This window comes from Prunus avium, chromosome 2 (assembly GCF_965620075.1).
Source record: "Prunus avium chromosome 2, drPruAviu1.hap1.1, whole genome shotgun sequence".
Classification (NCBI taxonomy): domain Eukaryota; kingdom Viridiplantae; phylum Streptophyta; class Magnoliopsida; order Rosales; family Rosaceae; genus Prunus; species Prunus avium.
Genome location: NC_142285.1, coordinates 11,279,832 through 11,422,445, shown reverse-complemented (window position 1 = coordinate 11,422,445; position 142,614 = coordinate 11,279,832). Strand labels below are relative to the sequence as shown.

The window sequence follows — 142,614 nt, the reverse complement described above, 5'->3', positions numbered from 1 at the left end:
TGCTCATCCTCACGCATTCTGAGAAACAAGTCTGCAAACCACAACATGCTATAATTTGTATTCTGAGAAACAATTAAAATGAAAACACCATCTGTGCATGGGATTGGCCTCAAAAAGGACCCTCTCCAATCCAACTGTACCACACACCACGAGCTTGCATTACTCACAGAAATACAACCCACTGAGAGCATATTCAAGGTGTCCAAGAGCACACATTACTTTTGGGCATTTAATCAAACACATAACGAGCACCCACTGAGATCATTTCCACGACAATTCTATACTAGCAATACTTAAGTGGATTTACATAGCACAAGTTATATACCCAAGAAATAAAATTTCAGAATAACCCGGAAGAGCAAATGCAAAAAGACACTAGATGTGGGCACTTGCATCAGCAATAATAGAAACGGGATCAAATGGAATGGAACAATAAATAAAAGCAAACATTCAAAGTTACAAGAGTCAATGAAAAAGATAACAAAGAAAGACAAGTTAAAGTAAAAGCCAATAAAATTTTCCCAATCTTTTAATAGCCAATTTGATGTAGCTTCATGTCCTCCTAAGTAGCATTTCTCCACATATCTAAAGCTATGGTAGCCCTCCATGCATTAGCATTTTCTCGTTGCTGCTCTTGGGTTTGAACAATAGGTTCCAAATTATCTTCTTCATTAACTGGTAATACTGAAGATGAAGATTCGTCTGTTGGTTCAATTGGAAATTCATCAGAACGACACTCTTTGCGAAGAAAGTTATGTAGTGCTACACATGCTAACACAAGCTCTGCTTGTGTCTTAAATGGAAATGGAGGCGCTGACTTAAAAATTGTGAATCGAGATTTAAAAATGCCAAATATCCTCTCGATCACATTCCTCAATGACGCATGGCGAAGATTGAACAATTCATTTTCATTTTGAGGGTCATTACCATGACCTGCAAAATCTTGGAGATGATATCGCACACCTTGAAATGGAGCTAAAAATTGGCGCCGATTAGGAAACCCACAATCCACTAGAAAATATTTACCTAATTATATATACAATACATATAAAATTAGTATGAAAAGTTAAAATACAAAAAAAAACATATTTATCATTTAAAAATTAAGTACTTACCTTGGGCCACTTTAAGTCCATTCCTCCTTGATAAAGCATCATTTAGTAGCTTTGAATCATGAGCTGAACCCTCCCACCCGCTAAGAACGTACATGAATTCCAAATCAAAGTTACAAGCTGCTAATACATTTTGTGATATCTTTCCATGACGATTACGATAACTGCTTACATCTCGCCCCCTCACCATTGCCGGAATATGTGTACCATCAATAGCTCCGATGCAATCCTAAAATTATTCATATATCACAATAACCATATTATGAAAAATACATATTATAATAACAATATTATTATAATTCGATGATTATTACATACCTTGAAATAAGGGTAAAACCTTGTGCTTTCCCTTATTTTAGCGGGCACAGCCGGTCCTGGTTTAGCCATCAAATCAGATGCTATTGAATTCAAGGCCTTCAAAATCTTGTGAAAATTTTCACTAGCAGCGAATTGTGATCGGCCAAATGTATTACGAATTACACAATATCGAGTATTTTGGCCAACTATTTGTAGGAACGCTGCAAGCATTTCTTCGACACAAATAAATCTTGTATCCTCCAAAAGTGTTTTTTCTCTAAGAATTGAGCATAACTTCCGGAATACATCTGGATACATTCTATATACTTGTCGAAAGATTGCAGGATCATCGTTTAATGCTTGATGTATATAGTCATATCCAAAGCTAGTAATTCGCCGTCGAGTTAATGGACGTTCAATATATTCACCACGCATCATATTCAGAAACTGATTTAGCACATGCATTACTGAATAAATTGCCATCACTGAACTGTAAATGGATTCATAAAATTCTTCATCTATTTCTTCATCATCCATATCTTCGTCATCAATTTCTTCTTCCTCTATGTCATTACCTTCATACATGTTCGATTGTGACATTATTCGTATATATAAAAATATACGAGACTGCAAAATAGTAAAAAGAAGAATATAATATGTATGTGAAGTTGCTATCAAAATAGTTTAACCAAGTAAAAAAGTAAAAGCTGTCCAAATAGTTTAACCAAATAAAAAAGTAAAAGCTGTGAAAATAGTTTAACCAAATTACAATAACAATAGTTCAACCAAATTACAATAACAATGGTTCAACCAAATTATAACCCAAATAGTTCAACCAAAGTACCCAAATAGTTTAACCAAAGTACGAAATAGTTCAACCAAAGTAGAAGCAAAATAGCACAAACAAAAATATAGTTCAACAAAACCCAATATGATCAAAATACTAAAATCATCCTAACTTGAATTTTATCCAAGATGAGCGCTCTTCTAATGACATCTTCAAGAACAAGTCTTTCTTTGCTTTATTACTAAGCAATTCACCCGCCATGAAACAAGTATTGTCATCCAAATTTGGTATTGAATGCAACAACTCATTGGTATCGTCCATGGTCCAAGATTCATAGTTCTCTTTCTCTTTGCCCTTTCCTTTGTTATTTCCTTGTTGTGAATCCCCCATTAAATTACTACTACAACATATGTAAGAAATTTATTAGTTAATGAAAACTGATTTACCACAGACAATAATAATGCTGAATGAAAAAGGAAATCTCCTTAATGAAACCCAACAACAATAATAATGCAAAACTCGTGCTTCAAGACCCAATCAGTTCTCTCTCTCTCCATACAATACAAACATGAAGGTTTTCTTTTTTGGGTTTGATTTCAGTTCTCTCTCTCCATACAATTCAAAACTTAATAATAATTTCTTCAAGACGACACCAATATATAAACAATTCCTATCAGCATGGTACAAGACAAACCATATATAAACAATAGAGAAAAGTACAAGACAATCAGCATGGTTACGAAGTCAACAAACCATATATAAACAATAGAGAAAAGTACAAGCCGATGGTATGAATACGAAAAAGGCACAGACCATAAATCGAAACAATAGACACAGACCATTAAAAATCGAAAAAGGCACAGCACGAAAAAGGCACAGACCATAAATCGAAACAATAGACACAGACAATTAACACAAGAAGACATATCACGATAAGGAAGCAATACCTTGTTGAAGAGCTGTTTATCTTCACGAAGAGCTGTTCGTCTTCTCTAGCAGACAAAAAAAAATCCAATGTAAAAAGTCTGATGGGTTAGGGTGGGATTTTTTATAGGGTTTGGTATTTATACCTCCCACTAAAAAGTCACACCAATTCCCTATTTAAAAAAAATCCTTCGAAATTAGCAAGTTTTTGAATACCAAAAGACTTTTTGTTACTTGTTTAAAGTCTTGATTGAATACCACTAGATTTGGACACCCTCTTTAAAAAATCCTAATAGTCCTGATTGAATACCATAAGACTTGTTTAGATTATTTAAAAGTCTTAATTGAATACCACAAGACTTATTTATCCCAAAATAGTCTTTTAAAATCCTAATTGAATACACCCCCCTTATTCTACAACATACATAGATGCGTTGCGAGTTTGATTAACTACTACAACATGCCTTGCACGTTTTGAAATGATTTTTATTATAAAGATTTTATGCGGGACCCAAAACTCCCTTTTCGCAAATTTTTATTTTTTTGTTACTCGTTCTCTATAGTCTTTTCACTTCTTCTTTCTCTACTGTCCCTCTCAACCTTTTTACTTCCTCTTACTCTACAACCTCTCTCTCATCACTCTCAAGCTTATAAAAACAAGACATTTCTCTATAGCCTCTCTAGGAAATTCGGAGTGTTGCTTACCCTTTGTTTAATATTCCTAGCAGTAAACAATAGTGAGACAATTTCTGAAAATGTATGATGAGCATAATTTGAAGTTGAAGAAAGATTTGAGGGCAACTAGGTCCTCACTACTGACACTTGAACAACTGTCCAAAACTGTAACTATATGGTGCTAATTGCCCATTTTATTGATTGTGAGTGGAAAATGCACAAGTGAATTTTGAACTTTTGTGTTATTTTCAATCACCAAGGAGCAACCATAGGGAAACTCATTGAAAATTTTTGCTTCAGTGAGGGATAGAAAAGGTGATTGCGATAATTGTGGATAATGTATCTACCAATAAAGTGGCTATAAATTTGGTTAGGTCAAAGTTGAATAAAAAGGATAAAGTAGAACATGTTTTGCAAAGGAAGTACCTACATGTGCGATGTTTTGCTCACATCACAAACCTAATAGTAGGTAGTGGTTTGAAGAGGCTTTCTAAGTCTATTTTGGCCATTAGAAATGCTGTTACGTATGTTAGGACTTTTTCTCAAAGGTTGGAGTTTTTTAGAACTTATGTGGACGCAAAGGGACTATCCATCAAAGGTATGGTTTGCATGGATGTCCCCAAAAGGTGGAATTAAACATTTATAATATTGGATGCAACCTTCAAATATAAAAAAGTTCTTGTAAGAATGGGGGAGGATGATGACAACCCTTTCTTGGCTTAGTTCAAGGAATGAGAACATGAAGTTGATGAGGATGGTGTGGTTGTGAGCAATAGTAACCATATTAGGTTTGGACCACCAAGTGAAGATAATTGGGACAATGCTACTATTTATGTGAAGTTCTTGAGGGGTTTTTATGAGGTCACACTAAAGGTGAGTGCATCTTTGCACCCCACTATCAACAAAGCTTTCCATTCTATTTTAGCAATAGAAAAAGAGATTGATAAGTTTTTTGTGTCACCAAGATGGCCACTGGTTCAAAAACAGAGTGTTGGTTGATACGGCATCCAAAATGAGAAAAAAAATACAACAAGTACTTTGTCAAATTTGAAGATGTAATAACCCGATCCTAAATTAATATTTAATTATTAAAGTATTCAAGTAAATGACAATTTTACCTTGGGAATATTTTAATGGGTTTAAAAGTTGACTTCTTGTTCGGAAAAGAATTTGGGGATTTGGGTGGTACCGTTGCGTAGAGCTCGACGATACGAGTTCGTAGACATGCAGCACGCCGATTCTAAGTTGTAACAAAGGAGGAAAGGTCTAGAAACGAAAAGGACGTAGTGGGAATTTTTTAATTTGTTACTGTAGCAACCAGGTGCTATTTATCTTCTTCTCTCTTGCGACACTCTCCCTCTCCTTAAGGCATAACAGGTCAGCCACTTTGGCTGACGATTTCTCCCAACTCCGGCCACCGGTTCAGGCAAGACCGGTCCCAAAATCTTCGTATCTTCATCCTTTGCCTAACCTAGCCTATTTCCTAGCTAAAACACCCAACGATTCGCTGCTGGAACGACTGGAAGTGTCGACGATTTTCGAAGTTTTCGACACCGTTTTCGGTGACTCCGGCCACCGTTTTCGTCAAGTGATGTATGAAACTTTGTCTACTCTTCGTGCTCTATCCATTTATGTATGTATTGTAGATCAATTTGGAGGTTTTAGAGATCGTTCAAAACACCCACTTAGGGCTCACGGTTTCAGCTTCATTCTGGCTAGTTCCAGTTAGTTTTTGGCCATGGTCGAAGAACAAAAGTTGCTCCATTCATTGTTTTGATCATGTAGGTATAGGTCTTGACCGGCTGTTTGGAGATTTTCCGATTGCCGAAATTGCTTTGGACACCCACACGCTGTCTGCGCCTGTTGCGGCGTGTGGGCCACATTATGACAGGTCTTTGGGCCCTAAAATGATTCCTATGTCATCCCAAGCACGATGGTTAAAATTCTTGTATGCTGAACATTTGGGATTATAGAATTGTGTTTTATACAGGTGAAAAATTTGGGAAACGAGCGAATTACAGGGGAGACTCTGCCGAATTTTCGGCAGAAGTCAAACCTTAAAAGAATTTTGAGTCTTAGTTAAAAAGGGCAATTTGGTCAAGTGTGCCCGACACCTGCTAGGTGTTGGACACGCACAGGGTTCGGCTGAGATTCCAAAGTGGAATTTAGGTCGGGTCTTGTCAGAAGATATGTGATTCTGGTTGTTACTATTATTTTGGACCCTAGATTCAAGCTTAGGCATGTGACACATCTGTTTAGGAAAGAGAAGTTTGATGATGTCTATGTGTGAAGAGTATGCACCTAGATTTGATGATGGAATTCACACGAGAAGTGGGAATGTAAATTCTGCTCCACATAATCTGAATTAAGATTCACAAGATGTTGATGATATAATGGACGATTAGATAAAAGTGGTGGATGAGAGCAAGGAGGATGTAGTGGCACATGAAGTGGATTCCTATTTGCAAAATCCTTTGGAACTAACAACCAAGGGGTCTTTTTTTGACATCTTGTTGTGGTGGAAGCTCAATAGTCCTAAGTACGCTTTGTTGGCAGCAACTGCAAGGGATATTCTTGTCATTCAAGTTTCAATGATCAAAAAATGAGCTGTTTTAGCACTGGGAAAGAGTAATTGATGCATTTAGGAGTTCATTAACTCCTAGATAAGTGGAGACATTGATATGTATGCAAAATTGTTTGAAGGGAGATGACATTTCCACCATTTTAGAAGATGAACCTACTCCTGAAGAATATAAGTTTTATGACTGTTGAATTAGGTATGTTATTACTTTATAATGTTGCATTTGTTTTTAATTTGATTAGGCTTTTTTCTAAGCATTTTTTATGATTGTGTGGATTTATTCTCTATAGAATACGCAAGTACTAAGCTTCCACCAGTACAAACACAGTAGCTTCAGATCCAAAGGGAAATGGACATGCCAAGTAACCAAGTATCTTGCTCATTTGTTATTCTTTGTAAACTATTTTGTTAATGTAAAATTTTTCTTTGTGTTTTAAACTTTGGTTGTGAGATTTCCATTATGTTTTGGTTTTTTGTTACTTTTTTTTGTAATTTAATTTCCAACCATTGAGGTTTGTTGAGTTACTTTGAGTTTGAGTCTTGATTCTTGATTGTAATTCATTTGGCAAGTCTTGAATTAACTGTATGAGGCTTGATTCTTGATTTGTAATTAATTTCGTAGATCTTGATTGTATGAGGCTTGATTTCTAAAATTCAATGTATTATATAGGAAAAATGGCAGGTCTTTTTTGGTTTTGGTATGGCTTAGACGTGTCCTGAGAAACATCCTTATCATCTCGTCCCGTCCCGTCCCGATTATCCTTTCCGGGATTGACACTGGGAAGTCCTTCATCCTTTGTCATCCCGTATCGCGCCCAACAGTAACTTCAATGCTTTGAAGTTGCTCTCATTGGTGGAAAATGTAATAGTGGGTTAACTTTATTGTTATATTTATGAGCACGGGCCGGTCCTAGACATGCTTAACTGGGCTAGGCCAATCTTGACCCAAACCCTACCCAATCTTAAAGCAGGTTGAGCCAATTGAGCTTAAACAATGGACCAGGCCAGGCAGACCCACTTTGGCCCATGGGCCTCGAGCAAAATGGTGATCCCTATCTCAATCCCTATATCTTCAATCTTTTCTATTGAATTGTTGATAGAAAATAGATGTTGAAGAGGAAATTCCCAATGAAAAGCTAAACAAAAAAATTGTGATTTTCCCTCACGTTTTCACAAATATTTGTTTTTTTTTAAGGAGGTAAGTCTTGTTCATTCAACCGTAGTCGAATATCCTTGAGTACTAGAAAAATCCTCAATATTCACAAGTTTATCGGACATGGTAATAGCACTCATGCCAATATATCCCAACCTAACATAGAAAAACATCATAGCCTCTCATCTTTCCGTATCTTAGTGGACACGGTACATCTTTCCCTTTTTATTAATGTTCCACTTGGATATCTAAACATTGTTCACATTTTCCCCTCTTCAAGTGGAACAACCATGAATTGTTTCATTCTTCTGTGAATTATGCAATGATGGATGATGGAATAATATATCTTTACAAAATCCGATTTTTTTATAAACAAAATTACATATCCAACGCATTATCAACACCGATTGTACACAGCCTCCAACTACAGATTGTACCGAAAGACATCTTTGTTTTTCTAGAATTACTGCACATGTTACCGAATACGTTGTAATTATTTTTAGGTTAATAATTCTCTCCAATATAATCGCAAAGAAAATATGTGATAATGGTGGTGGCTTCCCCCTCCCCCCAGTTCGAACCTGTCTGAACTCCAATGTAACCACACACAAAATGCAAGAGTGCAAATTATCTTTTGGCAATGGAACATCTCTACTATTATAAAGCCAAGCTAAAAGCAGTTGGGTCACACGTTTAACCCAAAAAGAATTGGACAGACCCCTCAAACAAAAAAGAAATAAAAATCAATTGCTGCTGGAAAATTAATATTTAAAGTTGAGATGGGTATTGTCGTAAAAAAGGACCAAAATAAAAAATAAATAAAAAGTGAGAAACTGAAGAGATGATCCAACTTCCACATTCAGAAGAAATTATCACTCTTTACTCCTCGTTCAGGGATAACTGCAGGGCACAATGGAAAGAAAAAAGTGAGCACACCTGAACTAGACGAGGTAAAATTAAATATGAAGTTATAGCTAACTTGAGATATCATTAATCCCCTCATAGGAGATACCAGTTCGGGGTATTATTGATCCACTAAACTACACTTATAAAATAATTCCTAACAAGATTGCCAGTAAGTATGAACAGATTAGACTTCCCATTTGAGAGTTCACAATAATTTAGTATTAAATAATCTTCTATCTCCTTGGCTTTGCATCTTCTTTGTTTCATTCATCATCGTAGAAGACATGACATAAATAATGGCATCATCAATTAAATGTTTTGTTACAAACAGCATGATTATTTCCATGTCCATTAAGCCATTGGGAAGAGGGAAAAAGAGGGCGAGGTAAAGAAAATTTAAAAGTAGATAGGCCTGCATCTCGCCTCACCCGATCTTCCCTGCTTTAATGTTCAATTACAAAGTAGATGTATTTATAAAACACAGAGCAGATAAGTTTCATTGGCTCTGAAGAAGCACTTTGCAAATAATCCTCTGTCAAAACGGAGGTAAGTATGTCTTTGATGCATGGTTCTGGAACTTTACGTCCGTGCAACCACCACAATATAGAAAATTCGAACAGTTGCAGGAGAATTAAGCAATAAACAGGTACAAACTCGCCTGAAAATACTTGGCATTCATCAATTTTGTGTCGGTCTTAGTTCCTTCTGATTTCAGCAGCTTTCACCCACTAATGTCCGTCTTGCTTCTGCTTTCTGCCGCATGAAAAAAGTAGAAGGGGGTTACTGCGTAAATCATCTCTCTCATCCAGACGCGCAGGCCGCCCTTAACCAAGTGCTATAGATTCCATAATCTTTCACTCTGTCGAGAAAACAAAATACTTATTAGAAATAAATACAAAAAGTTTTGCATCTGTTATATATAATAAAAATGGGAGTGATCCTAACACCACCTTATCATCTTCATTAATATCTGTTTAAACAGAAAAGCATAAAATGTGATGCCAGAGCGACTGTTTTTAGGTCGCCTATAACAAATTAGGTGGGAAAATGGATAAACATTTGGGAATTTTCAGAGGAAAGGAATTACATGAGAAGGAAACTCAATAAAGTGATCTGAATTGTGAGAAAATGGATAAACCTAAGAAAATTACAGAGGGTCCTGCACATAGAGAAAAGGAATAGGGATGCATTCCTTTTGTCTACCTGACTTTCAGACAGCCATTTCAATTTTGTGAATTGATTGGACTGTGTACACTCATAAATTGAACAGTGACCATTATATTCATGCACAGACGCATGCATTGTGTGCACTATCCTAATTTCATAAGGTTCAATTTCATCCTTCTTTTGTGATGTATGTCTTGAACCCAATGTCTAGGCTATGCCCACAATTCAAAGTTAGTTAAGAATCAATAGTTCCAGCTGGCCAATTCTACTACAAGTATCAACATTTCTGAAAACTGGAAATCTTGACTATATGTCCTACAGCCATCACTAGCTTAATTGTCACCATACTCAACTAAACAATGTAAACACAACTTTATTCCAAGTTTTATTGACTATACACCAAAGACACCAAAAAACATAAGATATCTACATCCAAGCATCATTATGCAGTCACAGTCATCAGTCAGTGTTCAATCTGGTAGCTCCTACCCTATATCTGTGGGTACATGAGTATAAACACATTGTCCTGGAAATTTACAACAACCCAACAAAAGAGTGATAGCTTGCTATTCACATTTCCAAATGAACCACTGCTGGAAAAGGGGAGAATGTAAAAGTTATTACGAGTTACTAAATCTAAATAATGATTTGAGTAAACGAAATACTGACCCACAGGGTAAGACACAGACTATTTATTACAAGACAATAAGAATCAATTAATGAGAAATTATAGCAAAAGAAACCAATTCCACCACAGAATAAGAATTATTGGAGAGGTTGATCTAATTAAAATCTTTTTGAAGATGCTTAGATTGTAAATTAAATTAAATTGAAGTACATTTGACAAGCAGCTTTGTCAATAGATTTCACATTTGGCAAACATAAAGTAAGGAGAAAAATCAGACTTGCAAGATCAACACAGATTTCACTTACGAGAACATGTCATTTGGATCGATTTCAGGAAACAGGTTAACATAAAAGCGAAAGCCATCGGGGCTTATATCTCTGCATAGCAAACCTGCCAACAATATCCAATATTAATCAAAATTTAAAAAATATTAGAAATTCCTTTTGATAGGAAACATAACTTCTATGTAGAAAACATTATTAGAATATTGTCAAACAAAGTTGTGCAACAGTGTACCTTTGCTTTCAGCAGTAAGAAGATGCTCCTTGGCCATGCCTGGTGCAATACCTAATGTGATTGCAGCATCACTGGCACTTATCCCAGTTCGAAGAGCATCGGGCTTTGTTACAAGGGTCTTGATTCTAGCAAAAACCTAATTTGACAAACACAGTAAGTTGTGTCAAGCAACTTGAAATGGCTTCTGATATAGAATGACCGTGACATCATAATCAAAGATGCAGACAATGTGTAAATTTTAGCCTCTTACTTGGCCAAGATTTGTTTTCATCATTACCACAAAAGCAAAACAAAAAGATTTGTATTCATCACATAGCTTGAATGGCCAAGAATGAAAATCATTCTCCTTCCTCCTATTCCAGTGTTTACAACATAGTAATCAAGAGAAACATGGGAGCCATATAATATAGGCCCCGCATAAAATAAGGAATCTCATTCCTGTCCAGGAATCTCATTCCTGTCCAGGAATCTCATTCCTGTCCAGGAATCATTCTGACGATTTGGGAATCAAAATCATTTCCACCAGAAATGAAATATGTTTCAACCCACACAACTGTAGAATCTTATCAACATGAAACAGCTTACAGAGAGATAATAAGATCACCTCTTCATCACTATGGGACTTATTCTGGATGACCATGACTCCACTATCAAACTTTCGAAGCATTACAGGGCTGCAAACATAGAACGAGATTATATTATGGTAATAACAAGCTCATGTTACAATGCTACTGATATAGACTGGTATTTATTTTTCACTTATTACAAGTAATGAAGACTAGCATTTATATTTTGCATTATCATACAAAGGTGCATCCATGCTTTCAAATAAACAAATTTAAGAAATTCCTACATACACGTCAAACTTCTCCCAGAGAGAACATGCTTGCAGCAAATCTTCTGGCGAGATCAATTCTGCATAAAGATAGATAACAATCCATGTTTGACCCTTTAAACATCCTGACAAGAACTCAGAACTTAACAAAGTCATGGAACAAAATTAAATTAAAACAAGAGCTCTGATATCATCACACAAAACCTGTGCCTCGAGCACGATTGAAGAGACAGTAGATGTCTATAAGATTCATCATTCCCCCAGATCTCTCAAGTGGAAGTCTGACAAAATCTGCTAACTATTTACCAAAAACAACAGAAAATGAGTTTTCTCCTCTAAGATGAAAGATATAAAAAACTAATAAACAACATGAGGTATTTTTCATAAATCAATAATGTGAACATCCAATAAGAATAAACGTGTATATCAGACAAGTTAATACAATACAGTTTAACAAGATAAATCAGAATTGCACAATAGAAATTTCCTAGCATAACTTCAAATTGCTTGGTCAAGAATTTTTTTTAAAATTTATTTTGAAACGAGATTGGTCTAGAAATATTGTTTACATTTTGTTGCTTTTTAACGAGGAATAGCTCAGGGTCTAAGGATGGCGCTAACTTTCTCTTCAATGGCACAGACTGATATTCCAGTGATACAATCTGACTTTACAGTTCACTTGATCATCAATTGCTAAAGAGAGAAACTAAACAAAGTGGTTTCATTCACAAAGAATATAGAGAGAAGACAACCTGACGGGACAATTGTTGGTGATACATAGCACCAGCAGACTCCTTGGTAACAGGCGATATAATACCAACACTCAGCAACCAATCTTGCATCTCTTGTTTGGAACCCAATTCTTCATCATTTTCCGCACTGGGCTGAGAAGTCGAGCCAGATAAAAGTTTCTGCCTCATTTTCTCTGCTAGCATCACCATCTCTTTAGCCTTACTCTGTAAATTTAATATTGCTCTACAACTTAAAGCCATTCACAAACAGAGAACATAACATTGGTTCAAAAGTATCTACACTGAATGCACCCACAAGTCAAAAATATATAATAAAAAATAAGAATACAAGCCTACTTTCAGGACTCAAATGCAATTACTTTTAAAATTTAGAAAAATAAAAAATAAAAATCCAGTGTTCACTAGCTAAGCCGCATATTATAGCCTTCAGCTGTGCATTCAACAATTTTTTCGGCAACTAAGCAAAACATATATGATCACAAACCCAAAAACGAAAAGCCTAAGACAAAAATTCTCAATAAAAGTCCTTCAACACATATTCTCATCAACCCAGCACAGCATTGCAAATTACTTTCCCAAAAATCAAATACTTGAGATGCAGACATACACAAAAAGGCACATTTACCCTATCGATTTCAGAATTTTCCCCCATTCAGTGAACAGCCAGATTCTACTTTCCCAGTTGATACAAAACTTAAATTCATGGAATTCAACAATTATCTTAGTAACCAAACAGGCAGCATTACCATGAGAGCATTCAAGTCCTGGAAAGCGTCTTGCAAGCTCTTATCAGTACTCTCCCACATCTCCTGCTCCTTCCTTAGAATCCCTGACACTCCAACCATCCTCACCGCCCCTTCCCTCGTATACATCCCAGAGCTCGACCCGGAACCCGAAGCAACATCCGAGCCGGCCTGCTCATGCACAATCTCCCAGGCCCTTCCCCGCCAGCTGTCCCAAAACTTGTTCAAAAAGGCGTCCAAATCGCCCTTCCCCCTGACCACGACCGTCACCACCACGGACCTTGAACCAGAACCCGAATCCAAAACCCAGCCGTCGGGCGAGACCGAGAGCTGGAATCGGAGCCGGGGTGAGGCGAACATGGACTTGATTGACTTTTTGGCGGAGAAGATGTGGGTGATGGCGGCGAGAGGGATGGCGGAGGCTGAAGAGGCGGCGGTGGACTCGGGAAGCCATAAGAGGCGGTGGGTGGTGAGAATGAGGAGACCCGATTTGAGGTGAGGGAAGTTGGGGAGGTCTTCGCATTCGAGGTCTACAGTGGAGAGGAGTGAGCATTCGATCTCCGTTGGAAGGAGGACTGGGCGGCCGCTGGTGGTTAGTTCCGCCGCTTGCAGGCAGTTTCTGGCCATTTGATGATCATACGATGATGATGATGATATGAAGAATTTGTGCTGTAGGATTGATTAGTATGATGTAGTTTGATGTTGCTAATTGTAAGTAAGTTACTCAATTAAACTCAAGGGGGAAACTTCAACACAAGTCAGAAAAGGCTTTACACGAGCCATGTCGGGTATGGGAGAAAATGTCTTTTTTATTTTTGGACAAATCAATGTTTTGGTATGATTGCTTCTTCAATTTTATTTTTTTCATTTTCTAGGAAAACTTATTACTTGGAATGAGGAAAGTCGTGAATCGAGGAAGTAAGGAATAGGCAAGAGAAGAAATGAGTATGGAATCAACTACTTCTACCTAAATCAATCTAATTTTTGTATTTACAGATATTGAATTGGGATCCGTATACTTCTTAATTTCGTACGTAAGTAAACTCAAGCAAAATCAAGAGTAAAAATAATTTCAATACCCATATATAGGGGTGGGCATCAATCCGGCCGATCCGGTTACACCGGCCGAACCGATTATATTGGTTTTGTTTGGTTTGGTTTTGACCAAAGAAAAAGTCAACAGTTTGAAAAACCGATCCGAACCGGTTTGGTTTGGTTCGGCTGCGGTTTGGGAGTTTTGAAAACTATCCTAAACCAAACCGGACCGATTATAAATCAATTTATTATTTGTTTAATTTAGTTTACATGTGGCAAGGCTTGAGTGGTTAGTTGAAAGTGTACCATGTACCCTAGCACACCTGATTGGACTCCAAAACTAATACTCACGGACTCCATTCTCTCTCCCTTGCTTGAGCCTCTCTCTCTTCTTCCTTCGTTTCAACCCTAGCCGCAACTCCCTCTCATCATCACTCTCTCTCTGTCTCTCTCTGCTCTACACTCCTCATCATATCTCTCTCTCTGCTCCACCTCTACCTCTCCCGCCCCTAGCCGTCAATCGTCGTTCCACCGCCTTCATTGAAGTCGAGCCAATGGTACGTTGTGTTAGCTTCTTTTCTTGCTTGTTTATTCAATGAATTCCTCCAATCAATTCGCTGAATAGAAAATGGAAAACCCAATTGTATTTTGTCTGTTTGGTTGCCTGAAAACAGCCGGAAAAAATATGAGTCAAACGTGTTTGGATTAATTTAATTTTAGATGGGGTACTGTTTATATTTGACATTACATTTAAAATTTGTTTGCTTTAATCATAAACAATAGGATACAAATCCTCAATGGACACAGACAAGGTGGACGCTGATGATGATGATGATGGTGAGAGCCCCTATGAAGATGGAGAACCCTCCATTGACGCAGACGAGATATTTACCGAGATGATGATGATGAGAGCCCTCAATGAGCCCTTCTGGAGATGGAGAGCCCGCAATGGACACAGACAATTGGAGGAGTCGATTGCGGCCAGATTCAAGGCAAAGAATTGTCAACAAGACGTAAGTGTTTTTATTCTTCTTAAGAAATAGTTTAGTGGATTACATTATTTATCATGAATTTACTTTTGTTGTTAAGAACTGTACCTCCATGCCATGCTTTGATGGTGGTTAATAAGTTTTATTGATTGTGTTGCATGTAAAGAATGGAGACATTGAAGAGGCATCTCCCTTTCTCTGGTCAAGAGGGATTACAGGAGCTCAAGAAAATTGCTGTAAGGTTTGAGGAAAAGATTTATGCTGCTGCCATTAGCTTGTCCTATATGCTTCGACCAATTTTCAAGTTCCGGTGATCCGAACTTATCTGTGTAAGTGATTCCAATTCTATTTTGAATTACTTGGGGTTGCATTGTTTTATTTTGACTTGCTTTTTGCTATTTCCCTCTTTTCTTTTTTTGTTAATTTGGGGATTTTGTTAATTTGGGGAGTGGTGTGCTTTGTTGTTTGGATTTACAGCAACTCTGCTTCCGGGTCTAATTTTCAATGTAGCACTTGTAAGAAGACTTACTTTGGCAATCAAACACATATTGACCTGACAACAGCCAGTGGCTCCAAGAACTATGGTGAATCAATGCCGGTTTCCAGAGCTTTTCCTCTCTTTGTAGTTGCTCACATTCTCTATGTAGTGCAGCATTAAAGTCTAAGAAAATGAGCCATAACACTCACATGGCTCTGATAAATTTCTTACAGAAAAAACGATACGGCAACCATTGAAGCTTATTTCTATTTGTATGCAAATGTGGGATTGTATGTTGAACTTTGTTTTATTGGAAATTTGGTTAACTTTCATGTTACTTTGATTTACTAGAAATTTGGTTAACTTTCATGTTAACTTTGTTCTACTTTGGCAAGATTTGCATGTTAACTTTGTTCTACTTTGGCAAGATTTGCATGTTACTGTAAGACATGTTGTTTTATGCCTAAACCGGCCGAACCAAACCGCACCAAACCGGTTATGAATGGTTTGGTTTGGTTTGGTTTTCATTTTGATTTTAGGTGAAACCGAACCACACCGGACCGTGAAAATGTAATTGGTTCGGCCGTGGTTTGAGGGTCAAACCGGACCAAACCGGACCGTGCCCACGCCTACCCATATATTAATGGGAGTTTCACTAAAACACCCAAAATGGGGGCTGAAATTATAAAAAAACCCAACACCCAAAACACTTTATAAACACACCCAAAACCCATCATTACACACACTTAAAACCCATTTATAAACACACCCAAAAAATATACAATTGTTGATTTTGGGATTGATTTTGGGTGTGTTTCTATGTTTACATAGTGCGTGAGTTTTTTTATAAATACATGTCTAGGATTGGATTTATTTATAATAATCTATATATGAATTTAGTAGAAAGAAGAAGTCATGAATCAAAATAGTGCTAGTACCCTTCTATGTAAATAAATATGCCATTATTTTCTTTCCCCCAAACCCAAATCTGATCATGCACAAAACTCCAAAAATTATCTTTATTCTTAAGCCTGGAAAACTAAGGATGGAAATTTTTTTATATGGAAGTCACAATGAAAATAATTAGCCAAATATCTTTATCCCTACAACCTATTACTTTGTCTTTTCATATGTGTGTGAACACTTCAACTTCTATTCATTTGATAAAGTAGTCAATTGCTATCAAGAGTTAGGAGATATTGTATTTGTTTTAGCGTCTTTTGTAAAGGGCTTATTATGCCTAAAACCCACTATGTGAATGTCAAGACCCACCCTTAAATTTTTCCTTGAAACTCGAGAGGAGCTCTGAGCATGTTTGACACCTATTAATTTTCCCTTGAGACCCGAGAAAAGCCCTGAGCATGTTTGACACCTATTGAGCATGTTTAAAGAAAAGTTTGAAAACAAGAAATAAATGAAAATCATACGATAATGAAGGTGACTGGTGACTGGAAATGAGTGGAAATATATGATTCAATGTAGCTCGAGTTGACCTCAAAATCTACTACATGGGCTAAAAATAATTTCTTAGTTTACCCATGAACTTAACAAAAAATTTGAAGAAATTAAAAAGAAAAGACCATTAATGCAACATATAACATAATTTGAGAACAACAACAACTATAAGTAGAATTCGAAGATGAAAATGCATATTGGTATAATTCATAGACCATTGCTACAATTTAACTTATATTTTTAACTTTTTTTTAAAAGAAAACTCAAAAATTCAAACTTAACCCAAAGGGCAATGCTAGCAACCTTCTCTCCAACCTTCTCCTTTGGACTTTCTCCATTTTACTTATGACATGTGTCACTTTCCATACACTTAAAACAATGTTATAAATGCATCACACAAGCTAAATTTTGTTTTTCAAGTTTACCCTTATTAAATATAATGATTTTTTTTTCACAACTTTCTTACCACCTTATTATAAATAAATAAATAAAAGAAAAAAACTTCAGTTTATTTTTTTGAAAAAAAGAAGTGTTTTCTTTTTTTTTTAGTGAGAACTTTTTTTTAATTACAAAAGAAGTTCATGCTATGCTAGGTCAACAATTTATTAGTACAATCTATATTCTTTGGAAGAACGAAAAGCATATTTTTTAAATATAAAAAAACCTACGTTTTTCTTATTTAGTTTTTTAATATGGTGGAAAGAAAGTTATGCAAGGACTGAAGGTTTTATTAGCAACATATGTATTCTATGAAAAAACAAAAATCAAAGATTTTTTTTATTATATTGAAACCTTTTTTTTTCTTATTTAATTTTTTAATAAGGTGGAAAGAAAGTTGTTAAGATACTAGCTTGTTGTAAAAAAGAAAACAACACATTCAATAAGGGTTAATTTGGAAAAGAAAAATTAGCTTGTGTGGTGCATTGATGACATTGTTTTAAGTGTAAGGAAAATGACACATGTCAAGAGGAAAATGGAGAAAGTCCAAAAGAGAAGATTAAAGAGAAGGTTGCTAGCCTTTCTCTAACCGAAAAACAAATTATCACACTTACCCAAAAAATTATCACAGTAGCATTGCCCGAGAACCAAAACTAAGAAAATTTTATCTCTTTCCTTTCACGTCAAACATCAAAAACCAATGCTTGCTTTACACGACATAAAGGTTAATGCAGAGACTACTCAGGTCCCAGTCCCACTAACGACGTGTCTAGTCAAAGTTCAAATACTCAACTGTGATTTACAACCAAAAAAGGGGTTGCAAGAAGAATATGGCAAATTGGGCCAAATTTAGACGTATTTCTTAAAAGGCTAATTTTCGTTTTTGAATTTTGATTCATTGTGTTGGTCTTGGTCTTAGTGTTGGTGTTGATTCAATTTGAATTTGAATTTTCTTAAATCCTGTTGAGCTTTCATTCTTCTAGGCATTGGTCTTGGTGTTGGGAATTGCAGAATTATGGATCTGCACTGCATACAAGTGAAGTGACCTTTAGAATAAGCTTTCTGAGAGAGAGAGAGAGAGAGAGAGAGAGTGTGAGAAGGGAGGACGAGTAAGACACAGTCCCGGTCGATTAAACCAGTTGGAAAAGAGAAGAGAAGCTGGGGGAGAAATGTCAGAGATGAAGTGAACGTGTAGAGCAAAAGAAAACAAACAGATTGTCCACTCAAAACGGGTCAAGAAGTTGAGAATGGGATCTATCACATATTTTAAGCCGTTAGATCTGGCCAAGCATAATCCTACGGTTGTAAATGAATAGTTGCTCTCAGGTCCTCAGGTGCATCGGTGCCTTGGTTTTTCCTCCTTTCTCTCAGAACGGTTACAACGGGTTACAAAACAAGAAGGGTTGAAAAAATATATGGCAAATTGGGCCAAATTTAGACGTATTTCTCAAAAGGGTAATTTTCGTTTTTGGATTTTGATACATTGTTTTTATCTTTCTCTTAAATTCTGTTGAGTTTTCATTCTTCCAGGTATTGCTGATTGCAGAATTCTAGTTATGGACAAGTGAAGAAGCTTTCTGAGGACATCTCCTACCCCCCCTACATTACAAAAATGATGCAGGTAAGAAAAATCCTGAGTTTCTTTGCAAAAAAGAGTCTTTAAAAAAAGTAAATTGTTTTGAATTCATGGGCTTAAATCAGTTTTGCTATGTTGATCAATGACAATGAAGAGGTAGAGTAGTAAAGGAGGAATTTAAGATGTTGTGGCAGCTTTTTCATTTTTCCCATTATGTTTACCTGGGAATTATGATCTCATGCATGTACTGCGAGGAGTAAATAAGCCTTGTAGATAAACCATGGAGATCTTGATTTCAGAAAGACTTTAGAATGAACATGTGAAAGTCAGAATACTAGGTATTGTTAATTCCGGTGACGAACCCTTTTGCGAGAATGTTATGTTTAGAATACAAGTTATGATAATATCTGGGAAACTCAGCAGGCATCAACCCATTAGGTAATATACTTTGCTAGTCTTTTCTGACCAAAAAATGTATTGGTCTTTGAAAGTCACACACAGATGCAACAATAAAATACATACTTGTTTGTTTCTTTTTTGATTCGAGGATGAACACGTGGACTACAAAATTCTTCATATTAACTTTCTCTTGGAAAATAGAAACTTATTGGGTAAGTAAGTGGTGTATTGAAGGCTGAAATTGTTTGCAGGAATTGTCAACCATTGATGATCTACCTGCAAGTAATGTGGAACTTGAACCAGAAAGGATAGAAGATGGGAAAGATGGAGGTCCTGCCTTCCATTGTGATCTTTACGATACAGAATTAGTTCACAAGATAGCTCAAGTTTTCATCCCTGGATTAGCTACAGCTTGTGTTGACAATACATCTGGTGATATCTTCTGGACCCCTGCTTCAGTGGCTGCTGATGTGAGAAAGGAGATGGTGGAGTATATCACTCAGAGAAGTGAAAATTTTGTTGCAGAATCAGTTATCTTAGAAGGTGGCGCAGATGCACAAGTATCTGATCATCCTTATGATATAATTTCTGATTTTGTTGATGACTTTGCAAGTTCCAAGAGAAATTTGTTTAGTCGGGTTTCAGGATGGTTGCTAAGTGAAAAAAGAGAAGATAAGATAGATGATTTCGTGCAAGAGATGGAAATAAATGGGTTTTGGTTGCTTGATAGAAGAGAAACAATAGCTCAGTCTTTGCTAAAGAATGTGGACTTTAAGAATGAACACCACTGCAATATGAAATTTAACTCTCCTGTGGAGCTTGCAGAGCATGTTTCAGACTGCAGTTTTAGGTCTATGACTTGCACAAATCGAGGATGTAGTACCGTTTTTTGTGCAAGTCACAAGGAGAAACATGACTCAATTTGCCCCCTCAAGATTATTCCATGTGAACAAAACTGCTGCAGTACCATCATGAGACGCGACATGGACAGACATTGTATTACTGTCTGTCCAATGAAGCTTGTTAGTTGTCCTTTCTATGCGGTGGGTTGTCAATCTCCTGTTCCGCACTGTAAAGTTGAGCAACATAATTCAGATGATCTCCATTCTCACTTGCTTTTTGTTCTTCAAAGTATTCACAAGGAAGCATCGGTGGAGGATCTGGAAAAACAGCTGGAGCGACTGAAAAAAGTGAGTTTCATGGTATTTTCCTTGCATTTATGTTAATAATTTTAAGGTCAAATTACCACAATAATCTGCAATTTCTTATCAGCAAACTTATATATAAAATACTTAAAAGCATTGAATAAGAAAAATAAATCTGCTTGTACAGCGGCATGCTAAGTACTAAATATTCCGATTGCCAATATCTTTATGGATCTGTATACTTCCATCTTTCTTCATTAGAACAGCTCGAGGGAGTGCTCTGCTATGATTAGCCGTTTTAAGACTCAGTTATACTCTTCAATCCAGTAATTGCTATTCTCTTTTAACCATGCAGAAATCTAGTTGAACAAAAGCTTTTCAATTTGTTTTTGTGAAACAAATTCTTACATATGGGTGTTTCCAAAAGATTTTTTACATGTGGTACAACTTGTGGTAGTGTACACCCACATGTAGATTTTATAAAAGCTTTTAATTCAGGATATTGAGAAATGTAACAGGAAAACTATTTTCCTTGATTGCTTTTGGACAAGAGTGTGATTACCTTTTGGGAATATGCATGCTGGAATTGAGTGCTTCTCTGCATATGTTTTTTGTAGTTCTTATTAGCAATGTATTTGTGATGCTGTCTATTTGTCTAGAATGATACCAAATACTTGGTCCCTCTGCTAACTAAGACCAGCACATTTCATGTTACATGACAGGCATCATCATCCAGTCAATTAGCAGATGCTCGAGATGTGAGATCATTAACCCATGCAGTCAAGGAAATTGAAGCCAAACTTGGGCCAATGGAAGTGAGCAGCAAGCAGCCAGAGGATTTTGAAGCAAAATTAGGGCCTAAGGAAGTGAGCAACAAAACCCCAGAGGATGATGAAGCAAAACTGGGGCCAATGGAAGTGAGCAGCAGCAAGCACCCAGAGGATCTTGAAGCAGAATTAGAGTCAATAGATTTGAGCAGCAAACCTCTAGAGGATCTTGAAGAAAAATTAGGGCCTAAGGAAGTGAGCAACAAAACCCCAGAGGATGTGGAAGCAAAGCTAGGGCCAAAAGAAGTGAGCAGCAAACCCCGGGAGGATCTTGGAGGAAACCTTGAGCCCAAGGAAGTGAGTGGAAAATCCCCAGAAGATCATGAAGTAGAACTAAGGCCAAAGGAAGTGAGCAGCAAACTCCCTGAAGATCCTGAAGCAAAACTTGGACCAAAGGAAGTGAATAGCAAACCACTTGAGGATGTTGAAACAGAACTAGTGCCAAAAGAAGTAAACAGCAACAAATCCACAGAGGATCTTGAAATAAATCTAGCGCCAAGGGAAGTGAGCAGCAAAAACTCAGAGGATCTTCAAGCAAAACTTGGCCCAAAGGAAGTGAGTAGCAAGTCCCCAGAGGATCTTGAAGCAAAACTTGGGCCAAAGGAAGTGAACTGCAAATCCCCAGAGGATGTTGAAACAAAACCAGGGCCAAAGGAAGTAGGCAGCAAACCCCTAGAGGGTCTTGGAACAAAAGTAGGGCCAGACAAAACGAGCAGCAAACTCTCAGAGGATCTTGAAGCAAAATTTGGGCCAAATGAAGTGAGTAGCAAACCTGCAGAAGATCTTGAAGCAAAACTAGGGCCAAAAGAAGTGAATAGCGAACCCCCTATGGATCTTGATGCTAAACTAGGGCCAACGGAAGTTAGCAGCAAGCCCCGACAGGATGTTGAAGCAAAAATAGGGCCAAATGAAGTGATCAGCAAACACTCGAAGGATTTTGAAGCAAAACCAGGGCCAATGGAAGTCAGCAGCAAAGACTCTAAGGATCTTGAAACAGAACTGACGACAACGGAAGTGAGCAGCAAACCGAACGATAGTAAAGAGAGGAGGGAAACCTTGATTTCGAAAAATGTATTGGAGGAAGCTGAAACATAAACTCAAACCTGTCAAGTATCCAGTTTTATCAGACCTGATTCACAAATTAAAGAGTTCTTGCCTTACCAGAAATTGACAGCATCTGTAACTGTTCTCCACTGCCAATCAGGCAGTGTGATTTTTATATACTCTTAGATCAGCTTATTTTGTGCCCTGTTCTTTATTCCTTGTTCCCAATCACTCTTTGTAAGCAATATAATGTTGTGATAAAAATTATTTACTGCGGAAATATTTGTCTAGTGACATCTATTGTTGTAGGGTGTTTTTCTTATTTTTTGGGAAAAAGTCTCGTGTACTGCTGTTGTATGCAGTGCCCCTCTGACATTAAACCTGCCACATGCAAGTTACATGAGCACTTTAAAAAATATTCATTTAGTATGAAACAGTTAAAAGGCAAGTTTAGAATCTCCAACAACAATGGAAAAGTGATACTTCGGCTTTAGCTCCAGTGGGAAGGGATTGGATAAATGTTCCCAAATAATAAATAAAATAAACGCAAGGGGCTTATAGCTCAAGTGATTAAAAGCATTTATTCTTGCACCCGAGGTCCTAGGTTTGATTCCCCTCTCTCTCAATATATCTTTTAGAGAGAGAGAGAGAGAGAGAGAGAGAGTAGTAAAACTATCTTGTAGATTGAGTTTACACCTACTCTATGGTCAGCTGATGATCTATTTGTAGTTATAACTTCATTTGGTTGGCATAGCTTGGATTGGAGTGACATTGCCTATTATACTCACAAAAATAGCTTTGCAGATGCTTGAACGATCATGTATACTAGTGCTCATTTGCTGCACAAAAATAGCCTAACAGAGACTGAAAGTTTCCTGCACAACTATTTATGCAATTCAATTTTCAAATCTAACTCCAACTGCACATCTATTTCTTCCAAAGCAAATTCATGACTTGTATTATTTCAATAGCGCTTCTACTTTCTGGCTAAGCATATTAACTTTTAGCTATTGTTGAAAATGTTTTATCAATTGGTAAACTTCTGCAGATCTTGGAAAAAATTAAGATAAAAACTCAACAATAAATCATTGCTTTTCTTCTTGCATTCATGAGGCAGATCCTCATCCAGATACCATTGCAATTTTTTTAAAGACCTTCCTTCAGTTAGTTCAAGACAAATGTTGAGCTTAAAATTTGAACTCAAAAATCCAAGAGCAAATAGAGGGCATGCAAGGAAAGACAATCACATTAAAAATAGCAGGTTCATTGAGAGATGGAATGTAGTTCGTGCGTGATCGTTTTATCAAACACATCCATTGAGCTTTCAAGAATGACTTGGATCAGTTCGAGGTTTACAAGTCAAAGACACATAACTCCTGCACTCCATTATTCTTTGCCAACACAAGGCCTTGCTCTCGTGGGTAGAATTATGGGCAAATCTATGCATACAGATCAATGCCCCAAAACTTGGCAGGCTGATTTGTCCGGTGTTTCCTGTCTACCTTTTTAATCAGGTCCATTTCCTCTTTCGTAAGCTCAAAGTCAAAAACTTGGAAATTCTCGTTCAATCTCTCAAGTTTTGATGTCTTTGGGATGACAACTGTGTTGCGTTGGATGCCCCAGCGAAGGACAACCTGGGCTACAGTCTTTTTGTATTTCTCAGCCAGATTCTGATAGAGGAATGTGATTGAGAAGCCAGATTTTTTACAATTAGCACACAAAATGATGAGATTTATGTTCCCAATAATTTGAAAATAAATCTAGTGATTCAAGTGATATAAAGGGAACTAGCTTACCTTAAGAACTGGATCATCCAGACATGAAACTGAACCAAACAATTCGCTGTTGGCCGCAGCACCTCCAAGAGGAGTGTGGGCAGTGACACAGATGCCATGCTTCTGACAGAATTTGACAAGAGAATCACGTTGGAAGTATGGGTGAGTTTCAATCTGATTCACAGCAGGCTTCACTTTGGAATAGACTAAGCAATCTCTCGTTAGAAAGATGTCATAGTTACTGCAGTTAATTGTTCCATCAGATCCCAATTCATAGAGAATTCACAAATGAATGAAATTAAAATGCCAAAACATAGAATATGAATGTTTTACTAGGGCTGGTGGCAAATATTAGACTAAGCTAGATGGACATATAGAAAGTTCAATTTCTATGTTTATCGAAAAGATCAAAATTCCTAGTAGCAACAATAACAGTTCTTACTTCCAAGTTTCAAACAGGGTGATGGAGCAATAACAAAGTGACATGACCGGGTACTTAAAGGAGCTTACCCATATCATTCTATACATGTTCAGAAGCACACAAACTTGTTACTCATACTTCTTGAATAATATGATCGTAGCAGAAATATAATACAATAATGTGATAGCTCACAAAATCAAACCAAATGGTATTCCAAAATGAGCACAAACAGCCACAAGCAAACAACACAAAATTTACCTTTTCCTGAACAAGACTAATATAACTCCAACTGAAGCTGTTTTTGTAGAAATTTATTACCATTTTCACATACACAAGCATGCACACATTACTGCAAGGTTTCAATTTTCTTCAGCACATTCACTTATATTTTTCCAATTTGGTCTCCCAAATATTCACAAAATGAACTAACTTACATAATAGTATGTATAGAACCATAATATTGCACATGGAACAGTAGGAAAAGGTAATATAAAGTCACAATATTATTACTATTGATTCAAGTAGTCACTGAAATGTGCTAAATTATTATAATCACCTAATCCCAATGCTACGAACTAAACCCATAGAAACCAGTTCTTCCATAGCATGCCAGGTAGTTTCCAAAGATACGGTTGTGTCTATTTCTAGCACCCCATCCTCATCCAAAGCACTTGCAGTTGCACCAACTCCTGCGTACATGCAAATAAATTGACAGATGAATTCCATATAAGGGTCAATAAATTTGAAGACTACAAGAAAACAGTTCATAAACAAATTCATTGAAGGATGATTATATTTTTCATCATTTTTAATTATCTAAAGGTACCATTCGTACTCAATAACAGTAATTGTGAGTAATTAGTTAACCAGCATACATGATAAAAGAACTAAGGTTGTGTGTGGTACACTGGAATTGGATGTCCAGTATGTTGCAGAGCCCACTTTTTATCTCTCCAAGCTCCAATCTCCCGACTCACAGTCGCTCTCAACCCACTTACTGGAACGTCATTGATGCATTTGAAACTTTTTATTTATTTTAATGTTCTCATCTAGCTTGTTCAACCTGTGAGAAAGTGTTCTGCAAATGTATTGTTTTCCTCCGTCAGTCTTCAATTTTGGGACCTTTATTTAGGTGTCAAATGAACCTTAAGTTTGATTTGGTTTCATGAGTTTGGAATATAATTGCTTTCTGTTTCTTATTGAGGTCATTTGGCCTGTAATAAGTTTGATTAGATCATTCAGCAAATGTTCTTTCACCCCATGAAGTCGCTTTCTTTTTTTTCTTTTTTTTTTACCGTATGGTATAAAATTTCTTCTTAATCATACACGGGATTTACTGGTTTTGCTAGTTAATGAGGATGGAGCAGCATAAAGCCACACATGTAAACGGTCATGATTATGCCACAGTTAATATTATTTTTCTCAGTATCCTTGACAAGGAGGCATAGGTGAGAACTCTCCTCAGTGACACTATCTAGATGCGGATCTATTTGATGGCTGATGACTGTTCTAACACATTGTAAATTGTGGCTTTTGTAGAGGTTGATAATAGATACTTATGAATTTAACTCTTTCGTCCCTACATTAAACATGAGAGTATGACTCAACCCAAAGGTGTAACTCCTTTAACTTTCTTACTCACATATGAAGATATGGCATGTGTTAATGTTCAAATGGGAGTATGAAAATATATGAAGGCATATTGTCTATTTTTTTGTTTTTTTGTTTTTGTTTTTTATGTGTTAGCGTAATGCTTTTTATGAACTGTAACTTTTTGGTTTACTTTGTAATTAAGTATCGAATTAGGAATATATATGACTCTACATGGTGTATAACCCTCACTTGACTTTATTTATAGCGATATCAAGATATGGCAAATGTTGATGTTTACAGAAGGAGAATATTAAACTTTACAGAGAGATGTGTCCTGTAACAATTAGCTTGCATGGTGACCTTGCCCCCTTCCTAGACACGCAGCAGCACCATCAATGTTGTAGGATAGACATCGATAGCAAGTTAACCATTTTCTTTTGTACTCTATAGTTTTTAATCACACACTCCTATTGTCAAACAGATTTTAAAATTATACAGCCAACATTATAGGGACATAAAGTAGTAGAGTTTAGATTACATAACAGAATATAGAGAAGTATTGTATGAATAATGAGAAAAGCAGGAATTAATCACCAGTATGCTTGGTGGCAACAGGAAAGTGAACAAGGTATAGATCCAGATAATCCAACTGAAGTTTCTTCAGACTGTCTTTACAGGCCTCTACAACATGTCCATGATCTGAATTCCAAAGCTGCAAAAAGGATGAAGAAATGGGGAGAGAAAAAAAATTTCATCATAGTCTAGAATGCATAATATGCACTACTCGAGCAGAAAAAGAAAACTCTTGATTGAAAATTAAACGGGCCTTGGTGGTGATGAAGAGATCCTCTCGCTTAACAATCCCAGTCGAAAATGCTCCTGCAAGTGCCTCCCCTACTTCTGCTTCATTTTTGTAATCAGCTGAAAGCAACATTAACTTGTTCACGTATGTTACAGCCCAATGGGTAATTTGTGCTACTACCTACAACTAAGTTACCACCATAGAGGGCCAGACAGGAAAAAGAAAAATATAGAGGGATGAGAGAGATTAAGCTGGTAACTACATGTATCACATTTTTAAGTGCAAAGTCAACTTTGGAATCTAGTGGACTTGAGGATACTATAGATTGGTTGAATGCAAAACAAGGTTAGAATGCTTCACAATTTCCTTTTTAACCAAGCTCAAGCTCAAGGGCCCTGAGGTCGGGCAAATGAGTAGAACCTAGATTCAAATGTTGTTGTAAACAGGAAAAAATACCAAACCAAACCAAACCAAAAACCAGATAATAAGCTATTTCATACTCATGGCATTCAGTGGTGTCAAAATGCCAGTAGAAGAGGTGTGATACATTTCAGACACAAATTGGTAACTGGCAATCACCCTGGAAAAGAGAGGATATTTTGGGTTCAAACTGTCAAATTGTTGTGCTGTGTGCTTGCAACTAAATAAATTTATGGTTTCAATTTTACTATAATTTATAAACCTATCACCCATGGAACCTATATTTTATAAAACCCTCTTCAAACGCTCCAATTAAGCCATTTTCAACAAACTAAATTAAACCCACACTCCCCTTCCTCCACCCATATGAACAGCAAATAGTAAACTTGTACATGAAATAAGCAGAGAAACATATCAGAGAAAACATCGAGATTGACGATTGAGGAGAAAATGAAATACCAGCGCAATCAAAATGGCGGTAACCAATGTTGATGGCATTGATAATGAGGTCTCTGATTTCTTTTCCTTCCATGCGCCAAACACCAAGGCCGACTGCTGGCATTTTGAACCCATTGTTCAGTGTTATTGCCATTTTTCTTTGGACCCTTCAAAACCAGACTCACTCTACTGTGTCCTACTGGAGCTCACGACGCCAACACAGCTGCTTCGCCCTAAATCTATTGGCGTTGTCTCTGGGCAGTGGGCATTATCTATATATATAAAGCAAAAGGCAGAAAATGGTGAAACATTCAAAATACCATAAAATGACCTGGTTAATGCAAACATTAAGAATTAAAATTATTAATTAAATGAGGATAATATGGTAAATTCACACTTTTTTATATTTAAAAAAATTAAAATTAAAAGAAAAATTAAATAATGACCTATTTTTATGGAACACAACTACCCATTATCTTTTTTAATTCTAAAATAAATTTTATGTGATGTAAAGATTAAGGATAGGGTTAATTACATTTGCATCCCTCTAGTTTGGAGTTAGTGACAGTTTGGTCCCTATTTTACAATATTGACACTACTTCAAGGTAATAGGAGGATATTTATTGAGTTAAAAAAGTCAAATCGTTAAAACCGAATCAAACCGTAATGGTTTGGTTGCGGTTTTGGGCTTTCTAAAACCGGCTTAACTAAATCAAACTGTGTACTTATACATTAATATTTTTATTTTAAACATGTAGTTCTAGAAAATGCCCTTGGTTAATTCAAACATTAAAAATTGAAATTATTAATTAAATAAGGATAATATGGTTAGTTCACTTTTTTTTTCTTCATATTATTAAAAAAAAACAAAATCAGATAATAGATCATACTTTTATGGGACATAAGTACTCATGTTATCTTTTCATAATTCTAAAAATAAAATAAAAAAGAAAAAAGAAAACCAATTGGCAATGTAGTGGTTTGGAGCACTTACTCCTCTTGGCAAAGTCCTAGATTCAAGTCCTAGCATCCGTGTAGTGTGTTTGAGTTTAATATATTATCGCCTCTGTCAATAATAAGAAAAGTCCTTAAAAAAACTAGGATCTTAAAAAAAAAAATGTCTAGGGATGTTTAATTTGAAGTTTTATAGAGCTTTAAAGTTATTGATCTTTGAATTGTATATATATTAAATATTGAACTTTAAAATTTTATGTTATGTTGAATTTTAAGATGGTTTGTTGTTGTAATTGGACTACAAAGTTTTTTTTTTAAAAAGCGTAAAAGTAAAAAGGATTGGGCTTAAGACCCAAGCTGGCCATACCAAACCATCAACAATTAGTTTGGTTTAATTTTCTTCGTAGTTTTTGTCAAAATCGAACTAAACCAAATTGTTCTATTGTAATTGGTTTGTTGATTTTGGTGTGAAACTAATCTAGTTCGGACCATGCCCACCTCTACTCTTTATATACAGCTAGAGTCCAGAGTTTTATTTCAAACAATGTGCAAATCGAAAGTAAAATGAATATTTTTTTTTAATACAAGCGATACTCTAAATTACAAGAGGGAGGGTTGGCAAACTAAAATGATTTTTTGTTTAAAAAAAAACAAAATTTATTATTATTATTTTGAAATACCCCCACAACCATCCGGGTCAATTTGCCTCCTTTTCACTATCATAAAGGTCCAAAGGTAAGCCCACATGCCTCCAAATCAAGGTCTAACATATAGAGAGTTTTGGAAATATCGGTGGTCCAAAAATACGGATATATCGATGGAAATATCGAGGAAATATCGATATCGATAAAAATTGAATAAAATCATGGAAATTGTGAGAAATACTTGGAAATTTTTATTGAAACTTTAGAGGATGTTTATTTAGTCAATTGTCTATTATTTTATCACAAAAAATTGGAATAAAATGTATGGCATAGTGGGTTTGAGTGATTTAAGTTGATTATGTAGCGACCTGACAAACACTGTGTCTTTAGAAAATATGTAGTAATTAGTGAAAGAAAATTAAACACACCATAATTTTTTAGTTATAATAATTTACTACAATATATTACATATGATAAGATATATGAGCTTGACAAAAAAACAAAAATAAAATATATGAGTAACTTAGTACCACATAGAAAGAATTCTTATTAAAGTTAAAACTTAGTATCACATATAATGAACAATATTAAAACTCAATAGTGAATAATAATACAACTCCATAATATATAACCAAAAAAAAAAAATACAACTCCATAATAAAATAATAAATAACATTAAACATATGCCTAAATTTATCATTACGGATTTTTTTTTTATGGAAATTTATCCTAAATAATATTACCTTGCAGAAATTTTAAAGACCATATAAATATTACACATCGTAGCTTTATTAACAAACTTATTCGCAGCGTGTTGGATAAGGCCCAGTAGATAGATGGGAAAATGAGGGGTTCGAATCTGCTTGTTGGCAAAACCACCATTTCTCAACAAATTTCATTTATTTTTCAGTTTCATATCGCGATATTATCGAGTAGGAAATTATCGCCTCCGACATTATCGCAATAATATCGATATTTAAGACTGTGCTCCAAACTAAACTGAAGCATTACAGGTTTTAACCAACTGTTTTTTTTCGTTAATAAATATATCATATATCTTCTTCATATTAGTGGGACAAGCAAATTTTTCTTTTAATCATTTACGCTAAAAAATACATTACAAAATTTAAATGGTAAATTTTATTAATGTTTCCTGATCTTGGGATCATGTCTTATATGGGCCAAATTTTGGTCCATAAACTTTAAAACATGTAATTTGCTTCGCATTATGATATATGGGCCTTCTGCCTTCGGTTCCAGTCTCGGGCCCAAGCTTTCATACGCATATTAAAATGTTATTTTATATAGAATTTTGGTGGTGAATGCACTCCTTTTATGAAAATATATATATATATATATATATATATATATATATATATATATATATTTGCATTTCAATATAAACTATTATTTTACTTGTTTGACACCATTTTGAATGTATGCTTCAAGACAACAAAGAGAAAAGTGGATTGGAAGAAGAAGAATGAAGGCGATGCTTGGAGAAATTTTATAAAAGTAGGCATCACCACGTCAGCTAGTGATACTTCCATTTAAATTATGTCATGTGACATATTTTTAAACAACTCACACTTTATTCAACTAGAATTGGAACCTAATTTTCACCATTTAAAACAAAATTAATAAAATTAAAAAAATCAAAGAAAAAAAAGAGCGACAAGCAATCTGTTTGGGCCTAAATCCCACACGCAAGCCCAATCGAAATTGACCCATGACAAAAACAGAAGTTTGTTGGGCTTTATTGAAGATAGAGATCAAGCCTAGACAGTTTTATAAGCCCAAAACCTTTGAAAATCAAAAGATCGAGTTCACCAAGATTTAAATTACCATTTAAATGGTAATTTGAATCCAAGCAGGCCGTTTGATAAAAATTCTTCTTGAAAGCTCAAAGTTTCGAAATATTTTTCTATAAAAAAAACCAGGGAGCTTGACCACCACCGTTGATCTCAAAACTCAAGTCTACAGATATTTTGAAAAGATCTTTTTTCATAAAAAGACCATGTGACTTTGAAAAGTCAAAAATTTCAACTGAAGGCAGATAAGGTGATGGGGAGTTAATGAGAACTGGTTAAACCAAAAAGCACTCCCCATAAACCATGTAAAATGACAAGAAGGAAAGGATAGCCAAGTTGCCCTTCTACACCCACAAAGGGCTCTACATTAAAACAGATTGGAACATGATGTGTTTCTCAAAGAAAAAAGCAGGAGACAAAAGAGTTGTTTGCCAAAAAAAGCTAGGAAAAGACCATCATAGAGGCTGACTGTTGATCGTTTTTGCTATGCCAGAATAATAACTCCCCCTTTTTATGGCATTAGAAAAAGAAAATCTTTTTGAAAGATCTGCCGCCCAGTTTTAAAGGATTAAAATGAAAACCCTCATTCTAAAGTTCTCTATAAATATGAGAGGAGGTGGACGGATTCAAGGACAGCCAAAAAAATCAATCAAGACAAAAACTCTCAACCCATATTGACAAATTCGAAAGAACAAAGTCATTTAAACCTTAAAGGCCTTCAGATTCTGAAGCAATCAAACCAAACAACCAGAACTTGGTTAATTCCAATTCGGAGAAACATTCTCACAAAGGAAACAATATTCTCTTATTACAAATTTGGTTCAGCCTAAGCCAAATCGAGCAGAGTTCGGGTTTTTATAATATGAAAACCTCAACAAATTTCAGGGATGTTCATAATGCTCAAAATCACCAAAATTGTTCTTGATTAATTCATAATCAAGTACAGCAGATATTGTGTGGCAATTCCAGATCATCAATCGTCAATCCAACCATTTCCAGCCCAATCTTGACTGAAGAAATATCAATTCTGTCTACCCAGCAAGCCTCTCCATGGCCAGAACAGATTAAAGCTCTGCCAATCTCGACATTGGTATCAATTTACAGCTGAACATCATCAGTTGAAGATACCGACGTGCAATCCCAGTATAGATGTATCCAGTCCAACCTGCTTCACCAAAACAGACAGAAGTCAAAGTCTAATGTTCTGTCTTTCCAGACTTGGCAGCTTTTCCTTGTTTATTGCTCAATAGTTAGCTTCTATTCCAAATAGTTTAACTTATTTTCCAAGCCTTTATTTTGGGTAGAACTGCCAGTTTTGTACTGTGAAAAATTATGAAGTCCTCACGAGTCTGAGGCAAGAAAAAGAACTTACTTGGGAGATATTCCTTACCCAAATTCACAATTGCTTGTTTAGAATCAATAACTTGGGGCGCAAGTTATCTATTTTTTAGAAGTCTGCTAAGGTTTTAACCACTCGCAGTGGCACGCTCATACAAAAGAAAGTTGACTTGTTGACCACCAATGGTTTTCAAGCCAATGAGGAACTTTACCCTACCATCACAGGAGACAAATCAAAACGGGTGAAGACAATCGACGACCCTAACAGTCGCCTACCCTCACACCGCCCTGCCTTGGTTGCCTTCTACTCTCTCTCTCTCTCTCTCTCTCTCTCTCTCTCTCTGTGTGTTTCCCTTCAACTGCTAAATCATAGCCAAATGTTTCTCAATCATTCAGTGGCTACCGCAAGACCCATTGTAATAACCCGATCCTAAATTAATATTTAATTATTAATTTATTCAAGTAAAAGACAATTTTACCCCGGGAATATTTAAATGATTTAAAAGTTAACTTTTTGTTCGGGAAGAAATTTGGGGATTTCAATTGTACCGTTGTGTAGAGCACGTCGAGATGAGTCCATAGACACGTAGTGGGCTCAAATCGGAGTTGTAACGCATAAGTTACGATAAAAAAAAAGTCCAATGGCACAATCGTAAATTTTGTGAAGTTAGTTTTTATTTAAAAAACCAGATCTCCCTTTCTCTCTCCACACACATGCAAGCATCACTCTCTCTCTTCGAATTTGCCAGCTGCAACGGCAGCAACTTCAGGCGACTATTCCGGCCACGTCCGGCAGTCTCCGGCCATGAAACTGGTCCCAAAAGGACCACCTCACTTCCCTCTACCTGCCCAGCCCCCTCCTCAGCCCCGATCAGCCGCTGCTGTCGCCGGAAACTGCCACGAAACAGGTTGGTTTGGACAATTTTTGACGGAATTTCACATAGCTCGTTCGGACACCTCTGGCCACCATTTTCTTCAAATTTGGTATGTTTTTCTATTCTCTCAATGTGTTCTAGCTGCTGGTTGTGGTATTTAGGAGCAATCTCTGAGTTTTGGAGGGTAATTAAGCGATAGTAGTTTGGCCGATTTTCGGCCTTCGATTCTGGCCACTTCCATCGACTTTTTGGGGTAGGTCCAAGAACAAAAGTTGCTCCACTCTATGTGGTGATCATGTAGGTATAAGTATTGACCGGTGGTTTGAAGTTTTTCTTATCATCAGAATCGCTTTGGACACCCACACACTGCCAACGCTTGTGGTGGCGCTGCCAGCACGTGTATTCGACCAGAGAAAATTTGCTATATCTCTTGGGTTACACTTTGTTTGTTGACAAGATTGGCACGAGAGTCCAAATTGTGTACATTAGACTACTTAGAGACCTTGATAGTGTTGCTGGTTATTCATGGGGGTCTGGGTGCTTAGCATGGTTGTATAGACAATTAGGCCAAGCTTCGAGGTCTAAGGTGAAGCAGATTGTTGGGTACATGACTTTGCACATGCATGGTGTCATTGTTCCTGATCATGACCTTGATTATGTAAAGGTCTAGCCTCATGCACTTCGTTGGATTCCATGTCGAGACAATGGCACCACATCGATAGACGTGTAGAAGTATAGACATCGGCTTGATGCTTTGAATGCTGATCATGTGTGTTTCTCTTATATGTCACCCAACTTTGTTGTGTATTGTATTTTATATATATATTTTTTGGGAATTTTGTATTTTCCAGTAGTTCATGCTATATTGTGTATCATATTTCAGGTTATATGGGAACCTTATAAGTTTGAAAGGAAACACCACCCATTTTCATATGTTGCATTCTACTCAGGGATGCTCAGATGTTGTGATGTTGTTGAACCGTACCATCATGAGCAGGTTCTTAGGTAATTTGGTCGAGTGCAGATGATTCCTCGTAGAATAAGTGCCCCAACCAAAACTGGTAGTCGTGCAAGTTCCTATAATTCTTACTTAGGGGGAATGTGGGACAATCGGGAGAACCACATGTTAAGAGAGGCGAACTTTAGTTTACCAGTTCCTATAATTCTTACATGCAATAAGTAAACTAAATTTACCTTTCTAACTCGCAGACAATTACACTCAAAGCCTTTATAGAAACAGAACCTACTAACTCTCTCAACTCTGGATGCCTGAACCTATGTTGAATAAAGCATCGACTCTTTTCAAAAGATTCCTTAATCTCTGTGTGCTCCAGCTCTAGCAATGAGTGAATAGTTACCCATGATCTCTCCAAGTTAAGATGACTCGAGCGGAGTTGTCGCTTCAACTTAGCATGTGCACTTTCCGCTCAGTTGATAACAATAATAAATTTTCCTGAAGCAAAATAAATTTTCAAATTAACATATCAAAAGTGGACTAAAATACTTACCTATTTGAGGTCGTTGATCCAAGATGCTTACAAGTGTCTGTCAATGCTGCCACAAACCTATCTTTAAATGGACTCAATCTGGTCACAAACAACGCCAATATTCCTCCTCTGTTTCTGAACCAACCAAAGTATTCCAATTAGGGATGGCAACAGGCCGGGTATGACAATACCATCCCCGTCCAAACTCTCCATCCCCGCCCCCATCCCCGAACCAATCCCCGTTTAATAGGTTTCGGGGAATCCCCGTTCCCATCCCCGTTGGGGGACTATCGCCCTTACCCGCCCCGAATCCCTGATTTTTTTTGCATAAAAAATATTTGTCATACATTTTAACATTAAGTTTCATATTAAATTATCATTCAACACATTCAAATTAACTATAAAGTTCAACTCAACTATTCAAAATCACATCAATATGAAAATCCAGAGAAGATTAGGAAGAATTGGGAGAGAGAGGTTAACTTAAGGTTAAACATAAATATTCTAATTATATATTTATTTATTTAAATATAAACATATATATTTTCGGGTCGGGTTCGGGGATGGGGACGCCAATACCATCCCCTCCCCATACCCGTTGGGGATTTTTCAAGTTCGGGGATCCCCGTACCCGATACCCGCTTGGCCCCGAAATCTTCCCCCGTTAGGGTCGGGGACCCGCCCCCGCGGGGATTTTTGCCATCCCTAATTCCAATCCTCATTAAATTGCTTCCATTGTTTCAAGGTCCCAAATAACTTCTTGCAATTTGCAACACTCCTTTGTTAATATGCCATCTACATAATAAATGTCGTGCTTTCGAAAATATAGATGTAATAGAATTCATGAGTGCTAACTCTCAATCAATGACAATAACACTAGGAAGACAATTATGATCCAACAAACTCCTTAATGCAATCAAAGCCCATGTGTAATTGTCTTCCTTCTTGGCATTTATATACACATACGCAACAGAGAATGTCATATTAGTAGATGCCACCCCCACAATTTGCAATAGTGGGAAACGATACATATTACTCTTATAGGTGCAATTCATGATAAGTACATGTGGAAATGCACACAAAATCTCAATATTAATGGGGTGTTTCCAAAACAAGTCAATTACAATATCACAAGATGCCCTATGCCAGTCAATATAATTGTGTTCAGATAACTTAGTAAGCAATTGTTGCATTTGTGTTCTCCCAGCAAATTCTTTGGTTCCATTTCGGATCTTAGCATTGTATATTGTCTTCATAGTTGAAACATTCATTGCATCTCTATCCTTCAAGGTGACCAAAATATTTTTGGGTTTCACCAAATTCTTAGACATGTCCACCAACAAGGCATTCTCCTCTTCCGAAAGTCGCCCCACAAATGAATGACCTTGAAGATACTTTCAAACAGGATGGTTGTGTACTCCGCAAATCACCTCCAACTTCCAATCATCCCATCACCAATATTGACACATTTTAACAAGAATGAGCATCCACATTTTTTGGTACCAGTGTCCCTAGCACACTTTTTCGTATCTCCATTTGCATCTGACCTTACATCAGTTGTCTCACTAGACTTGCAAGACTTATTATTTATTTTCCCTTGTGCACGAACCCATCTAAGTAATGCATCTCTACTATTGAATATTTACACATAAAACTCATATTATTTAAAGTTAAAATTTGAAACATTAATGCTACGTTAATGATACTAAAAATGATTTCAGACCCAAAAAAAACTCAAAATAATTACCGAATAAGTTGTGAATTGATCACTATATTCCATTACACATTCTGTTTCCACATTGTTGCCTTCAATAAAGGTGTCACCTTGTTTGTGTTTCTTCAATGAGAGTAAGGTTTAGCTTGCATTAAATTTGTGGTCGATAATAAGTTACTGAAAAAATAAATACATTTCGGTTTGTTGTCACTGAACTGCAGGTAAAAGTTCAGTAATAGACCACTGAACACCGTTCCATATTAAGGTGGACCCCATTGAATATTAAGTAAACGGCCGACAAACACAATCAAAATAGGTGCAACGTTTCGGTGGCATCCCACCAAATATACCTATCGCGTTCGGTACATGATGTGCTAAACGCAACCATCGACCATCATGAAATTCTAAACTTGAAAAAGGCCAAAAAATAAACTCATAACTCATTCGAAGCGTCTCTAACTTCAATCTCACCCTTCAATATAAGATATTTTTTTATCTATATAAATGTATAAACCTTGTTAGGGTTGTAGGTAGGGGTGGGCACGGTCCGGATTGGATCGGTTTCACCTCAAAACCACGGCCGAACCAATTACAATATGACGGTTTGGTTCGGCTCGGTTTTAGTTACAATCAAAATGAAAACCAAACCAAACCAAACCATTCATAATCGGTTTGGTGCGGTTTGGTTCGGCCGGTTTAGACATAAAACAAAACATGTTACAATAACAAAGAACCTGTTAACAAACATCCTAAAACATAAACTAATCCAGCTACAATTATCAAAATTATCATCAAATGATCCAAAAATCCAATACATCAAACATGGAAAGTTAAGCAAATTTCCAGTAAAACAAAGTTCAACATGCATACAATCCCACATTTGCTAACAAATAAAAATAAACTTCAATATCCAACTAATTAATACAAATCAAATTAGAATTTTCAAAAAACAAAAAACAATACGTAGCATGTCTTCATTTCCTTTCTCAATCACAAGAAACATGTAAAGGCCCCATAGCATTTGATTTCTTCATTTCTACATAAGAAACACAATCACAAATTTAGTTTCAACATAATAAACACACAAGTTATAAACAATTAAAAGAGATGTTATTACCTGACTCAATTGTTTCATAGAACTCCATCTCTTCAATGGTAGGCTCAACTTCTAAAGATATTGAAGTGGACTTCAACCAATTCTGTGTACAAATCAAAGCCTCAACCATAGCAGGACTCAACGAACTACGAAACGAGTTAATTGTTCTCCCTCCCGTGCTAAATGTAGATTCAGAGGCAACTGTAGAGACTGGAATTGCAAGCACATCCCTTGCAATGGCTGCCAACACTTGATATTTAGAAGCATTCACCCTCCACCAATTTAAAATATCAAACTCTTCAACATCCTGTTCTGCAGCATCTGACAAATATCTATCTATCTCATGAGATAGAACTATTGCCTCTTTATCTTCTTGCCTCTTTATCACCACCAGTCTGAGTTTGAGAGCCTTCAACCCCTGCTGCCATAGAAAACATCTTACTTTACTTACAGATATGCTAATATAATATTTAAAAGACTAATGAAAGACATGTTTTTTTAAATGGAAGTACCTGCGTGAGATTGAGAGCCTTGAACCTCTTCTGCAGATTCATCCATAGCTGATGAATTATTAGAAGCAACACCTATATAAAAAACACAATCACATATTTTCTTTTAATCAAATATATATTAATCAAATACCATAATTAAGAATAATATTTTGCACCGTATAGAAAGCTGATGGAAAATTGATGAATTATTAGAAGCAACACCTATAGAATATATATATATATATATATATATATATATATATATATATATATATATATATTAATCAAATACCCATCTTTTCTTTTAACTTCCAGCAAATCCCACACATCATACAATTTGCAAACCACATCGAACAATCAAACATATATTTTAAGAATGATTTATATATTTTATTCCCATTCTGAACAATCAAACATATTCTATTGTGAGACATGGCCCATGAAGATGAAATGAAGACATTTATAAAACCATCAAGTATACACAGAGAGAGAGAGAGAGGTTACACTGGGGAGACGATGAAGAGGCCAAAGGTGATGACATTGTCTGCCAAATGCGATGAAGATGGAGATTAATGATGCGATGAGATGAGAGTAGTGAGTCACTTGGAGGTGCTGAGATTTGGCGGCTGCTCTTTGGGTTTTTTTTTCAGATTAGGTTTTTGAGTTTTAGTTGTAGAGAAGAGAAGAGAGAGGCTTCGAAAGTGTAGTGGAGGGTTTTCTTGATTTTGTTATGTTTTGGGGTCCAATTAGGTGTGAAAGGGTACACAATATGCCTTTTTACTAACCAATTGTTGTTTGACACATGTATATTAAATAAAATTAATATTAAATGGACTTATATCGGTTCGGTTTGGTTTAGGACAGTTTGAAAAATACTCAAACCGCAGCCGAACCAAACCAATCCGGTTCAGATCGGTTTTTCAAACTATTGACTTTTTCTTTGGTCAAAACCAAACCAAACCAAACCAAACCAATATAATCGGTTCGGCCGGTGTAATCGGATCGGCCGGATTGATGCCCACCCCTAGTTGTAGGAACATGATGGTTTGAGAAAAAAGTATAACAAGGAACATATGTGGGGTAGTGAGCAATTTTAATTTTAATTTTAAATATTTTTTGTTCTTAACGGTAATTATGTACAAGGATAAAATAGATTATTTATATTTAAAATTAGTATGAGGTGCAAAGAGCAAATAATGGGGTGCCAATAAAATCACCCAAAACCCTCTGTCTCGCGACTTTTCTCCCCTCATTTTCTTTAATTTTCTTGCTCTTTCTCACTTCTCAAACACCCTGATTTCTTCTTTCTCTAACAATTATTGTTAATGAATTGAGAGAATATTCATTTCTTCTTACGGTATCGAGAGCCTTCTGTCTCACGACTTTTCTCCCTTAGTTTTCTTTCGTTTTCTCGATCTTTCTTGCTTATGAAACACTCTGATTTCTTCGTTCTCTGTACTTTCATGGCTTCTCCTTCCGATTCTACTGCCTTTGTCCCTCCCTCCACTCCACACCCTCCTCAGCCTACGTTAGCTCCGACAGCCGTGGCGGCATCACCTCCTCGGATCCCAATTGACAGCTTTTATGCTGAACTCAATGCCAAGGGATATAAATTTGCTGAGCTAGAGCATCCACTAGAAGCTGAGCCAGAGCATTCGCCTAAAGTAGCCGCCACACCCTCCATAGCCGAGACTGCGATCAAACTAAAAATACTTATCAACAGAAAATACCTTAACACGACCATTGCAGAAGACGCCGCCGCAACCCCCAAAACCCCCAAAGCCCCGCCCATAAAACTAAAGATTCTGATGAATGGCAAAGATATAGCCCTAGCTATGACAGAAGCTGCAGAGGCCGCGGCAGCCGCCATCATCGCAGTCCCGACACCACGCTTCAGAAAACCAACGCTTCCAGTCAATGTCAACCTAGAAGTCAAGTTTGCCGTAGATCTTCTAAAAGAGATGCATAATGAAGTGGTAGCGGCAACAATCCTTAAATCACCAGTACAACTACAAATATTTGATGATTCTTTAAAAAAAAAAAAAGAATCATATGAATTAATGTTACTGGTGGAGGAGGCATGTGATGCCGTTGCTTTCACTGAAAGCCCTGCTGCTCCTGCCGCCGCAATTGATGTAAGGAACCGTGTTATCGTCGACCTGTTACACCGACGCCAGGTGGCCCGTAACATTTTTGTCACCCATAATTTGGGTTTCTCAAGAATGTTATACTGGCTTGTAAGCAACAACTTCATCAATTGCATGCAATGGATTACCCCGGATGCATTCGCAGTAAACAACGAGTTGGATGGTTTGACACAACTAATCGAGTGGGGATTCTTGGGCCGTACATCAAAATTCTCGAATTTCATGTTTTTGTTGGAGGTGTTTGTAAGTATTACTTTAATAAATTGTTTGAAGTATCAAATTATGCATATAAGTATCAAATTTTGTATTTAATAACTATTGGAGTGTCTTATGTCTTGATTAGGGATTTGTTCGAGTGAGCTAGGATCGTAAAGTCTTTAAACACAAGAATGACTTGTTCATTAAAGGGCGTCAAGACTTGCTAAATGATATTAGGTCCTGAAAGAAGTGATGTAATGTTGTTGTAATGCAACTTTTTGCAAGGTTGATTTGTAAATCTGATAGCTTTCAAAGCAGAGACTGTTTCAACAATGTAGCCATTTGCGACATTAAAGTTCTTTGAAATAGATACTTGAAAACCAATTAATTGCATTAATTTCCTTTGTATTTTTTCTTTTATTTAATTCACGCCTCTAAAAATGTGGCAATAATATGCCCCATATTAGGCATGATCATTCAACAAAAGAATGGTGCAAATACATCACCGAAATAATTTATCGCTCGCTTAATCTCGTTGTACCATTTATGTTCCCGAATACATTTCTTAAAAACAGAAGACATATAATGTAGTTGCTGCAACAAATCCTTGCTTACCCTACACCATTCATTATGACCAAATCCCATTGCTATAACTGTGGTTCTATATCCACAGTTACCATCCGGAAGAACTTCAATCTAGTGAGTTATATATTTCCTAATACCCTTAAGGAATTTCTCTATATACATATATGCATCGAACGCTGATTGGTTTTCGCGAGGCTTATAAAGCTAAAAATAAAACAATATATTAGTTATGTGGTAATAACACATTGTAAAATACAACATTTGTAGTACATACCTTAAATTCTTTTGGGTTAGACAATATGGAACTAGAAGCAATCATGTTTCTTTTCTTAGGCATTGCAGTGGTACTCTTCTTTGGTTTTATTTTTAGTGAGGCAATGAGGCTTTGCTTTGGTTTATTTTTAGGTAGAGCAGTGGATGCCTTAGCAATCTCAAATACAGATGGCAAACGAGAATATACGATGTTAGGATCCGAAATAGAACAAAAGAGTTCGCTGGGAGAACACAAATGCAACAATTGCTTACCAAGCAATCTCAAATGCAGATGGCACGCAAAATCTCAATATTAATGGGATGTGTCCAAAACAAGTCAGTTATAATATCACCAGATGTCCTATGCCACTCAATATAATTGTGTTTAGATAACTTAGTAAGCAATTGTTGCATTTGTGTTCTCCCAGCAAATTCTTTGGTTCTATTTTGGATTCTAGCATTGTATATTATCTTCATAGTTGAAACATTCATTGCATCCCTATATTTCAAGGTGACCAAAATATATATGGGTTTCACCAAACTCTTAGACATGTCCACCAACAAGGCATTCTCCTCTTCAGAAAGTCGCTCCACAAATGAATGACATTAAAAATACTCTGAAATAGGATGGTTGTATACTCTGCAAACCACTTCCAATTTCCAACTTCCAATCATCCCCATCACCAATATTAACACCTTTTAAAAAGAATGAGCATCCACATTTCTTAGTACCAGTGTCCTTAGCACACTTTTTAGTATCACCATTTGCATCTGACCTTACATCAGTTGTCTCACTAGACTTGCAAGACTTATAGTTACCGCTCCTCTCACAAGCAAGTATTACTTCAGGTCTCCTTTTGCCCTCACCTCCATAATTAGACTTTCTAATTACAATTACAATATTATTCACATTTCCTTGTGCACGAGCCCGTCTAAGTAATGCATTTCTACCATTGAATATCTACACATAAAACTCATGTTATTTAAAATTAAAATTTGAAACATTAATGTCACGTTAATGATACTAAAAAGGATTTCATACCCCAAAAAAACTCAAAATAATTATCGAATAAGTTGTGAATTATTCACTATAATTCATTACACATTCTGTTCCCATATTGTTACCTTTAGTAGGGGCGTCACCTTGTTTTTGTTCCTTCAATGGGAGTAAGGTCAAAATAGCTTGCATTAAATTTGTGGTCGATAATAAATTACTGAAAAAATAAATATATTTCGGTTTGCTACCAATGAACTACATGTAAAAGTTCGGTAATACACCACTGAACACCGTTCCATGTTACGGTGAATCTCCACCGCATATTAAGTTAACGGCCGGTCAAACACAACCGAAATAGGTGCAACGTTTTGGTGGCATCCCACTAAATGTACCTATCGCATTCGGTACTGATGTGTTGTATGCAACTAGCTACCATCATGAAATCCTAAACTTGAAAAACGCCAAAAAATAAACTCATACCTCATTCGAAGCCTCTCTAACTTCAATATCACCCTTCATGAATAAATACAAGATATTTTTTCACCAATATAAACGTATAAACCTCGTTAAGGTTGTAGGAACATGATGGTTTGAGAAAAAAGTTTAACTAGGGTTGCAGGAAAATATGTAGGGTGTAGTGAGCAATTTTAATTTTAATTTTAAATATTTTTTGTCCTTAACAGTAATTATGTACAATGGTAAAATAGGTTATTTATGTTTAAAATTAGTATGGAGTGCAAAGAACAAATAATGGGGTGCCAATAAAATCTCCCATAAATATATCTTCTTCATGGATTCCGAGCCTCTGCATTTAGATAGCGTGCATTTACCCGGATTTCACTAAATCTTGATCGTTGCAATAATCTAACGACTTAAAATATGACACATCAAACTTCAACTTAACACCGTTAAGTCTTCTCGAAAAACACATCATTAAGTCTAAATAAATTAAATAATAAATAATAAATAATAATAGCCACTCAACCCTAACAACCACCTATGGCCCACCCAACCAACCTTCTAAAAACACACCATTAAGTCTAAATAAATTAAAAAAAAAAAATAATAATAATAATAGCCACTCAACCCTAACAACCACCTATGGCCCACCCAACCAACCTCCCAACACCAGCAGAAAGCTTATCCCTCTTCACCACTAGCCAACCTCTCCTCCTCTCTCTCCCCCTCTTTCTCTCTTTTCCTTCTTGTGTTCTCTATCTCTTTGCCCAATCTTCATACTCAATTGATTTTTTCAAAGAGGACCAAATCATTATATGCTAGAAAAGGATGGAGACAACAAACTGTGCACCTTCCCCTTCGTCTTTCCTAATAATTAAAACATTATTATTATACTAAACATTTATATATGACAATTTTTTTTTTTTAAAGTTTCTTTATTTTTATTTTTATCCCAATTATCTTATAAAATAAATATTATAATAACATTTAGATGTTTCAATTTATGACGATAAGTATTTGTGTTGGTTTATTATTTAGCAAGTCTATTTTTACCTTCTTGGACAAGTAAACATGGACAACTCCTCCAAGCAAAGGATTGCCATGGTATTTTTATATGTTTTAATCATAGCCACTATTATCAACTAAATGATAGGATAAAAGCTTAATTTCATTTAACTAAATCTTATTTTGTTAAAACTTAAATTTGTTTACCATCTCACATGCATGAAAAAAATTGATAAAGCCAAAAGAGTTAGTCATTAGCTTGAGATACGTCCACTTACTAACTAGGGGCACTAGACTTGGTTTGTTGTCAATCTGTGACATAGCATGAAAACACCTGATGCTATTTCTCCTTGTAGATGGCAACAATTACTTGGTCAATAGACTTGAGAGAGTTATCTAAAATTTACTTGGATAGTAAGTATTTGAGTCATTATCCTTTATCTTGCCACCAATTACAATGAATAGTTATCCAAAACTTGAAGCACAAATTTATAAGCTTTGTAACCCCAACCAATAGGAAACCATTTAGTTGCCACCTCTTTTGTAGTATAAATAGGAAACCTTCTAAACAATTTTAAAGAAACATGCATGGAAAGGAAACAAAAAGAAAAGAAGGTAGAGAGAAGAAGAAATATTGGGGAGAAATAGAGTGGGAAAGTGAGTTTGTGAATGCGGTGGAAAATTGGAAATCATCTTATAGTTCTAGTAAAAACTTTGGTATCCGGGTAGGGGGTTTCTTAGGGGACCTTTTACAGAGATTGATTAAATTAAATTTCATGAGCATTATATTATGTGTGGTACAGTTTGGTTGACGTTCCTTGTATTGGGTGTTTACGTACTCTTAACTATTTGAACATTGTTGGCATAATTATATACACATTGGTGATGTTTTAAATAGCTACATTGTTGTGAGATATATGGATATGTGAAATGCATAATTATATCATGTCATGGAAATTAGTTGGAGTTGTTCTGTGGAGAAAATAATGATGGAAAAGAGGGTAATGGAAATAGTCTTTTGTGTAGTTGAGTCTAACTCTTTGCAGGTACCAGGTCTCAGGGATCCCACAGTGCACATGATTTTTATTGGGTGATTCGGGACTGGCTACAGGGAGTTAGACAAGATGACTAACAAAAGGGGAATTATGGGATAATTGAGATGGATGTTAGTTCATATAAATGGGCATTCGGGACCAAGTGGTATAAGCATGGTATGGGACGCGCATGTCTGTTTGCCCAGTTATATGAATTAACGAGATTAGATGAAGAGCATTCATGCATTATTATTAATAATGTGATATTTGGTTGTATGCTTATATGTTACTTAATTTAGGTATATCAATTTACCGTGAAAAGGTTTTATGTCCCTATTGAGCTGTGGTTTCGCTCACCCCCTAACAAATTTTGCAGGTACTGAACCTGAAATCTAGAGCTTGTGATGATTTTGGCATATCAATATAGTGTATTGTGTACATAGCTTGTGGATAAATAACGAGCTACTCTTTTAGTGAACTATTGACTAGTTCTAACTTGTAAAATAATGTAAAAATTTTAAGATTTCAGATGTTGTTGTTTCCGTTGAATATTCTATGTGAAATATTTATTTTATTTATTTAAATGTTTCTTCACATTTTAGTTATAGTTGTTATTAAATTCTATAATTAAGGTGTGAATTACGTCTTAACCCAAGGTTACGTAAATCTGTGAGTTGGGGCTTGACATAAGTCAACCCCAACACCCACATACAAACCCATCAACAAACAATCACCCTCCTAGAAATCAAAATTTAAGATCAAACCTTATAATCTCTTTTCAATTTGTTTGGGGGTGATAAGAATTCACCGAAACTGGACGTCTCTCTTCAAGAAAATGGCGTTGGAGTGTAGGGTTGGTTGGCCGGTGCCCAGCAAAGTTGCAGCTGGAGCGACCAGGGGTATATGGTGATGGAGTGGCATGGGGTGTTGGAGCTTGGCGGCTAGGGTTGTTGGAGCTGGAATGGCTGGAACCCAAAGTTGGCGGCTAGGCTGGAGAAATCCGGGCTGCACTTAAATGGTGGCCGGGTTGGAGCTTTGAGGGGCTGCAAAAATGCGGCCGGATTAGAGGAATTTGGGCAAAAAGAAATGTGGCTGGAAAGTGTGGTTGGAGGGTTTTTAGTTGGAGTCCTTATTTTATATATATATAAGTGAATGCATATGAAGATGCGGTTGGGGTCTTTTGATGGGGTTGGGTTGAAAGTTTTTGGGAAATTGGAGTTTGAGAATTTTATTATATATTATGTATATAATAAAAGTGAATGGCCATTTAATGGGGTTGGAGGTTTGAAATTTTTGGGCAATTTGAACTCAAGAACTCAAAGGTCATGAGGGTCAGCACCATATTATTCCAAGGAGCTCAGAGGTCCAAGCCCAAGCCACATATTCGAGCCCAGGATTTCCGGAAGAATATATGCATGCGAAGGAGGCCTCACAAGGAAAGAAATCAAGGAGATTGATGATAGTTCAGAATATTCCAAAACAAGAGAGAATCGAGCAATCAGAGTATCTCCACCAATGAAATCCCACGGATTTAGGGGGCCTCAAAAGGAAAGAATTTCAAAAGAGTTTACATGTGGCCATTCAATGGCCAGCCCATGGGCGCCCTATATAAACCTCACCAAACAAAGGCAGAAGACACACATCATCACACACACAAACCTATTTTTCGTCCAACACTTTTCTTTTCCTAGACTTAGGATTTTACTTTTCAAGCACCTAGTGCAGCAAGTTCTTCGTTTTCCTAGTATAAGTTTAAATTCTTCTTCAATTTACATTTCCATGTTTGTTAAATTCAAGTCTATTTCAATTGTTATACTTTTCATTATTATTGCATTTTCATAAGGTTTAATTTAGTTTATTGTTCTTATCGCTTTTATTTCGTTCTTGCTTTATTTATCACTTTGATCTATTATATCACACTTTAGTTCTTGTCTTTACATTTAAACGCACATTTAATTTAATTGCACCATTGTCACTTAAAAACATAAAAAAAAATCACAAAAACAAACCATCCATACGAAGCCTAACCATCCTCGAGCCTGAGGAAGTGTTTATCGTTCTTATCGCTTTTATTTCGTTCTTACTTTATTTTTTGTTTATTTATCGCTTTGATCTATCTTATCGCACTTTAAATCTTGTCCTTACATTTAAACACACATTTAATTTAATTGCACAATTTTCACTTAAAAACATAAAAATCACGAAAAACATCCATACGAAGCCTAACCATCCTTAAGCCTAAGGAAGGGAAAGAACCTAGGCCAAGAGGAGGTTCCTTGCTTGGCCGACCAATCACTTGATTAGAAGTCAGAAGCGCAACATATACATCTACTCACATTCCATTCAAGCCCAAATTTGTGGCTTGGTGGTGGCACGCCCTGCACTCCAAAGTAGAAAGGCCAAAAGTTCCTTCCGTTGGCCACCTCGGCCGAAAAGAGGGAAACATAATTTGGCACGCCCAGTAGGACCACTAGATTTTATATGGTTGTAAACACTAGGGGAAATCCTAGACGAGATAAAGAATTTGAAGAATTTAGACTTCGGTCAGAGTTAGAGACAAGCATGGTTGGTTCACTTCCTATGAATACTCAGATACAAAATGTTTCAATTGCTCAACAAGAACAAAATGTCCCCCGCCAAGCCACGATCGTCAGCCTCAACCACGTGTTGGTCAAAGATGTTACGGAAGTCGCTGGATGACCAGTTGTTGTGTAGATTTCAGCTGCACCAAAATGGATTCAGCTGCATCCTCAACTTGTGATACTCGCAAGTGCACGAACCGTTGGTAGTTTAGCGTATGTAAGTGCGAGGTCGATTCCACAGGGATTGGTGATTGAATGATCCAATTCAGTTTTCCTACACAAAACAGAAACAAAAACAAAGAACATGAAAGAAGGAAGAAAATAAGAAAGTAACTCAAGAAAATAAGTTCCCAAGTTCAATTTAGATTAATGGATTGATTCTAGCTAAAGTATGATTAAGCCATGGTGTGTGGTCATAACCTTGTGTTCCTAATTCCCTAATTTGATCATTTGTTGTCTAACCTAAAATTAAGCATTAGGAACCCATTAAGCATAGAAGAACATTTTAAACAACCAAGCATGTATCTAATCCCTGTTGTCGAATGTCCATACATACTCTTCCTATTCATAGTTCAATTCGAATTAAAGCATGGTGTATACTCTTAATTCAAACCAAGATAGCTAACATGCAAGCCTAAATGGTGATCAATCATTCAAATTAGCATATTAACTTATAAGCATAATGAATAAGAACAAAAACCATAATTGAAACTTGGAAACTAATTAAACTTGAATACTTAAGAAAGAATGTACATTACAAGAAAAATAAATTACAACTAAGAAAACATTAAAGAAAGCTAGAATTGAGAACTAGAAAGCAAAACTAAGAGAATTTGAGGGAGAGAAGGGAAGGGAGCTCTAGAGAAGTGTTTGAGAGCTCCCCCCCCTTGGGGTGTGTTTACAAGCTTGGGAAACCTCACTATATATAGGCCTAAGGAAGCTGAAAATCTGAATTAAGTATGGCTAATGCATACAACACTTGTTTTATAAAATCTGAAATGGTTGATGCACTTCACTAATGCATACAACACTTCCATTATAAAATCTGAAATGGTTGATGCACTTCACTAATAAATCCCACCAGCAGCCCTAGCTCATCTTCATGTCACCATGACCAAGCTTCCAACCAGAAATGATAGCTCATACCTAGCTCACCATGACCAAGCATCCAACCAGCACATGCTGAGATCAGCATGACCAACAACTTCAAGGGCTTACAACTTGGGCTTCTCTTAATCAAATTAGGACTTTAAGCACTCGAAATTGAAGTTCAGAATGTCTTCTTTCCAGCCATATGTTATTTGGGCCAATCCAAGGTCGGAGGAGGAAGTTAAGGCCAAAACAAATTGCTAACTCATTTTCCGCGCTGATAAGATCCATCCTGAGCATGGTTCTGTGTTTGCTAGGTAACAGACTCCAAAATTATCCAATGGGGCTGAATTTCGGATATGTTATAGTATACACCCATTGGAACAACTTTCATGAAGAATGTGGCCTCATCCGAGCTATGTAGGTTGCTGAAACAAAGCTTGCAATATGACCTACGAAACTGGGCTGGCAGGGGACTGTAGCCAAAATTGAGTTTGTCTTTAAGCTCTTCATCCATTCATCCAAATTAGGCCCTAACATGCATGGATTGCATCATTTACTATCCAAAGCTATCATTATTACCTAAAGCTCAATGAACTGAAAGATAAACACAAAAAGGATTAAAAGCACAAGTTTAACTCAAAAACATAACCAAATCATAAGCTAGAAGGGTACAAAATGATATACAATTATGAACCGATCAAATACCCCCAAACCTAGATTTTGCTAGTCCTCGAGCAAAACAACACAAAACAAAGTTAAAAACAAAACAAGAAGTTAACTAGACCACTTTCGTAGGTAACTCGATTGCATTGAGCGAATGCAACAAGCCTTTAAACCTCTAGGCATCCCTAGTAGGAGGAGTTGTTTCTCCTGAGGGTTTAACAGTTACGATACCCACAAACGTTTTTCTAACTCTACAAAACAAAATGGTTAGAAAACTTATTAGATTTGTTAGTTCTTAAGCAAAACCAAAACCAAAAACAAACATAAAAATAAAAACAAAACACAAAACACAAAAAAAACAAAATCAAAATAAAAACTCAAAACAATCTTTCCGAACATTTTGTGAAGAGAAATGACTCATGCACATGACTTAAACGTTTTGACAATAAAAGCTCAATTTTAGACATTATTCACAAAGCGGCAAAGTTCAAAACATAATATGCTCAAAGTGTAGTAGTGTGATAGCCAAATGCAACAAATTCCCCAATCTTAGTTTCCACACAATTTCAAAAATCATACCAAGCACAAATGCAACTTCAAATCTCACCAAAGTTGTCCTCTCACAAATGAATCACTCAGAAGAGGGCTACAATGCAACACTCAGTTATAGACATGGGATTAGAGTTAAATCATAAGGTACTTAACTCAAAAATAGGAAGATGAAGAACTTGCATTAATATGATCTCAAGAAGGAGGCCAAACACTTAAAAGTAGAAAAATGAATGCAATTCAAGCACATGACATTTAAGATCAATTTAGGTCTTTATTATAGGTTGTAATGGGGTCAAGGGTGTAAGGTGAGTGAGAAATGAAAGGTATGGATAATACAAAGTCCAAGGAACTCACAATGTAAGAGCATAAAAAAAATTGTTTACAAGACTTGGAATCATCACGATTAGATTTTTTTTCTTTTACATGATCAAAACTCCTTATACCTTCATTTACAATGATTTAAACTCCTTTCCAAACACCAATGAAACCCAAAAACAAAATTTCATTCAACTACCATTTAATCATAACTTTTTTTTCTTTTCTTTTCTTTCACCAATTGTGTGATTTTCTTTTTTTTCTTTTTTTCTTCTATGTAATATCCCTTCCCAAACTTAGCATGAAAAACACATCCGAATTAGAGCTCATGAGTTCCTTAGAAAGGTAAATATTTGTTTTTCGGGCTAAGGCGAGCAAATATAATTGGTAAAATGAAAGAAAAGGTTTACATGTAGGCTCAAAATGGTTAACAATGGAAAATCATGCTTAAGCATGCATAAGGTTAGCTTGAAAGGCACAAACGATCCAAAGAAGGCCTTAATATCATTTCTTTAAATGTCATGAAATCAAATTGCATAAGAATGAATGACTTTTAAGTGTTCAACCAAATCAATGAATAATGAGATCAAACAACAACTTTGATGACAAGAAAATAAGAGTATGTGTATAACACTCATGAAATGAAGCACAAGGCTCAAAAGCTCACATTATATGGTTATATAAGTCTAATTTATGCTTGATACAATTCTTTGGGTCATGCAAATCCTTTAATTGGAAAATTATGAAACAAATGGCAAGTGCAAAGAAGGTTTCGAACATATCATGCTAGAACGATGCCAAATTAATTAATTAATGAATTATTTTATTTTATTTATTTTACAAGAAGAATTTACAAGGAACAAAAAAATAATAATAATAATAAATAAATAAATAAATAAAATTCAATTTTCATTTAAGTCATGCAACATTTATCACAATCTCATCAAATGTGTTCGGAAAGTGACTAAACAAGATTCAAAACAAGAAACAAATTTAAATTTTTTTTTTTAAAATTTTTTTTTTTAAGAAAAACCAAGTTTACTTGCTAAACTCCAATACCCCCAAACCTAGAAATGAGCATTGTCCTCAATGTTTAAAAATTAGCCACAAACAATGTCATAACAACAAATGAAAGGTATTAAAGCAAATAAAAAAAATCACAAAATCACAAAAGAAAACAAAAACAAAACAATTATAAAATAAAAATTACAACACAAACAAACAAACAAACAAAAAATAAAACAGTAAACCCTAATCACACAATTCTGAAACCCAAAAAAATTTTGAAGCCCAAAGCCCACAATTTCGAAACACAAACCACGGTGAATTTAACCCACTTTGAAACCCAAACTAAAGTGAAACCCGACCCACAATTTGTTTTCATTTCCGGCTTTTTATTATTATTTAGTTTTGTAAAAACAAACTATCAAACCGTGACAGCAACACAAAGAGCGGGATTTTAACATGGGTCATGATGTCTCGGTTCAGTGTAAGGGACCAACAGACAGGGCGAGACACGTGTCGACGCATAGAAGCGCCGCAGACTCCACAAGCAAAAATTACGGGCTCATGGAAAGGCGCGAAGACTTTACTGAACGCGTTCGTTCAGAAAAGACACGTCGTGATAAATGAGTTGGGTATGGTTGGAAGGCGAGAAGGTTGTGGGACTCAAGGAATGCTGGAGATTCAGAAAATGCTCAGATGCTGTAATGGCTAGGGTTTGTCAAAGACTAAGTCTATAAGAAAGGGTGAAAAAAAACGCAAACTCAGAAACACACAAAAGAGAAAAGAAAGAAAGAAGAAAAGAGAGTGAGAAATCAAATGGCCTCTAACTACCCATTTTCGTTGGATCTCAACCTAGCTCCACCGACTCAGACACGAGGCCAAGCAGCGGCACCAGTATGGATGCCCTACTTTGCTTCCGCACGGGGGCCTGTGACAGTAACTGACTCAATACTCCTGGACAACGATGTTGCCATTGGAGTGGCTAGAAATTTAGTGACTCCTAAAGATATACGTGTGCTGGGGACAAGGGATGACAACCGGGTCGTGAGCGATGCCCTGGCACTGAGCGTGCAGAGTACAGCAACAGTCGCAAGTTTGGGTCATCGCCTACTTGCGAAGTCCCATGAGGTAGAGGTGCTGAAAGGTCAGTTGGCGGCGGAGCGAAGTATGGTTGAGGAGTGTCAGACTGCTATAAAAAGCTTGAAAAGGGAGAGGTCAAGGATAGTGGAGGTGAATCGACACCAGCTAGAAGTATTGCGGGACGAGAATAGAAACCTATCAAAGATGGTAGAGTTGTACTCTCGCGACATGCGAAAACAGCTGGAAGACCTAGACAGACCGGGTAAACGCAAACAAGCAGATCGCGAGAGTAGTTACGCTCAAGCTAAGATTGCGATCTTTGGGAGCTCAAGTGATGAGCCCCAAGAAGCTGTGCGTGAAGCCCCGGAAGAGGACAGCCAGAGGGCCAAACTCAAAGCTCCAATGGTCGAGACACCAAGCACCGAGAAGAAATGATTTCCTACTGCATTATTGTTGTTTTTATTTTATTTTGTTGTTTTTATATTTTCGTTATTTTGTTTCGGAAATAAAAGAGTAAGGTTGCAGAAAGAAAAAGAAAAAGAAAAAGAAAACACACTTCCCAACTAAAATAAAACAAAGACGACAAACGGAAAAGAAAACACATTTCCCTAACTAAAATAAACTAAAGATGATAGCCGAAAGGGAAAAGCAAAAACACAAAGCTCTAGAAAATGAAAGTAACGGGCAAAAATATTAAACACCAGAAAACACGGAGGAAAAAAAGTAAAGTAAAGTAAAGGTGCTCCCCCTTGAAGCGATTAGGTCGAGCATGCCCGGGAAATCCGAAATGGTGTTGGCTCTCTCTCATCAGCATATGTCTATTTAAACCACACTTCTGCAAGCGGATGATACCCAGCATTTCTTCCTGCAAACTCAAGGAAAAACATCAAAAAATTCAGAAGCAAAACAAATGGCATCCTCATGCACTCACCTTGATGATCTCAACCTTGAGCTCTCACTTGCACCACCGAATGCCCAGACAAGGGCTCCTCCAACTCCTGTCTTCCCAAACTCCACATATCATCACGGCACGGCCTCAAACTTTGCTGAGGCAATACCGAACTTTTCTGAGGCACTGTCGAACAGAGCAGTGCTGCTAGGAGGCATGATTAGCAGCAAGCTCACTCCAACAGATCATCTGCATGTGGCACAGAGGTCTGATAAGGCAGCGGTAGAGGAGTCCCACAATTTAACTGTGCTCCACGCGGTCTCCGCTACCAATTTGGGCATGCGATTACTGGCGAGGACAAGGGAGTGTGCCGCGATGAGCGAGGAAATAGCTTCCTTGAAGGCTATGGTGGCGGACTTGCAGAAGCGGCTCTACTGTGCCAATCAGCACGTGGAAGCACTGCAGAGGAAAAATGAGGATCATGTCGAGCTGCTGCAGATTCTGCAAGTAAGAGAAAATAGAGGCAAGCCATGATGATGATGGAGATGAAGAAGATGAAGAAGATGATGAAGATGATGATGATGATGTTTTTTATTTTTATTGTTTTTATTTTTGTTTTTATTTTTATTTTTTATGCAATGTTTGAAATAAAAATGTGTTTTAACACTCAGAAATAAACTAACTAACCATACCACGTAAATAAATAAATAAACTAACATAACAACACAAAAACAGAAACAAAACAAAAACAAAGACTCAACAGAAAATAAAATATAAAAAAAACTTAATTTAAAAACACACAATATACAAGCAACTCACGGATGACCAGTTAAGGGCCTCAGAAAACACAGCCAGGGGATCCGGGAAGGTTGGAGGGGTCACAATGGTCCCGCTTAAAACCCAAACTTCTTAGACACCGAAGGTGTCGCCTAAAGAACTCCTAGACACTGTATTAACGGAAGTGCTCACTGGGGTTACCATAAGTCGGCTCATATGAAAAATCTTTTTTTATTTTATTTTAAAATTTTTAAGATAAGAAATAAAAACAAATTAAGATAAAATGAAACAACAAACCATAAACAAAAATGAACTAAGTACTGTAAACAAATTCAAACAAACAACATAAATTGTTGTACTAAAAGAAACAAACCAAGAAACCAAAGAAAAAAAAAAAAAACAAACAGCACTTTCTATCACCCGTTTATCACCATTTGGACAGATTCGTTTCTATGTTTTTCAGCTTCGACCTCTGTTCAGTTTTTAGGTTATAACTTTCCAACCGTAAGTCCAAATTTCACGTTCTTTATATGGTTGGATTCAGCACAGAAAAACAAAGAACTCAACGCGGACCAAAAGGCAAAAACAACTACGAAAATAAACAGAATTCAAAGAAGAGAAAGGATTGAAATGCTCCCCCTTGAAGCGATTAGGTCGAATGTGATGCACTTGGAGGTCGCGACTTCTCCCATTGCTCCACACTTCCCATTCTTATGATTGAGGTTGCCATCTCTCTCCATTTTTATTAAGCTATCATAAATTGCTAAAACAAACACACAAACTTGAAATGGAATTAAAATGATTATGAAATAAAAACTAAAATGAAAAGGAAAATCAACACACATCCAATTCCATGCTTCAAAGCAACAAGCACCAATGGGTTGTGTAAGCTGGGACTTAAACCCAGTTCTCTTGCTTGTTGGGCAATTGTCCTTTTCTGTTGGACTACAAACACAACTTGTCCATTAACGTCATTAACTTTAAAACTTGAAATTGTCTAGAAAAACATGAAAATGAAAAATAAAAATAAAACAAGTAGGGAAAAGAAATAGAACCAAACTATGTTGCCAATCCCCGGCAACGGCGCCAAAAACTTGTTGTGTAGATTTCAGCTGCACCAAAATGGATTCAGCTGCATCCTCAACTTGTGATACTCGCAAGTGCACGAACCGTTGGTAGTTTAGCGTATGTAAGTGCGAGGTCGATTCCACAGGGATTGGTGATTGAATGATCCAATTCAGTTTTCCTACACAAAACAGAAACAAAAACAAAGAACATGAAAGAAGGAAGAAAATAAGAAAGTAACTCAAGAAAATAAGTTCCCAAGTTCAATTTAGATTAATGGATTGATTCTAGCTAAAGTATGATTAAGCCATGGTGTGTGGTCATAACCTTGTGTTCCTAATTCCCTAATTTGATCATTTGTTGTCTAACCTAAAATTAAGCATTAGGAACCCATTAAGCATAGAAGAACATTTTAAACAACCAAGCATGTATCTAATCCCTGTTGTCGAATGTCCATACATACTCTTCCTATTCATAGTTCAATTCGAATTAAAGCATGGTGTATACTCTTAATTCAAACCAAGATAGCTAACATGCAAGCCTAAATGGTGATCAATCATTCAAACTAGCATATTAACTTATAAGCATAATGAATAAGAACAAAAACCATAATTGAAACTTGGAAACTAATTAAACTTGAATACTTAAGAAAGAATGTACATTACAAGAAAAATAAATTACAACTAAGAAAACATTAAAGAAAGCTAGAATTGAGAACTAGAAAGCAAAACTAAGAGAATTTGAGGGAGAGAAGGGAAGGGAGCTCTAGAGAAGTGTTTGAGAGCTCCCCCCCCTTGGGGTGTGTTTACAAGCTTGGGAAACCTCACTATATATAGGCCTAAGGAAGCTGAAAATCTGAATTAAGTATGGCTAATGCATACAACACTTGTTTTATAAAATCTGAAATGGTTGATGCACTTCACTAATGCATACAACACTTCCATTATAAAATCTGAAATGGTTGATGCACTTCACTAATAAATCCCACCAGCAGCCCTAGCTCATCTTCATGTCACCATGACCAAGCTTCCAACCAGAAATGATAGCTCATACCTAGCTCACCATGACCAAGCATCCAACCAGCACATGCTGAGATCAGCATGACCAACAACTTCAAGGGCTTACAACTTGGGCTTCTCTTAATCAAATTAGGACTTTAAGCACTCGAAATTGAAGTTCAGAATGTCTTCTTTCCAGCCATATGTTATTTGGGCCAATCCAAGGTCGGAGGAGGAAGTTAAGGCCAAAACAAATTGCTAACTCATTTTCCGCGCTGATAAGATCCATCCTGAGCATGGTTCTGTGTTTGCTAGGTAACAGACTCCAAAATTATCCAATGGGGCTGAATTTCGGATATGTTATAGTATACACCCATTGGAACAACTTTCATGAAGAATGTGGCCTCATCCGAGCTATGTAGGTTGCTGAAACAAAGCTTGCAATATGACCTACGAAACTGGGCTGGCAGGGGACTGTAGCCAAAATTGAGTTTGTCTTTAAGCTCTTCATCCATTCATCCAAATTAGGCCCTAACATGCATGGATTGCATCATTTACTATCCAAAGCTATCATTATTACCTAAAGCTCAATGAACTGAAAGATAAACACAAAAAGGATTAAAAGCACAAGTTTAACTCAAAAACATAACCAAATCATAAGCTAGAAGGGTACAAAATGATATACAATTATGAACCGATCACCAGTCTTGAGGCCGAAATCTAGCCACTTCATTGGAAATCCAACAACTCTTCTGTGTAATGAAGACTTCGAACAATGGCGCAGACAATGGCAACTTAAAATGCTCAAATCAATGAGAGGTGATCAATTGCTTGGCCAACAAAATGGCCAAAATGGGAACCACGTGGCCCCTAATGGAGTGCCAGTGGCGGGGCCTTAGGCTCCGGCCCAACCAAAAATCTTTGGGGTGAATCCACCCCAACCTAATCCACCAGCTGGGGGCAACCCAGCCCTAGCGATTAATGTTCCGCCCACAGGTAACAACCAATATGTGACGGCCAAACAATTCCAAGGGTTCCTGCCATAAAATTAATTCCACCCAAAAGCTCACTCGGGGGCTGGAGCCAATTTCGTTGGGCCTCATGCCAACCAATTCGTTGGAATCGGAGGGTGGACTAAGCCCGGCGGAAATGTGAACAATCCGCTGCTAGGAAACCAAGCAATCGACTGAGGTGTGGTCGAACAAATGATTCAAGATATGGTACCTCATGCTATGAGGATTGGTAAACCAATCTACTGGAAGCCATATCCTGAGCACTTTGATCAAGAGGAATTTCCAAGGGGTTTTAAAGTTCCGGACTTTGCACTATTTTAGGGAGACGGGCTCCAATCGACCGTAGAACATATTGGCTAATTCATGGCCCAATATGCAAAAATTAGGCATCGTGAGGCCTTGAAACTAAGGCTATTTTCAAGCCCCCTCCAACTTTCTCGTGGTATGTCAAACTTTCGCAAAACTCCGTCCCGAAATGGCAAACTATGGAGCAAAAGCTTCGTGAGCAATTATATCGGCTGGAGCCAGAAGTCTCAATGGTTGACTTGGGAAAGATAAGCCATGGGCATAAGCCAAAAGCCAAATGAATATGTCCAAGAATACTTGGGGCGATTTAGAGAAGCAAGGGCTAGGTGCACGGTCAATATGCCGAAGCACAAGTTTGCAAAATTGGCCCAAGGAGGTTTGTTGCTCGACCTCTGAAAGAAATTTGAAGGAATTGAGTTCTGCCACATTTATGATCTCCTACTTCGGGTGGACTGATACGAAGCCCTTCTAAAATAGGAGCAACAAAAGGCTCGGCCGAGGGATTTGGCCAAACCTTCCAGGCCTAGAACTACGGCGGTCCACGCAGTGGACATTAAAGGTATAGATTTGTTAGAAAGAGATGAGGACGTTTTCCTAGAAGAGGAAGAAAAGTCGATCGGGGTAAACTTGATCGAGATTGTGGCCAATGGGCCATATGTGTGCAAGGCGTTGTCTAAAGCCTCCAAGGATCAAAGGCCGACAATGGCCAAAGTTTCCAAGTTTAGTGGAACCTCCCAAAAGCAGTTGCAACAAAGTCTTACACTTTTGATATTTCTAAAGCCGAACAAATCTTCGACCAACTTTTAAAAGAAAAGATCATAAAATTCTCTAATGGTCATGATATTCTGTCGGCTAACGAACTCAGAAATAAAACTTATTGTAAGTTTCACAACGTGTGGTCTCATACGACTAACAATTATATTATTTTTCGGAATGCTGTGCAGGATCTCATCGATTGGAAGATCTTGAAGTTTCTAGAGAAAGCTACAATAGGCGTCGACTAGAATCCTTTCTCAAATGCTCAGTCAACATGGTGAATGCCAACTTCCCAAGGCCAGACCAGCCTAGGCCAAGGTTAGACTTAGGTGGCTCAGCGAAGGTTGGGGCGGAAAGAAGGGCCAGGGAGACTCAGGCGGACCTTAAGGTAAAAGGCAAGGCCAAAATGTACCTAGAGATGGCTAAGGTTCCCGAGCCAAAGGCTCCAATCAAAGAAGAATCTCCAAAGGCGAATGTGCTATGCAATCGACGCCAATGCGAGGTAACTCTCAAGGTGGTTTCGCCAAAACCCAAGCAGCCAACCAAGGAACAACCAATGGGCTGATTAAGGAGCAAATCAAGGATCAAGTCCAAGTGGGCAAACCTAGGAGTTTTGAAAGGAATATGATAAAAAGTACAACCAAGAATTACAGCCCATAAAGCCCGATGGGAGGGAAGGAGGTGAGGTCGAATAAGCGGCCATTACATGAGTACCAAGGAAGACCGGATCGGACGTCCCTCTTTGAGAAAATAGTGTTGGAGTGCAGTCAGGTTAGCTGGCCCGTGCCCAGCAAAGTCGCACCTGGAGCGGCCCGGGGTGTTGGAGCTTAGCGGTTGGGGTTGGTGGAGCTGGAACCAGAAGTTGGCTGCTGGGTTGGAGAAATCCAGGCTGCACTCAAATGGTGGCCTGTTGGAGCTTTAAGGGGCTGTAAAAATGTTGTCGGATTGGAGGAATTTGGGCAAAAAGAAATGCGGCTGGAATCCCTCTGTCCCACACGGTAAAGAGAGAATGTTGGAGAAAGAAAGGAGGGGAGGTTGGCTGTTGGTTAGAAGGGAGGGAGTTGTCGGGGTGGGGTGTTTAAAGAGTCGACCATGGGTGGTTTAGGAGGGTTTGACTGACATATTATTTTATTTTGTTTGGACTTAACAGTGTTAAGGGGTATAGTATTAAGAGTTTGACATGTCATGTTTTAGATCATTAGATTATTAAAATGGTCTAAGATGTAATGAAATGAGGCTAAATGCACACTATCTAAATGCAGAGGCTCGGTTTCCTCTTCTTCATATTAGTGGGACAGTTGAATTTGTCTTTTGATCATTTACATTAAAAATACATTACATAAATTTTAATGGTTAATTTTATTAATGTTTCGTAACTTTTGGATCATGTCTTATTTTGCTCCATAAACTTTGAAAAATGTAATTTGCTTCACATTATGAGATATGGGCCTTTTGCCTTTGGTTTCATTCCTAGGCGGGGAGCTGCAACAATGAGGGGGTATGAGTGAGGGTTCAACCCAACCATATGTAAGTCAAACATGTTGAAGTTGAATAGTTAGATTGAACCCCTCACTCAAGCCCCTCAACCATAACCCCACATTGTAGCCTTTCCATTCCTAGGCCCTCACGATCGACCTTGCTTCACTAGCAAGATATTGTCCGCTTTGGGCCTAGGCCCTCACATTTTTGTTCCTAGGCTCAAACTTATTATATTTTGCCCAATGACCTCTTGCTAGGAACTCAAGTGCCCACACATAATAGGTATTTCACTTTTCCCTTCCCAAGCGATGTGTGATTGCTCCCTAATCTTGCCCCTTCTTGCCTTGCATCCTTCATGACTCACATGTCTTACACTTTGGCATGGTGTTTTGGCCTTTCATGAGCATGTTAAAATGTTTTTGTTAATATTTATTTTTATAAAGAATTTTAGGTTAATCATTTTATTAGTCCCTGAACTTAAACACGATTTGCATTTGAGTCCCTCAATTTCCAAAATTGTTCCCGTAGTCCTTTAACTGCACTTTCATTAGGACAAATGGTCCTACCGTCAATTTTGTTAACTTTTTCTGTTAAATGTAGGGGCAAAATGGTATTTTTATATTAAAACCAAAAAAATGAATTAAAAAATCAAATCTTTAAAATAACAATAAAAGAAAATCAAATAAAAAAAACCAATAAAAAAATTTCAAGTTTGGGGGGAGTAGAAATCGGGAGAAGGGGGAGGGGGGAGAGAGAGTTTAATTTTATTTTTTATTCATATTTTAATCAATTTAATACAAAAATACCATTTTGCCCCTGCATTTAACAAAGAAGTTAACAAAATTGACGGCAAGACCATTTGTCCTAACAAAAGTGAAGTTGAAGGACCACGGAAATGATTTTGGAAATTGAGGGACTCAAATGCAAATCGGGTCTAAGTTCAAGGACAAATAAAACAATTAACCCTAGAATTTTTGCTGTGCATAGATATTTGCATTTTAATATAAACTATTATTGTACTTGTTCAATCTTTTAAAATAGTTGTGTTTTGAAATTCCGGTGATAATTACCCAAAAACCACCTCGATCGGCCAAAAATGATCATCGCAATAAGAATTGTTGGAGGATGCATTTAACAGTTTGACTAACAATCTAACTAATGGTGTGATTTATTTGTAGGTTTTTCGAGAGTTTAGGTATTTATGTGCAAAAAATTTAAGGTTAGGTACTAATTTGAAACGACCCCTAAAGTTTGGGTACTTTCATGTAATTAACCCATTATTATATATTGTTGACATTTCAACTAGTACTTGAATTAAAATGTTAACGTTTAAGCCAAAGGGGTCTAGCCCCATGACACCTTAGTAGTATGTGTAAGAAACCTCCTCTCCTTGTAATTTTTTTTAGTATAAGCGATAGTCTAAATGACATGGGAGGGGGCTTTCTCTCTCACACACACAACTATGATGACGTGGGAATTCGAACTTGAAACCTCTGATATGCAAATCAAGGCCCTTTTCCACTGGGCTGGACCCCGTTGGCTCTCTCCTTGTAGTTTAGACTATCGTTTGTATTTAAAAAAGAAATGAGTTATTGACCGAAATGGTCCCCCAACTTTTGCTCCAGTCTCATTTTGGTCCACTAACTAAAATTTTCATTTCAATAGTCCTCCAACTCTCTATTTAGTATCAAATTGGTCATACCGTCAAAGTCTGTCAATTTTTTTGGTGTTAAATTAAGGGGTAAAACCATCCATATAAACTAAAAGGGGTTTTGCTCTAGAGAGAGAGAGAGAGAGAGACCCCCATTAATAGGTTTTTATTTTGTAGCTTTTGGGTGTTGGTTGTCGTAGATTTGGATTGTAGAAAGGATAGGAAGTGTGGTGGTGATGATGGAGATGGACGAGGATGATAGATCTAGGTGTGGGAGAGAAATAGAGTGCGAGTCATGGTAGGAGCGGCTGGGAATGGGTGAGGTGACGGTGGGTGGAGGCTGGGAGGGGGGAGGTTGCAGGGCTGGAGATGGAGGTGGGGGTAGGTTGCAAGGTTGGAGTGGTGGGTAATCTTGGGTTTGTTTGTTTTTCGGTTACTTCTTTTAATTTTTGTTATTTTATTTTTGTATTTATCTAATTTTAATTTTTAAAATTAATTTAAACAATAGAGGAAAATTTTATTATCTTTAAGTCCATGTCAGAAAAAAGACATGTTTGTGGTGAGATTCAATTTTTTCAATTTTTTTTTTATTTTCTAAGTTTTATAATAGTATCCTTTAATGATTAATGATTAAATTAATATTTAAATTTATATGGACAATTTTATCCTTCAATGATTAATTATTATATTAATATTTTAATTTATATGGACAATTTTATCCTTCAATTTAACAGCAAAATTAACAGTCTTTACTGATGGGACTATTTTGATACCAAATGAAGAATTTGAGGACTATTGAAATGAAAATTTTAATTGGTGGACCAAAATGATATTGGGGCAAAAGTTGTTAGTCTTTAAATTATAGATAAATAAAAGTTTTTTTCTTTGTTTCCAAAAAGAAGTTAATTAATATATGGATTTTCAGCTGTTTTACCCCCTAAATTATAACCCTTGTATAAATTTACCATGAACTAAAAAATAAGCTAATTTAGTACCTGAACTAATTAAAACAGCTAATTTAGCCCTTACCGTCAAAATTTTCTAATTTAATCTATTTTTCCGTTTAAAACTAAAATATTAAGAAAACAAACAAATTAAAAAAAAAAAAAAAAAAAGGGCAAAATTGGTTCTTTGCCGTCAATCAGTGGCTGCAAATGGCAACCAATTAATTCATAATTACTTTCTATTGATGCCTAAAATTGGTTCAACAAAAGATGACCTATTCCAAATCAAGGTCGGGCAATTCTTTCGTACTAGGTCAACGTGGCCAACCAAGTTGTCCTCCAGAACTTGCAAAACAAAAGAACTTTAGTGGGTGACACTGGTGTGGTGCCGGGCAAGGACCCTTTGATGCTTAAGTCAGTCGAGTGTTTAAGAGCAAAATTGCACAATTGGTTATAGTGCTTAGAATTGCATACCTTTGATGAAGGGTGGCCTCAGCCTTTTATATCACCCTAGACAACCCAGTCCCTCTCGGAGTGGAACTCCAGAACAACCTAGCCCTTCTCGAACTAGGACTCCGGAACAACCTAGTCCTTCTTGAACTAGGATTCCATTTAGATAGGCATAGGTGATATCAAAACATCCTAGCTTTTCCAAGACTAGGAGTCCTTGGAGTGAACACCGCTTAAATCAGGCTAACATCAACCTCATGTACACCAAGCGCAAGCTCATGGGCCAATGGGCCCACAAGCCACCTTGGGTCAAGGTGGAAAAACATATGTCAATCGGACTCGGGCCAGCTCGACCACCAACACCGTGCTCTGGCCCAGCTCAACCACTAACATCGTGCTCTAGCCCAGGTTGACCACTAACACCGTGCTCTGACCCAACTCGGCTTAGAGGTATTTTATCTCACAAACAACTTTCAATTTCAAACAAAACCTTCAATCAAATAAAGCTTGGAATCCCATGTTGTTACCAAGGTCCAAGCCCACAAATATTCGCATTGTCCCAACTAGAATTGGGTCTGGGTAGGTCCGCCGTCTCAAGCTTGAAATTGCAGAGTGTCAAGGAAGAACTATAGGGGGCGTGTCAAAGGTGGGAGCTGCTGAGGTGGGTGGGGTTGTTGGGTTAGGGTGCGGTGGAGGTGTCAGCAAGCAGGAATTAAAGAACTGGAGCTCGAAGAAGGTGATTACCCAGTTCCCGAAGTCGTCGGCTCCGATTAAGGAATCAATTATGTTGTTGAGTCGTTGGGCTGAGGCGGTCAGGGACGAGATCAGCGGAGGTGGGGTATATTGGGTGGCTGAGATGGGTTGTGGTAGGAAGGATGGGTGGGTGGAGGGGGAAGAAGTGGGTTGTGGCAGTTGGCGTTGTGGGGAAGAGGGTGGGTTTTTGTGTTTGTTTTTTTAAAATCATTTTTCATTTTTACAATTATAAATAACGTTTTTTTATATTATTATTTTCTTTTAATTTTATGTATTTAACTATTATTTTGTTCAAAATAACAAATTTACCCTTATTACTAACGGAAAAATGAATGAAATTTAGAAAAACTTAACGGTAAGGTCTGAATTGCCCAATTTAATTAATTCAAGTGTTAAAGTGACTGATATTTTAGTTCGGGAAGTTAAGTTCGATTAGAGTCCTAATGGGTATGCGGCAATTCACTCTTTTAATATATTATTAAACCTTTCTGTCAGTAAATAATAGAGATATTTAGTCATATACCTATTCTTAGCACTAATAATATAGATAAATTTTATATCATTTAATTTCTATAAACAAACAAAAAAAAAACCCCAAAAATGACAACTGACTCTATTGAATTTAATTTTGATTATTAAATTACTTTGATGCCCCATTGAGTGTTTTGAGTTTTTATTTATGAGATTTTGGGGTTGTGTTTGTTTTAAGAAATTAATGGCAGTTTTGTAATTAAAAGAAATTAAAAGTTTTTTGTTATGTTGTAAATGGACTTTGGGTGTGTTTCTAAAATCCATTTCATATAGAGGTTTTTTTATAATTTAGGCTCTTATATTGGGTATAATAGTGAATCTTCCTAAATAATATATTATTAAATCACAACGGCGGATATCAGTTCCCTAAAAATCTAAATTTATTTACACCGGTCGGCCCTGGAAGAAGAAAAGGGGAGGAAGTAGAAGCTAGGGCGAGAAGCAAAATCTGAGCATGGAAGAATTTGAGAAGAAGGTCTCACTAAGAGACCCAATGGAAGAAGAAAAAGAAGAAGAAAGGGATAAGGCAGGAAAGTGCTCGTCGAAAACCGTCGATTTGCTGCGCGAGTTCCTCGGAATTCAGCAGCGGAGGGCGGAAGCATACGCGAAGTTGAAAAGAGGGTTTGGGGAGTATATGGAGTCGTGTTCAGGGGCACATGGGGAGTTGGCCTACCAACAAGTTTGCAGTGAGGTGACGGTGGAATTCAACGAGTGCTCAAAGCATGTGCTTCGTATTGAATCGCTCTTTCTCAACGATCCCAATTATGGCCGAGTTGATTTGGCCCATCTCCTCAGAGCTGTCCAAACCCAGGAGAAGCAGAAATTGAATTTGGTATTTAATTCATCATATATATACTTTCCATTTTTATGTAATTTAGTTGGGTTATTTAATCTGGTTATGAATGGATCATGGAATGGAGGACCAAATTCGCGTATACTTTGCCAAGATTTTTGTTTTTGATTTTGGGTTTTTTGTTTTTGTTTGTGCTATACTAAATAATGCTTGTAGAACAGCTAGAGAAAGAACCCATACCAACCTACACAAACATTAATATGCATATATTTCTGTAAATGATCATGGGTTCTCTGATTAATGGTGGTATGCTGTGCTCTTGGAAGCTTTGGATTTTTTTATTTTTATAAGTGTTTGTTTTTTAAAATTATAATTGGGTTATGCTATTTTTTCTTTATTTCAGGTACATATTGTAAGCAATGTGTGTAGTTATTTTTGCTACCAGATTTTATTCCATTTTCTGCTGACATTAAGTATACCTTTGTTTGATTTGAAGACGGCTACAATTCAGGTGCTGAAGAAGGCTGGTAGACCCTCGGAGCGTCTGGTGAGTCATGAAAACTGCAGTTTTAAGAAACCAATGGAGCATGAGTGTGTGCATCTCCATGAGATAACAGAAGCTGCTGGAACTGAAGAGGCAGAAGCAAATGCCCAGTATGATAATGATCTCAAGGAAGCCATTAGAGGGGTGCAGGATGCTGTGACCGCTATAAATGAGCATTTGGAAGAAGTCAGATATGAAATTGCTGCCCTTGAAGCTGAGTAAACTCACATGTTTCATTAGGTATGCATTTCTCGGTTTCGACAACTAAAACTGGGAACAAGGAATGCGCAATGCTCAGATGTTTGCATAATGTTATCTTTAAATTTATCCACATGCTATGCATGTGAAATATGATGCAGCTTACTCTGGCTAGGAATGCAATGGAGGTTATAGAAGTTAGAAAAATGTGTGGTATGTGGCATGAAAGTAAATAGTTTGAAGTGGGGCAATGTAATTACCCTACCCTGATTCAAATTGAAATATATATATATATATATATATATATTTAAAGTGTGTAAATAATGAGAACAGATTGATAATTTTTGAGTTGTCTTCTTAATATAGATGTTTGCTCTGTGACATGCATATAGTTCCTCATGGTCATGGCTTATGGATAGCACATACTAAGATGAAGCTACAAACAATAATTGCAGGGATCACCAAATTTTGAGTGCCATTCTGAATCTATGCTTTCTTTTGCCAAATATTGCAGGGATATCTTATGGGAAAAATCTTAGTAGTTCCTTGTGTTGTGAGAATAGGGCCATCTTAGCACAAAACACCAATGAACTTTGCAGTTGCATGTTTGCCGAATCCACTTTTCTCTCAGCTCGTAGGTAGATTTCTCATCCGAAAGTTCACAGGAAACAGTTCCATGGAAAGGAAGTGAAGGAGGGTGACATACGACATGCCGTTGTTTGTCATACTATTAGTATTTTTTTGTTCAGCGTTGAAACAATCTAATTTCTTAACTTCCTTTCACAAGGATTGAATGTTTTCTTGGTTCACTGATTAGCTAATTCATGCGTTTAGATATGTTGCTCCTAATCTCATTAGTTGTTAGGACTTCATCGACTATATGAGAAAATTTTAATTTTACTTAAGAATTGAAACAATTTTAATAAACATATTTGAAATTCAAGGATCACAAGATAAAACAATTGTATTCTAATTTTCATTTTTTAACTCATGTTCTCTCACTTTCTAATTTTCACCTGAAAAAAAAATTGGAAAAAAAAAAACCAAGAATTGAAGCAATGTGCCACATCATATAAACTTGGGAAATTTTATCAATTTTGTTGTCACTTAAGTTTTTATTATGAAATAAGTGCTTTGTTCTGACATGAAATGACCATTGAGCCTAAAAAAATTAAAATTAAAAATTATTTACTAAATATACTTCCTTCGCAATCCAACGTTTTATTGATGAATTCCCAACTAGCAACATCCATAAGAAGGCAAAGAAAAAGTTAGTATCTTTAAATTGGCTCAACTTCTTGTTGATGAAAGTTGTTCACCCCTTTCTCCCAAATCAGCCCCCTCCACTTTGAGTAGGGCTGGCTTAGAGTGGGACTGGCAATGGGTCGTGTTGTGTCAAGTTCATGTCATGTTAGGATTATGTACGTGTCAACAATGCCCAATTCAAACCTGACCCATTTAATAAATGTGTCATTTACGGGTTGATTCGCTAATTTCCCGCACTAGTTTTGGGTCGTGTTAGGTTAACCCGCTAAGTGGTATCAAATAAAAAACAGGTTGACCTAAAAATGACCTAAAAATTTAATCGTGCAGATTTCGAGTTGTGTATCGGGTTGTGTCAGAAATTGTCACCACAAACTTTGAGGTGTTAAACGGGTCATGCCAAGCCCATCCATTTATGAAAATCATCAATCTTGGCCCGGGCCGTGCTCGTGTCAGGTCATTAAACGGGCCAAGATGGGCCCACGCCAAATTTGACCTATGTATTGATTCTTCCTTTTTTTTTTCTTTCTAATTTTCTTTACAACTTCATTTAAATATTTTTTAAAATTATTTATATACTAACAAGATTTTATTATTTGTTGAAAAAAGAGTCCACTAACTTTATTTAAAGTACATTTAAATAGAAAATGACTAGATTATTGTTTGGATTTTAAAAATTGAAACTTTGAAAAGAAAATAATTATTTTATATATAAAGAAAAAAAAATTAAATTTTAATACATATTATTAGAGAAAAGAAATATACTTGAATTTAAGATATAAATGTAATAATATTATGTATTATTTTTCTAAAACAAATATAATTTAATAAATGAGCTTTAAAAGGGCCAGTCCGTTGGATTTCGGGCCAGCATTGACCCTGACAAGTATTGGGCCGACCCAGCCCATTAAACCTAATTACTTCGTCTCGGCACAGCCTAAAGATATGGGCCATGCCGTGCCGGGCCTTACTTAAGCTGCTCGTGTTCTTGTCGTGCTCAAGCCGACCCGATCCGTTTGACACCTCTACCTCCACTTCATTCCCATCTCTCGCTCTCATGAAATCCTTAATCGGTCATGTCTCTCATGTATGAATTTGTCTCAATGTCCTGTTTCTTTGGGTGCAAGATCCACTCATTGAAACTCACTGTACACAGAGATCAAGGCCAAAAATTAGGTTTTTCGACGGTTTTTCGCCAGTTTCGACCAATATCGGTCACTTTTGGGGTCTACCCAGGTATTAAATTTGCTCCTCTTTTCGTACCCTACAAGTTCATATGCGTTGATTATGTTGTTTTTGAGTTTTTAGAATTTGATGTACACACCCAACCACCCCTAGGTGTTACATGGGGCACACCCCTATGTGGTACTCCTTTTGTCCTCATGACCTCAATTTTATACTCAGTTTGCAATCCGTGAAATTCCGACTGTTGGATCGTTGCCCGTTTAACGAGGCACCCTTGTGAATGTGTTTTAGACTTACTAGAGCTTGTTGATAATATATAGGAGGCTCGTAGAACCCCGATACGAGGAAGCTGACTTTTTTGACCTATGTTAAGCAAACTTCACAAAAAGTTGAGTTTTTGTTGAAATACCCCATATCATTGTATGTTGTCCTTGACACGATGTGTAACTTAAATTTGAGGCTATTGATTGATTTGTGAAGCCGAGATCGAATTTGGATCAAAATTAGGCTATTGATGTGTAATTTAATGTACTTGTATGCAATAATAGATCGTCTTGGGACATGCTTGAATGTATTTGATGTCTCAAACTTGTTCTCTAGCATCTTTAGAAGGTCTAGGAAACTCTCGGTGTACATGTTTGGGATTTAGTAAGAATCGAAAGTGTCGAGGGTAATTTGCGAATTTTGGGTCTAGGTTGCCTAGTAGGACACTCGAACATATTTTCTTGCTTTAGGATGAGTTTAATTATGCACCCGATGGGGACCCAGCCCGGATAGCGATTTATGCCATCTCTACCTACTATTTGGAGGAACTCGTTTTGAGTTAATCGGCCCCCCAATAAATTTATTCCGGAAAACAACTTTATATATATATTTTTTTATATAATCAAAATTAAAGGGGTTTATTACTTGTATTCTATTTTATTCTTCATTTTATGGTTATATCCTTTATTTTAACATTACTTTTAGTATAATATATAGGGCTTTTCACATGTAAGCCATAAGTATGGCTCAAAATATAGAAAAGCTCTACAGTACTCAAATCTTAGGAAAAAGCTCATTTGGACTTTTCAAACCAAATATACCATACAAGACTTTAAAAGCCTAATAATTATAGCACTACAATAAGAGTTTTTTTAAAAAAAAAAAAAAATCATAATGCAAGAATAATATTGGTATTTCACACATAGTCCTTTTTGGGGATTTTTCTTTCAATTTATAGTTTTTAGTGTTTATTTATAAAATTAATGCAAGAAATGAGTTTTATTATAGATTTCTGTAATATATATGTAGGTTTTTATTGGGCTTTTGTTGCTGCGGTAGAAATGGAAGAGTCAGAAGTGGGATCATGGGAACTTGAAACCACTGCCAGAGTAGCAAGTTTTGCACTGCAGTGGAAAAGTTGACGGCTCGCCATGGGGGTTTCACAATAGCCGGGCACAAAGAGCACTACTACAATTGCTCACCTCCACATGCCCTCTTCGTATGGAAAGTAATCAATGTCTTCCTTTTTAACGCAATTTGAACATCAACGCCGCCAATGACCCAAATATTCCTGCAAAAAACCATCAATCACACACAAATAAATAAATAACCCTAGAAAACGCAAATTTGCTCTGCATCTTAATTGTTTTGGTTTTAAATCTCTTCGTTCTTAAATCGCAGGGCCTGAGGCCAAGCGGAGAAGATGCAGCGGCTGAGTTTTGCAGGGCAGAGAAGATACAAGGGGTGAAGATGAAGAGGCGTGCAAACGTGTTTGTCAAACATGTATTTTAATTGAAAAAAAGGACTGAAGAGAGTTAACAGAGTTAAACTAGTGTTAAGTTGTTTGCCACATGTCATAAAATTAAGGAGGAAATAAGGGGCACAGGGGGATTTAGTAACAAGAAAATTGGACTCGTGGTAGGGGGAGGGGAAGTTGGAGTTGGAGTTTAATTGTTTTTAAAGGTTTAAATTTAGTGTTTAGTTTGTTTTTTAATGTTAATTTCTTAAACATTTTCAAAACATAAATTGTTTTACATTCAAATCCACTTGGTATATTATTATTGGACATGTGGGCTCCATATACATGTCACATCATCAATTTAACAGAAATTTCGACATAACCCAATGGCATGACCAAATTAATGTGGGAGGTAAAAAATAAAGAGTGCTGCTAAACGAACCCTAAAATTAACTGAGTACACCCTACTACAAAAGTATATATTGAATTACCGATTTACCCTAATATAAAATGACCAAAAAGGATATATGGAATTGTGAAACAATTATAATTTTAATAAGTACACCCTACTAACAATATTCAACCTTAATCAAGAGATTACTTGGTGCCCATCTTTGTGATCAGCAAGCCATAATCGCTTGGAGCAGTCAAAGCCAGAATCGACCAATTTTGCATATTGATTGGAGAGCTTAAAAGGTAGCCTTGCTGTTTCTAAATTTTGAACTTTTGGCTGTTTACTGATTATTTATGAATAGGTTTCCCCCAACCGCTGCTACAGTGAGCTCTTCCCTACTCTTGGGTATTTGTAGCCTCCCTGACACCATATTTAGAGTAAGCGTTCAATCTTCCATTGGGGAAGAAATCTTTCGAAAAATAAATAAGAAATTACATGTGCTTTCCAATTCAATATTGGACTACATGTTGTGTTTTCTAATTAATTTTTCTTTGGTGTAGAATGCTGTGATATGGCATTGGCGGATTCAGAGTGTAATAAGCATGAAAACTCCGAATTGAGATTGTCATGCTTCAGTAACAAGGTTGGTTTTCTTGTATCTTGTCATTAGGAATACCCATGCCTTGTTAGATCGATCATATTGTTCAAAATTTAGTTATGGCATGTTGGTTTAGGCTAAAACATGTGTATTGAACAATGACGAATATGAGGGTTTTTTTTTACAGCATCCAGAAGATGTATCTAAGCAAGACACCGACATCAATAAACAATGTGTTTTAGACTACGGAAACGAATTTATCACAAATGAGGTAAATTAATGAATATTTATAAATTTATTTTATAATTGTGTACATTAATTTAATTATTAGTGATTTTACAGATATTTAAAAGTCGCGATGCATTAATAAGATGGACTCGTGAACAAGGGAAAACGAATGGCTTTGTGATTATCATTAAGAGGTCAGATATTGGAGGAGCTGGTAAATTCAAGACCGGTCGAATTCTATTTTGTTGTGAGAGGGGTGGCCAATTTAGGAAAAAAAAGGTTGTGGAATTAGATAGCATGACAACACACAAGCTTGATCAAAGTTCAAACCCTTTGAAGAAAAAAAGTGTGAAGTCTACTGGTACGAAGAAGTGTGGTTGCCCCTTTTCATTGAAAGGTGTGAACTGTGGTCCTGGAGATGCATGGCAACTTGAGGTTGTATGTGGAGTTCATAACCATCCTGCAGCACTAAATATGGAAGGCCATTCATATGCAGGGAGATTAATTGTGGAAGAGAATTTACTAGTGGTTGACATGTCTAAGAGTTTGGCTAGGCCAAAGGATATATTATATACTCTTAAACGTAGAGATAGGTTGAATGTGACCACAATGAAGACAATCTACAATGCCAGACAAAAAAGTAGGGTGATTGAGAAAGCAGGTATGTCAGAGATGCAGGTATTGCTACAAAAGTTGTTTGTCCATGAGTATGTAGAGTGGCATAGAAGCTATGGTACCGCTAATATTATAAGTGATTTGTTTTATGCTCACCCTACAAGTATTAAGCTACTGCGCGCATTTCCTCATATTTTGATCATGGATTGCACATATAAGACAAATAGGTTTCGCTATCCACTTTTGGAGATTGTGGGGGTGACGTCTACACATCTTACATTCTCAATTGCATTTGTTTATCTTAGTGCCGAGAAAGAAGACAACTACATATGGGCATTAGCTAGATTGAGGAGTGTTATGGATGATAATTCGATTCCTAGTGTTATTGTCACAGATAGAGAGTTAGCTCTCATGAATGCACTCCATAAAGTCTTTCCAAGTGTTCGACATTTATTATGTACATGGCATATTAATAAAGGAGTCTTAGGAAAGTGCAAAAATGTATTTGAAGACAAAGCTAGTTCAGACAAATTTTTAATTTCATGGAATATGCTTGTTTCATCAAATACAGAAGCCGAGTATGAAAGACATCTACTGGCCTTACAAACCAACTTCAAATATCACAATTCTATCATCAACTATGTGAAAGAGACGTGGTTGATTCCTTATAAAGAAAGATTTGTTGCTGCTTGGACGAACACATGTATGCATTTTGGGAATACAACATCAAATAGGTATTTATTATTGATTTTCAATTAATATTTATATAGCATACAATATATATTACTTCACATGAAACATGTTGCTACAATATACAGGGCGGAGACTGCACATGCAAAGTTGAAGAAACAACTTGGTAATAGCATGTGTACGTTTGGAACATCATGGGACAAAATTCATCCTTTAATAGAATTGCAACACACTAAGATAAAGGCATCATTTGAGAAGAGTCTGTCATTTGTGCAACATGACTGCAGGAAAGAAGACTTCAAGGAGTTGATTGGTTTTGTATCTATTTCTGCATTGGATAATATTATGGTTGAGCTAAAGCGGTTAGATTATATTGGGGTTGATCTTATATCATGTGGTTGCATAATAAAACACACACATGGATTACCATGTGCACATGAGATGCAAGAGTTCAAACGGACTCATAGGCCCATTCCACTTGACTGTATTCATCCTCGTTGGAGAAAGTTAGATTTTTTGGATGTTGGTTTTAAAACATTTTTAAGAAGTTCATTTCAATATTAAACATGCATTTAATCAAATTAATCGCAGCGGAAGAATATGGTGGTTGTTTAAATTCAAAAACAAAACTTCTTCCAAGTATCTTAAGCCATGAACATTGATATGTTTTTCATAAATGAAAATTCAAGAGAAAGGATAAGATCTAATTACCCTTGAAGCAATTATATGAACCAAGTTGTGTTTTGGTCTTCTCTTGATGATTTTCCTTTGTTGATCTCCTCTTGATCTTTCTCCTCCTTGTGAGCCACAAAAGTATATGGCCTCTAAGTCTCCACACCAATGAAACCTTGAGATGAGAAGAGGTATCTTGAGAATACAAGGATGCTAGTACAAGATTCTCAAGATTGGTTTCAATCTAAACCCCTTTGAAAGAAGATTGTGTTTCACTCTTGAAAAACTCACAACTATCTCTCTTTGATCTCCCAAACCTCTTTGGTTGATGTTGGATTGTGTTTGTGTGTCAAATGAGCTTATGGAAACAATTCCCATACACATGCACTTAACCATTTTCGGCCAAACCCCATTGGGCTTCCAAAATTGGGCCTTATGACACTTAAACCATAATATTTAGGTGTCTTAAGCCCTTGGGCTTGATACCCAACCATTTGGGCTTCCCTCTAACTATTATCGAGGCCCAAATATATTTTTACACGTAGTAAATCATCCACATCAAATCAATCAAATTGATTTCCTCATTCTCATTTGTATTACTCAAAGTTAACCATTTAAGGTGTGCGATCCATTAGGTTCTAATTTAGCAAGGCAGTGGGAAAACATTAGAACTCTTTCTAACCAACTGGAATTAAAACCCCTTTTTAATTCTTCCTTTATTTTGGATTGATCACAATCAGTCCTAGGACTTCCACAAGCCAAGAGTGACATCTAGCAATATATCATGGCTACCCAAGCTAATTAGAATAGATGAAGAACCTATTCAGTTGGAATTGCAATGCAATACGGTCCTTCTCTTATACAATGTTTCCAATCATATTGTTAGGGTACGGATTGATAATGTCAAACCCCTAATATGATTAAACTCATATGATTCAATAGAACACAATTAAAAACCACTTTCTAAATCATGTTCAAGTACTTCGGCCGAAGATTCACTGAATCATATCTTGAAACATTCTCCTTTCTTTATCAAGGTAGAGATTCCTTATTGTACATTCACATGCCTCTATGATGAATTAAGAGATCCCAATAACACATAAGGAAAATCTTTTACGACTTGCCTTTGTGAGCTATCAAAGATCAATAACGCATTACAAGACAACCATGATGCCTCAGGTCTAAGGACTAATTTGCATTATTGCAACTATGAGTTCTCGTTTGACATATAGATAAATACTCCATACGAGAACTCCGGTTGATCGCGTTCAGTGTACTCATTCACTAATGAGCACCCACATACTTGTATTAGTGTCAACTACACAAATGGTTTGAGACCAACCATCCTCATCATTGAGCATACATAGTATGTGCCAATCTTGACGGTTTATCAATGCCCATTTGATAACCTTATGATTAGGAACATTTTGGGATACTACAGTTAGAGATTAAAGGTCTCCCGAATCTAAACTTCTTTAGATTACTTTATCTCTTATTTAGTACACCCTGGACTTTTATTTCTTTACACGACATAAAAGATAACAAAATAATATTGCCCTTTATTTATCATATACGAAATGTATTCTAAGGAGATTACATCAAATGTATTGGCTCTTAGGGCACATTTCTAACATTGGAGCCCCGACCTACTACTACATCGAACAATCCTCCAGAAAATGCACAGTTAGAATTATTTGTGAAGTGGTTTCAAAGTTGTAATTCTGAGACAAAGAGACATATTAGCATGAATTTACAAGAGATTATGAATCCCGCATCTACCACACTTACACAACCCCAGTTGAAGTTTAAAACAAAAGGTCGTCCAAAAGTTGACACATCTACTCGACGTTTGCCTTCTGCTTTTGAGGTTGTTACAACACCGCCATGTAAGAAGCCAAAGACCATACCCCAAAAGCGATCAGTTTTGAATAGTCAAACACAACCATTGCCATATGTGTATCTAAAGAAGCCGCCTTCGAAGTTACCTGTAAGTAATTACAATATTAAATTTGTATATTGTCGTTTATATTGTAATTTGGGTGTAATTGTAATATGCAGGTCTATAGGCCTAAACCCAGTGTAGATGACTCTTGCTTAACACCAGAGTTTAACAAGTGGTTTCCTAAACATATGTTGATACATATTAGAGGGGCACAAGATGTTAAGAGTGATGGTAATTGTGGTTTTAGAGCCATTGGATCATTGATGGGGTTTGGTGACAATGTTTGGCGCAAAGTACGCAGGGACTTGTTGAAGGAGTTGAGGAAAGAATCTATCATATATGAGTTAATATTAAATGGTAAGGAACGGGTACAACATATTGAGTATATGTTGGACTATTTTGAGGACTTCCCACTTCAAGATAGGTGGATGACTATACCAGATATGGGACACCTCATTGCATCTTGTTATAATGTAATCCTCATGGCTTGGTCAGTGCATCAGTCACTTACATTTTTTCCATACGAGACTGCTCCATTGGATTCTATCTATCGCCGTGAGATTTCAATTGAATTTGTTAACCACAATCACTGGATTAAGGTAAAACAATTAAGATGTTTATATATATATATATATATATATATATATGTTTGCTTACTATTCTTTTCACATAATTGGTTTTATTTAATTTTTCTGCTTTTACAGGTTTATTTGGAAAGTCAACACCCTATGCCACCAGTTGATCAGCGTTGGTTGAGATGTGCAACCATAACTGCATCAGATTGGATTACGCCATATCAGGATCGTATACGTCAATTTAGATATGAAGCTGGCGTAGCGGACCCTTATGATAATGACCCTATATTTATTGAGTAGTTTTGTAAGGCATCATATTGGTGACCTTAATTATTATTTGCATTTTCATTATACCATTAACAGTTCTTGTTTTGTAACATAAATATAATAATTATGATGGCTTTTTGCTCATTTGGCTTCTACCAGCACAAAAAATGTTATGAGATACTTTGTGGTTGATTTCCCATTTGTCCTATTGTGTTTTTAACGAAAGAGGTGATTGCAAGAACTTGGAATTGCAAAAAAGTGTTAATAGTTTTAGTAGAAGCATAAATCCATATGAAAAGTGAAAGATTTATAAATACTATTAAAAAAATAAAGCTCAAAATCAACTATAAAATAATGCTATAAGTATTAGAGTCTACCATGGGTATTTTTGGTAGTTCCATAGGGTGTATTTAGTTAATTTTACATTTTCATTAAAATATTAGGGTGTACTTAGATCGTAGGGTATTTTTGGTAGTTCCATAGGGTGTACTTAGTTAATTTTACATTTTCATTAAAATATTAGGGTGTACTTAGATCGTAGGGTGTACTCAGTTAATTTTAGGGTTCGTTTAGCAGCACTCAAAATAAATGACCAATAATGTCAACAACAACAAAAAAACATAAGGGACTAAAAATGAAAATTTCCCAAATCTCAGAGACCATTTGTGATAAAAAAAAAAATACCCTTACCAAAAAACACCCAAAAATGTTGAAAACCTTGCATATGACGGATTTTCAATTCGTTAATCGACTCATTTAACTTTACTGATATATGATGGAACGCAAGTAAACATTAATTGTGTGTAGAGTTTTCAGCGAGGAAATGAGCGATGAGTGTTGATTTTGTAGGTACAAGAGTGTGAGTAGAGGTGTCAAACAGGCCGTGCCGGGCCGGCCGCTATTTAAACTCGTGCTTTTAACGTTTTCGTGTCGGGTCGGGCCCCATTTAATTTATCGGGCTGTGCTGTGTCGGCCCATTTAAGAAAATCATTGATCCCGGCCCAGCCCAAAGCCCATGTCCACATTGAAAAGGGCCGGGTCGGGCTCGTGCCGTGCCCGTGCTCGTGCTCGTGCCATACTCAGGCTCAAGAACCAACCCATTTAATTTGATTTTTTTTCACTTGATTTTTTTTCCACTAGATAATTCAAATTATAAACATTAAAAATATAATTAGAGGCAAGAAATGATGAACTATTTGAAAACAATAATCAATCGAACATCAAACAATATGAAAGGGCGGAGGGCAAAAAGTGTCCAACTCCACAAAGTCCACTTAAACTTTTCATCTTTAAACAACTTATTATTTTATATGTGAAGAAATGTCTTGCTTTGATTATAAGAGCCTTAATGTCATATGTATTAATTAGATATCAAGTCCAATGTTGTTTAATTAATTTGTAGTTGATATGTTTAATTAATTAAGGACCCAAGTAATTTCCCTAAAATGAAAGACATCAAATATATGTTTATGATTAAAATTAAATAAAAAAAACCATATAAATAATGACATTAGATGTCAAATTATTGCATTTTGACTTTTGAGCAACAAAAAAAAACAAATGTTAAGTGGGCCGGGCTTAGGCCGTGCTTAAAGCAGGCTTGGGCCAAGCTCGGCCCATGTCGGGCCATGAGCCGGCCCGATCCATTGGACCTCATTTTTTGATCTCAGCCCGGCCCAAGTTTTCATGCCGTGCTGAGCACGGCCCATTAATATTCGTGCTCATGTCATGCCGTGCTGAGCTGGCCCGTTCCATTTGACACCTCTAAGCGTGAGGAAGAGAATACACCGTATTTCTCAAAGTGGGTTCGTTTTTCTTAATATGATGTACCATTTGACACTAGGGTAATGTTGTCCTTTAACAATCGGGTAAAATTTGAAATCTAAAAATCATTAACAGTGCGTTTGGATGAGGAAATGTAAAAGTACAAAGGATTTCATAAATGACGGAATTTAAAATGACAGAAATTAATGTTCTAGAATTTGTAAAGTTTCTTGTTTGGGTGACGGATTTAAAACACGGAATTTAATTTTTATTTGTATAGTTATCTTTTTTTAAAACTCAATCTCTCTTGGGATTTTAGAAATGACGACTATTACATAGAATTTAAAGTTGGGATTTATAATCTCCAAATTCCATATTTTTTCCCACGCAGAATTTCTAAATTTCTATGTTTTTTTATCCAAACACGGGAATTGGTTCATGTCAATTTAGAAATCCTGAGTTTTGTTAAAATCCCAAGTTCATTTCCCTCATCCAAACACACCATAAAAGGTTAGGTGTATACCTAGGAAAGGAAAATAGTTGCTTTTAAATGGAGGCAGAGTTACCAAAATGATTGATATCCATTAAATGTGACTATTCTCAAAGGAGGGACATTATAATATGGAAAAACTTGTTCAGGGTTAGAGTTACTAATTGGTCACCATTCTCACTGGGAATGGTCACCAAATTTGTGGTATAATTTACCTTTACATATTAGCACTAATACACCGGCCAAGACAAAATATTAGCTCTACTAATTGATCCTATTGCTGAGAGCTATTCACTTCTTTTGACGAGCGGTTAGCCGAGTGCGGCAGCTTCAACTTCTAACTCCGGATCCTCGTCTGTTGCTGAGATTAATGAAGCAGATTGAATCTTTCCAGCATGATCAAGCCTCATCAAAATGACTCCCCTGAAAAAAAATGTATAGTGAGTAAAATATACGATCACGACATCTGCCAACCACAGTAAGAGATGAAAAGGATTTGTCTATAATACATGCAAATCATATTGTTCCGTCGTAATGAGTAGTTGATGAAGCATATTATGCCAATATATTTCTGAATAAAAGGAAAGGAAATACCAAAGTTGAAGTTTACCTTGCATAGCGAGACTGTATAGAAATATCCCGCACCTTAATTCTATTGACTGTACCACTTTGGCTTACAAGAACCACTTGTTCATCGCTTTCTCCATCTTCTGTTAAGTTACATTAAGTTGAACAAAATTCAAGAGAACGCTCATAGATATCGGAAAAAAACCTCAAAAATAGTTTCCAAAAATCACCTGCCAAAGAGAAGCCCACCACAAAAACTGCTGCCAAGCGATCCTCCAAGGCAAACTGAAAAAGAGCAGTGAAAAATAGGTTTATTTCTTATTCAGTCTTGAATAAGTAACTTCATAAGGCTTTGAACAAGGAACTTCATAAGCATACCTTATATCCTATGAGGCCAACCCTATTCAATTTGGAGGAGTGAAATCTGCTCAAGGGAACACGCTTTCCATATCCGCTCTCAGACACAAATAACAACCATGGCCCCTTCACACTTCTAGCGCTGTGGAAAAATCAACACAAAATATAAGATTAGCATATCCGGTTATTCGGGTTACATTGCATCTGGAAAATAAATTCAGCTTTAAACCATCTTAAGCCCAAGCAACTAGGCTCAACTATGTAAGGCCAATTTTCTTTAGGTCGTTGCAACATTAACCCCTTCCATTTTCAACCTCCCTTAAGCTTTTTTTGTTAGCTGTAACTAGTTAACTAGTAGGTCAACTAGTAGTGAATATCCCTCAGGTTTTCTGCCATTCAACCCTTACCCTAAATTAGGTTTATTTCTTATTCAGTCTTGCCTCCATTTGCACTCGTCCATCACATCCACTTTCTAGCTACAGATTGCCAACATTCTATCAACATTATTTCCCTTGTATTAATAAATGAGATGCCATTCAGATTGGCCAAGTAACCAAACATCCAACCAAAAGCACTTATATTACTAGGTTTTGGTAATTCAAGCTTATAGTGCAGCAAACCTGAAGTCCAGTATGGTGCTAACCAATGATTAGCTAATAATAACAAGCTAGAAAAAAAAAATCAATATGTTAAAGAAATTACGCAATATGGGGAGCTTCCAACACCCTCTCCAAGTCTTTTCTCATAGCTGCTGGTATAATGTCCACACTTGCCATCTTATCCCCTTCTTTAAGTCTCATGGCCACTGCCCCCCTAGTGTTTCTCCCTAGTGCCCGAATCTGGTACATAACAGAGATGAACGTGATAAGATGCAAATTAGCAAGTACAAAAACCCTTCACGAAATGTTGCCGTTAGCTGGTAATATAGCACCAAGAATTTCTAAAACTTCTTTTCTTTTTTTTTGTAAAATGACCAAGGATATAGGACCACAGGTAGTACTAGTTCTCTACAATAATGAGATTTCTACATGAACATAGTGAAACAACTACAGAAACTCAATTCCAGAGATTTAGGACTTTGCAAGTTTTAGACACTTCCACATAAACGGGTGCCAAAGTGCACGGGAGATACAAGATGATCCCAGGAAAGAGAGAAATAAAGAGATAAACAAATAAATAAAATGGGAGAACATGGGTAGCCACAAGAACAGCAATCTCAAGGCACAAGAACTTGAAATTATAAAATGATTATTGTTCTTCATTTCAAGAGGCTCTACATCAGGAACATGGGGACACCTGAAGTCCAGAGGTTAACGAACTTCTTGAGGTTGAAAAAATTGTGCTTAGTAGGTAGGAAAAAATGAATTCCCATGCATTGCCTTGCAATTGCCCTAACACCGCAGTTTAATGATATACAAAATCCAAATAATAGCAAAAGATTCAAACGAGGCTGGTGAGCTACGAGCCTACGAAACAGTAATAATCCTAGTAAAAATAACTGTAGTAGTAATGACAATAACAATACTAGTAATAACAACAACAATAGCAATAACAATAACAATGATGATAATAACAATAATGGGGTTGGTGAAGGGAGGGCCCCAATTGGTAAAAAAAAAACCCGCAACCCCTTGGGGTTATCCTGCACTTGGAAGAAGAAGTAGAAAAAGGAATAAATATAGTGATAATTTGACTCTTCATTGCCGTAGTAAATAGAATTTGTTTCTTCATCTTTACAAAAAAATAAAAAAGGATTAATTAATTGTGACACGTTCACTAAAAAAAAATCCTTTTGTAGCGAATCATTTATTAAGAAAAAAAAAATACACTTAACTCAAAAGCAGAAAAAGAAATAATAGAAACCTGGTCCCGTTTTAGTATTTATATTTAAATTTGTTTATTTAAATAAAATATTTTATTAAATGTAATACAGTTTTTAACTGCATACCAATGTATATATCAATGAGAAGGAAAGTGCTGTATACTTACAATATCAGAGGAACTTAAGATGACCATTCCATTCTGTGACGCCATCGCTACAAGGTCATCATTTGTGCAACAACGGACCCATTTTAGCTCATCACCAGGAACCTGTCACATGAATGATGATTTGTGAACCAAAAGAAAATTTATGCACGGCCGGAAATACAAGACTTGCACAGGAAGAGAACGAACCAGTTGAATTGCTATGATTCCTGTTGACCTGATTGACGAAAAATAACTCAAAGAGACCTTCTTAATGTAGCCATTGACAGTAAGCATAAGCAAAAACTGATCCGCAGCAAACTCACTCACAGGAATAATAGATGTAATTCTCTCTCCATCCGACAACGACAAGATCTTGCTCCAGTGTAAAAACAATTATTAACCTTCAGCAATTTAAAAAAGAATGTCTGAATAAGAGAGACTGATTAGTAAATAAATTACCTGAACTAGTGGTGTACCAGCAGCTGTCCGAGTGCATTCAGGAATTTTATATGCACGAGCAGAGTACACTGTTCCTTTATCACTGCAAACATAACTTTTGTAAGTCATCCATCGACAAACATCAAACAAATAAATTTGGAAAAATTGACAATCTTAAGACTGACACCAGATGCAAAAGTCCTTTCATCACAGAAGTACAAAAGCAAGCTCCTCCTTAACATTCAATTAATAGGCAAGCCATACGGCAGGACTCTGGGAACTAGTTTTGCACCATCTTTTAGGAACCCCGGAATCAAATGAAACTACCTATCAAGACAAGATTTTAGTGTCAAAGCAACATCTTGTGTGGGCTGTGAGTAATTAATATTTCATACCGTAAATTGGTGAATAACCCATGGGACGAGAACAGTTTGTAATTTAAGTATGAGCATAGGGAAGTGGCAATTTGATAAGGCAAGCCTTTTGTTTTCATTTTGCCGAAGTATTTAGGCACAATATATTACTGTGCATGATTCCTGAGTTCCTATGTGGTGTCGGTGAAGAAAATTTCACTTGGCGCAACAGGGACTATGGGGAGGATGAATCTTTGAACCAGAACATTAATGTCTCAGTAAGTTGAATCTTGAAGTTTTAAAAGGCTAGGCGTACAACTGAGACGTAAATTATTTCAATAAAATAATATAAAAGTAATTAAAATATTAAAAATATGTGCTAAAATTTATTAAAAAGAAATCTTAGAAGATGAGTCAAAGAGAGAAGGGAGAGTTAGAATAATATGATTTGGGAGCTTAGGTTTGCAATTTTGGGAGAGTTAGTTGAATTAGGGTTTACATGGTCTGATTTGGGATTGGATTGTATCAGTGGTAGGGGATGAAGAACCTGGTGGTGTTGTAAGGCTTAAACAAAAAAGGATGTGTTTGCTTTAAACATCCTTCACAAACGATGATGTTTTGATATTAGCCTTCCATGAAACATGGAGTTTTATCAAAAGGAACCAGCCTACTTGACAAACGGCTGCGTTTCAATTTAAAAAATTCCAGAAAAGTTAAGCAGGCAGGGCAGGAGTCATCTTCTTTGCAAGGTGTAGCCGCCATTGCTGCCACTTTTAGCTGCAGCGTGTACGCCTCCAACTGCCTTGCACTGCCCCGCACCCAACGCGTACGCTTTTATGCAATATGCTAGTGATTGTACACCTGAGGCAGTTTGCCGACGCCTCTTCTCAATGCCCACCTGAGATACGCTTTTTAAACCTTAATCTTGTTTATAATCTACTATGCTGCCACAATCCTTGTCCCATTGTCTCTTCAAGCTAACAATATTACATATAACCTTGGTAGTGATAAGGACAGAAGCATTGGATCTAGTTATACTTCGCCAAATCCCCATTTGGCACAGCCAAGTATAAAACTTTGCTGTCAACATGAAAAACACTAGACACCAGAGTATGAGCCCTCCAATACATACCGAGAGTTCCAAACGTTTTAATCCTTCTAATTACTAGATAAAAGAAACCTTCGCATAAGAAAGCCAAGAGATAAAGTACCTGAAGTATAGAACATGATCATGTGCACGACAAACAATAAAGTCTGACATTGCATCATTTACCCTCAATTTCCCAACAGATTTGCCAATGGTTCCTCGATTTTGTAGATTGAAAGTGTTAGGTTTCATCCGCTTAACATACCCCTTTTCACTGAATGCCTGACAATTATATGCAAAGAAAACTTTAAGGAAAAAAAACATGAAGTTCTAATGGTTTCTTTGCTTTTAAATTTTCCTTCTTCAGAAATAAAGGAGTAAAATATAACTTGATGAAAAAGAAGGTTGATTAGCATATACCAAAAGCATTTCTTCATTTGGAATAACATCTATGTCATCAAGGTGGCCACTATCACTGTCCTCCAGCATTGAACGCCTTGGACTGGAAAACTTGCTTTTTAACTCATTTGCTTCTTGTTCAATCAACTGATTGAAAAAAGAAAAAAGAAAAACAGAATTGTAATTCAATTTGAACCAAATGGAGGCAATTAAAGCATCTTCCCTATAAACCGTATGATAGTCATCTTAAAAACATTTAAGATCATTTCCAAACAAGGGTAGATGAAAAAAGGAAGAAGTGAAAATGATGATACAAAGACAGCCTATGCACCAATTTTTTTCCATAACAGGTTAAATCAACATAATGATCAAGATCCCACTTCCAACCCAATTAAATGCATTTTGCACTGCCTCAACAGGAGTGTGGCGCAAGAGGTTCGACCTAATCAAATGTGCACTTTTGAAAATAATATAATACAAAGAAGCGCATTGGAAAAAATTATCTGAAGGATTACAAAACAGAGTCTTAAAACTATGTACAATAATCAGAAGAAATATATAATACAAAAGTGTATAACTCAGTAGGTTTATTTCAAAACATGGGGAAAAATTCAAACATATATATGGAAATATGGGAATCGATACGTATGTCTAAACATAATGTGTAATGAAAAATGCAAGTCTGAAAATATGTCCTGATCTTTAAAAAGAATTATAAATGACCTCTTCAGTGGCATGCATATACACCTTCACAATACATGCAACCAATTGGTATTAGAACTATACCTGTAATATGTATTTCTTGCTTGACAAGAGTTCTTCTAGTTTTGAAATTTGCTCTTTTAACGATTCACTTTCATTAATAAACTTTTTCCTCTGCACAATAAGGAGAAAAGGATACAAAGTTATTACCCAAGGTCTCTCATCAAGCAATCAGAAATTACATTTGAATGGCACGCCTACTATGCACCTCAAGCATGGTAATTCTTCTTAGGCTAATGTCTAATATTGCTTCAGCTTGTTTCTCAGAAAGATTGAACTCTGCATAAAAGAATAAGAGATAATATCAGTACCCTTAACCACGCCAACTGCTCAAAAACAGCCGCCACAATTAAGTAGAAAATATGAAAACAACCTGAAAACAATATTCACCATTGGGTATAAAGACACGAAACTGGCTAAGGTGTAAGCTGGGGAATCTTGCAACTAGAGTTATATATGGCTTCACAAGTTATTATTAAGTTTTCAAATTAGAGCATTCAACCCAAAATAAATTGGCAATAGGAGGCCCATATTTCATGGCTTCCGCTTGGGAAGTAGATCTTTGAACACAGTTGATTCGCTAAGGAATACATTTAAGAAAAAGGAAATCAAAACACCAGGGTATGGATAGAATACAGATAAAAAAGTCTCCATTCCAGAGCTGATTTCAAAGAAAACCAAACCCTAGACATCAAGGAAATTTGAATAACAAAATTGCAAAACATGATTACATTCTGTTACTAAACTGGAACTCTCATCTACTCCCAAAAAAGCCTTACTAAGTCAGGCATTAAATAAACCCTACCCCTAAGAACTAAGTTTGAAAAAAAAAAAAGATTATTAGAAGGTTCTATTTAGTAAACCCCAGGTGCCAAAAAAAATTTCACATGTTATAGGAAAAAAATTTCATTGATCAAAAGAAGCAAACACAAAGCACATGACAAAAAATCTACTGCGCCAAAAAATGTTCCTCACAGCAGAAGCTAGAAAGCGAAAAAACAGAAATACAATAAATGCAGAACAACAGAAGTTTAATGACAAAGCCAGAAAATCATGTCTCAGTGCTTTTGAACCACAACTTCTGCTTAAGTAGAAGAAAATGAAAAACTCAAAAACATAGGGGAGCTCACCACTCCTTAGACCAGATGATGCAATTGCATTGCTAGAAGATTCTCTTAGTATACGAATTACTGCATCCAAATTATCCAGGCCCACAACAATGCCCTATTTCAACAAGAAAATACATAAGAACTATGAGTCTGTAGTGTGGTGACATAAATAAAAATCCAGTAAAATAGAGTCACAATAATACAGCAGTACATAAAGACAAGCTAGAATAATGTGAAATGCAATGGGAAAAAGAATGAAATCTTCTCAAGTTCTCACTCGTGGTTTAGAGCACACATCCAAGGACATGTATGGATGTCCAAAAACATCAATATAATCACTTTGAGACAACTTATGAATAAACTTATCTAGAATTAGAAGGAAAATAAAAAAGGGTAGCATACCGCAACAATATGTCTTCTTTCCTGTGCTTGTGAAAGTTTGTACTTGGCACGTCTCTTGATAACAGAGCATCTGAAGTCTAAGAACGCCTGTGAATATTGATTAACAAAGGTAATATTTAGTACAGCCTCACCATTTGGTACATTGAGAACCTTGTACCAAAACAAGTACCAATATCTTAATGCAAGAATATCATAATCTCAATACAACAAAGAATGATTTAAGCATCAATACTTAGGAGTGATGAACCAAATATTAACCGTTCACTGCATGCTTTAAAACCAAAAGAGCAAAATTAAATAAAAAATAAGTAACCAGGTAGGTTGAGGTAAGACAAACTATCCAAGATTTGAAGCCATTAAATGTCCCAACAGAGTAATACAAAAGCTGAGCAAAAACAATATCCATGAAATCAGAATATAAATTTTCCAATGAACGTTTTGCTGAATAGACTTACTGATGTAGTACGGCCCGTAGGTATTAGATTAAGCACTTAAACAATACAACAAAGAAGAATATAAGAGATCGAGGAGAAGAAAATATAGATCGAAGAGACAAAAGAAAGGGTAGAAACAGTAGAACAAAGAAGAATATCAGAGATCAAGGAGAAGAAAATATAGATCAAAGGGACGAAAGAAATGGCAGAACTCATAGAGTTCTAGAAAAGGTTTACTCAACATTTAAATCTGCAGTTTAAAGAACTACATGGGGGTATTTATAGCAAACTAAAACCTAGATGTAATAGGATAAAAATCCCTTGCTTAAACAGAAATCCTAACCCAAATAAAATAGGAAACTTAAAACTAGAAACCTGGAAAAGTAGAAATCCTACTAGAATTTGGAAAACTAGAGAATCTATGAAACTAACAAATACATTAGGAAACTAATAAATTTAGGTCCTACGCTTCCTGCATCACTTACATAGTTAATAGGAGCAGGGGAACTCAAAAGCCAATAAAATATAAGCCAGGGGGGCGCTCAAGAATTTGAACTAACCAACCTGTGGAAGTGAAATATTTTTGAATTACAAAAAAAGTTTGCCACACTTGAGCAACAACATATTTTCAAATGGCAATTTAATAAGGCATATATCTTCAGATGATGGCCTCTTGACAGTTTCTCTTTTTCTTTCAACATTGAGGTCTCTTGAAAGTTTGGACAATACCATTCTGCTTTTAAGTTTTGAATGCGTTCAAAGAAATCAGAAGAATTTCACTATCCAATAACTCTTTCCAAATTGTAGTTGATTTCAATGCATCAGCTCTTTTCAATTTTTTCAAAGATGACTACGATACTAGTCAAACTGTCAGTACCTAAAAATGCTAGCAATGTTAAAATAATTCGTACTTGCACAAATCTAACTAGATATCAAAAACTAGACCACTATAATCCAACAAGATTTATTTGAATTTCCATATCAGTAGTTGACCTAATTATTATATGCTTATTGTATAAGTTTTCTTTTTGCAGCTTCTACATGAACAGTACACTAACATGTCCATGTGCTGCAACTATTTCCAGAGCCATAAGTTAATTTTATTTATTTATTATATATTTAGTTTAGTTAACTAGGAATCATACATTTCACAAAATTCCTTCAGATTGATTGCTAAGCATTCCTGAAAGACTTGGAAATACAGAAGTACTGCCCCTTTCAAGACACTATTAACAGAAACAGATGGACAGCTAAAACTGATCAACAATTAAAATTCCACCTTGCCACAAATCCCTGACAGTTCGACCATTTTTGCTGCATCAACATATAAGAAAGTGTAGTGTTTCTATTGTTTTAATTCTATCTCTGAAATTTACTACTTCAGCAGAAAATGCAAATCCTAAGACTCCTAGGTCAGTTTGTTTGACAGAAAATAATAACAATTACCTAGGTTGCAATTCCTTGATGTTTGTTTGAACCCAACAAAAAAAAAAAGATTTCCCGTTTAGAGAACTTTTCTAAAGCACAAGCATTTCCTTAATTCTTTTTCACCTACTTTTACTGACAAGATTTATTACAACTTTAGCTAACTTAGTGCCTCACGTGGTTCCTCTACAAACAATACTTGCATTAAAGGAGACAAAGCGGTGTAGTAAAAACGAAAACACATAAAAAACCATATAAAGTCAAGTACGAACTCATCAAAACAGCAGCCCAAGTAGCGTGAATTACAAAATGATTCTTAAGGGAAAACAAATTCCAGCAAGAAAAACATTTTCTTGAAATAGCTTACCTACAATATACAAATATATTAAAATAGAATATATGCATGAGTGAGCAAGTGGGTCAGTGGGTGGGCATTTATATTGTAGAGATTAAACTTAGGTAGTCACCTGCAGCAACTCCTTTAGACCCATCTGCTTAGGTTGCCCATTATGAATACTGTGAATGGACAAAATACCAAATGAAAACCCAAGCATTGTGATGAATCATTTTAGCAAGAAAGTTCAATCAAGAAAATATAGTGTACTTCTAGAACAATGGAAAGCCATAATTTAGTAACACCAGAATCATTTTGAACGAAGAAATTCATCCAATTGGATCGTTAATTAATATCATTATGTGCGGCATTGCATTGAAGGCTACACTGTACGCATGCTTCTTGGTTGCACCACTATGCAGATCATATCTAAACAAATTTCTAATGCTACATTCTAGTGATATTGGCAATATTTCACTGACATTTCTGTTTTCTTCAATGAAAAAAAAAGGTAGCTTCTGCCATGCAAGCATGGTGGACAAGTATTCCACACCTTCACAAAATTACCTTGTGTTTGTCCAATTGTATCTCCCAAAACCTACTCCAATCTCAAAAACAACACCTTATAAAGTACTTCATACAAGCTGGAAACCAAACTCAGTGGCATAAATTTATCCTTTCCCATTGAACCTTTTGCCTTCGCAATAAGGCATATGTATGTCTAACAGGTTATTGCATTTATCACCCATCCTTTTGGAACATTTCAAAGGCTTTCATCGAATTTGCCTCCAAAATATCCCAATTCCCAACAATGTAGAAACAAATCAAGTGAAAAACCAACAGGCCCGGAGCCTTCAAAATCATGACTTTGTGTTTAGTTTTATCACACAATCCTTGTATTTGGGATATTTTTATTACAGCTCAGCTTTTGACTAAAATTATTTCATTCAACGACAATAGACTAATTTAATTTTCTTTATAAAATTAGTTAAACCAAAGTATTTTAGTTCCTTGAAGTTACAATATTCAATCAAAGTCATAACTTTCAAGGCCAAAATGCAAGTTTCAATTTTTAGCCCTAAAAATCAACTAGAGAAGCATAGGGAGAGAAATTGCATACACCAGTGAAGAACCAAAAGCCAGAATCTTAAGGGCCCGTTCGGTAACGTTTTCGGAGAATGTTTTCTGAGAATATTTTATGAGAATGAAAACGAGAAAACGAATTTGCATTTTCAAGATTCGAAAATGCGTCTGGTAGATTAATTGGAAAACAGATTCACAAAATAAAAATAGTGAAAACATGTATGGTATGACAATTTGAGAATAATAATTTGTGAGTTATTTTTTAAGTATATTTTTTGCTAATTTCTGTCCTTTTTCTTTTTTTTTAATTCTGATATTTTAAAGGCCAAAATTATTACAAACGTATGCTTTGAGAATAATAATGTATAATTAAAATAATAAAAAATTCTAATTTTAGAAAAACCTAGATAATAAAATAATATTATCCTTAGTTTATTTAAAAATAAATATTGAAATTGAATAATATATGATGGTTTTATCATAAAATTAATATACACTGATGTAGCAAAATAAAATAATGATGAGGAACGAAAAAACTAAAAATTGAAAGAAAAAAATGGCAAATGAAAAAAAAATTAAAATCAGACCAACCAAAAAAGAATGAAAAAAGAAAGAAGAAAAAGAAAGCAATCAGACCAATACATTGGGTAGAAAATGAAAACGATAATTTGGTGTTTTCAGTTTTTGTACATGAGTTTGAATTTATTTTCAGAAAACAATTCCAGTGAAAATGGAAACGACATACCGAACGCGTTTTTGGTAGAAAATGAAAACGTTACCGAACGGCCCCTAAATCTCTACGAATGTTCTTGAATGATGATAAAGATATCACTCACCCAACCATGTTACAACTAAAGCTGCATTGAAGAGATGTGAGGCGATAAAGATTATTCAGAACAATTGATGGGTCAGATCCTCGCTTGAGCTGAAAAGAGGACGAAAATAGATCATAATCCAATTGCAGAACCCGTTTTTAATTTGAGAAGAATAGCAAAACTGTTTTACTAATTAAATCTCCTAGAGTATTGTGAATTCTTCAGAATGTTAGTATTTAAAAACAACAAAGTACACATAGGAGAACAGAGTTAAAAATAAATAAATAAATTGCATACCTCAATGACAACACGCATTCCAGAGCGATCACTTTCATCCCTAATATCGCTTATGCCTTCTAAACTCTGTAGAAAAAAAAAAATGAAAAAAGTATAAATAAATACTAAAACGAGAACATATTAGGTAACAACTCTTCAATGAAAAAGCTGCATCCCTAATATAAGGTCAACATGATATCAACATCTAAGAATAAATACTAAAACGAGATAAGAATTAACAACAATGTATGACCTTATTACTTTAACAAATTTCATGTGAGTGATACAGCACATAACTTAGATGAATATATTGGTACTTATTGGATTTAATATAGTCACATATTAAATAAGAATTATAATACCAACAAATGCATTTGGACCCTAAACGCTGGAACCTTTCAGATTAGAATCAAATAACATATATAAAAAACAATCACAAAACTACTTCTTTAATGAAAAATTACAATCCAGCAGTTTTTAAAGGATCATTTGCTACTTGCAAGAACGTCACCTTATTTTCCACAAGTTCGGCTATCTTCTCCACGAGGGCTGATTTGTTGGTTTGGTAAGGGATCTGACTCATTCACAAAGTATAAAATCACTATAAAAAATAAACTCATTCATGAGAATCTAAGACTACATGCATATTTAATGCAAACCAGACAAGAAGACCAAGGCAAACCTCCTTTATGATAATTGCACTTCTCTTTGTTCTAGAATCAAGCAATTCAACATCAGTTTTCCCTCTGACCACAATGCGTCCTTTCCCGGTTCGATATGCCTCCAAGATGCTTCACAAAATGAACATTTATCCAAACATTATTGATTGCGCAAACATAAATGTCCATGAATGTTCTTACCCACATGCACAAGAACAAACACACATATATAAGGAAGATGCAGCCAGCATAAGCAAAAGGGATAATTCTGCCACCATGGCAATCCTTTATTACTCTCATCATCTGTATTATATTACATCTTCAATTACACTAGTATATACTATTTTACTCTATCTTCACCTTAAGCTCAAGTTTCTTGGCAATTTTACTTATTCAGAAAAATGAAACAAAACTGTTTGTACGAACAGAGTTGTATACCCCATGAATTTAGCAGCAAGTATGCAACATAAGACATATCACCACTGCCCATCATCACATTCAATTTGAAAGCATCCCTTTAGTACAACCTATTCCAACGTTATACAAAAACTGGTAAAAACCAAGGAAAGAACTACTACAAGGAGGAGGCTATCACTTTTTCATCCAAGCTTACTAGAATGAACCATGCTTTAGATAGCGAAGGAATGGTTCCAACTTACCCAAGGTTTCCCATAATCAGTCCTCCAGTTGGAAAATCAGGCCCTGGCATGTATTCCAGTAATTCTTGCAACTGTCACAGGGAAAACCAAATGTCAAATACTCGAAAGGAAAAATGAAATGGAAAATAAAGAAAACACAAAAACAAAAATGGGTCGATAGAAAGCAAAGTTCTTTTTAGTTAACTTGAGGGTTCAAATTATGCCCAATAGCTCTAACTTCTATGGAGAACAGTGATGGAAATGATAAAGTCATACTTAAACATAACTGTATAGCCAATCATTGAGATTCTTTAATATCAAAGTTTCAAATCATCTTAATGGACAACTAAACTACAGGAGCAACACAAAATTTCTCAAAGACTACTTAGAAAAAAGTTATTGAGCAGTGCCACATGCAAAAAGGAATTCTCTGATTGGTTTTCAAGGAATTGATGGAAGATAAGTGTATATGATGCTACATTAAAGACTTGTAACTCTTGCCTAAACATATTTGTTTGCCATTAAACCCAAATTGTTATATACTAATCATGGATACACTATTTTATAGAGTTTATATGGAAAATTGATTAGTTTTGTATTTCCTGAAGTTTCATAAAAAATTCCGTACTTTTTTAGAAAATTTTATCATTTTCATTCATTTCAATATTTCCAGCAATATTTTCAGTGACATCAAGATTTTCATCCTTGGATATAACAAAGGGAATGGTATGCTAGATTCATTTCAACTATCTTATAAGTTGATAGAAAATAAGCAATTTTTCCATGTAGACAAAGACTAAAGTTTATGTCAAAGACTCTTCCCCAACTGACTCCAAGTTGGTACATAATGTGTAAAATGTAAGGAGAGAATGCAGATCATTGTTTGTCCATTGTCGGGTAGCTTTAAACTTGTGGTGTTTTCTATTCAAGGAGGCTGGAGTCAGTTGGGTAATTCCACAAGGATGCCCTTCATTGTTTAGTGAAAGTCTTGCTGCTTTTGGTAAAGGAAATAAGGCTCGGGTCTTATGGGGTTGTGGCCAGATGGCTGTCTTGTGGGTGATCTAGATGAAGAGGAATGAGGGGATGGGGGTAGACTAGCTGTGGGAGAGGGTGAGGTTTTTGTCGTCCCCTTGGGCTTCAGTTACATCAGATTTCAGGGATCTTTTCCTTTCTATTTTGCTAAATTGGGAGTCATCTAAAGGATAATGTGTTTTTGTAGGTTTCGCTGTTTTTTATTTGTAATCATTTGTAGTTTGTTTTTGGTGGACTCCTTGTTCACTACCTCTTGTCTATCTTAGATTATCTTTTACTAAAATTTGTTTCTTTTCAACCCCAAAAAAAAATGGGGGATAGTACAGCACATTGTTGTAATTATTATCAACACCCATTATAAAGTACAACAGAACTTCTATTTTTAAAAAGAAAACTAATTGAAACATACCTAATTAATATAAAATAAATAAATAAATAAAAGGTCTCGCCACTTACCGTAGCTTCTGGATTGTGAATTAACACACTAAGAACATCTACCAACTCTCCAAGATTATGCGGAGGAATGTTGGTTGCCATGCCAACCTGAAAATTAATTTAGCCATATGTGAATTGAAGATATACAATTATTGAGGAAGAACAAGAACAAAACACAAGCAGCAGCTTTTGATTATGAAGGACAATGAAACCTAAGAAAAATACCGCAATCCCAGAAGCACCATTCAGTAATAAAGTTGGAAGTCGAGCAGGTAAAACTGATGGTTCTTTTTGTGAATTATCAAAATTCGGAGTAAAATCAACCTGCGCCAAATGAAGCACATCATGCGAAAACAAATTAATGATGAAAGAATAATATCTTATGACTAGATAATGTATGGAACAGCTCTGACCGTATCTTGATCTAAATCTGCCAATAACATTGCTTCTGTCAGTGGCTGCAAAAATAAGGCATCGATATGGTTATTACTAAAGATAAATATATTCCTTATAAACAAAAAGCATATAGCAAAAAGGGGAATTAATGCACCATATATATCTGCATGTCTAGCACAGTATCATGGCATAAAGTTCACTGTAAAAGTTAGCAATAAGAGATTTTTGAGACCTGAATTGAATTTAAATAATGACGTTTATTTTTATAACCTATTGATGATGAGGGAAACTATTCATGATGACACATTTACTTGGACAACCAGCTATGTGGCACAGAGACTTGTAAAAGAGCTGCCCAAGGCAAAATTATAAATATTTAAAAAAAAATGGCTTTGAACAATGGTTCCCCCTACACTCCCTGGATTTGGGTAAATGCAGCATTTTCGCACTCTGCCAATGTGCAATAGGCATTAAGTAAACACTCTGGAACAAGATCTTTTACCTTTTAGAGCACTAAAAAACACAACATCACTATAATTGACAAACATACTGAGAGAGGGAAGGGGGATGAGAGAGAGGTTGCCCCATTTCTGGAATAGAATATAACCTAAAGATCTTAATATTCATCTTGATATCATGATTATTAAGAACCCATACGGTGTTCAAAGTAACTAAAATATCTGAACATACTTCCAATCTGCACTCTGTGTAACGCATGGCAGCTGCAGGATCAGCATCAATCGACCCGAAATTCCCATGCCCTTGGATTAGTGGGAATCGTAGGGAGAAATCCTGGAAAATTAAGATTCAAAGCAATCAGGAGAACACATGAACTAAATAACTAATTATAATGTGATCTAAATCAATATTTACAAAGACAAAAAGTTCAAAAACAAATGGAGTAGAATCCAAAACTCGAAGACAAAGAAGCCCAGAGTTAAGACCAAAATCTGACTTTACCCCATAACACCTCCATCCCCACACCAGTATAATTCACAAAAATCTTCTTACACCTCGCCAGCCAAATTACAAAAAGTTGCACAGAGTATTAATCTATAACCATTATAATTACACTGTTCAAAAAACCTACCATTTCATCCAGAGAAGACATGGTTAACACAAGCTGACAGCACTCAAATATCCGCAAACAAAGAAAGAATATATCGCACTGTTTCAGAGTTTTTCTAAAGAAACTACCTCCTACAGCTGAGAAAACTAAAAAAAATGTAACAAATGAGAAAAACGGAACACTACAAGGAGGCCATCCAGAAAAAAAGAGATCGCAGAAGTTGAAGTATTTTTTGTATTACTACTAGCTTATCAGTTTTTACTTCTGTAATGAATTCACGTATTGGTTAATAGAAAAAGTTATTGTTACCTGGGCCATTCGCACCAAGGAATCATAGACAGCAGTGTCACCATGGGGATGAAATTTTCCTAGAACCTGCATCCAAGCATTTTCTATCTTAATCGTAAATATAAATATTGGGGATTCATACAAAAGACACAGAAAGCCTCTGATTACTAACCTCTCCAACAACTCTAGCACATTTCTTGAATGGTTTTCGCGACGCAAGCCCCAATTCATGCATTGCATACCTGTAGTTTGAGAACAATACAAAACAAATTAAACATCGCTCACAAAAATTCTTTTTTTCCCAGAAAGTTTTCTCAGGAAACAAACAATCTACTAAGCAAACATCACTCACAAAATACGACGGTGCACAGGCTTCAAACCATCGCGAACATCCGGCAGGGCGCGGCCGAGCAGTACAGACATAGCGTAGGCCATGTAGGCTTCAGTGGCCTCCTTGTGGAGCTCAACACGAACGATTCTTTCTTCGCTGTTCTCACTTGTGTCCTTGACCAGCACACTTCCATTCCCATTCTGCCCCTCGCCCGGGTCCTCCTTTTGCGGGTCGTCCTGAAGCCTCGCTTTGATTGGGCGGACGTGGGTCCCGGGATGGGAGGACGATGCGGACAGGAAGCGGAGCTCCGACAGGTTGTGACGGAGACTGGAAAATCGGGTCGGGTAGAGCGGGGCAGCTAGGCGGTAGCGGAGGATGGAGGAAGAAAGGCGAAGACTGGAAGCTAAGGCCATGGTAGGGGTTTGAGGGGAAACTGGGGGTTTCATGGAGATAGGGCTGAAGGCGCCATTTGGGGGTTTTGGGGTTTCAGCCACAATCTAAATTCTAAAACCCTGGCTTGCGAATGCTTTTGGAATTTTGAGGCCTCTTGCGCGCCAAGATGTGCGTGGGTTTTTGGATTGGAAGTACGGCACGTGACTTTCTAAGAGCATTTTAAAGGATTACTCCAAAAAAACAAAAGCATTTCAAAGGAATATGCAAATGCACTAGGTAAATGGTTGTTTGTTGGATTGCACAAGTTTTTGGTGTGCTTCCAACTTGGTTTCCCCACTCCTCCTTCCATTGAAGGGACCAACTTTTTTCTAAGTAGCCAAAATTTCATGTAAGTTCATATAATACATAGGGTTAATTGCTACAGTACCCTTTTAAACATTGGTTAAATCTCACATTGTCCCTTGAAAGTTAAAGTGATCCACTTTGCACCCTTGACTAAGGTTTAGTGTGCCACTTTCCCTTTACCGTCAACTCCATCCCAAACTCTGTTAAAATTGATGACGTGACAGGGTTATATTTGTAATTTCTTCCAAGCTATCTGAGTTGGTGATGTGGAATTTTGGAGCCTACATCTAGAATTAAAAAATAAAATATATGAAAACCCAACCCCATGTCTTCGTACCTAGCTAACCAAGGAAAGAAAATGAAAACCCTGCCACGTCATCAATTTTTAACAAAATTTGAGATGGAGTTGACAGTAAAGGGGAAAGTAGCACACTAAACCTTGGTGAAGGGTGTAAAGTGGGTCACTTAAACTTTCAGGAGACAATGTGGGATTTAACCAATGTTTAAGGGGGCACTGTAGCAATTAAGTCTATGTATTATATGAACTTACATGGCATTTTGGCTACTTAGAAAAAAGTTGGTCCCTTCAATGGATTAGACAATGTAATTGCATCAACTATTATTATATTATTTACTTTCATAAAAGAAAAGAAGAGAAGTTACTACTGCATAAAAACAAAAGGAGAGTATATTTTAGGCATAAGTGCTATAGCGCCCCCTGAAACTTTACCCTCTCGAAGTCAAAGTGACTCACTTTGCCCCCTTGACCAAGGTTTGATGCTCCACTTTGCCTCATACCATCAACTCCATCCAAAAGTCTGTTAAGTTTGATAACGTGGCGGGAGTGTTTTAGTAATTTTGTGCACCTGGGTCATTTTCTCACCTATTTGAGTGGGTGATGTGGTAAAGTGGAGCCCACCTCCAGTAAGGATAAAAAAATTAATTTATGTTAAATCACTTTTAAAAAAAACAATTAGTTTTTTAAAACCAATTGCAGAAAAAGAGAACAAAAAAAAAACCTAGGACCCACTGACCCAAACCCAACCCCCCATTTCTTCTCCAACATTCCCCCCATGACCCCTTCCCTGTGCAGAACCCCAAAACTCATCGCCCCCCCTCCCCACCCACAACCCACCCTGTCCTTGCGTAGTACCCAGAAACTCTAGCCCCATACCCATTCCCCTCCTCCCCAACCCATGACCCTCTCACCCCTTTTCCCCATCACAACCCACCTAGACCCATCCCTCTAGCCCCACCCCTATACCCGCAGAACCCAGCTCCTCTCCCTTCCCCCTCCCTCATTCCCCCATGACCAACACCCGCAACCTACCCAGCAAAAAGAGAGAGAGAGAGAGAGAGAGAGAGAGAGAGAGAGAGAGAGAGAGAGAGAGAAAGAGAGAGAGAGAATTATTTTTATTTTTGTATTTTAATTTTTTTAACTAAATAATGTTTTATTATTTTTTAATCCATGCTGGAGGTGGGCTCCACTTTGCCACATCACCCACTCAAATTGGTGAGTAAATGACCTAAGTGGGCAAAATTACTAAAACACCCCTACCACATCATCAAACTTAGCGTACTTTTGGATGGAGTTGATGGTAAGGGGCAATGTGGAACATCAAACCTTGGTCAATGGGGCAAAATGGGTCACTTTTACTTTAAGGAGCTAAAGTGAGATTTGACCTATGTTTCGGGGGGCACTGTAACACTTAAGCATATATTTTATCACAAAAAAATATGTGGGATCCAATACATCTATCCCTTTTCAAGTAGGCAACATTGCCTCATTGGGAGCCTATTTGCCTACTCCCATGGAGGAGAAAAAAGCTTATGTGGCACATGATTTGCCTACTCATTTGCCTATACCCTTTTGATGCTCCTAGGTAGCATGTTGCTTGCCCATTTGCCTCATTCAATGGCCCACTTAATCAACCTGCCAGATGTCACTGGCTTCTGCAACACTTGTCTCAGAGGTTGATTAGTAATGGTATGAATGGTGTGGGCTTGGAAATAGGGCCAGAGACGTCTGGCTAAAACGACCAAGGCGAAAGCAAGTTTTTCTATGTCCGAGCTTGTAATGCTTTGTTGACATAGTGTACTTGGTGTTCGGCACCATCATGTTGCCAAATCAGCACCGAGCTATTTTCAGTGTGAGAGACCGACAGGTAAATCATGAGTGTTTCACCAGGCGCAGGTGTCAACAAGATAGGTGCCTTACTCATATATTCCTTCAGCTTGGTGAAAGCTTGATGCCTCTGAAGGCCTTGAAGAAGAGGGCACAACGATCAGTAGCCTTGGAGATGAACATGGTCAAGGCCGCGACGTGTTCAGTACGGCTCTGGATATCCTTGACTATCTTCCGGGACTTTCATGTCCAAGATGGCTTAGATTTTCTCTGGGTTGGCCTCGATACCTCTCTAGCTGATCATGAAATCGAGGAACTTTCCAGAAGCTATGTCGAAGGTGCACTTTGAAGGATTGAGGCCCATGTTGTATTGCTTCAGCACGTCAAACATAGTAGATAGGTTAGGGATATGTTGATCGGTAGTGCAGCTTTTGACTAACATGTCGTCAACGTATACCTCCATGGTGTGGCAGATCAATGGGGCAAAGAGATAGTTGACAAGGCGCTAGTCGGTATCTCTAGTAATTTTGAGGCCGAAGGGCATCACCTTGTTACAATATAGGCCCAGTCTGTAATAAAGGATGTGTGAGCTTGGTCATCTGGGTGCATGAAGATTTGGTTGTACCCAGAATAAGCATTTATGAAGCTGAGAAGTGAACGAAACATGCATCTAATGCTTAGAAAATGAAATTTAGCCACAACCTATACAACAAAAACATTCTAAATTGCGGATTCATTTTGTTTATACTAGTTGAGCTAAACCTTTTTCATTTTAAACCAAGTATCTTAGCCTAGTCTCTTTGAACACAAATAGAAAAAAGAAAAGGGGAATAGATCTTTTACCCTTCATGACCTTTTCTTGATTTCTCAAGAATGAATACCTTTGTTGGAAATGCCTTTTGTTTCTTTTGATTTTGACTCCTTCACCTTAAGGCTCCAAGATTGGAGTCATCTACCTCACCACACCAAATGCTCCTAGAGATGAAGAGAAGGCAATCAAAAAGTATGGATGCTAGTCTAATTCTTGATTTGACCAATTTTTGGTTTATGGAAGATGAGATACAAAGATGATCACTCATCAACCAAAGTAAGAAACCAAAAACCTTAGCTAGGTTTTCTCCAACACTTAGTTTATATAGGACAACACAAAAGGCAATTGGGTGGGTATTTGGGGCTCCATTTGGTCCATGGGTCATATCATCTTATGCCACTTATCCCTTGGGCTCAATAGCTTTTTGGTCTATTTTGTCCATTTCCTTTTAAATCATATTTAAAAGCTTAATCCAATATTTCTATATGTCAATATTAATTCCATAATTAATCTTTTAATTATAATTTAACTATTAAATTATAATTATAGTCTTACTTAATTGACATGGTCGAACTATTTGACTTTGGTCAATTGCTCCCGTCAACATGTTGACTTTTGACTGTGACATTTGATTATCAACAATTGACTTGTCTCCTCATTTCATTTCTCTTCATTTGTACCAATAATCACATTCTTTGGGTGTGCAGATCCGTAGGTTCCCTTTAGCAAGGTAGTGGGTTGACTCAACTCCTCAAAGATGATATACGAATTAAATTCCACAATTTAATTCTTCCTATTAATAAAGGTTAATTGAAACCTTTTAGGACATCCACAAACCATGGTTGTTGCCTAGCAATAAGTCACGGTTATTCGAGCTAAATGAGACATTATGAAAGAACATATTCAAATTGGAATGACCGTGCAATTGAATCCTTCTCTTATGTCAATACTTCTTATTCACATTATTAGATCATAGAATTCGATTGTCAATATCCTAATGTGAACCATTCCTTTTATATGATTATCTTGGTAAGATTTGAAGACTTCTTCTTTCAAGTCTTATCCACTACTTTGCGCAGAGATTTGACCAATCATATCTTGCCGAAAATGGTCCGTGACTGGTCAACAGAGCTACGCTTGGAGTTGAAGTATTTGGCCTTGGCATGGATGCCAACTTGCTTCAATAGATTGGCATAAGTGTTCCACAGGTTGCTGTGAACCAAGTACCAGAAGTTGGATTCACGAAGGCCACTCTTGAATGCACCGAAGGCAGCACAATCGTCTGTCTATGGGCAATGAGAATACTTGTGGCTAAAGCGAGCAGCGTACTCCCAAAGGGGCTTGTATTCACTCAGCTGAATCATATATAGATCGTCCGCGGAATACAAACGATCGGTTTGAATCATGAAATGGTCTAGGAAAGTCTATTTTAGATGATCGAAAGAGTTGATGGTTCGAGGGTTCTGCCAATAAAACCAGTTCAAGCCTTCATCACTAAGACCCTTGCATCCTAGGGCAGACTGGAAGGAGTGGATGTGGGTCAGGGGGTCTTCCTTACCTATGTAGAAGTTAATGCGGAGTGGTTGAACATCTTTCTCCTGCCTATAATTGAGGATGCGCTCAATGAAAGGGCCAGGGCGTGGCTTCGTCCAAAGGGTTTCATGGCTACGTTGTTTCTCATCCTCGAAACGGTGAACTTTCTCAAATAAAAGGCACATGGCAAGATTTCCATGAGGAAGGGTGTCGGGTGTCGGGTGTCGGGTGTCGAAGATTTGTGGTACTAGGGGGTGGAGGCGGAAAGGTTTCCCATTTTCCAAAAGCTTCATAATGGAAAGGCTCCCAGTCCTTAGGATGGTAAGGTTCCCAATCTTTTGAATCACCAACTTCCTCCTAGGTAGGTAGGCGTGTGAGCTTCGGTAGGGGGCCAAGGTGAGCGACTTGTGGGTCGTCAAGATCTATAGGAATTGTGATGGGCTTTGGCCGAAGCTCCGAGATGCGATCTCGACAGTCCTTGTAAATCTTAGTTGGTGCATGAGGCTGGTCCTTTGGTGGGGAAATTTGGAGAGGTCGCGACTTGGTTGCCTCAGGATAAAGGTGGCCTTTGCCTTTGTCAGGCCTAAGCTACGTCGAGGCACTATGAAGAGAGACGGCCAGTTGGTTCGGCAAGGTGTGCTCGATACCTTAGGTAAGGTCATTATGGGTGAGTTGGTGGTGAGTATTCTCCCAATGGCGCTTCAAGGTTCAGCAGTCATGCTCCAGCTCCACATTTTTTTGTATGGAGGTTATCGTAGCTCTCTGTCATCTTGGCAACATTAGCATAAAGGCGCTTCACTTTGGCCTGGAGATGCATGTCAGATGATGGTTTCCTTTAGAAGGACTCCACATGGGGTGGTGTTGTCGGGTGCCAAGGCTAGCTTCGCTTGGCATCTTGGAAGTTGATAGGCTAAAAAGACGACAGGGTCAAATAGAGGAATTAGCCAGCAAAATCGGTAGAGGGGTAACATTCAGAAGTCAGGTGCCACAAACGGCACCAAACTGTTGATGGCGAAAATCAGGGATCAACTTAGGTAGAAGAAGTGTCGAGTCTTCGACTAGACAAGAGGGTTAGAGACCTTCGACAAGGAGTGATCCTGCAGAAAATAGGGATGAAGCAATTGTCAAACTTTGGGTACTGGTGTGGTACCTACCGAAGGCTCTCTAATGCTTAAGTTAGCAAGTGTGGGATGTATAATAATTTTGGCAAAGTAACAATAAAAGGTGAAAAGTAGTTATCTCATTTTAGGGACTTGTGCCCTTTTATATAAAGGTGAAAGTGAGAGTTTGTATAAAGTTTCGATGTGGGTCTTTGTGCAAATCACTATGGTGGCGACACGTGTCCGCGGCGTAGGTTCTGTAGCTGAGAGCTTCGGCAACCACCTTTGACAGGCAGTTGCTGCATCAAAGGGAATTGTGATGGTGTCATCAGTGTATTACCTTCGGTAGGTTGTGAGTCTATTCGTGCTCCAATTCCCCAGTGCCGAATGTACTCTGTTGAATATGGTATAAACAACACCTTTTGGTACGTGTGTACCATAAGTTTTTGGAGAATAATTCAGGTAGTGTTGGATCGGAGGCTCGCACACCTTTTTGTTGGGCACAACTAGATGTATTAATGGTTTCCGATTTGTCTAATTTTTTGCAAAGATGATCTATGAATGAAGACTTAAAAGATAGACAGTTCGGATCGTTAAAAGAAAATTCATAGTGGGTCTCAATGAGGGTCCCTAGGGTTCCACAAATAAGCTCATTCTAACATGACATATTATACAAAAATCCTTATAGAGCTATTCGGATTTTAAAAAACCCAAAAATAGCCACTTTTAATTTTCTAATTGATTCTTATAAAATTTTAACACACTAAGAACTAATTAGAAATTAATAAACGACTAATTTTAAAATTTTATCTTCAAATAGGCTATATATGAATTTTTAAATAAATATATAATATTAAAATCTCAATTTAATACACCCCTTTAAAGATGCGCTGGGTTTGAAAAAAATCCTCAAAAACCACCGTTCCGCCCACCCATACAGAACTACGCTTGATGAAATGAAAGCAGCCGCCTCTCTGAATTCTGGAAACCTGGAGAAACACCGGCACAAAATACACACCTGACATTCCAATGTTTCATTTTATCTTCAAAACCTCTCTCCATCTTCAACAAACCAGAACCCTGAATGCCAATATCAGATCCCTCACCACTCTCAGCATTTGTGACTACCCAACACTCACAGACTATCTCACAAACACTTTGGCTTTCACCCCAGAATCAGCTCGTCAAGTTTTCAAGAAAATCCATGGCAGACCCCCCAACAATCCCTACCCAGTCCACTCCCTCCTCGAACATTACGGTTTTACCCCTACCCACATAGCCAAAATCATCACCATATGCCCATCCTTCCTCTGGGCAAACCCAGAAAAAACCCTCAAGCCCAAGCTAGACTTTCTCGCCCAAAATGGCATTTCCGGTCAAGACCTTGTAAGCACAATCACCAACAACCCCAGAATTCTAGAGCGGAGTTTGAACAAACAGATTGCGCCCTGTATTGTGTTCCTCAAGAGCTTTCTTGGGTCTACCTCGGCTTTGTTGTCGCACTTTTCGATCAAGCGTGGTACTGCGGTTGTGCTCAGATTTTCTGACTCTATGGGCGCGAACGCTGAGACTCTAAGACAACACGGTGTGCCTCACAGAAACATTATGAAGATGATCGCGTGGCAGCCACAGCTATTTTCAAGGGATGTTGAGGATTTCAGTAAGATTGTGAGGGAGGTTGAGGAACTGGGTTTCAATCCGTTGAGCATGATGTTCATCCATGGCGTGTTTACGCTTTTTTCGATGAGGAAGGACAAGTGGGTTTCAAAATTTGAGCTGTTGAAGAGTTTTGGGTGGTCGGAGGCGGAGTTTCAGGCTTTGTTCTTGAAGCAACCCCCGGTAATGAGGTCGTCGGAGGAGCGATTGAAGAGGGCATTGGACTTTTTCATGAACAAGATGGGGTGGGGCACTTCGGACATTCTCAAGCACCCAGTTTTGCTTTGCTTGAGCTTTGAAAAGAGGGTGTTGCCGAGGTGGTCGATACTTCAAGTTTTGATTGCCAAAGGTGTTATAACCAAGAGCAAGAAGACTACTGCGAAGGCATTTATGCAAGTTGAGGACAAGTTTGTGAGCGAGTTTGTGAAGGGTTATGAAGAGCATGCCCCTGAACTTTTGATGATGTACCAAAAAAAGCTCCAAGGTTTATGATATGTGACTCTGTTTCCTTTCAATGAGGTGGGAGCTTTTATTTTTCTGTGCAATAATTAGGTTTTTTATTTATTGTTATTGGTTCATGATTTGGTTTTTGAAGAACCTTGATGGGATTATAGTTTCATTTGCTTTTATCTATATTGGTAATTGTTTTAATTCAATATATGTTGTGCTTTCATAGTATGATTTTCTGACTTAGTAATAACTTATTACTAATAAGGCAATATTTTTTTTTAAAAAAGCTGAAACCTGATTAGTGAACCAGTTTGCAGACAGACAAAAACCTTATGAATGCATTTTTGAAGTTTTTTTCCTTTTCCTTTTATTCATTTACTATGCATTTCTCTTTTGAAATATGTCATGGTGAAAAAAAGGAAAAAGCATGTCCTTGGAATGGAACCATGCATTTATCTGATAAAAGGGAAGACTACCATTTGCTGTTAATCCATATTTTGCTAGGGGAGTTGGTAGGCGGTCTGCCTATGTGTTTGTCCATGTTACTGTTCGAAGTTTTGATTTTCTTGGCCATGCAAATAGACCGCTGCTGATAATTAGAATCTTCTATTGTTGGCAGAGTATTATTTATGTACCAGGAATGTTGAAAAAAAATCTAAAACTTGACAATGCGCATGTATTTCTATTTTTCTAGAGAGTATATTAAGGAAAAGGCATGAGAACTACTAGCACTTTTAGATATGATTTATTAGGATGAGATGACACGAAACTACTAGGCCTGGCAACTTATCAGTGGTGAGTGAGCTGATGTTCAGTTCTTTTGGAAATGCCTAATGGTGCTTGCACTTATTATGGTAGAAACTGGGAGGTCTCACATTGGTTCCAAAGTCATTTCCTTACTTTTGTTTTTCCCTTTTGTAATGGGGTGTGGCGGATAAATGATCTATTATTTAGCAGTATTTTTAATATGTAGATGGAAATCAGGAAGGAACATGTAATGAGAAATTGGGGTTGTGACTAAATGTGATGGTAGAAGAACGAGTGATGCTTTTCTTATAGGACAAAGCCAGATTCTGGGCCTCGCTCCAGGCTTCCCTTTCTTCCCTCTGAGTTTGGATTGGGAAGCAGCTAGTTCTTATGGTTTGGGTCTGTTTTCAGCCTGGCTGTTCTGCTGTTATATTGTTTTTTTGTAGACTTTTGTAATTTGATGGTTGTTTTTTAATAGACAGCTTGTTCACTTATATTGTACTTCCCCCCTTTCATTCTTGTTCTTTTTTTCTGTTTCCTATTAAAATAGTGTGGATAATTTCTTCTGTATATAGCTACATTATTGCCTTAGTACTAAGTTTCCCCTAACATTCTTTCCTCCTTTTAGGGTAGGTAGGATGGCTGGTGCGGTCCTGAGATTGGTCATCAAGGAGTTTGAAGGTTTTTCATGGACCAATTGCTTCTCAGTTCCCACTGTATTTGTTGTGTCAAAAGAACATGATGGTCACTGTATTTGTTTGAAGGTTTTTGTGTATGTAATATTTTTGGGGCCTCCATTTTCAGTTCCATGCTACCTGTTTAATCACTATGACTATGCCTCCAATGTGATGCCTTTTCTGATATAAGAAATTTTGCAAACATTTCTGAATATCTTTTTCTTTTTAAATTTTATCTGCGGCATGTCTATGAAAGAAAATTGAAATCATTATGCCTATATATGTGAAGGAGTTTTTTTTTTTTTTTGCCAGATGTGAAGGAGTTCTTTTTTATTTTATTTTTATGCAGTTGGTTTCGACCTGAACAACAAATCAAGGATGAGCAGCTGGCCTACTTCTCCATTCAAGATAGGTAATTGTTTTTCCTTCACCCATTTATTGAATTTTGTATTTATCAAATCATTTTGGAGATTCCTGTGCGTTTGGATATAAAATGCTTCCTTGATTTTTATAAAAACAATCGTCCTATCTGGTCCTCCAAGTTTGCCATAAGATTTTACTTTTGAACTTATTACTCAATTGCTTGCAATTCTTTCTACTCTTCTGGCTTCTTCTCTTATCAAACAACATGGAAAGAAAAAATCTGTGGGGTTCTTTTGTCACATCACCACATGTACTATGGATACTTTCTTTTCTTGGATGAGTTGTTCTGCTTTTTGAAGCCCCTCTTTAAGTTGTTGTACAAGGTCATCTACTTAAGCATGTAGTTAAGTTTTGTTCCGACTATTCAGCAATCTGATAATCATTTACTATATTGTTCAATTACTTTAAGAAATAGAGTGCCATGCACCGCAAGATTTTCTTGGTTGGTGGTGAAGATATTGATTGATTAGTAAATACGACCCAAATTTCACATGTAACCCTCAACTACAAAATCTTGCAATATCAAACCTAACGTTTACAAATCATTTCAATGCAGACCTTCCGTCATTTGAGCCGTCATTCTTCTTGGTTTTTCCTCCGTGGCTTGGGTGGGTCTCAATTCTTTTGTGATGTATCAACTCATGGACCCATGTCTAGACATCTGGGGGCATTTTATGTTAGGTTTGATATTGCAAGATTTTGTAGTTCAAGTTGCAATGTGAAAATATAGGACATACTTAAGTGGTGCAAAGTGTATGATATTTGAAAAAATGTGCTTGTTGCTGGCCAATAATTATCGCTTGGATTTCGCAGGTCTTTCCTTTCAAGGAGGTTTCAAGTTTTGGGAGTCGAGGAGATTTCATGTAGATGTTATTGGATCTTCAAAAGTCTTTTTGATTTGGATACCAAAAGTAGAGAAAATATTGGCAATAATCATAATCTGATTGAAAGGAGTTGTCTGGCTAATCCATGCTATTGCCCTTGGGGGGTTTCTAGGACACATCTTTTCGTTCTAGGCAGATCTTGATGCTTATGTACCCAATGGAATGATTCGACCTTTGAGGGGCCGAAAGAATGGGATTGGTGAAACACTTTCCTATCAATTTACTCTTTCCCTCTGTAGCCTAATGGAACTGGCAGAAAAATAAATCCATATTCCGATACCTTCCAACAAATGGCCAGTAAATTCTCAAATATACATGCTCTCACTCGAGCTCCAAATGAGGAAGAGGAAAAACTTAAGCCCAAAAAAAGTTTTGATACCTGTTTGGGACGGGCAGATTATACCTCGTTCAATAACTTAAAAGTTGTATCCTTCAATAAAAAACACTTCAGTAATCAATCAAGTTAAAGAGTAATGTTAGGCAAGTCCTGCCCCTATTAGGGAAAAGGATGTGGTCTCCCTAGAATTTTTCGTAAGTTAATTGCTTGCCAGACATTAGAAATTAACAAATGGCTAATTTTAAATTTTTCTCTTCAAATAGGCTATATATGAATTTTTAAATAAATATATAATATTAAAATCTCAATTTAATACACCCTTCAAACATGCGCTGGGTTTCAAAAAAAATTCTCAAAAACCACCGTTCCTCCCACCCAAACAGAACTACGCTCGATGAAATGAAAGCAGCCGCCTCTCTGAATTCTGGAAACCTGAAGAACCACTGGCACAGAATACACACCTGACATTCCAATGTTTCATTTTATCTTCAAAACCTCTCTCCATCTTCAACAAATCAGAACCCTGAATGCCAATATCAGATCCCTCACCACTCTCAGCATTTGTGACTACCCAACACTCACAGACTATCTCACAAACACTTTGGCTTTCACCCCAGAATCAGCTCTTCAAGTCTCCAAGAAAAACCATGGCAGACGCCCCAACAATCCCTACTCAGTCCACTCCCTCTTCGAACATTACGGTTTTACCCCTACCCACATAGCCAAAATCATCACCATATGCCCATCCTTCCTCTGGGCAAACCCAGAAAAAACCCTCAAGCCCAAGCTAGACTTTCTCGCCCAAAATGGCATTTCTGGTCAAGACCTTCCTCAAGCACAATCACCAACAACCCCAAAATTCTAGAGCGCAGTTTGAACAAACAGATTGCGCCCTGTATTGGGTTCCTCAAGAGCTTTCTTGGGTCTGCCTCGGCTTTGTTGTCGCACTTTTCGGTCAAGCGTGGTAGTGTGGTTGTGCTCAGATTTTCTGACTCTATGGGCGCGAACGCTGAGACTCTAACACAACACGGTGTGCCTCACAGAAACATTATGAAGATGATCGCGTGGCAGCCACAGCTATTTTCAAGGGATGTTGAGGATTTCAGTAAGATTGTGAGGGAGGTTGAGGAACTGGGTTTCAATCCGTTGAGCATGATGTTCATCCAGGGCGTGTGTACGCTTTTTTCGATGAGGAAGGACAAGTGGGTTTCAAAATTTGAGGTGTTGAAGAGTTTTGGGTGGTCGGAGGCGGAGTTTCAGGCTTTGTTCTTGAAGCAACCCATTGTAATCAGGTCGTCGGAGGAGCGATTGAAGAGGGCATTGGACTTTTTCATGAACAAGATGGGGTGGGGCACTTCGGACGTTCTCAAGTACCCAGTTTTGCTTTGCTTGAGCTTTGAAAAGAGGGTGTTGCCGAGGTGGTCGATACTTCAAGTTTTGATTGCCAAAGGTGTTATAACCAAGATCAAGAAGACTACTGCGAGGGCATTTATGCAATCTGAGTACAAGTTTGTGAGCGAGTTTGTGAAGGGATATGAAGAGCATGCCCCTGAACTTTTGGAGATGTACCAAAAAAAGCTCCAAGGTTTATGATATGTGACTCTGTTTCCTTGCAATGAGGTGGGAGCTTTTATTTTTCTGTGCAATAATTAGGTTTTCTTATTTGTTGTTATTGGTTCATGATTTGGTTATTGAAGAACCTTGACGGGATTATAGTTTCATTTGCTTTTATCTATATTGGTAATTGTTTTAATTGAATATATGTTGTGCTTTCATAGTATAATTTTCTGACTTAGTAATAAGGCAATATTTTTTTTTTTTTTTTAAAAAAAGCTGAAACCTGATTAGTGAACCAGTTTGCAGACAGACAAAAGCCTTATGAATGCATTTTTGAAATTTTTTTCCTTTTCCTTTTATTCATTTACTATGCATTTCTCTTTTGAAATATGGCACGGTGAAAAAAAGAAAAAAAGAAAAAAAGAAAAAAGCATGTCCTTGGAACGGAACCATGCATTTATCTGATAAAAGGGAAGACTACCATTTGCTGTTAATATGTTTTTTGGTAGGCGGTCTGCCTATGTGTTTGTCCATGTTACTGTTCGAAGTCTTGATTTTCTTGGCCATGCAAATAGACCGCTGCTGATAATAAGAATCTTCTATTGTTGGCAGAGTATTATTTATGTACCAGGAATGTTGAAAAAAAATATGAAACTTGACAATGCGCATGTATTTCTATTTTCCTAGAGAGTATATTGAGGAAAAGGCTTGAGAACTACTAGCACTTTTAGATATGATTTATTGGATGATTGATTGAAATTGAGGATGAGATGACACGAAACTATTAGGCCTGGCAACTTATCAGTGGTGAGTGAGCTGATGTTCAGTTCTTTTGGAAATGCCTAATGGTGCTTGCACTTATTATGGTAGAAACTGGGCGGTCTCATTGGTTCCAAAGTCATTTCCTTACTTTTGTTTTTCCCTTTTGTAGTGGGGTGCGGAGGATAAATGATCCATTCTTTAGCAGTATTTTTAATATGTAGATGGAAATCAGGAAGGAACATGAAATGAGAAATTGGGGTTGTGACTAAATGTGATGGTAGAAGAACGAGTGATGCTTTTCTTATAGGACAAAGCCAGATTCTGGGCCTTGCTACAGGCTTCTGTTTCTTCTGAGTTCCCAGGGTTCCCTTTCTTCCCTCTGACTTTGGATTGGGAAGCAGCTAGTTCTTATGGTTTGGGTCTGTTTTCAGCCTGGCTGTTCTGCTGTTATATTGTTTTTTTTGTAGACTTTTGTAGTTTGATGGTTGTTTTTTAATAGACAACTTGTTCACTTATATTGTACTTCCCCCTTTCATTCTTGTTCAATTTTTCTGTTTCCTATTAAAATAATGTGGATAATTTCTTCTGTATATAGCTACATTATTGCCTTATTACTAAGTTTCCCCTAACATTCTTTCCTCCTTCTTGAGATTGGTCATCAAGGGGTTTGAAGGTTTTTCATGGACCAATTGCTTCTCAGTTCCCACTGTCTTTTTTGTGTCAAAAGAACATGATGGTCACTGTATTTGTTTGAAGGTTTTTGTGTATGTAATATTTTTGGGGCCTCCATTTTCAGTTCCATGCTACCTGTGTAATCACTTCGACTATGTCTCCAATGTGATGCCTTTTCTGATATAAGAACAACATGGGGAAATCCTGCAAATAGGAATTCTTTATATGGCAGATTTTTTATATTTGGTTTTCTTTTAACTTATCAAATAATAATAATAAAGGTTTTCTTACTATCTTTATCATCCTTCTCACTTTTGCAAACATTTCTGAATATCCTTTTGTTTTTAAATTTTATCTGCGGCATGTCTATGAAAGAAAATTGAAATCATTATGCCTATATATGTGAAGGAGTTTCTATTTTTTTTTGTCAGATGTGAAGGAGTTCTTTTTTTTTATTTTTATGCAGTTGGTTTCGACCTGAACAACAAATCAAGGATGAGCAGCTGGCCTACTTCTCCATTCAAGACAGGTAATTGTTTTTCCTTCTTGTTTTCCTTCACCCATTTATTGAATTTTGTATTTATCAAATCATTTTGGAGATTCCTATGCGTTTGGATATAAAATGCTTCCTTAATTTTTATAAAAACAATCGTCCTATCTGGTCCTCCAAGTTTGCCATAAGATTTTACTTTTGAACTTATTGCTCTATTGCTTGCAATTCTTTCTACTCTTCTGGCTTCTTCTCTTATCAAACAACATGGAAAGAAAAAATCTGTGGGGTTCTTTTGTCACATCACCTCATGTACTATGGATATTTTCTTTTCTTGGATGAGTTGTTCTGCTTTTTGAAGCCCCTCTTTAAGTTGTTGTACAAGGTCATCTACTTAAGGATGTAGTTAAGTTTTGTCCCGACTATTCAGCAATCTGATAATCATTACTAAATTGTTCAATTACTTTAAGAAATAGAGTGTCATGCACCGCAAGATTTTCTTGTTTGGTGGTGAAGACATTGATTGATTAGTAAATACGACCCAAATTTCACATGTCACCCTCAACTACAAAATCTTGCAATATCAAACCTAACGTTTACAAATCATTTCAATGCGGACCTTCCGTCATTTAGGCCATCATTCTTCTCGGTTTTTCCTCCGTGGCTTGGGTGGGTCTCAATTCTTTTGTGATGTATCAACTCGTGGACCCATGCCTACACATCCGAGGGCATTTTATGTTAGGTTTGATATTGGAAGATTTTGTAGTTAAGTTGCAATGTGAAAATATAGGACATACTTGAGTGGTGCAAAGTGTATGATATTTGAAAAAATGTGCTTCTTGCTGGCCAATAATTATCGCTTGGATTTCGCAGGTCTTTCCTTTCAAGGAGGTTTCAAGTTTTGGGAGTCGAGGAGATTTCATGTGGATGTTATTGGATCTTCAAAAGTCTTTTTGATTTGGATACCCAAAGTAGAGAAAATACTGACAATCATAATCTGATTGAAAGGAGTTGTCTGGCTAATCCATGCTATTGCCCTTGGAGGGTTTCTAGGACACATCTTTTTGTTCTCGGCAGATCTTGATGCTTATGGACCCAATGGAATGATTCGACCTTTGAGGGGCCGAAAGAATGGTTTTCGTGAAACACTTTCCTATCAATTTACTCTTTCCCTCTGTAGCCTAATGGAACTGGCAGAAAAATAAATCCATATTCCTATACCTTCCAACAAATGGCCAGTAAATTCTCAAATATACATGCTCTCACTCGAGCTCCAAATGAGGAAGAGGAAAAACTTAAGTCCAAAAAAAGTTTTGATACTTGTTTGGGACGGGCAGATTATACCTCGTTCAATAACTTAAAAGTTGTATCCTTCAATAAAAAACACTTCAGTAATCAATCAAGTTAAAGAGTAATGTTAGGCAGGTCCTGCCCCTATTAGGGAAAGGGATGTGGTCTCCCTAGAATTTTTCGTAAGTTAATTGCTTGCCAGACATTAGAAATTAACAAACGGCTAATTTTAAATTTTTCTCTTCAAATAGGCTATATATGAATTTTTAAATAAATGTATAATATTAAAATCTCAATTTAATACACCCTTCAAACATGCGCTGGGTTTCAAAAAAAATTCTCAAAAACCACCGTTCCTCCCACCCAAACAGAACTACGCTCGATGAAATGAAAGCAGCCACCTCTCTGAATTCTGGAAACCTGAAGAACCACCGGCACAGAATACACACCTGACATTCCAATGTTTCATTTTATCTTCAAAACCTCTCTCCATCTTCAACAAATCAGAACCCTCACCACTCTCAGCATTTGTGACTACCCAACACTCACAAACTATCTCACAAACACTTTGGCTTTCACCCCAGAATCAGCTCTTCAAGTCTCCAAGAAAATCCGTGGCAGACCCCCCAACAATCCCTACTCAGTCCACTCCCTCTTCGAACATTACGGTTTTACCCCTACCCACATAGCCAAAATCATCACCATATGCCCATCCTTCCTCTAGGCAAACCCAGAAAAAACCCTCAAGCCCAAGCTAGACTTTCTCTCCCAAAATGGCATTTCTGGTCAAGACCTTGTAAGCACAATCACCAACAACCCCAAAATTCTAGAGCGGAGTTTGAACAAACAGATTGCACCCTGTATTGGGTTCCTCAAGAGCTTTCTTGGGTCTGCCTCGGCTTTGTTGTTGCACTTTTCGGTCAAGCGTGGTAGTGTGGTTGTGCTCAGATTTTCTGACTCTATGGGCGCAAACGCTGAGACTCTAAGACAACACGGTGTGCCTCACAGAAACATTATGAAGATGATCGCGTGGCAGCCACAGCTATTTTCAAGGGATGTTGAGGATTTTAGTAAGATTGTGAGGGAGGTTGAGGAACTGGGTTTCAATCCGTTGAGCATGATGTTCATCAATGGCGTGTGTACGCTTTTTTCGATGAGGAAGGACAAGTGGGTTTCAAAATTTGAGGTGTTGAAGAGTTTTGGGTGGTCGGATACAAAAGTCTGCTTAGTCTTAACAGTGAACAAATAGTTTGATCTAACGATTAGAAGATAAATAAATACCATATGTTTTGAATTTGTAACAAAGTAGTTAACATATGCTCTGCAATCATGCTCATACTTTGGTTAAGAATCTCAAAGTACAACCTATCTAATTATACATGCAAATTTTCCACATATGCGTAAACATCTGTTCCATGATGTTATGACTTGAGTTATAAGTGCCGGATTGGATATAAACAAATGAATAATTCTCATCATAGAACACTTCTTAACTTACGCTAGGCATCTGTTAAAGTTCATGATTATGCTGGCTTTGAATTCAGCTTCAGCCAAAAAATTTGAATCAATGATGACATGTAAGAATGCATGCTAGCGATCAAACCATCCCTAGATTTCTGCACACTAGCAATCAACCATTGATAGTCTGACAGAGTAGAATCAGTTAACGGCTCCAAAAATTCACACTTTGCCAAAATCTGAGGTGGAGGTACCCCTGCAACGAGGTTTGTGTCCAGTCTTGGCTTTCCCTTGATGAGCTCATTCAAAACTTCAGGCGGAGCACTATCAAGAGCAGATGGGGATGCTCCGGGGACTACCTCCTGCTTAAAAGGGAGTGCTCGAGCAGTTTGAAAGCAGAACTCTATCCATTGATGGATGAGCGGAGATGGCCCTCTAACTCTCCCCCCAATTCGATTTGTTTCAAGTTGAGAGACAGCAGGAATTGCCTAGAAAAAGACAAAAAAAACATAACTTGACATCTAGGAGAAGATATCATATAAAAGAGGACTTAAATTTCTACGATAACATAATGCAGGGTGTACCCATAGATCGGCCCATATACTAGCTCCTGATTTGGGAACAATTACTGCAACATCAGACATACGTTTGGCAACAGGAATAACATCACTGCTCCACCCAACAGCCATCCACACGTCTCCAACCCCAAACGCTTTTAAATAGTGTACACTGTCAAATAGTCGGACCTACATAAGGCCAATGAGCACATCATTATACAAATTAGAACAGAGCAAGTAACCTTCTGCATCATTCTGACAGACTTTTTCTCTTTTTCCTAACAATTCTGAGACATGTTCACCACATGCATTATCATAAATGTTTCAGCCACCACTAGAAATATCCCTACCTAAAGTAGAATAATTTTGAGCCATAGCTCTAAAACTGACTCCCATTCCCCAAATTTAGCTCCAGATTTGGCAGTAATCTACTTTTTCAGTAGTTTATCAAGTGCATCTAACTTAGTTTCTCTCAATACCTGTTTTACAAGTAAAGCAAGATTTTGCCTGACAGCATCTCTCCCACCATCAACTTGCAAATGGATGTCTTTTGTGTTGTATGATGCTCCCATGTACTTCAAAACTGCACCAATAACCTCTCTAGGAGAATCAACCATTGAAATCTTTCCTGCAAGTTCAGGTCGCCATAAATCTGCCCAGTCCTGCAATGCCAACTCTTAGAATGTTTGTATTTAAGACAACATTTCGTAAAAACCAAAACATGCCAAACACAAACAAAACCAGTTATTCAGAATTTAATGTAACTCTCAGCTTTCTTTAAGCAAGTTCCAGCAGGTAACCATGCCAAACCGCTATATGAGCCCTTGAATCAATTTCCCAACTTCTTTTTTAATATTTTCTCCTTCTCCATGGCATATCATGTGAATCAATGAAATTGTTAAAACTCTCTAAATGAGAAAGAAGTATAGCATAATAAAATAAATTCAGAGACATGTTACCTCTACAGGAGCCAACTTATGCTTTCGAAATTTAGTTTTTTTGTATGCTATCACCATGCAGCCCCAGCGATATGGAGCAGCCCATACTTTACCATCAGGATCAATTCTCCCCTCAGAGTTCCTGCAGAGATATACCTGATACCTTTTTAGCAAAAGTAAAACACCATAAGGCGATTTTTTGCCAATTCAAAACAATACACCAAGCAAAGGCAAATGGTTAAACAACTTAAGGAAACATGCACAATCAAACTCAAGAAGTTCATAGAATTAACTGATATTGACTAAGAATGGGTATATAACACACTGTTGACGGCAGGAAAACAACAACACCAGCTAACATATATTGATTCCGAGGTCTGGCATGCCAGTTGAAACATTTAAGCAGGTTTTCAATCCACATATCATCTACATGTATATAGTACCCTTCAGAATATGCTTTTCGATTCAGGAGTTTCCAGTTACACAACATGGATCTTAGAAATCAGGGCTTGCCCTCTTGGTAGCTCATTTAAGATTTATAATAAAGCTACTGATATATTCCATGACAAGGATGCTACAAAAACTATAATAAATTTATCTATTCCTCTGATTAATGGACAAAAAAGCAAGTGTTGCACTTCAACATGACCTGTGACCTTCTATAATTTGCACAGGACAGACATCAACATAAAATGGCATAGCTTGAAAATGGGCATAGATAGCATCACTTAATGTCTAAAGGGGGATCCACTAGAACACACTTTTCAGGAATCAGGAAACAAGAGGACATTAAAGAGCAGTTGTATTCTTACTTTCCATCTGTCACTCAGTCCTTTAAACCAGTCCTGGTCTTCTACCCCTTGAATGGGCTCAATTAAAGCCTTGTTAATGGCATAACTGAGCCAAGAATCCCCAACACTAACGAGGTCAGCTGCTACAACAGATGAAGGCCCAACTTTGCCTTTGTTAAAGGCCATTGACAGATCAGAAAAGATGCCCTCAAGACTTGCATGGGACTTCAAGTGAACCTTTGATCTTTTTCCTTGAGATTGCATGAAATCCTACAGGTCAGAAAGCAAATTAAGTTATGAACCACGCATGTTGCCTAAACTCGCACAAAACCAGCTACCCATCAAACCAAATACTAAATTCCATGTCCTATGACAAAATACAGAGAAAGAAATGCGCCACAGACCTTAATCCATGAAGGTGGAACAGAGCCACGAAGAGCAGCAATTCTCAAAGGTACAGTCAAAGCATATGTCTTAGACTTCCAGACTCCAAAGGCTGCTTCCAACTTGCTATCTTCTGACTTTTCCAAATTGTCAGATTTACCCTCATCACCATCATCTGTGGCTGTGCTCATCAAATGTACAATCACCACAATTACAACAATCACGCTTACGCTAAACAGCCCGCCCTTATTGTTATTGATTTAAAAAAAAAACTAAGTCAGCTGCTTTGGGAAATTACCTTGAGCTGTGCGCTCCTCCTCCAGGACCGCCCCATGGTCGCCGAGAGGAAGAGGCGGACATTGGGCCGAAGCGGCCCAACAGCAAAGCCCAAGCCCAAAAAAGAGGGCGGCAGAGGCGGCAAGCCGAAGCAAGGTCTGAGGCACGGCAGAGGTGGGCTGCTCCGGCGCCGGAGAATGTGGAGTGAGGCTGAGGCCACAAGAGAACGAAAGAGGCCTATGACAGCGGAGAGTTGGTTGGGATTTGGTTGAGCGATGGAGGCGAGGGAAGAAAAGGGTGAGCTTATTAGGATTTTGGGGAGATGAGAGGTCCAAGGGGAACGAGATGTGTGGTGGCACCAATGGAACGGCACCAGCAGCAGCAGCAGCAGCCATGGAAATAATTGAACTGAAAAGGAGTGACGACGGAGGGAGCAGAGTTTCATATGATCCAAAGTTATTTACACTAACACCCTGAGCTTTTCGGAGTTTTTACTAGGGGTGGGCATTGGAACCGCAAAACCGCAAAACCGAACCAAACCAATCTGAAAAAAACCGAAAAAAACCGTGTTGACTGAAAAAGTCAACAACCGAGTCCAATCCAAACCGAACCGGTTCAGACCGGTTCCGGTTCCGGTTTTTCATCCTAAAGAACCGATCCAATCCGAACCGGTCCAATAAAATTAATATATATATATTTTTTATATTATATATATTTATATTTGAAATTATTTAATATTTTCATATGTGGCTAAGGTTGATTGGGTGTGTATGCTGCTACCAAAGGTGAGCACACACAGAATCACACGAAAAAAAAACGCTGACTAAGTGACTTAGGGTTTTTTCATTTTGGTCTTCGTTTTCCCCCCTTCCAAACCTCTAAGCTCTCTCCTTCTCAGCCGCCGAAACCAGAGGCTCTGTGTGCGCCATCACCAAACCGCTCTCAGCCATCATCTCTCTGAGCCAAACCTACCTTTCTCTCATCCTTCCTCTCTCTCATCCTCTCTGACAGAAGCTCTGTCTGCGCCAACAATCCTCTCTGCGCAAAATCCCTCTCAGGCAATCCTCTCTGTCATCCAGCGCCCTCTCAGCCTCCGCTTCTCTCAGAGCCGCCACCTCTCTCAGTCGCCACCATCTCTCTCAGTCGCCGCCACCTCTCTCAGTCGCCGCCATCACAGGTCAGATTTTGTTTTCGTTTTTTCCTTCTTTTTTTTCCTTTTCCCCTTTGAATCTGCGGCTCACTCCAAATGTTGTATTCTTCACAGATTCAGCACAGCAGTTCGCAGCCATCTCTTCATTTTATTTACCTCTCTTTCTCTCTGTCAGGTATGATTCAACTCTTCAATTTATTTAATATCTGATTGTTATGCTGCCAAGTTTAGTTTAGTTCTTAGCTTTGTTATTGTTTGCTGGGTTGTGGTTTGGTTTTTTGTGGCTGCTGTTCTGTTTTTGTGGCTGCTGTTCTATTTCAAATTGGATTATTAATGTAATAATTTTACCAAGGACTTGTAAATTTCCATTCTTGCTGATAAGAAACCTCAGTGCCCTTCCTTCAAGAATTGGGTAAATTTCCATTTTTGCCGACAAGAAACCTCAGTGCTCTACTCTATAAATGAATAAAACCTGATGGTTTAAACTACAGCACATTGAGTTTTATACATAATAATATGGTGTAGCCTTGGGTTCAGCTCTCGACGATTTGAGAGTTCAATCATAAACCTTGATCCCTAAATCAGCAGGAGATGGTATATTGAAGTATTGTTTAATGGCTTGTTTTTTTTCTCTTTTTTCTCTCTATTTTAGGGATCAAGTTTTAATGGCTTGTTTAAACTTGTAACTCATAACTTGGAAACTAAGGCATTGCTAAGACATGTTATTAGTACTTACAATGCTTATGTGAATCTAAAATTTACTTGCTCAATTTTTTTGCGAGATTGAATGTGAAATTGTTAATATTTCTGAAATTGTTAATATTTTATTGGTTGTAATATGGCATTACCATGTGAATCTGAAATTGTTATTAGTACTTACAATGCTTTACTACAATTCATTGATTTAGGAAATTGAATTGGCAGCAGTTGGTGCAGATCAGCAAAAGATTTCTGGAGCAGTTTGCAGCTTTTCTGCCACTCTCTGAGGTATTCTTCATTTCTCTCTCTGTCTCTCTCTCAGATTTTGATGTTTTGCAGAAATTCTGTATATTTTTTAGTTGTTTTTTGTGGATAAATGTCCTCTGTTATTAATGTACTATATAATATGTATGTTTGACTAATGTTTTAATGGGTTTATATTTTTTTATGTAGATATTATGAGTTCATCCACACCTACCAAGTGTGCTCCAGCTACTTTTCAATGTTAAAGAGGAATTTAATGAAGTTGGATTGAACTTGAGTTGTAACATATATTTGGATTGAATTTGGGTTTTATTTGGCTTGTAATTTATTTTGGAATTTATTTTGCTAAAGTTTGATTGAATTTGGGTTGTAATTTATATGTTGTTGAAGTTTGATTGAAGTTGGATTGTATTTTTATTGAAGTTGGATTCATTTTGATGTGTTGAAAGCTTGATGGAAGTTTAAATTTTGGGTATTTTAGTATATAAATGCATTTCGGGCAGATCTGGAAAAAATGTAAAAAATAAAATTTTGGGCCCAGCAAAAACCGGAACCGCAGGAACCGAACCGGAACCGGACAGGTCCGGGTTGGTTCGGATTTTTGTTTGGATTTCTGGCAGAACCGGTCCAAACCGAACCGGTCTGCAATTTCGGTTCAGGTTCCATTTTTTAGAGAAAACCGGTCCAAATCGGACCGTGCCCACGCCTAGTTTTTACAAAATCTCTGAGTTTTCAGAAATTACATGAACACTTCCTCAAGTTTTAAATTGTTTTTACAAAACCCCTTTTTCATTGACTTTTGGTTCAAAAATTAATAATTTTCTATAAATAAATAAAAATATTCTCCAAATGACAAAGTTGGCCTTTAAGACTTAGATTGCATATATGTCATTGATGTTAATTTTGTTATTTGTATAATTTATTTTTTCAATGAAATCATCAATTTTTGGACGAACAATCAACGAGAAAGGATTTTGTTGGGAAAACAAACTGAAATCTCACTAGGTGTTCGTGTAATTTTTGAGAATTGAGGGGGCTTTGTGAAAATATTTATAAAAAAAACCTTAGAGAGTGGTAGTATAAATAATTCTCAAATAGCACTTGGAAAATTTGGAATTTATGTGGAAAGATCAGGACATTGAAATTTGAATGGTGATGTTGGTGAAGTACGTGGAACAATCCGTCTGGAAGCTCAAATTTTTCTCATTGGTGGGGTTTATAATTTCATATTCTCAACCTTTCATTAAATGTGTTGGTGAATGCAATATATATGCAATCCAACAGTCGAGATTGAATGGCTTTGTTACTGCTTCTTTACCTAATTAGTGAATGATACTTTGATTGTTATGGTCCCCAAAGTAGAAAAACATGTCTTTATGGCTCTACTCAGGCCTATCAGTTTGTCTTTATGGCTTTACAAGGTAGTTTTTAAAATCCTTGTAGGCTTCGATCTTGTATGCCTAAACTTGTTAGTCCAATCGACAAAAACCTAAACTCTAAACCCCAAACCCCAAACCCCAAACTTCTGCGCCGCACGATCTGGGGGGGAAGGAGGTCCTCTCCTCCTCCCCTTCCCTCCGGTTCCTCTTCTCCAGCCTCCCAGCTGCTTGTGGATCTCCCTGTGGAGATCTGTTGGCCCGTCTTCTCCCCTTCTCTGTGGGTGTGTCGTTCTCCCCTTCGTGGGTGTGTTGTTCTCCCCTTTGTGGGTGATTTGCTCTGAGGCTTTATGCCTTCGGTTTTCTTGTACCCAGATCCCCATTTATCTCTCATCCCTTGTATTCAGTTGTCCCCTCCTCCATCCATTTCCTTTTATCTCCCTCACAAACTCCATTCAAATCCCTTCTCTACGGTCTTGGTCCTTCCCACTGAAATTTTCTCCTCCTTTTTGATCTGGCTTCACCTTGTGGCTGCTCCAATTAGCCGAAAACGTGGTTTTCCGCGCACAACTCTGAAGATGTGTAGAGGTCGAGCTTTTGCTCTTTCTCGGGTACATGCACCACCTCCTTCTACTATGTTGATGTTTATTTGGTTCTTGTGTTTCTTCTGGTGCTTTGTCAGGTTTGATTTGGGAGGTGATGATCTTCTTGTGGCTGGCTTCTTTTTTCTTGACTGTGTCTTTGTAATATGTGGGATGTTATGGTATTTGGGTGGATCTGTGGGTTGTGCGATTCACTCGCTTTATGCCCCTCGGGTGTGGCAGCTCTTCCCCTCAACTTGTCCCGGTGATGTCGTCTCAGGCGATGGCGGCGGCGGTGGCTCTGTTGAATTTTGGTTAGGGTTTGTTGGCCTTGATTTGGGCTTGTGTGGGCTTAATGCCTTATAGGTTTTTAATTTCTTGTTGGCTCTTTTGCTTTTTATTTGGGCCTCTGGCTTTGTTGCTTTGTTAGTGAGCCCAGTTGGTTGGGTCTCACTTTTGGGTGTATTGTTATGCCCCTTTGTGGGTTTTTAATGAAATCCACTTTCGACCACAAAAAAAAAAACTTGTTAGTCCAACTCAAGTTGTTCAAGAAGACAAATTGAAGAAAATATTGTGGTCTTCCCATCCTCGCATGTGACCCACATACCCAACACACCACTGCACCGACCCCCTTCTCTCTCTCTCTCTCTCTCTCTCCCCGATTTGCCCCCTCTACACGCTACTGTAACCTGCATCATTCCCACAACCTAATTCCACTATCACCTCATGAATCATAAAGTTCCCAAATTCATCACATACAATATGAAAGGCAATAATTCAAGAAAGAAATAAGTGAAGAGGTCCAAAAAACAAAACAAAAAACAAAAAGGTCTAAAAGAAATGCATCTAAACCTTAAATAAGAATGTAATTACACAAAGTGGAACACAAGTGTCGGCCAGTTGCATACACTATTAAAAAATTGGGGAAACCATGATCCAAAGGCCATAAAAAAGAGGGTCATGTCATTTTGAATCACATTGGACACATATATGTCATATGTAGAGAAAACACAATAGTTTTGTACCCAACTTGAATAGACGAAGGAAATTATTGTGCTTAATTAATTTAGGCACAACTTTCGCGGCCTATAGAGGGCACAAATAGACAACTTTTGTGCCTAATGGTTATATATATATATATATATATACTTTTATTTTTTTTAAAGTCTCATGACTTAAATAAAGCATGGATACTAAACTTTTGTGCCTTTGTACTGCACACATTCCAAAGTATTGTGCTTATAGAGCACGAATACTACAATTTTGTCTCTTTAGGTTGCCTATAAAGCACGAATACGGAAAATTGTCTCTTTAAGTCACATCATGTCTTATAAACCGAGAAGCTGGATATATGGGCCACATTTATATCATTCGTGCCTAAACAATTTATTTTGCACCCATATTATAGTCTATATAAAATGCTTAAACGTACATCGTTTCCAATTTCAAACCAATTTGTGCTTAGTAAAGAGTACAAATTCCTGATTTTCATGCCTTTAGTATATATTTTTTTTAAGAACCAGTTTTGGTGGAAATGCCAAATTTTTTTATTTATTAATATGCTAAATAATTTTGGGAGACATTTAGGCCATCTCCAACCCATGTATTTTGAGGGGTGGAAATTTGAGATGGGTGGAATTTGGGGGGGAATACCAGTCCAAGTTTTGCCTAGATTGATAATTTTTGTGGAGCCCAAATCCTTGCTCTGCGGCCCACGTGAAAGAGGAAAAATAAGCGGGCCCCATGTGGTAGCAAGCTATCTCCCTTGCATTCTTGTTGCGCGTCAAGTGGCAGCTTCTGGACAGAAAGCCGTTGCAATCAAATGGCCCAACTTGAAAGCTGAGTTTTTTTTTTTTTAATGCAACCACTATATCAACATATCAACGATCATGATTAATTTTAGGCAATCTGAATGGTAAAATTTCACATCCAACGGCTTAAATTTAAATCCAACGGTCAAAATAATATTTATAATTACTCTAAATCAGATCAAACCCCAAAACTTATTCTAAACTCTATAAAGAGCCATTCGTTTGGTAAATAATCTACCAAAAATCATTTTTTTTCCTTTCTCCCTTTGTTATATTTGTTCATTCTTCTTTCATTCTTGTTGAGAATGGCCTCCAAACCCCGAAGAGGTGTGAATTGGAAATCACTAGAAGATGAGACATTGTGCAAAGGGTGGGTTTCTATCTCTAAAGATAAGGCTATTGGCACCAATCAATCAAACGACTCATTTTGGTTGTGTGTGTACCATAAGTTTTTGGAAAATGATTCGGGCATGAGCGGAGCCGAGATGTGATCACCTCAAGCTATTGCTTTTCAGTTCAAGATCATCAACCAACAATGTTCTCTATGGAAGACATGTCTGATAAAGGCCAATGTAAGTCATGTGATTGGCTCCAATCTTGAAGATGTGGTGAGTACCCATTTTATTCAATGTTTAAATTTATAATTCTAATTCTTTTCAATGATTAACTTGATTTTTATTTTATTTCGTGGGTAGAATATGAATGCAAAAACACTTTTCTTGAAAGATAATAAGCCTCCGAATAGGCCGTTCAAGTTGTTTCATGCTTGGCAAATCTTAAAAGATTGACCAAAATGGAACGACCTATGTCAATCTCCCACACAAACATTCAAAGATTCTTCTCATAGTGGCAATACAGTCAATTTGGAGGAAGATGAGGATGATGTGGTCATGCCCACTCCAAGGCCGTTGGGACGAGATAAACAAAAGGATGAAAAAAAAAGAAAGGGAAAGGTGTTAAAGGTTATCTCAACCAAGTGGAAAGTTCTTGTTTGACTTGGTTCAACAAGGAAATGAGGCAAAGGAGGATAGGATGTAACACCCCGACCCAACAAATTGTTACTAATTAATTATTTAATTGTGTAATTAAGGTAGGGGTACTTTAGTCACTTTTTGTTAGAAAATGAATTTAGGGAATTCAGTAGCACTGTTGCGTAGAGCTCGTGAATACGATTCGTAGACACGCAGCATGCTCAATTCGGAGTTAAAACGAAGAAGTTATGATCTACGAAAGTGCAGTGGTGCAATCGTAAATATCGTGAAGTTCCAATTTAAGTAACAGATCGGATTCCCTTTTTTTTTTGGAATTTCTCTCTCTCTCTCTCTCTCTCTCTCTCTCTCTCTCTCTCTACGTGAGCGGCAGAAATTTCCGATGGCGATTTCATCGCCCTTCGGTGTTTGATTCGTGCGAAATTGGTTGCAAAAGTTTCGTATCGATGTTCTCTATCTAACCCACCCATTTTCCCAGCTCAAAAACTCAAGGAAATTAAACTGGAAAGATTGGAAGTTCATGTATTTTTTAAGTTTCGATGCCTTTTTCAGCGATTCCTGCGGCTATTTTCGTCGATCCAGGTATGAATCTTCATCCCCTTCACGTGCTCTAGCTGTCTATGCTGGTATCTTGGATCAATTTTTAGGTTTTACAGATTGTTCAATATACCCATTTTAGTCGACAGTTTCGGCTTCGATTCGGCTAGTTTTGACTAGTTTTTTGTCGTGATCCAAGAACAAAACTTGTTCCCTACGTTAGTCTGAACATGTTGGTATAGGTTTTGTCCGTTTTGGTTGAGATTTTTCGTTGCCGGAATTTTCTCAAGACACCCAATCGGTGGTGGCACGTGGCGATGCGTGCGCCTTGTGTCGGTGATTTGTTTTCAGACCTAGAATAATCCCCACGTTGTCTTGAGCACAACGGTATGCTCGGATTTGAATTTGGTTATCGTTTGACTATCGAACGGATATTGTGCCTATTATGCGATATTCGGGTTCGATATGGTTGGACCCTTCGATCGGTTCCAATTTCAAGTATGTTATTCCATGTACCTCTAGGATCATGTAGGAACTTGTGGATTGAGAATCGGGTCCCGAATACTCCGAATCAATGATTCTAAGTAGGCAAAACGATCGCCGTTCGATCGTGCGATTGGCTTAGATCCGACCGCTCGATCGAGACCTAATCTTTGGAACTTGATCAATAGACTTTGTTGGACTTATAGGAACTTTCGGATTGGAAATCGAGGTCGTGGGCCTGCGGGGCCGATTGACCAATATGGAAAGTTTGACCATTCGGTTGACCATGAGTCTTCTGAGACCGTCTCATCCTTCAGGAAGTGCTAGAATGAGTCTATAAACCTTCTTAAGGGTTGGGCACACTTTGAGACCCGAGAACTAGAGTTTTGAGTTAAAGTTCGTTGTTGGGTACGTTTATTAATTAAGTCTGTTTATTCTCTCAAATAGGTACCTAGGCGCAATTTATCGCTCATGATGAACTCGCTCACGATTGAGCTAGCTTTGGACTTGTTGTGAGTGGACTTTGTTTTCAAATGAATATTATTTTCATATTAGCAAGTGTATGCGTAACTGTGTTTTGGTCAAGTTTGAAATGTGATTTCACTACTACAAAAAGGGCAAAAGACAACCAGTAAACAACGACGGTAGATCAAAAAACTGTCGTTGTTTTTTTAAAAGACGACGGTAATAGAAACCCGTCGTAGAAACATACTTTAAACACCTAAAAAACGGCACACGTATAGATATTTTAAAACCACAACGCACAAAATTAAAAAAGCGTCGTCTTATTACAAAGGTATTTTCAGAGTTAAAATCTGAACCTAAAAACAACGACTGCATCTATGAAATCACCGCCGTAGAAAGTAAAGACGACGATATAAAAATAAGACGCCGTGTTAATTAATTAATAAACACGACCCAATTTTCTTAGTCAGCGACGCATAAATTCAAAGGAATCTATGACGGTTAATTACAAAAAAAAATCGCCACTTTAAATTAAGTTACCACGACTGTAAATATAAATTTATCGACTTTTTAATTATAATATACTACGACGGTATCCATAACTCTACTGTCGCATAATTGTACTAACCACGACGGTTTGTTAAATTAACGACGTACAAATTTTATGCCATTATTCGTCTATCATTACCAGAATAGATTAAGGCATGGAAAGATTTCAAGTCTACACTAACGAGGTTTCATATCCTTCCGTTCATCAAGGAGCAGGATAGATTAAGGCAGCCCCCTAAAACATACAAATTCATAGAGAAAGCTCAATGGGATGCCTTTGTAGCCTCAAGGTTATCTAAAGAATTTGAGGCTGTGCATGAAGAACAATCACAGAGGAGGGAGAAACTCGAGTACAATCATCGATTGTCTCGAAAAGGATATGTTGGTTTTAAGGAGGACTTGAAGGAAATCATGCCTGGGGTAGATATTGATCGATCTACCTTATGGAAAAAAGCAAGAGAAGACAAACATGGTAACATCCCGGATCCAAAGACTGCAGAGAAAGCAAAATTAATTGTAAGCCTACTCACTCTGTTTTAAAAAATTTATTACGTCTGCTGTTATATTTTTCCGTCGTGTGAAAAGTTTTACTACGTCGAAATATTTTAAAAGGCGTCGTTAAAGGTCTGAATCTGGAAACCATGCTCTGTTTTTTGTAATTATATCATAAGACGTCGGTGGTTTATTATTGACGTCGTGTTAATATATTAATAACGTCGGTATTTAGTTAGCGTCGTCTTAAATATTATATTACGTCGATTGTTATGTTATTGAGTCGTGTGAAATATTATATTACGTCTATTTTTTATAAATAACCGTCGTTTGTTTCCTTATTCTGACTTTTTATTATGTCTTTTTGTTAGGATGATTTGCAAAAGCAAGTCTCTGAAGGCACAATTTCTCTGTCAGGATCCAATGATGTTTTGACATTGGCTTTGGGTCCCGAGCATCCAGGAAGAGTTAGAGGTGTAGGGGCTGGGGTTTCCCCTAAGCAATACTTCAATTTACCTAGACAACAGAAGGTTAGGTTTGCTGATCAATTGAAGGAAAGTGTAAGACTTGTCCTTCAAGAAGAGACTACGGAGGAAGTTATTGGTGATGATGTTATTGGTGATGATGTCTTAGGTGATGTGAGAATTGAGTGTGAGCCATTTACTAGAGGGATGCCAAATGTTGACACATTTGATGAACTAGTGGGTGAGTTTGGGAGTCAAAATATTCGAGATGGGTGTGAAGATATATGGATTGAATGATGCTCTTGTAATTTATGAAATTATTTATGCCCTAAACAGCACTACTGTATGACATTAATTTTGTAATAAATTGTAATGTGTTTTCTTCACTTTCATTATGCAGGTTTTGGACACAAAACAATCAGTACATAAAATACTGGTTCAGTATTATAAAACGACGGTCCTTATAAAACTGTGAAAAACAGACGTCTGTTGTCATAAAATTGTCAATAAAAAACGACGTTTTGGAGCATTCAACGACGGCATTGAATTTACCGACGTCTAAAAGCGAACTAAAAGTGAAAAAAGACGACGTTATTGTGAAACAGTTATTAACGATATCACGTCGGAGAAGGATAAAGAGCCGACATGTAATTACAAATAACACGACTTCAGTACAATAATACCGACGTCTAAAAGGACAGATATCGAACCTGAACGTTACAAAAGACGACGTCTTGGATGGATTAGACGACTATTATTTTACTAAAGACGACGTATAAATAGAGAAACACGGCTGTCTTTTACATGATCACGACGTTGTATATCACATACTACGTCGTTTATAGAAATAAATATGTCGTAAGTCATGAGCCTAACATATTTTCCACGTCGGTTATGTAAATATATAAGACGTAGTAAATATTAATAACGTCGTATTTTATTTATTTAAAGACGTAGTATATACATACACACGACTGTTTTTGTATAAAATAGGTCGTCTATTCTTCTAAATGAAAAAAATTTTGTTCATTTTTCAGTATACAGACGTCGGTTGTTTTTGTAAATGACGTTGTTTATTACAACAACGACGGTGATTTACCTTAACCGCTATTTCCACGTCAATATTAATGGAAAAACTGAAGTAACAATACTATTTCACGACGGTTATATAAATATATTCGACGTCGTATGATTTAATAACGTCATATTTTATTTATTTAATGACGTAGTGTTTTCTTTTACACGACGAATGTTGTATAAAATAGGTCGTCTATTCTTCTCCATGACAATTTTTGGGTTCATTTTTCAGTGTACAGACGTCGGTTTTTTTTGTAAATGACGTTATTTGTTACAACAACGACGGTGATTTACCCTAACCGCTATTTCCACGTCAATATTAATGGAAAAAACGAAGTGGCATTACTATTGCACGACGGTTATATAAATATATTGGACGTCGTATGATTTAATAACGTCATATTTTATTTATTTAAAGACGTATTGTATTATTTTACACGACGTATGTTGTATAAAATAGGTCGTCTATTCTTCTCCAGGACAATTTTTTGGTTCATTTTTCAGTGTACAGACGTCGGTTTTATTTTGTCATTGACGTTGTTTGTTACAACAACGACGGTAATTTACCCTAACCGCTATTTCCACGTCAATATTAATGGAAAAAAAGAAGTGGCATTACTATTGCACGACGGTTATATAAATATATTAGACGTCGTATGATTTAATAACGTCATATTTTATTTATTTAAAGACGTATTGTATTCTTTTACACGACGGAGGTTGTATAAAATAGGTCGTCTATTCTTCTCCAGGACAATTTTTTGGTTCATTTTTCAGTATACAGACGTCGGTTGTTTTTTTGTTAATGACGTTGTTTGTTATAACAACGACGGTGATTTCGCGTCGTGGTTTTACTTTGCAAAAGACGTCGATCGATTTTACGACGGTTTGAAAACCAAATTCACGACGGTGAATTCCCGTCGTCTTTTGCCTTTTTTGTAGTAGTGTTTGATTGGAAATTGGTTTAACTGGGGTTAATGAGATTATGGGATTTCCAGGGATTATTATTTATTTATTATTATTATTAAAGGGACTATGGTGATGTTGGATTTGGGATTCTGGATCCAAGGGATGGAAGGGCAAAGGCATTTGGTGTCCCCTCCAGTCAAGAATTTTGGCCCATAGGTTTGATCCTGTAGAATTTGACCCATTTTCTCATTGAGCGAAAGTTATGTTTATGAAATTGGATATATTTTGGGATATGGGATTTATATGGTTACACACCATTTGTTGTACCTTTCGCTGGTTCATTATGGAAAGAATGATGGAATTATTGAAAAGAATTAAAGTTGGTCTTTGGGACCCATCAGGGCACACATATATTTTTTGGGAGGTGTGTCAGGATGTTAGTCTACACGTATGACTGGATTCAGCCGCACGAGCGATGCAGGTCCCAACGTGCCTGTTGTGGAGCAATAGTCCCCTGATTGGACTGCTCATCCCTAGCAGCATGTATGATGTTGGATCCCGACATGTGGTTGAGACCAAACAATCCCAGAGTTGGATTGTTTCCCTTGGTACATATCTTGTTGTGGTGAATGTGTGTACATGTCTATATGTATATCTATATATGTATATGTATATGGGTATATGTGGATTATTTCCAGGTTGAGGTTTCTTGGGCATGTGCATTGAGAGTACTTTGCATAAGTATGAACATTTGAAATGAATTTCGGAATTGAGATGAGATATTTGGAAATTACTTGGCTTATTGTATTTTTACAAGGGTATAGTTGTGGAAAAAGAGATTTTGGGTTTACTTTGGTGGTGTTGAATTTACGGTTTTACAATAAGGATTAAATTAACAAGTTTACATTATTTTCTAAAATGGAGGGGTTATTTATGTTGAATATAAATGGTGCTTAACGCTTGTTTTTGTCCATTCACATTTTCTGTTTTGCGCCCCTCTGGTTCTAGATAGCTGAGGTCAAGACCACCACGTCGAGGCATCATTGATATCTGCTCCATAGGAGTGCTATTATCACTTTGTACACTTTATTTTTCCCAAGGTTGTAAACTTAATATTTAGTTGCTATGCTTGCTCATTTGAGTTTGGGTAGAGGGCATGAAGCCTATTTGAATAGTATTAACTGTTGTGCGTGCCTTTACTTTGTGCATTCTGGAAGTTGGGTTTATTCTAGCACTTGTTTGCAGGTAGTGTAATTAGGAAATGTTCCCATTACAGGGGAGTCTCTGCCGAAATTTCGGTAGAAGTTGTATTGTCTACAATTTAAATTGGGGCTAAAGGGCTTTTTGGTTAAGCGAGTCCATCATGGCTTAGATGTCAAATGGGAAGTAGAGTTTGTCACGGATTTCAAGGTAAAATTCGGGGTAGGTCCTGTCATAGGGGCCGAAAGTTAGAGCTCCTACAAGAGCAACATGCCTATCAAATCCAACAAGATAAGTGTTGAGCCTATTCTTAACAACTAAAATGAGTTATTAAAAATAGCAACTTTAATTCTCGCCAGTGCACGAGCCGTTTATAGTAAGCTTATGTAAATACGAGGTCGATCCCACGGAGAATGGTAACTTGGTTCCAAATTAAATTACTTAGAATTAATGCTGGAGAAACAAAAAATAAAGAAACAACTAACTAACTAAGGGCAAGGTCCAATTTCAACAATGCTCTTTTCTCAATGTAAACTCAAGGTCTAGGAAAAAATCCTAGCACCACACACGCACTCAAAATGGGGGGGTTTTGATGTTGAAATGATAACAAGAAATTGAAATGAAAATGCTAAAAAGAAAACACTGGCATCAATTAACAAGTTGTAAGAATGATTGAGAGGTGTTAGAGCCTTGGAATCCACCACTAGTTTTCCTAATCAAGTTATGAATGCATTGAAATTGACTCAAGCTTCATTACTAATAGATTATCGCATATAAGCCTATGGTATCTAGGTTAAGACGCATGATTCTCCTAAGGCATGTAATTGTGCATGGTATATACACAACACGTGATCTCTAATATGCAACCTAAGCATAACATCTACTTAGAATAAAGCATACAAGAGTCATTAAGCTCCTTGAGAATATGATAATCACACAAGTCCTAGAACATGGTATCTATCCTAGTCAACCCATGATTATTAACCCCTTGAATGATTCTTAGGCCATTCATGTGTTGCTTGTGAAAGGAGAGTAGAATTGGTGAATCTAAACCCCTTCCCAACCTATGCTAGATGCATAAAAATCCTAGTTAGCTACTCCAAGAAAACATACATCAAGCACATAATAAACTGGAGGTTAACAACTTGATAATGAAAGCAAGGAAATCAATTAACTATGAAATCATCCATAACATTAAATATTCATGACTAGGGCTTCATCCTAAGCCCTAACTGAATGGATTAGTTAGACATAACTCTGATTACATAAAATAAGAAATACATAGAGAGAATAAAGAGAAGAGAAGAACTAGATGGTGGCAGTAAGGTAGTTCCCAAGATTGCTCCAAGCTCTCATCCTCTACAACTAGCTCTCTTCCCTCTTTGTGGTGAATGATGGAATCTAAATATGTGTATGAGTAATGGATGAATGAGAGTGTGTACATTTTATGAATGAGTGTGCAACTCTATATTTATAGAGTGCCAAATTCGTTCTCCCCTTGGCGGTGTAGAACAGCCCACCTTAAATCTTGGAAACTGCTCCTTGTTTTGTGCAAACAAGTTTCCCCATAATTAAGCATATCTTGTTTGCTCCTTGAGACTTCCCTAGCTGAAATGCCTCCCTAATTTGCTCAATCTGTTAAGTCCAAAGTCAAGTACAGATAAGGCGAGGCACATGGCTCAAAGGGGATGTGGAACACAAGGCTCATCAGCTGGCAACTGCATATTAAAATCCTCATGAGCATAGTTCAGTGTTTGGTGGGCTACGAACTCCAAATATATCCCATGGGGCTACAATTTGGATATGTTATAATAGACACCCATTGGAACAACGTTCATGAAGGATGTTTCCTTATTCGAGCTGTGTAGGTCGCTGAAATAAGGCTTGCAAGGTGACCCACGAAACTGAACTAACAAGGGAGTGTAGCCCAAATTGGGTTTGTCTTTAAACTTATATTCCTCTCATCCCAATCAGCCCTTAACATGCATGGATTGCATCAAATGTGATCTCTTTATGTTTTAACCTACAAAACACACAAAGAGGGGTAAATGACTCAAAATAAAGAGAAACTAAACAAAAACACTAAGTAAAGAAGACATGTAAAATGTATGAAATTATGAACTTGTCAATATGGAGGCCAATGAACAGAGGATAATGTCCATGGACCTATCCAAATTTACTCCAAGAAAGAAGAAGTACTGGGGGAATAAGCAAAACGAAATTATTGAGGCCCAGATGAATACAAGTTCCCCTTACTATCCAAAAGATAACTCTGGAGACTATTATCCAAGCCATCCACATAGTGGTTATTAATTTATGTTTATTTGTAATTGTTGTTTATCTTTATTTATAATTGTTGTTATCTTTATTTGTAATTGTTGTTTATCTTTATTTATAATTGTCGTTTATCTTTATTTGTAATTGTTATTTATCTTTATTTATAATTATTGTTTATCTTTATTTGTAATTGTTGTTTATTTTTCTATGATTAGTCTTTTTTTAATTTCAATGATAAACCACTTAATTCATTAAAATCACACAACCACTTTTATAATTTAAACATACTTTCATAATTTAAACACACTTACATAATTTAAACACACAACATAATTTAAACACACTTACATAATTTAAATACACAACATAATTCAAACACACAACGTAGCTCATTGCCCCTCTCCTTCGCATCTCCAAATGTGGTTGATCAAATCATTTCTTAAATTGTGATGCACTTGAGAAGCATGAACCCTATTATGATGGAACATGTAGTGTGAGATAGTTCGTCTATCTCGGTTTATATCGTACGTGATAGTTGGCTCAAGCTAGCAAGTCTTGCTCTTCTAGATGTTCGTGGACAATTATCATCATCATCAAATTCCTCGTACTCATCCTCAACAATTATGTTGTGCAATATTATGCACGTCATCATGATTGAATGAAATTGTTCTTTACGCCACATATGTGCAGGGCCCTTAACAATTGCCCATTGAGCCTGAAGTATTCCGAAGGTTTTTTTGACATCCTTCCTATAAGCCTTTTGTTTTTGGGCAAATAATCTTCTTCTTTTTTGGAGTATCCGGTTGGGAAATCGTCTTAACCAATGTGGCCAACGAAGGTAGATACCATCAGCCAAATAATAGCCCAGATTGTATTCATATCCATGTACAATATATTGGATATGGGGAGACACTCTATTGACTACATCATTGAACAATGGGGAACGAGCTAGGACGTTGATATCGTTGTTATATCCGGCAGCTCGAAAAAAGGCAGTGGGGTAGTTCCAAGTGTCACTGCCTCTAGAACATCAGTTGGCTTAAGCTTATAGCCGATAAACTGGTCAACCTAAGTAGTGAGGCAGTTCTTCCATTCCACAATGCATGTAGTCAAGACTACCTAACATGCTTGGGAATCCTCTGCGACTAGCTTGGGCAAGAGCCTGTAAAGGTCGGCTGGATTTGGGGAAACGGAGGTACCACTGGCCATTCACGGCTTCATTAACAAAACAAAACTTTCACAAACATTCAAGGGCTGTAGATTCACCCAATCTACAATACTCATCGGTGGAGTTTGTCGAGCCTTCATATGCTAGCATTCGAAAAACAGATATTAGCTTCTGCTCTGGGGATAGACTTTGTTGTCCACAAGCGTCTATCTTCTGGGTAAAGTATGGCTCATATGCAACAACATCATTCAAGATGCGATAGAAAAGCTCTCTTCTCATGTGGAACCGCCTGCGAAAATTCATTGGGGGATGAAGTGGTCTTTCACAGAAGTAGTCCTCCATGAGACTCTTATGATGTTTTTCTCTCTTCCGATTCTTGTATTCATGGCCTACAATAGAACCACCATGTTTGGATTGTTGAGCATATTGCTCCAACAAAAACGTATGGTGTTGAACGGCCATTGCAACCCTCTGTTGATGATGGTCATCATCATCAGAATCATCATTGAAGAACTTTTGTATAGCCTTCTCACATGAATTCATTGTAAGAAGGAGAATGAGATTGAATGAGATTGAATGAGATTGTGTGGTCAATTGGGTAGAATAACGCTTCTTAAATAGAAAAGAGGATAAGATGGCCTATATGTTTGAAAATATTGAATGAAGATAGGAAAAGATAGGGAAAGATAAGGGAATCCAATAAAGTGAGATGGACAAAGATGAGCAATGGTTCAGAACATGATTGAAATAAAACAATATAAGAGATGGGAAATGGTTCAAAAAATTATTGAATGAAGATAGGGAAAGATAAAAGAATCTAATAAAGTGAGATGGACAAAGACGAGCAATGGTTCATAACATGATTGAAACAAGACAATAGGAGACGGGAAAGGTTCATAAAATAATTGAAGAACACAAGTGGAGGTGGGCAGGAGTTCAGAACATTATTGAATGAGGATAAAGGAATCCAATGAAGTAAAAGTAAAAGTAAAAAAACCAATATACCCATCCATTTTCCTATAAATATTTACTTACATATGCAACCTAGGTCCAGTTTGGGATTGCTGTCACTTTTAAAAAAAGTTGTTTCTGCTGTGCTTTAAAAATAATTAGCTGTAAAGTAAAGCAGCTCCATGTTTGGTAAACAATATTTTTAAAGTGCTGTTAGTACAAAAAGCAGTGCCAAACCGTTTGGTAAATTTTAATATAAAATTGTTGTAACTGTAAATAATGACTAAAATAGACAAGATGTTAAAAGTGTTGTGTACTAATCATGTGGTGGTAGTGGTAGTGATGGAGTGGAGGTGGTGGTGGGGATGGCGGTTGTGGAGGTGGTGGTGGTAGTGGCAGCATGGTGGTGGTGGTGGTGGTGGTTGTGGAGGTGGTGGTGGTGTTGGTTGTGGACGTGGTGGAGGTGGCGGATGTGGAGGTTTTGGAGGAGGTGGTGGTTGTGGTGGTAGTGACAGCATGGTGGTGGTGGTGGTGTTGATTGTGGAGGTGGTGGTGGATGTGGAGGTTTTGGATAAGGTGGTGGTTGTGGTGGTGATGGTGAGGTGGAGGTGGAGGTGAAGGTGAAGGTGAAGGAGGTGGTGGTGGAGGAGGTGGTGGTGGAGGAGGATTAGGAGGAGGAGGATGTGGTGGTGGTGGTGGTGGTGGCGGTGGTTGTGGAGGTAGTGAATGTGGTGGTGCAAGTGGTGGAGTTGGATGTGGAAGTGGAGGTGGTGTCATTTTTTAAAAAGAATAATGGTATTTTGGGAATTAAAAAAATTCATTAAAGGTTCATCTTTGCTTCTTTTGAAAGCAGCTTTGAAAAGCAACTCAGAGCTTGCTTTTAAAAGCTACTGTCAAAAAGCCATTGCTTTTAAAATAATCGGGATATTTAATTTTTACCAAACACCTTAAACTGCTTAACTTTAAAGTGAAGCAGATTTTTGACAAAAAAAAGCAATCCCAAAATCAACCACACTAATGGAACCTAACAATTGAAGGGAGCATCATACATTTAATTGGGGATTCCTCATCCTAGGTGCAATCTACCTCCACCTCCTGTAATAATCAAAAAATGCATTGACCAAGTGTTTCTAGAGTCCGACTTCACTCAAAGTTCATAAATCCGAGCCCAGAAGCTATATCCAAATTCCAACACCAAGATCATCAAAAGGAAATCTGTAGTTCGTAAGCGTGGCAATGACACAATTCATTTAACGCAGGAAGAGTATAAAGAAAAAATGGAAGACAATTATGGCAATGGCTTCAATAAAGGGTTCGAATTATTCCGGGCATACGCAAAAGTAGCAGCTCCAGGGGCTATAGATTGAGATGATGTGACCGTATTGCAACTAACCAAATAAGTCATATGGTTCCATTATTTTTAATATAAATCGTGTGCTACTTGTTTTATTTGCAAAGTCCATGAAATAAAATGTTGTTGTACTTATTTTTATTTTTAAGTGAAATTCTATTATGTTTTGGATTTTTTTTTTTTAAGGTTAAAATGTTTAGAAAATTAAATCACGAAAGTTGAAACAAAAATAATGTCAAGAAAAATTAACGGCACAAAAAATTTAGGGGTTAATCATTTTTTTAAAATTTAATAAAGTTGTGGACTCAAATTATGAGTTTGCAAGGTTGGAGGAAAAAATCATTTGAGTCCTGAAAATACATGAATAGTTGTATTTTGAAGGGTGAAAATTTGAGTTTAGCCCCAACATGATTGGAGATGGCCTTACATCGATTTGTGCTCAATATCCTCATATAAAAAAAAAAAAAAAAGGATTTGTGCTCAATATTTTATATATATATATATATATTAAAAGTATAACAAAGTGCTCAGTTCTATTAACCCCTCAATAAGGCATGGAAAACTTAAACCGTGCCTAAAGCTCTCCGTGTTTACACGTTTCTTTTCTTTTTTCTCATTGTCACTCTCACTCCTCTCTCTCTCTCTCTCTCTCTCTCTCTCAACTCTCGATCCACCTCCTCCCTTCTCTCTCAATCTCTCTATTTCACTCAGATCCTCCTCTCTTGCTCTCTCCAATCTCACTACATCTGGGATGAGTCCAACCAATGGTTTGATTTTTTTTGGGATTTTTGGATATGATCTTGTTTGATTTGGTTTGGGTATTTCTTATGGCAAGGACATTGAATTTCAGTTTGTAGGCTATTTTGATATCTTGAGAAAGTTGAATTTTGGTGTTTTCTCGGATGTGGGTTGCCTCTTCGCTCTGCCTTCCTCTCATCTGAATGTTGGGTATGCAAGTAAGCCTCCTCGTTCATGGGTAGTGAATATATGAATTTTGTTCAAAGGGATTTGGTGAATATTGTGAAGTCTCCGTAAGCTACCTTTACTTTAATTTTGAGTTCCATTAGCATACCCAAAAACTACAATGTAAAGCCAAGGAGCAAAAAATAAAATATATATGTGACCCTCATTAATGAGCTAAATCAGATCCACCAGTATGGTAGTCATTGAACACAATGTCTATAAATCTTAGATGTTGCCTTTTTCACCACTGTACTTGGTTCTTAAACAATGAATGGCCTTTTTGTTGTTATTTGAAAGGCTTTTAAATTTTTAATGTTTTATTTTGTTTAAATATTTGGTTGTTTTCTTTTATTTATTATGGGAGTTAAAATTGTTAAAATTTTCAGTTTTATTTTCCATTCATTGCCTTAATTTTTCTAGTTTAATGTGTCTGGAGGTTACGAGTGTTGGATACCTATAAAAGGCCACTCCTCCTTCACATTTGAACACATCACAATCTGACTTCTATAGTCTCATACTTTCATATATTCTCTATTTTCCATATTATTATTTTGGGCAACGGTTATGTGGCTTGGAGATTTCTATCCGACTGTGAACGTGCTCATAGCGGACCTTAAGCTTGCGTATTGGGGTCATATCTTGGAGTCTTGTAGACCGTCATTACCTGCACGTAGGGAGGCTACAAAGGCTTTAGGATAGCATCTTTAACGTGCTTTCGCTATACTAGGCTTGCTTTCTTACTCTTGATTTATTTTATTTATTTACTTGTTTCTTTATTTTTATTTTACTGTTAAAGCTTTGTTTTATATATTATTTATATCTAAATGTTTGGATAAGAATTTTATAGAAAAGGAAAAATGCAATTTTTAATAACACTTTTTAGCCAATGAAGTTGGATTAGCGGCATAGAAAACACAAAAAAAAGAAAAAAGAAAAAAGACCTATCCAATCCCTAATTATGCCAAGAAATAAAACTGTTAAATTCCTCACTCTGCTATTTCTTTGAGAATTTTGTTATACTCAATATTTCGATATCAATTACATTTGCTTTTATATGATTTCTGATAATTTTTGGGCATCTTCGATTTTTTTTCACTGAATCTGATTGTATGCAATTCTGAAATGGGAAGATGAAGAAGATGTGGGGAATAGGAAGAAGAAAGCATATTTGGAGATTGGAAGATGCTATTGTCAGGAGGGACTTTATTGCAAATTGTGTGGGTTGTAATGCAAATTAGTAAAATACAGAGATACTCAGAGTTGTACAAAAGAATTATTGTAACAAAATTTATTTGTTTTTGGTATCTCAGTTTATTTTAATTTTTAAAGTTTGCATTTTAACCACATTTAGAGAATTTTGTGTCCATATTGAATAAAAAAAATTATATTATTTTCGTACTCTCAAAGAGCTGTTGTGAAGAGGTGGAGTTTTTGTGGGGCCCAACTACTATATAAGCACAAATACTTCATTCGTGCTCTAAATATCTGCCATGAAATAATAAATTTGTGCTCTATAATCAATGGAAACTCCTACAAAGAGCATCGACAACCTTTTTTTTTTTTTTTGAAGAGCCTCGCGTACGAGGAAAGAATACTCATAAAAACAAAGCAGAAGGACGAGGGGGGCGAAAAGCCTGACCTCGAGTACAACTATCGACATCAAGGGCGTCCTGAATAAAATCAGGGGGCACCTCGACCCATTCACATGGGTGCGAACAGTTAACAGCAAATTTAGCTAAACAATGAGCTACACCATTGGCCTCACGGCGAACAAAACTAAAGCAATCCCTCCGGTGATCCCGCAAGCTAGATTGAATATCTTCGATAAGCTGCCCCAAGGGGGACAAGTTTACCACGGAAGAGAGAACATCCTGGATAGTATTGAGCGAGTCACCCTCAAACCTGACCGTCTGCCCCCCCATCTTCCACCAAAACCGAACAGCCTCAAGAGCCGCCAGGCACTCAACATGTTCCGCAGAACTAGCAAATAGCACACGCTTCGCAAGGGCTGCCAGAAATCTCCCATTTTCATCCCTAATGACAATCCCAACACCCCCCCCAGTCGACCCAATGTGGAAGGACCCGTCGAAGTTGATTTTGATCGTGCCTGAAGGAGGGCAGCTCCAGCAACTTGCACCCAGAGAGGCATGACTACCCGTAGGTTGGTCATTAGCACACCGGAACTCCTCCATATATAGGAGCACAAACTGAACGAGATCATGCGGCTGTCGCTGCGTGCTACGCCATGTAACATCATTCCGGTTAGACCACAAGGCCCACATCACAACCATGGACAAAGCACGAGCATCGGACGTCAACTCACGCCAAGAGATGAAAAGCCAATCTGGTAAGGGTAAGTCAGCGTGCCCATCAGAGGAGAGAAGACCCGGGAGCAAACGCCAGACCGCCTGAGCAAACGGGCAATTCCGGAGGATATGCAAAGTTGACTCCTCCGCAGTTCCACAAACGCAGCACCCCAGATGCGGTAAAGAGACCCGCCGCTTAGCAAGAGCACAACACGTAGGAAGGATATCATGGATACCACGCCAGGTACATAATTTAATCTTTTCAGGGAGCTTTGCATTCCAAACCCACTTCCACAATTGAGCCATGCCCGAAACCGAGGAAGAAGGTGGGTCGGGGTCAGTCGACAAAGTAAGAGCCACACGGTACGCACTCTTAACAGAAAATTTTCCTTTACGGTCAAAATGCCAAAAGAGGCAGTCTGGGGGAGACCGGAGGCTTAAAGGCACCGTGAGAATCTCATCCACATCCAATGGCAGGAACAGGGATGTAAGAAGTGGCATATTCCACTGGGGTTGGCTCGCCCCACAAATGAGGCTGCTGACTTTTAGCTCTTCAAGCCCCACAACAGGAGGAGTAACCACCTCAAAGCTGGTTGGCCTAGGGAGCCAACGGTCCCCCCAAACCTTAATATCGGACCCATTACCCACACGCCACCGAGAACCACGGGTAATAACCTTCATAGCAGAGAGAATGCTACTCCAAACAAATGATGGTTTGGAACCCGGGACCGCATCCAGGAGAGAAGAGTGGGGAAAATACCTAGCCTTCAAAAGCTTGCAGATCAGAGAATCAGGGTTATGAAGGAGGCGCCACCCCTGCTTAGCAAGCATAGCAAGGTTGAACGCATAGAGACTCCTAAAACCCAACCCACCCTCGCTCTTTGGGAGACCCAACTTGCACCAACGCATCCAATGGATTTTACGCCTATCACTATGCTGACCCCACCAGAACTTTGCCATAAGTTGCTCAAGATCGGAACAAAAGTTTTTGGGTAGCAGGAAGCAACTCATAGTGTAAGTAGGAATAGCTTGGGCCACCACCTTAATTAAGATTTCCTTGCCTGCCATACTGAGAGTCTTGTCCTGCCAACCCTGCATCCTCTTCCAAACACGCTCCTTAAGGCTCTGGAAGCAAATACCTTTTGAGCGTCCCACCACCATAGGCAACCCCAGATAAAGGTCATGGTGAGAAACCCTGTTGACGCCGAGTTGCTGGGCCAAGGTCCCCTGGACGTCAATAGGGATATTTGAGCTAAACGCTACAGTACTTTTCCCACAATTAATTTTCTGTCCCGAGGCCCGTTCATATAACTCAAGGATATGTCGTAAATGGTAACAGTTAGCCGAGGTAGCCTGAGCAAAGATAAAGCTGTCATCCGCAAAGAAAAGGTGGCTGACGCTCGGCGCCCCACGACAGATGGTGATGCCCTGCAGCTCCCTACGACGCTCAGCCGTATTAAGCAGGGTAGTAAGGCCCTCCGCACAGAACAGGAACAGGTAGGGCGAAATAGGGTCCCCCTGACGAAGGCCCCTAGAAGGATGCAAGTTGCCCCGAGGCTCCCCATTAATAAGGAAGGAATAGGTAACTGTACGGACACAAGCCATCAGCATTTCCACCCACTGAGAGTGGAACCCCAGCTTCAACATGATCTCCTCCAGGAAATTCCATTCCACACGGTCATAGGCCTTACTCATGTCTAGTTTAATTGCCATGCAACCCTTCTTGCCACGTCTACGCTTACGTAAATGGTGGGCCATTTCAAAAGCCACAATGGAATTGTCAGAAATCAATCTACCCGGAACAAAAGCAGACTGGTTTGGGGAGATGATGTGATGAAGGAGTCCTTTTAAACGGTTTGCAAGAACCTTCGCCCCAATACGGTAGATAACATTGCACAGGCTGATAGGACGAATATGAGACATATTTCGGACCTCCCTCACCTTAGGGATTAAAGCAACAGAAGTAGAATTGATCCTTGAGACTGCCCCCGGACACCGAAAATACGCAGTGACAGCACGCACAACATCGTCCCCAACAATAGCCCAGTACTTCTGATAGAAAAAAGGGGACATACCATCAGGCCCAGGAGCCTTGGAAGGATGCATTTGGAACAGAGCATGTTTTATCTCATCATAACAGAACGGCTGCATTAGGGAATGGTTCATCTCAGGTGAGACCCGACACTCCAAGCCATCAAGAATCTCCCCCATCCCCTCACCCTGAGCAGACGAGAACAGCTGGGTGAAATAATCAAGAACCGTCTTCTCAATCCCAACATCGTCAGAATGCCACCTACCCTCATCATCAAGTATACCCCGTAACAGGTTCCGCTTTCGGCGATGATTGGCATGCTGGTGGAAGAACTTGGAGTTTTTGTCACCCGCTTTCATCCAAATAGCCCTTGAGCGCTGCCTCCAATATATCTCATCCATCTGAAGTAGAGCGTTAAGGTCACCCTGAACAACCCGTTTCTCATCCTCCAAGGAACTAGAGTAAGGAGCCCTGAAAAGAACGGCCAACTTCGCCCGAAGGGCAGAAAGACGCCGTGCAGTATTACCAAATTCCGCCGAACTCCAGGTTCGCAACTTCAGGGACGTCGAAGATTGACGTGTCTCGAAGCGGGTAGTAGGGTTCAACCAAGACCCAGCAGACCAGCCCTGCTGCACCACCCGCTCACAGTCAGCATGGGCTGACCACATCTCCTCAAAACGAAATCGCTTTCGGGACGGACGACGGCGCCGCGGCTGAGACTGGATAACCACGAGGATGGGCAGATGATCAGACGTACAAGGGTCAAGATGCAAAACAGACGATAAAGGGAAATGGTCCTGCCAGTCCGACGTTGCCAAAGCCCGGTCCAACCGTTCACGTATGACTTCACCAGCATAGTTTCGCTTCCAAGTAAACTTGTAGCCAGAGAAACCCAAGTCCTGAAAAGCACATAAATCCACAACCCCACGAAAACCATCCATTTGCCGATCACTACGAGGGAGCCCCCCCTCCTTCTCATGAGCAAAGAGGAGCTCATTAAAATCACCAACACAAAGCCAAGGTAAATGATTATGCAGACCCAGCTGAGAAAGCAACACCCAGGACTTATCCCGGTCGGCGGTTGCCGGAAAGCCGTAGAAGCCCGTGAGACGCCACCTCCCAGCCACCCCAATAGAACCAACTTCAGCATCAATAAAGTGATCCGAAAAAGACTTAATAAACAACTCAGTATCATTGTTCCAGAGTAGAGCCAAACCACCAGACTGGCCCCTGGAGCTCACAGCCAGAACATGCGAAAAACCAAACCTCATTTTCAACTTGTTCATATGACCACTACTACAACGAGTTTCACAAAGGAAAACGATCGCGGGAGATTCTTTTCGGATTAAACTCTTTAATCCATTAACTGTCCAAGGGTTCCCAAGCCCTTGGCAGTTCCAGCATAGGATATTCATTGGGACCGGCGGGGCTGAGCCGAAGCAGCCTCCACCGATGAGTTCATTGTAATTGGGCCAGTATGGGACCTAAAACGTTTTTGGGTTGGCAGGTCATCCCCAAAAGGAGCAACATGCAAGCGTCTCTTAGCAGGAGTGAGGTCAGGAGGAAACACAGAAGCAATACATTTTGTCATACGTCCTTTGCTGCTGGTCATGCATGACCAACCATGCACAAAATTACTGTCAACCCCTTGCTGTCTAGTTCCCATAATGCGCTCAGTGGTTGGGCCAAGAGGGAAAGAATCAGACCCAAGTGGCGGGGCCATATCTGCCACATGGTTTCCCAAAATAGGGCCCAAGCAGGAGCCCAACGATTCCCCAAGGCCGAATAGATGGTGGTCAGTATGAGTTACCAATGGCCCACTTGACAAGATAGCAGCAGGTGTCCTATAAAGATTTTCAGAACTATCAGTGTCAGAAGGCAAGACATGTGCACGAGAAGGAAAAGTTCTTCCACTTGAAGGTTTCAAAGAGATCGTTGTATCCATATTGGAATCATGAATCAGAGTGCCAAAGAGCATAGATTGGTTCCCAAATTCCATGGGGCAAAGTCCCATCCCAAGCGCCAGAGAATGTTCCTCCGACAAAATGGCGGTGGCAGCAAGACCAAGACCAGGCACAGAACTCAAGTGCAGACTGTCCACCTGTTCCGCTGTCAGTGCGGGGATGTCAGATCCAGCGGTGCCCCCGAAACCAAGACCAAGGGTGTGGTCAACACTTGCCACTGGATCAGAGTAACGCCGACCAGGTGCACGACGGCGACCTCTTGGTTGGGGAGGTGCTGTAAATAAAGTATCGAGACTTGGTGCAGGCCCAGTGCCCATCCATTCTCCGAAGAGCTGCTCTGATTGGGTTCGCATAGTAGCAGTAACAAAACTACACTCTTTTTCCCCATGGCCAAGACGCCCACAGGCAAAGCAGAAGTTTGAGAGTTTCTCATAACAAAACGCAATCCAAAGTTTGGAATGATCTGACCGTGGTAGACCAAACCCAGGTGGAAGGGGTTTACTTATGTCAACCAAAACTCGGACTCGGAGAAAGCCCCGAAGACCACCTGCTTGGATTGGGTCCTCCACTTGCAGAACTTCACCAATAAAACGCCCAAGAAGATTAGCTTTTGCAGTGGTCATATCTTTCAAAGGAACACCATGTGCTTGAACCCAAAAAGGTATAAGGTGAAATTGAATTTCTTCAATAGCCAAATCAGATGGCCAAGGTTGAATGGAAGAAGAGAACCCCATAACTGACCAAGGCCCGGTATCCAGGATCTTTTTGGCCATTGTCGCATCACTGACAGTAATAGCAAAGATTTTATCCTTCACCTCCACTATTTTGGCTTCACCAAAACCGCTCCAGGCCTTCTTGAGAATTCCTTTTGCAGCTCCCCTGTTTGGGGGTTTGTCTGCAATGATTGTTCCAGCTAACATAGTCCCCGCCTGGACCCCACCAAGGTCAAGACTATCCCATTGTTGAAGGAGCTGGTCAGCACTTAAAGTATTCTCTGTCATTTTGAAAAAAGAAAAAGTGGGTCGATGGTGAAAAAAACAGTAAGGGATAGGAGGTAGGTACAAGTGAAGGGAGAGAGTTTAAAGGAAAAAAGGGAGGGTAGTTTAAAGAGTTGAATTGTGGTTTGAGGGTAAAGATGGAGGAGAAAAAAAGTAAAGAGTGTAAGGGTAGGTGAGGATTTGGACAGAAAGAAAGATAGACGTGGAAAGAGATGAGATTTGGAACTTGTAGTTGTCTAGGAAGAACTCAAACCAAGTTGGAAAAAGAAGAACAGTAATATCACAAAGGATATGGAAACTCTCAGGTAGAGAGAGAAGCTCTCAAGAAGAGAGAGAACGAATTGGTAAATATTACTTTTGTTGTTTGATTGTTGTTAAGAGCATCGACAACCTTAAAGTGGTTGC

At 37.5% G+C, this 142,614-nt stretch overlaps 10 protein-coding genes, 4 long non-coding RNA genes and 2 pseudogenes across 19 annotated transcripts; 10 read left to right on the top strand and 6 right to left on the bottom strand.

The window, feature by feature from the left end:
* Positions 1–2,161: 2,161 nt before the first annotated feature.
* Positions 2,162–3,224, bottom strand: LOC148296509 (uncharacterized). Its single transcript, XR_015833486.1, has 2 exons — positions 3,144–3,224; positions 2,162–2,596 (listed from the first exon to the last, which is right to left on the bottom strand). It is a non-coding gene; the product is annotated as an uncharacterized LOC148296509 (long non-coding RNA).
* A 5,026-nt stretch (positions 3,225–8,250) lies between these two features.
* LOC110749894 (EAP30/Vps36 family protein) lies at positions 8,251–13,927 on the bottom strand. 3 transcript variants are annotated; one of them, XR_015833964.1, is made up of 9 exons: positions 13,080–13,926; positions 12,334–12,537; positions 11,786–11,879; positions 11,604–11,661; positions 11,351–11,420; positions 10,747–10,882; positions 10,536–10,620; positions 9,094–9,294; positions 8,251–8,429 (listed from the first exon to the last, which is right to left on the bottom strand). XR_015833964.1 is itself a non-coding variant. In XM_021950097.2 (8 exons), exons 1-8 carry the CDS (start codon positions 13,701–13,703, stop codon positions 9,237–9,239), a joined length of 1,329 nt encoding a protein of 442 aa, XP_021805789.1. In that variant the 5' UTR covers positions 13,704–13,926; the 3' UTR covers positions 8,712–9,236. The 3 variants fall into 3 exon arrangements, 1 of the variants encoding a protein (XP_021805789.1); XR_015833965.1 differs by lacking the exon at positions 8,251–8,429 and having other exon boundaries at positions 8,712–9,132; positions 9,178–9,294; positions 13,080–13,927; XM_021950097.2 differs by lacking the exon at positions 8,251–8,429 and having other exon boundaries at positions 8,712–9,294.
* A 550-nt stretch (positions 13,928–14,477) lies between these two features.
* LOC148296508 (uncharacterized) lies at positions 14,478–15,915 on the top strand. The gene is made up of 4 exons (XR_015834074.1): positions 14,478–14,668; positions 14,895–15,124; positions 15,267–15,429; positions 15,578–15,915. It is a non-coding gene; the product is annotated as an uncharacterized LOC148296508 (long non-coding RNA).
* A 2,340-nt stretch (positions 15,916–18,255) lies between these two features.
* LOC110774121 (TRAF-like superfamily protein) lies at positions 18,256–22,775 on the top strand. 2 transcript variants are annotated; one of them, XM_088249200.1, is made up of 4 exons: positions 18,256–18,926; positions 19,018–19,092; positions 19,698–20,636; positions 21,314–22,775. In XM_088249200.1, exons 2-4 carry the CDS (start codon positions 19,084–19,086, stop codon positions 22,511–22,513), a joined length of 2,148 nt encoding a protein of 715 aa, XP_088105326.1. In that variant the 5' UTR covers positions 18,256–18,926; positions 19,018–19,083; the 3' UTR covers positions 22,514–22,775. The 2 variants fall into 2 exon arrangements, with proteins under 2 accessions (XP_088105326.1, XP_088105325.1); XM_088249199.1 differs by having other exon boundaries at positions 19,002–19,092.
* Positions 22,776–23,710: 935 nt separating this feature from the next.
* LOC110749899 (NADP-dependent D-sorbitol-6-phosphate dehydrogenase) lies at positions 23,711–28,176 on the bottom strand. Its single transcript, XM_021950103.2, has 6 exons — positions 27,933–28,176; positions 27,078–27,172; positions 26,846–26,963; positions 25,215–25,347; positions 24,259–24,478; positions 23,711–24,132 (listed from the first exon to the last, which is right to left on the bottom strand). Exons 1-6 carry the CDS (start codon positions 28,063–28,065, stop codon positions 23,902–23,904), a joined length of 930 nt encoding a protein of 309 aa, XP_021805795.2. The 5' UTR covers positions 28,066–28,176; the 3' UTR covers positions 23,711–23,901.
* Positions 28,177–64,258: 36,082 nt separating this feature from the next.
* On the top strand, positions 64,259–66,283 carry LOC110749907 (DNA repair REX1-B protein). Of its 2 annotated transcripts, XM_021950112.2 has the most exons (3): positions 64,259–64,731; positions 65,189–65,476; positions 65,949–66,283. In XM_021950112.2, the coding sequence occupies exons 1-2, from the start codon at positions 64,354–64,356 to the stop codon at positions 65,456–65,458; spliced, it is 648 nt and encodes a 215-aa protein (XP_021805804.1). In that variant the 5' UTR covers positions 64,259–64,353; the 3' UTR covers positions 65,459–65,476; positions 65,949–66,283. The 2 variants fall into 2 exon arrangements, with proteins under 2 accessions (XP_021805804.1, XP_021805803.1); XM_021950111.2 differs by lacking the exon at positions 65,949–66,283 and having other exon boundaries at positions 65,189–65,815.
* A 2,924-nt stretch (positions 66,284–69,207) lies between these two features.
* LOC148296507 (uncharacterized) lies at positions 69,208–75,619 on the top strand. The gene is made up of 10 exons (XM_088248546.1): positions 69,208–69,255; positions 69,548–69,636; positions 70,361–70,404; positions 70,560–70,642; positions 70,785–70,868; positions 70,940–72,174; positions 72,259–72,652; positions 74,421–74,789; positions 74,861–75,343; positions 75,449–75,619. The coding sequence occupies exons 1-10, from the start codon at positions 69,208–69,210 to the stop codon at positions 75,617–75,619; spliced, it is 3,000 nt and encodes a 999-aa protein (XP_088104672.1).
* Positions 75,620–77,912: 2,293 nt separating this feature from the next.
* Positions 77,913–95,073, bottom strand: GYRA (DNA GYRASE A). Of its 2 annotated transcripts, XM_021950093.2 has the most exons (27): positions 94,519–95,073; positions 94,339–94,408; positions 94,188–94,253; positions 93,500–93,601; positions 92,827–92,871; positions 92,639–92,737; positions 92,435–92,521; positions 90,968–91,038; positions 90,332–90,440; positions 90,161–90,223; positions 89,671–89,736; positions 89,395–89,483; positions 87,609–87,657; positions 85,283–85,369; positions 84,902–84,995; positions 83,980–84,050; positions 83,796–83,885; positions 83,031–83,156; positions 82,735–82,892; positions 81,192–81,273; positions 80,940–81,104; positions 80,754–80,855; positions 79,467–79,603; positions 78,786–78,906; positions 78,638–78,692; positions 78,451–78,550; positions 77,913–78,263 (listed from the first exon to the last, which is right to left on the bottom strand). In XM_021950093.2, the coding sequence occupies exons 1-27, from the start codon at positions 94,941–94,943 to the stop codon at positions 78,152–78,154; spliced, it is 2,841 nt and encodes a 946-aa protein (XP_021805785.2). In that variant the 5' UTR covers positions 94,944–95,073; the 3' UTR covers positions 77,913–78,151. The 2 variants fall into 2 exon arrangements, with proteins under 2 accessions (XP_021805785.2, XP_021805787.1); XM_021950095.2 differs by lacking the exon at positions 85,283–85,369.
* A 6,760-nt stretch (positions 95,074–101,833) lies between these two features.
* LOC110749891 (transcription termination factor MTERF8, chloroplastic-like) lies at positions 101,834–102,952 on the top strand. The gene has a single exon (XM_088248206.1). The coding sequence runs from the start codon at positions 101,834–101,836 to the stop codon at positions 102,950–102,952; it is 1,119 nt and encodes a 372-aa protein (XP_088104332.1).
* Positions 102,953–106,450: 3,498 nt separating this feature from the next.
* Positions 106,451–107,571, top strand: LOC148296506 (transcription termination factor MTERF8, chloroplastic-like; annotated as a pseudogene).
* Positions 107,572–111,128: 3,557 nt separating this feature from the next.
* On the top strand, positions 111,129–111,998 carry LOC148296505 (uncharacterized; annotated as a pseudogene).
* A 68-nt stretch (positions 111,999–112,066) lies between these two features.
* On the bottom strand, positions 112,067–115,578 carry LOC110749879 (putrescine-binding periplasmic protein-like protein). The gene is made up of 7 exons (XM_021950081.2): positions 115,176–115,578; positions 114,898–115,058; positions 114,515–114,763; positions 113,724–113,858; positions 113,244–113,426; positions 112,792–112,953; positions 112,067–112,695 (listed from the first exon to the last, which is right to left on the bottom strand). The coding sequence occupies exons 1-7, from the start codon at positions 115,546–115,548 to the stop codon at positions 112,273–112,275; spliced, it is 1,686 nt and encodes a 561-aa protein (XP_021805773.1). The 5' UTR covers positions 115,549–115,578; the 3' UTR covers positions 112,067–112,272.
* A 446-nt stretch (positions 115,579–116,024) lies between these two features.
* On the top strand, positions 116,025–117,732 carry LOC110757917 (uncharacterized). Its single transcript, XR_015834015.1, has 4 exons — positions 116,025–116,330; positions 116,418–116,478; positions 117,212–117,290; positions 117,456–117,732. It is a non-coding gene; the product is annotated as an uncharacterized LOC110757917 (long non-coding RNA).
* A 4,665-nt stretch (positions 117,733–122,397) lies between these two features.
* On the top strand, positions 122,398–125,353 carry LOC148296504 (uncharacterized). Its single transcript, XM_088247752.1, has 3 exons — positions 122,398–122,605; positions 124,268–124,573; positions 124,921–125,353. Exons 2-3 carry the CDS (start codon positions 124,469–124,471, stop codon positions 125,308–125,310), a joined length of 495 nt encoding a protein of 164 aa, XP_088103878.1. The 5' UTR covers positions 122,398–122,605; positions 124,268–124,468; the 3' UTR covers positions 125,311–125,353.
* A 6,360-nt stretch (positions 125,354–131,713) lies between these two features.
* On the bottom strand, positions 131,714–132,187 carry LOC110749885 (uncharacterized). Its single transcript, XM_021950086.2, has one exon. The coding sequence runs from the start codon at positions 132,185–132,187 to the stop codon at positions 131,714–131,716; it is 474 nt and encodes a 157-aa protein (XP_021805778.2).
* Positions 132,188–134,494: 2,307 nt separating this feature from the next.
* On the top strand, positions 134,495–136,237 carry LOC110749906 (uncharacterized). Its single transcript, XR_002525649.2, has 2 exons — positions 134,495–134,902; positions 136,040–136,237. It is a non-coding gene; the product is annotated as an uncharacterized LOC110749906 (long non-coding RNA).
* Positions 136,238–142,614: the final 6,377 nt, after the last annotated feature.

What these genes read in the sequence shown, in the direction of transcription:
- LOC148296507 (XM_088248546.1), top strand. Translation starts at nt 69,208, where the DNA reads ATGGAAGAGTCAGAAGTGGGATCATGGGAACTTGAAACCACTGCCAGA. An exon ending in ATGAAGAGGCGTGCAAACGT is followed by an intron (nt 69,637 to 70,360) that starts GTTTGTCAAACA and finishes ATTTATGAATAG; the next exon opens with GTTTCCCCCAACCGCTGCTA. An exon ending in GGGAATACAACATCAAATAG is followed by an intron (nt 72,175 to 72,258) that starts GTATTTATTATT and finishes TACAATATACAG; the next exon opens with GGCGGAGACTGCACATGCAA.
- LOC110749899 (XM_021950103.2), bottom strand. Translation starts at nt 28,065, where the DNA reads ATGGCAATAACACTGAACAATGGGTTCAAAATGCCAGCAGTCGGCCTT. An exon ending in CCGCCATTTTGATTGCGCTG is followed by an intron (nt 27,173 to 27,932) that starts GTATTTCATTTT and finishes TGTTGCTTTCAG; the next exon opens with CTGATTACAAAAATGAAGCA. An exon ending in GTTCGTAGCATTGGGATTAG is followed by an intron (nt 24,479 to 25,214) that starts GTGATTATAATA and finishes AATTAACTGCAG; the next exon opens with TAACTATGACATCTTTCTAA.
- GYRA (XM_021950093.2), bottom strand. Translation starts at nt 94,943, where the DNA reads ATGAAACCCCCAGTTTCCCCTCAAACCCCTACCATGGCCTTAGCTTCC. An exon ending in GTGCAATTATCATAAAGGAG is followed by an intron (nt 90,224 to 90,331) that starts GTTTGCCTTGGT and finishes TGAATGAGTCAG; the next exon opens with ATCCCTTACCAAACCAACAA. An exon ending in TTGGCCTCATAGGATATAAG is followed by an intron (nt 78,693 to 78,785) that starts GTATGCTTATGA and finishes GCTCTTTTTCAG; the next exon opens with TTTGCCTTGGAGGATCGCTT.
- LOC110749891 (XM_088248206.1), top strand. Translation starts at nt 101,834, where the DNA reads ATGTTTCATTTTATCTTCAAAACCTCTCTCCATCTTCAACAAACCAGA.
- LOC110749894 (XM_021950097.2), bottom strand. Translation starts at nt 13,703, where the DNA reads ATGGCCAGAAACTGCCTGCAAGCGGCGGAACTAACCACCAGCGGCCGC. An exon ending in AGTCCCATAGTGATGAAGAG is followed by an intron (nt 10,883 to 11,350) that starts GTGATCTTATTA and finishes TTGTCAAATTAG; the next exon opens with GTTTTTGCTAGAATCAAGAC. An exon ending in TCTTACTGCTGAAAGCAAAG is followed by an intron (nt 10,621 to 10,746) that starts GTACACTGTTGC and finishes TATTGTTGGCAG; the next exon opens with GTTTGCTATGCAGAGATATA.
- LOC110774121 (XM_088249200.1), top strand. An exon ending in AGCTGGAGCGACTGAAAAAA is followed by an intron (nt 20,637 to 21,313) that starts GTGAGTTTCATG and finishes GTTACATGACAG; the next exon opens with GCATCATCATCCAGTCAATT.
- LOC110749907 (XM_021950112.2), top strand. Translation starts at nt 64,354, where the DNA reads ATGGAAGAATTTGAGAAGAAGGTCTCACTAAGAGACCCAATGGAAGAA. An exon ending in AGAAGCAGAAATTGAATTTG is followed by an intron (nt 64,732 to 65,188) that starts GTATTTAATTCA and finishes TTTGATTTGAAG; the next exon opens with ACGGCTACAATTCAGGTGCT.
- LOC110749885 (XM_021950086.2), bottom strand. Translation starts at nt 132,187, where the DNA reads ATGAATTCATGTGAGAAGGCTATACAAAAGTTCTTCAATGATGATTCT.
- LOC148296504 (XM_088247752.1), top strand. Translation starts at nt 124,469, where the DNA reads ATGCCTGGGGTAGATATTGATCGATCTACCTTATGGAAAAAAGCAAGA. An exon ending in CAGAGAAAGCAAAATTAATT is followed by an intron (nt 124,574 to 124,920) that starts GTAAGCCTACTC and finishes TCTTTTTGTTAG; the next exon opens with GATGATTTGCAAAAGCAAGT.
- LOC110749879 (XM_021950081.2), bottom strand. Translation starts at nt 115,548, where the DNA reads ATGGCTGCTGCTGCTGCTGCTGGTGCCGTTCCATTGGTGCCACCACAC. An exon ending in GGAGGAGCGCACAGCTCAAG is followed by an intron (nt 115,059 to 115,175) that starts GTAATTTCCCAA and finishes TGATGAGCACAG; the next exon opens with CCACAGATGATGGTGATGAG. An exon ending in ATAAGTTGGCTCCTGTAGAG is followed by an intron (nt 113,427 to 113,723) that starts GTAACATGTCTC and finishes TTGGCATTGCAG; the next exon opens with GACTGGGCAGATTTATGGCG.